The sequence below is a fragment of the Rhinolophus sinicus genome, chromosome 15 (assembly GCF_057876585.1).
Source record: "Rhinolophus sinicus isolate RSI-liver-muscle chromosome 15, RSI-T2T, whole genome shotgun sequence".
NCBI lineage: Eukaryota > Metazoa > Chordata > Mammalia > Chiroptera > Rhinolophidae > Rhinolophus > Rhinolophus sinicus.
Genome location: NC_142515.1, coordinates 75791382 through 75932848, shown reverse-complemented (window position 1 = coordinate 75932848; position 141467 = coordinate 75791382). Strand labels below are relative to the sequence as shown.

The window sequence follows — 141467 nt, the reverse complement described above, 5'->3', positions numbered from 1 at the left end:
CGGGGTGGGAGTTCTGTGAAAGAACCATGTATGTTCCTGAAATGCCAGATTCCACAGCCAGACCTGAGTAGAATGTAAGCTCCCGCCGGAAGAGCTGCTGCAAGCAGGGTATGGGATACGCCCGCACGTGAGCCGTTCAGCACCACGGACAGCGACAGGATCCTGCGGCCTGGAGCGAGGATGGTCCTGGGTCTTAGTGGCCCCAGCGCTGGGCTTTCTCACCTGCCTGTGGCGGGGGCCAATAGTTGCCCCTGCAAGGAAGATGGTTGCCCCCTTTCATTGGTGGGTAAACTGAGTCTCAGAGCTATGAAGGGACATATACAAGGTCCCAAGCCAGCCCCACGTGGGCTTACTTGAGCCTTTACTGTATGCCTGACCCTATGCTGGGTGTTTGGGACACAGCAGGGACAAAAACAGACAAAAGTTCCTGCCCTTGTGAAGCAGACAGCTGATACAAAAGAAATTTTTTTATCTGAAATGAAGGCTTTCTGACAAAGCTTCTAAAGAAAATAAAATGGATGATGTATTAGAGAGAGAGACAGACGGTGACTTTAGTGTGGGCATCAGGGAGGGTGTTTCTGAGGAGGTGACATTTGAGCTGGGACTTGATGCAAGTGGGGGTGGCAGCCAGGGGGAGGGTGCTCCAGGCAGAGGGCACAGCAAGTACAATAGCCCTGAGGTCTGAGAAACCTTGGTGAATTCAAGGAACACAAAGAAACAAACAATTCAAATTAATTATCAAATGAGTGGGACCTGCAGCCATGTATTTGGTGGGAGGATGTAAAGCGCTACTCAGGCAAGTCTGGGCAAGGGGTCAGTTGGCTATTATTTAGAACAAGGAGTTGGACAAGTATCTATGGAGCCTTGGGTTCAAATTCCAAGTGCTACTTCCTACTGTGTGATCTAAGTGACCATCTGTATTGGTTAGCAATTGCTGTGTAACAAATTTTCCCGAAATGTAGTGGCTGAGAACAGCACTTAGGATCTCAATTTCTGAGGATCAGGAATCTGGGCATGGCTCGATGGGGTCCTGTGGTTCAGGCTATAACAAGAACAAGAGTTGGTGAGAGAGTCCAGCAAGATGGTAGTCACAGTCTTTTCATAGCCCAGTCATGGACATGGCATCATCATTTTTGCTGTATTCTATCCATTAGAAAAGAGGGGAGGGGATTGCACAAGGACAGGAGGACCAGGAGGCAGGGATCCATGGGTACATCTTTGTAAGCTGCCTACCAGTGCCCTTTCTAAGCTTCAGTTTTCTCATCTGTAACAGGACATGAGTCCCTACATTTGCGGGGTCATGGGGAGGATGCTGAGCAATGAGGCATAGAAAGTTCTGGGCACAGTGGGTCACCTTCACCCCTCTCTCCTCCTGGAGACATAAGTGCGAGATTCGGACCCTTGAATTGGGGGTTCTGTATATTCTATTTCTCTAGTTAGAGGTGAGGTTGACCTGGGCAGACATCTAACTTTGCAAAAACAACCATGACTTCCCATATGCAGTCATTTGTTAACTCCATGGCTCACTAGTTTCCTGTGGGTGCTGTAACAAAGGACCACAAACTGGGAGCTTAAACAGCAGAAAGTTATTGTCTCACAGTTCTGGAATCTCTTAAGTTCAAGATTAAGGTTCTAGCAGGGTTGGTCCCTTGTGAGGGCTGTGAGGGAAGGATCTATTCCAGGCCTCTCTCTGCTTGTAGATGGCTGTCTACATGTCCAACCCCTCGCTCCCTATCTGCATGTCTGTGTCCAAATTTCCCCCGTTTATAAGAGCATCAATCATACTGGCTGATGGGCCCACCCTGCTCCAGTGTGACCTCACCTTAACTGAAATAATTACATCTGCAATGACGCTATTTCCAAATAAGGTCGCATTCTGAGGTCTTGGAGGTTAGGACTTCAACAACTGAATCTGGGGCAGGGGACACAATCCAACCCATAACACCCACCAATGAGAGACTCATGTCTTTCTGTCTGTGTCTGTGTCTGTCTTTATCTCACAGGTTCTCTACCTCTGATTCTGTGTGTGTGTGTGTGTGTGTGTGTGTGTGTGTGTGTGTGTCTTTCTCTCTCCCTCTCTGTCCAAGCTCATTCCCACCCTAGGACCCTTGCATGTACTGTTCCCTCTGCTTGGGAAGTCCTTACTCTTGCAGGTTTGGCGCCTTGTCAGCTCAGATGGCACCCCCCACTCTCCTTTACTATCTCCTTGCTGTTCTTCAAACATTCCAAGCACAGTTCTGCCTCATGGCCTTGGCTGTTTCCTCTGCATGGAACACCCTTCACTTGCATGGTTCCTTCCTTCATTTTATTCAAGTCTCAGCTCAAGTGTCACCCTAGTAGCTGAAGGGTCTCCCTCTCCCAGTCCCTCCCAGACACCCCCACCCCTACTTTGTTTTCCTCTGTGGCGTATCTCCCTCTCCAATTAGACTATAACTCATTGCTGTAGCTGCTTCTTGTCCTTCTCCACCCCAGACTGGCAGCCCCACAAGTGCGGGGATTGGTGTATGTTTTGGTCCCTGCTCTGTCCCTAGTTCCTGACCAGGACCTAGCTCACAGCACGTGGTCAATAAATGTTTGTAGAATTGACAAATCGTGACTAATCAGATCTTAGAATGACTGCCCAGAACCCGAGCATTGTGGAAGTTTGGGGTTTGCTACTGAGTCACAGGCATGGAATCTTAGAACTGTCACCAAATATTAGAATAAGAGAGAAAGGAGTCTTGGAATACTCCCACTCCAATTTCTTCTGTGGCCTCTGGGGCATGGTTCTCTAGCTTGTTTTGGTTACCTCCTCTGATGGGGACCTCATTATCCCCTGAGGAACCCATTCAGGTTTTGAATAGTTTTATGAGTATAAAAGTCCTTCCTTAATAACTGAGCCTGCATTTTTCCCCTTGTGATTCCCTTTGGTCTCAGAACCTCCCCTCCCCTGCTTCCTACAGAACCATTCTACTCCCTCTGTCCCGGGAGTCACTGGGGTGGGAAGAAGGGATTTGAGGGCAAGAATCCTGCTTTCTGAGGCTCAGTCCCCCATTCTTCAGCCTTCACTGAACATTTCTGACAAAAATGAAAGCTGAGGTGTTAGTTGATGAGTAAAGTGTGAGCTGATAACTAAGGTGTAAGCTGATAACTAAAAGGTTAACTGATAAGGGAAGTGCTGGCTGATAAGAAAAACGCTGGAAGATAACTATAAAGAGTGTTAGGTAAGAACTAAAGTGCTTTGGCCAACAATCCCTCCCTTCCTTTCTCCCCCCTTTCCTTTTCAAGCATTTATTGAGCACCTACTGTGTGCCAGACTCAGTGCTGAGAGTGGGTGTTGTAAAACCCAATCAGATGCAGTCTCTCCTGTGGGATACTCAGTCCAATACATCTGAGGTCTGAGCTCTCTTGGAAGCCCCAGAGCTAGAAAAGTCTTTTTGATACCAAGGCACAGAGCTATAATGGTGGGATGCCAGGCAGAGGGCCTATTTTTTTCCCCTAAGCTCCTGCCTGCTGGTAAAGTAAACCCCTGAGTCTGTCCTCGCTGTTGGCACTTCTGGGCAGGCTCCCTTCTCTCCTGCGTGGGTGGGGAACGACTTCATCTGGCCCCAATGGCTGTCACTCAGCCCTACTCAGACAAGCGACAACATGGTTGCCATGGAAACGAATAAGCTTCCCCCTGGGGGGCGGGGCCCGGTGAGCCAAAGGAGCCAGAAACTGCTTGAGGATATGTGAACAGGCACAATGTGACCCAGGCTTGGTGACTCGAGTGGTGGTGTTGTTGGTGGTGGTGGTGGTGGTGAATTCCTTCACTGCCGCTCCCATCCCCTCTCTGCTCGTGCTCTGGTTCCTCAAGGAACCAGGGTTTCAGCATCAGAGTTGAGAGGTTCGTGGTGGAGTGTCTCAAGCCTGGCTCTCACTCCAGGCCACCTAACCCCTCTGTGCTCCAATGCCACATCCGGAAAGTGGGCATGAGAAGATGCACTCATTTATGCATTCAGGGAAGGAACACTCATTGGATGCCTGTCACATGCCAGGCACTGTTCTTGCCCCCTTGCGATGTCTAGACCAGTGGGGGAGGGTCAGACAACAAAGAAATAAGTGAATTAAAGAAATACCAGAAAGTATTATGCAGGGAAGATTATTGAATGGAGGGATGTGATAGGGAGTAAAGGAGGAAGGACAAGGGAATATTTAGCTAGGGGTCAGGAAGGAGCCTGAAAAGAGGTGACATCTGAGCTGAGACTTCAAGAATGAGATGTCTGGGAGAAGAGAGGTCCTGGTTGAAGGAATAGCCAGTGCAAAGGCCCTGGGGCAACAGCAGGCCTGGTTCATTAGAGGAACAGTGAGGAGGCCCATGTGGCTGGAGCAGAGTGAGCGAGGGGGGGAGAGGGAGGAGGTGAGGGCAGGGAAGGGACAGGAGCAGGTCGTGCAGCGCCTTGCGGGCTGTGGGTATGGGGGACTTGGGCTTTCACTCCAAGGGAGATGGGAGCCCTGGAGGGCTGTGGGAAGAGGAAGGGCAGCACCTGACCAGGGTGCTTACAGCCGCCCTCTGGTGGCTGCTGCGGGGAGGACAGGCTGTGGGGCACCAGGGCAGTAGCTTGGGCCCAGGATGGAGGAAACCACCTTGGTCCAGGGGAGTGATGATGGGTCCTGCCAGGCATAGGCTGCCTCTGCCGGCCTTGCTGTGTCCTCTATTATGGTTGTGCTGGAGCATTTACATATTGAAATACATAGAATTTTATTATACAGAATATTCTTTTTATTTCTCCTTTATGTTATAAGTAGCAAGTTATGTTCTTTGAAATTACATGTGTAGGTTGGTTATGTTGTCTATGAATCTTACTCTAGGATGGGCTGAAACTCACAGCCTTGGGGTGGCCCCTGTTGTGGATCCGTGTGACAAGGCTTAGGTAATTGGGGCCTGTGGTTCCTGGGGTCACAGTACAAAGGTCAGAGGGAGGCAGGGTTCTCTCCAGGTTTCTGGGAGTTCCAGACACATTGATCCCATGTCTCAAGGATCCAATTACGCTCTCCCCTCAGTTCTATTTTTGTGGATGTACAAACAGACTTCCAGAGAGGGAAATCCATTTCCCCAACATTACACAGCCTGTCATGGTGAGCCTAAGGTTTAAATCCTGGCTGTTTGGGCTGGTTCAGATGTTGTGGGGTAACAAATATTTGCTCTGCTTTTGGGGGAACCCCTGTTCCCCACTCTCAGCCTAACCCCACCCCTCATACTTGTGGCTAGGGTGACTGTGAGATGGTTGGTGGGAATGTCACATCCCTCAGCCAGAGTGATTGGTTCAGAGGTGGCTACATGACCTGAACGAAACCAATCAGAATCAGCTGCAGATGTTGCTGAAACCAATAGGCAGAGGGTTTCCATTTCTGCTTGGGTTGCTGACTGGGAAGAGAGAAGTAAGTCTGGAGCTTGAGGTCTCTTTCGACTCCATGAATGGGGCAGGAGTGGGGATGGGGGGCTGACTATGAATGAAGCTCATCCAGAGGAAAGCCAAAATGAGACATTAAAGAAGACAGACTTCCAACATCATTTCAACTCCTGGATCCAGTTATGCCTGAAGCTGGACTCTGGACTTTACAGTTGCTAGAACCTGTTTATAAGCATTTTATTTGTTTGTTTGTTTTGTTTACTAAAATCTGTTTAAGTTTCGTTGCTCACAAGCTAAGGCACCAGGATTCCAACCCTCGAAGTCTGTGTTTTGTCATGGTGCCAGGCTTTCATTGTGTGCTGAGCAGGCATTATAAAGCATCACAAGGAAACTTTAGGAGATGATATATTTATTATCTTGATTGTAGTAATGGTTTCATGGAAATATACATATGTCTAAACCTATCAACGTGTATACTTTTGCATAGTTTCATGTCAATTATGCCTCAATAAAGGCATGTGTTTAAAAAATAGCATCAGTGACATCATTTCAGCAGCTGGATCCAGCCATACCTGAAAGCAGACCTTGGTACTTTTCAGATACATAAGCCAGTCAGTGTCCTTTGGGGGAAAGAATAATAATTCTTATTAATTTAATTCATTGTCGGTTTTGTTTAACTGTCTCTTTCATGTCACAATCTAGATATAAGAGGAGACCAAGTGGTATGATGCAATGGCTCTAAAAAATGTGTCCAGGAAACTGCTGTGGATAACAATTTACGTTTGGACTCATCTAGGAAGCTGTTCAACAGGTGCTCTTCTGCAGGACTTGTCACAGCCTTTAATAACAAATGGGACAACTCTGAGGCTTGCTTTATGCAGTCTCCCAGAGGTCCCCAGCAGGATTGAGCCCCAGATGGCCACAATAGTTACTGCTCATCAATGCCTGTGTATTGGCTCCTTCCGTTGCCAGTCTCCATCTCCCCTCCCGCTCAGTTGCTTCCTGGAATCACCTCCCAGACAACATGTTCTCCTTCCAGACAGCCCCACGCAGTACTCTTTCAGAACCCAGACCCCAAGCCTGCTCCCACTTGGACCTCATTGTTCATTTGCTTTCTTCCCTCCCCTGTTGGAAAATACCAAAAAAACCAGAAGGCCCCTTTCCTCCTGTCCTGGGGAGGGAAATCTCCTCATCAGTCCTCCCTCAGCCTTTGTTTATGCTGAGCCTCCTTCCTAGAATGCCCGTCCTCTCCACCTAACCAAATCCTTCCGTAGGTCAGGGTTCCCCTTAATCCTGGGGCCCCAAGTGATTCTGGATTATTATTATTATTTTCCCCCTTTCTTCTGCTGCCTCCTGCTTCAAGCCATTGTTTCTCAGTCTAGTTGTGTAGGACACAGTTCCCTGGCCCATGCTGGTGTTATGAGCCTTGCACTTCTCCCCCTCCCCCGCTGAGGCAGTTGGTGGCTGGTCATTGGTTGGCCGCTCACGGCAGCTCTCGCCGGCTGCCGGCCGTTCACAATGGCTGCCCACCACCCACAGCAGTACACAGTAGCCCACGGCAGCACAGGCCAACTTCCGGCAGCTCACGGTCGCCCACCTCCAGGGAGAGCTGTTGTTCACAATCTTAGCTGTAGAGGGCGCAGCTCACTGGCCCATGTGGGAATCGAACCGGTGACCTCGGCGCTCCAACCACCTGAGCCACCAGGCCGGCCCCTGGATTACTAAATCCATAGCACGAATTTGCATGGTGAGAAGCAAGTCCTTTCCAATCCTCTCTCATTCTCTCTGATGATGTAAAGGAGAGAGACTCCACTGGGAACTAGGGTTTCTAACCCCTTCCTATCTTGCTGACCCTCCTTTAAGCAGAGTGAGAGTGGGCTGCAGGCTCTGAGCCTCAGCGGGCAGCGACACCTGTCTTAGATGGAACATGTTTTGTTTTCATCGTGTGCATTTGGCCACCCACCTTTTATTTGTGGCAGGTGCAACCGGCTCTCATTTCTAGGAGAGAAGCAGAGACTCTGTTTTTAAATACACTTACTTGAGAAGACATGAGTCAGTTGGAAGGCAGATATTAAATAAATTCTGGAACAGGTGGGGCACCTACATGGGAACAGCCATTACCTATGATACTTTCGAAATGCTCTCCTCTTTCAGGAAGCACTCTGGATTACCCTGGCCAAGCCTGTAGAGTCTCTACTTTGCTTCCCAAACACCCACCATTTCCCATGTTGGCAGATGCAGGGTGCAATGTTCATTTTGGAGGGCAACCTAGAGCATATGGCACGTTATGTCTAGGCCTCAGTGTCCCCAGGACCCGGGGGCAGCAGCACTGGGATGGGGTGGGGAGGTGCCTCCGTGCCAGCTGGGCCTGCCTCCCGGAGCTGCTCGTGTTACCATGGTTATCCAGCAAGCCTTCCCCTCCTCCCTACCCGCCAGCCCCTCACCCTCAGATCAGGCCTTTCCAGGGACCAAGGCTCCTGGGTGTCATGGAAACGGTTTCCAGGCACCCACAGCGTTCTTCCTCATTGGCTGGCCAAGCCTGCAGGCAAAGGTCACCCTTGGGGTCACTTCTAGGGGCCAGAACTGGGTTTCTTCATGGTCCTCAGGCACATGAAGTGGGATGTCCAGTTGGGAATCTTGATTTTTAACCCATTTGCTCCTGGGGCTGAAAGACTCCAAGTCACCTCGTTGGGGATGGGACTTTAGCCACTCCCCCAAAACTCCCAAAAGTCCCCAACAAAAACCTATGTCCTGGGCCGGCCCGGTGGCTCAGGCGGTTAGAGCTCCATGCTCCTAACTCCGAAGGCTGCCGGTTCAATTCCCACATGGGCCAGTGGGCTCTCAACCACAAGGTTGCCAGTTCAATTCCTCAAGTCCCGCAAGGGATGGTGGGCTCCGCCACCTGCAACTAAGATTGAACACGGCACCTTGAGCTGAGCTGCTGCTGAGCTCCAGATGGATCAGTTGGTTGGAGCGTGTCCTCTCAACCACAAGGTTGCTGGGTCAACTCCCGCAAGGGATGGTGGGCTGTGCCCCCTGCAACTAGCAACGGCAACTGGACCTGGAGCTGAGCTGTGCCCTCCACAACTAAGACTGAAAGGACAACAACTTGACTTGGAAAAAAGGCCTGGAAGTACACACTGTTCCCCAATAAAGTCCTGTTTCTCTTTCCCAATAAAAATCTTAAAAAAACAACAAAAAAAAAAACCCCAAAAAACCTATGTCCTAAGGCAATGCACTTGGGTTGCTTTGCAAATGTGGCACTGAGAGGTACCACCAGGCAGCCCCTCCCCCTTCTTCTAGAATCTTCACTCAGCAGTGGTGGCTGCCACAGAGTAGGGTCTGGGGGCCAGGACCCTGCACTCAGGAGCAGGGGAGAGCATGGCTGGGACTGGGAGACTCAAAATAATAATAATAATAATAACAATAATAATAATAATAATAATAATAATAATAGCAGGTAACACACTTGTGAAGGCAGTTCCTGTGCACCGGGCCCTGCTTTAGATATAGATGCATAATAACTCACTTCATCCTTACAACAAGGTAGGTATCATTATCCCTATTTTACAGATGGAGAAACTGAGGCCCAGAGAGGTCAGATGCTTTGCCCAAAGTGACACAACAGAATGAACAGGATTTGAACCCAGGCCACCTGGGTCCAGCATCAACAATTTTTCACCACTAGGCTCTTGGGTGCCTCTGATAAATGTGATTGAATGTCCCCAGGTGACATATGCTGGCAGAGATGGGGTAGAGGTCTGGGACTGAGCGGGAGCTGTCAGGAGGGGACTGGAACCCTGGGTAGTTGACGAAATCTTCATCAGGGACTGTGGAGCCACCCCGATGAAACTGACAACCCAAGTTTAAGAAGTGAGCCCACTGTGCAAACCCAGCTTCAAGACAGTCCCCTCGGACCTCTAGCCACTCTGTCCCTCTAAACAAATGCTGCAGTTAACCCCCTAATCCATGGAAATTCTAGAAGGAAATCCAGGCTGAGAAGGGTCAAGAAGGAAAAGTGAATTCAGGGCAACAAATATTTTATGATGGCTGCTGGGTGTGCAGCCCTGTGCTGAGAGGTGACCAGGGAGCCCCAGGATGGAGGGTAGACAGAGCTAGACATGGACACACCAGAACCTTGGAGTTAGGAGGTTCAGAGAAGGGACTTGGGGTGGGGGGCGGGCAAAGAGCTGACGTTGGAAGAGAGGACATTGAAACTGGGGCTTAGGAGGTGAATAGGAATTGGCCTGGCAAGAGAGAAGAGAGTTCTGGTCAAAGGGAACAGCCAGTGCAAAGGCCCTGAGGCAGGACAGTGAATTGCAAGGTGACCCATGTGGCTGGATAGGAGTGAGTGAGAGGGAGAGTGGGAGGAGATGGAGTCAAAGATGACATGGAGATTGCTATAGAATGAATGTCTGTGTCCCCCACCCCAAATGCATATGTTGAAACCTAACCCCCAATGTGATGGAATTAGGAGGTGGGGCCTTTGGAAGGTGATTAGGTCATGAGGGTAGAGCCTCCTGAATGCAATGAGTGCTTATAAAAGAGACCCCAGAGAGCTCCCTAAACTCTTCCACCAGGTGAGGACACAGTGGGAAAATGGATGTCTATGAACCAGGAGTGGCTCTCACCAGACACCAAAGCTGCCAGCGCTTTAGTCTTGGACTTCCAGCCTCCAGAAGCATTAGAAATAAATGACTGCTGTTTATAAGCTCCACAGTCTATGATGTTCTGTTAAAGCACCCCAAATGGAGTCAGACAGAGATGCACTATGCAAGGAAAGTTAGGAGGTCTTCTTGGAGGAAGTGACATTTGAGCAGATCTGGGGAGAGCAGCAGTCCAGGCAAAGGGAACAGTATAGGCAAAGGCACTGGGGCTGGACTGTGCCTGGAGAATTCAAGGAACAGTAGGGAGGCCCTCGTGGCTGGAACAGAGTGAGAGGTGATGAGGACAGGGAAGTAGCTGGGCCCGAACCTGAGAGGTGCTTGCTATTGCACTAGTCCAGGTGAGTGATGATGGTGACCTGGCCCAGGAACTGGCAGTGGGAATGTGATGGGGAGAAGTGCTCAGATTCAAGGAATAATTTGGAGTTAAAGCCCCAGGTTTCATCGATGGAAGGAAGTGGGGAGCAAGAATGATGGTGGAATTAGGGATGACAGTCAGGTTTGGGGCCCTTTTCTCACCAGTACAGAGAAATCATCAAGCAAGTTTTGGCTGCAGACAGATGGTGGGACCGGGAGGCAACCCAGGGCCACTCAGCCTCCTGGAGATGTCTCTGCGTGTCGTGGTGTCCCGGCTCCCACCAGCTGCTGGCAACACGCGGTCCAGATGTTCCATCCTGGGAACATCTGTGTGAGGCCTTCCCCAGTATCGAGCAGGTTTCATCTGCAGGGTGACATCTGGAATGCCTTGGATAGGGAGGCAGTGGGGGGGGGGGGCTGGGGCTAAGAGGGGGACGCTTTGTTCTTAGCCAGGAGGCTGTCACTAGCTCTCACGGGGAGGGGACACATGGGCAGCAGAACATGGAGTGGCTGGTGTGGTGCTGGAGATGGGCTCTGTGCTGCTGGAAACATCAGATATAAACCCCTTCTTGGAAGGGGAGAAAGCGGGGTCCCACTCCAGACTCACGCCAGGCTCACAATTTCCAATTGTGAATTCCCACCTCCCAGCGATTGTGCAACCATTCCCCCTTCCAGGAGTGTCCTGCTCACCCCTTTTATTTATTCTCTCAACAACTACACCGTGAGCACCTACTGTGTGCCAAGCACTGTTCTGGGCACCAGGAAGATAGCAGTGACCAAGAGAGACCCCCTCAAATCCCTCATCTCGTGGGGCTCGGTCTAGTGTGAGACAGGGAATCAACAAATAAACAAAATATTTTTAAAGGGTGTAAGTGCTGGGAAGGAAAGAGAACATAATGTGATGTGAAAGGAAGGTCCAGGAAAGCTTCTTCAGCAGTGGGTAGTCATGGAGGGCCTCTCAGAGGAGGTGGCGTTTGAGCTGAGAGCTGAAACAAGAAGAACCAGCCCCTATTGGGGAGAGGACATTTCAGAAGGAACAGCAAATGCAAAGGCCCTGAGGCAGGACCATACCTGGCATGTTGGCAAAACATCAAGGAGACCCTTGTGGTTGGATCCTAGTGAGCGAAGGAGAGAAGAGGAGTTGAGGGCCAGGAGGTGAGCAGTGGCTGTGGTGGTGGTAGTGATGGTGGGCGGTGTGGATTTAGTCATGCATGGGAGGGTTCACTGCACAGAGTCCAAGAAGAGGAGCAAGTGTGTGTAGGACCTTTTCCAACAGGCCTCAGAGAGGGTGAGCAATTTGCCCGCAGACACACAGCAGTGAGAGGCACCAACCTGGCCTTTCACCATAGCCCTGATTTGGGGGCCCCAGAACACAGCTAACTTTCTCCAACAAAAAAAATTATATATAAAAGTATATGTGTGTATATGTATATATGTATATATATACATATATCTATTCAAAAAAATGTATACACATTTTAAGAAAGGAAAACTGTTTTAAAATTGTAATACTCAATATATACTGATAACAAAAGATGAATACAAGTCACGTTTGACTTCTGCAATTACAAGAGGTGCTCAAAGTGGTTACCATCAGCGTCCAGACACTTCTGATTACAGCAAACTACTGCTTGAGCAATGTTGACCAAAGTGTCTACTTGTGTACATTTCTTGGCACCCCCGGTGTGTGTGTGTGTGTGTGTGTGTATTAAAAAAGACCTGCATGGCCAGCATCATAAGATCTCCCAGCTGTTTGGAGAAATGGCAGAAGAAGGAGAGGGAAAAGAAAGAAAGAAAAAGAAGTTCAATATTTCTATTGTCCTTATCCAAATAAATTGAGATGTATTTGTGAAAGTGTCAAGGAAACCTCCAGGAGAGAAACTATAAAATCACACAGCTGCTCTGAGGGCCCGTGACAGACAGCTTAGATTAATGTAGCTGTATTTTTACGGTCTGTTAACAACTGATATGGGTTTTAAATATATTATCTTCCTTTGTATTGTCTGTCATTTTAAAAACTGCTCATGTCTCCTGTGTTTGCTTTTAAAAGGTTCTTATAGAACTTTCCACTGCTGAGCTCCCAAATCTTTTTTTCCTTCCTGTAGATATATCATTGCAGATCTTCTTCTCCCCCCCGCCCACCCCGAGTCAGGTTTTCCCTGGTACTTTCATGGGTAATTTACCACAGAACCTATTGGAACCCCTTGAGTTTCTTAATTCAGGGAGGAGCTGCAGGAGGCCAGATTTCTGTCTAGTTGGGGATTTCTGAGAAGTGAAGATGGAGCTACTCTAGATGGGCTATCCGTAGTGAGGACGTCTTGGCCCTCTGTTTCCATGCCTATTGAAAGGAGCCTGACCTTACAGAGTTTAGAGTCTGTTTACAGAGACTTGTAGCAGTCAGCTAATGTTATGATAATGCCATGTAACAAACCACCTCCGAATCTCAGTGGCTTATAACAACAATAAACATTGGTTTCTTTTATGGGTCTCCCTCTTGGTGAACTCATTACCTTCGGAGATTCCTGCCAAGTCTGAACTCCACCCTGAACTGTTTACTGTACTCTAGACTAGGAAAGCCAGAATTTCCCCTTTTAGGCAGGATACAAGTAGAACTTAGCATCTTTGTTATAAACCTTCATGCCCTCTTCTTGAGAATGGTCCCATCACCCACCTTGCCTCCCTTGATCAAAGACCTGGGGGTCTGCTGCCCCTCCTCCCAAATCCTTACCCATCACCTGTCAGTCTCTGCATCCTGCCCATTCTACCCCCTAAATATCTCATTCATTCTTGTCTTTTCCTCCCCACAGCCACTGACCCACCCAATCCATCTTAATCTTATCTCTGGATAACAGAAATCACCTCCTTCCTGGTCTTATGGCCTCCATCCTCTCCTATTCCAATTTATTCTCCCTGCAACATCTAGAGTGAGTATTTCTTTAAAAAATTTTTTTTAACACGATCAAGTCTCTCTCCTGCTCAAACCCTCTTGTGAATTCCTAAAAGATAAAATCCAAGCCCCTCAACCTGATCTTCAATGTCCTCGTATAGGACCCCTATTAAATATTTTATTTTCTCCCTAAATTTTCCTCTGCCATCATTCCACATTCCAACCAGACTGTTTCACTAATTCTTACCTCCCCACCCAAATGCCAAGCTCTTTTTAACATCCACACCTTTGCACTTGCTGTTCTCTCTGCTTGGAATTCCTTTCCACCTCACAAACTCCTATGCGTCCTGTAGGACCCAGCCTCCATTGCCCCTCCTCCAGCAGAGGGTGCCCTTGTTCTCTGCCCCAGTCTACAACCAGGACTTGTGGCTTCCACAAGCATCGAGCGAATCCTGCATTTACTTGTCTTCCTATTTAGACAACGACCTCCCTGTAGGCAGGAGCTGCATTTTCCTCCAGTGGGCCCCACCCCAGGAAGGAGCGTGGCTCTGCCGTGTTTCCCTGAAAATAAGACCAGGTCTTGTATTAATTTTTGCTCCAGAAGACTCATTAAGGCTTATGTTCAGGGGCTGTCATCCTGAAAAATCATGCTAGGGCTTATTTTCTGGTTAGGTCTTATTTTAGGGGAAACACAGTAACTACACAGAGAGGAGAGGACTCCCTAGTACAAGTCATTAATTAGAGTCCGGACAATTAGAAGCAAGACTAGTAGACTATAGAAATGCAGGCAACAGAGCCATGTATAACAAGGTACTAATTGTGCAAGGAAGACAATTAGGAAGGGAGGTTTTGAGTCACCGGTTCTGAAGTCTGGACAATTAGACATTGGGCTGTATATAAAGGATGTGCTAATTGCTTGGTTCGGACGATTAACAGGGCACCCAGGAAATAATACAGCAAAATGCCACCATGCAGCCAGGCACAGAGCCAGGTGACAGAGCCATGGGGACTGGAGTCTGACTCCCTGGACTCAAATCTTCCTGCGGGATCTCGAAAGAGACTTCCTCTCACTGAGTCTCGTTCTTCTCATCTGTAAAGTGGGGATGCACATGAGCATTATCATTACAAATGGCAGCAGGGAGGTTGCTAGGAGGCACTCATTGCCAAGTCCTGGATGATGCAAGATACTAATTACCCAGCCCAGACATTGAGAGAATAGGACAGTGTATATGATGAAAAGAAAACTGACTGATAGACACAGAAGCTGGCAGGATCTAACAAGGTGTGAGTTACTCAGTATGAACAACACAGAGAAGGCCAGTGGGATACCCCCACCCTGTCCCAGCCCTTATAACTCACCCCTTGTGTTCCCTGGGGACCATGGAGCTGGGAGCTATGGAGAAGACAGACCTGCGTTTGAGTCCTGGTTTTGCCAGTTTGGGCAGGTGATTTCCCCTGGCCAAGCCTCAGTTTCCTCATCTGTGAAATGGGTGCACATACAATCCCTGTATCTCCAGATTCAATAAGATCTCACACACAAGCACTTAGCTACATGGTCAGCACAAGGCAGAAATGAGATACTTGATGGCTATTTTATAATCATTATCAACATCAGTGTTTTCACTACTGTCATCTACCCAGAAATGTTGCTTGTGATTTCTGCATGGCTGTGTCTGGGCTCCAAGGCAGGGATAAAAGTAGGGTTCAAGGGCATGTACAGGGGTTGGAGAAATAGAAGTTGTCCTACCGGGACTAGAGCAAGATTTCTCTGGGTGGCCATGTGGCCATCGTCCTGGTGGAGAGTGTTGGCTGGGCCAGTGCGACACTCCAGATATAGTTGTTCATTGCTGGGAGGGGATCCTGGAAGGTAAGGGCTGCTGCTGGGCCCTAGGGGGGAGTTATCCAGGTGAGCAAAGAAGGGTGTTCAGGGCAGAGAAACCTGTGTTCAGAGATCTGGGAATGTGGGTGGATGCTAAGTGTGGTTCAGAAATGGTGGAACTAAGGTACACAGGGCATCATGGTCTGGAGGGGAGGGGGTTGGATGACGCCAGAGGGCAGTGGGAGCCATAGAAAATTGTAGAGCAATAGAGGAGCTGCATATGATATCTGGAAGACCCACTCGGGGCTCGGTGTGAGCTTCCTCCATCCAGCGCAGGAATGTCCAAAATCACTTTTGCTTTAATACAGTTTAGAAGGAGCTTGAAGCATTCTCTTGCCCCTAATCGGTGCCCTTATGAGTAGCCTGTGGTCCCTCACCCACCATGTAAGAGCAAGCATTTACTGAATGCTTACTATATACCAGAACATTTATTTATTTTTGTCAGGTAAAAACAAAATTGTGTTTTCCCTTTCCCTTTTGTCCCTAGGCAGCTCAGGCCCAAATGTGAGGTCCAACTATAACTGCTATGCAGTATCTTATTACAGAGCCCCTAAACAATATTACTGCAATTACTCCTCACATAACCTTATGAGATAGGAGCTGTCATCTACTCTGGTTGAGGACCCCCACGCCCACCTACCCACAGTGTGTAAATATCTCAGTTTTCCCAGGATAGTAAAACCTTCCCGAATTGCCCGATGCTGGAGAGCTCCCTGCCATGCGGGATTTTCAGTGCTAAATCGGGAAAGTTCTGGGCAAGCCAGGCCCAGTTGGTTACCCTATACGACAACTTAAAAAAAACACACAAAAAAACCCCCCAAAAACCTAAACGGTAAGCTCTTCGCACCCATTGGCCCACACGCCTGGGATCATTTAGAGGATCACTTAGATATTATGGAAGCAGCCGGGCCAAGTGTGTCTTTTTTTGCTAAGCACTTGTTTAAAAAATCAATAAAAATAATATCAGCAAACAAACTCCTCTTGGTCTTTGCCTCCAGAGAGGTAGCAGAACATAACTGAGTTAGCAAGGAGGTTTGCACCGGGGGCCCAATGTCTGGCCCTGCACCTGGCCTGATCTGGGGAGCATGTTGGGCTCTCTGGGCTTCAACGGGCACTGCTAGCTTGGAGAATTCCGCTGCTGAAGCTGATTATGGGAGTTCTCTAGCAGGTGGTGCCGGGGCGATGTGCCACCGCGCTGAGGATGAGCAGCTCAAGGTGGTGGGAGGTGAGGCCAGAATGTTTATAACTTCTCCGCCTTCCTCTGCATTCACGTGGGTCCATCCCCATCATCGCCCCACCTGGGCCAGTCCAGTGGCCTGCGTCCTGCTCCTGGCCACGCCCTATGGTCTATCTTCCCCGTAGCAGCCACCAGAGGGCGCCTGCGAGCACCGCAGTCCGGTCCCGCCCCTCCTCTACCCACAATGCTCCAAGACTCCCACGGCCTTCCAGGTGAGAGCCCTAGTGCTTCCAGCGGCCTGCAAGGTTTTGCATGACCTGCCCTGTTCCCTTTCTGCCTTCCCCTCCTCCCTCTTTCCCTCTCATTCACTGTTCTCCCACCACACAGCCCTCCTCCTTGTTCCTCCCACACACCAGGCTCCATCCTGCTTCAGGACCTTGGTACTGGCTGTTTCCTCTTAATTGGGACACCCTTCCTCTACATGCCCCCATGGCTGCCTCTTACTCATCATTCATGTCTCAGCTCAAATGTCACCTCCTCAGAGATGCCCTCCCTAACCATCCCAGCTAAAGTTGCATCCTCCCACCCATCACTTTTTTCTATACCATCCTGCTTCATTTCGGCCTATCACGTATCACTGTTTGAAATGATCATTTTGTTTAGTTGCATATTCTGTCTCCCTCCAGCTTCCAACTGATCCAGGAGGCTGGGAAATATTGCCCTTCTGTTCTCTGCTGGGTCTCCAGTGTCTAGAACAGGGCTGGGCACACAATGATCATCAATATTCATTGAATGAATAAATGAACAAATGGGCAGAGAAGGTAAGAACTCAGTTGTGGGCGTCAAAGAACTCATGTTGAATTCCCAGCTCTGCTCTGCACTGGCTGTGTGACCTTGGGCCAGTGGCTTAACCTCTCTGTGCCTCCATTTCCCCATTTGTAAAATGGAGAGTCTAATGAAATGATCCACAAAACGTGCCTTGCACAGTGCCTGACGTCTAGTTAGCCCACAGTAAATCTACTACTACTACTAGGACCCAACAAACTTCATCTCAGAGACCTTGCTACTGTGTTTCCCCGAAAATAAGACCTAGCCAGACGATCAGCTCAAATGCGACTTTTAGAGCAAAAATTAACGTAAGACCTGGTGTTATTTTACTACAATATAAGATCGGGTATAATATAATATAATATAATAATATAATACCGGGTCTTATATTAATTTTTGCTCCAAAAGATGCATTTGAGCTGATTGTCTTGCTAGGTCTTATTTTCGGGAAACAGGTCTGTACATGTGGACCAGCCTCCTCCTTTTTAATGGCTGTGAAAGTTTCTGTAAGGTGCATGTCCCATGGTTTATTTGCCATGTCCCCCTGATGGACACATATCACCAATAACTCCACAGGGCACACCCTCGAATGCACCCCTTTGTACACATGTGTAGGTGTGTCTCTGGGTTAACTCTGGACAGTTCACTGTGGTCTGATGCTGTCAGGCTGACACCAGCTACGTACGAGTCCTGTTCCTTTCACCTTGTCAATACACGATTCCATCCATTTTTTCCATTTTTTCCCCAATTGTATCAGTGCAAAGCGATGGTTCAATTTTCCATTTCCTTGACTGCAATGACTTTTTTCCTCCTCCTCTTGGTGAGATAGATGTGACCATTACCACCCACAGACACACAACACGTGCACCACACATTGCCCGCCAGTAAGGCCAACTCAGCCCAGGGATGAGGAGGAGGTTGGAGAGAGAGGCCTGGAGTGCGTGCATGTCTGTTTGGGGGCTCTGAGCTGCCTGTGGGGCGGGCCATCGATCCTGCCCCACCCCCATCATGGCAATCACAGTGTGTGCTGGTTAACTTGGGAGATGCACCCCATGGAGCAACTTTGGGCACATTGATTGTTGGGAAATCAGAGTCAAACTGCCAGCAGCAGCTCAGCACCCACCCTAGACCCCCCAGACCTAGAGTGCTAAGGAGGAAGAATGGAGAGACTGCCTAACTGGACTTGAGTTTCATTTTTCCCACTGACTGCTGTAGGATGGGTGATGTCCTCTCCCAAACCACTGTATCCATATCTGTGAATGTGGCATTAACAGCCTCCTACCTCCTAGAATCCATTTGTTCATTCATTCATTCATTCATTCATTCATTCATTCAAGTATGTACTGAACACCTACTGTGTGCCAAGTACTCTTCTGGACCTTGTAATTTACAGCAGTAAGACAGACAAAAGTCACTGTCGAGATGGTGACGATGTGATGGGGACATGGGCAATAATCAATGTAGAAAATAAATAGTTTTGAAAGGGTTATGAAGAAAAATAAAGCAGGGTGAGAGAGTAGAGAATGATAGGGATGGGGTTCCTTTAGGTGGAGTGGTCATGGAGGGCTTCTCTGAGTAGGTGACAATTGAGCAAAGATTTGAAGAGGGGAGGGAGAGGTTCAGGTGGGTCTCTGGGTGGAGGAGCACTCCAGATAGAGGGAATAGCCAATGCAAAGGCCCTGAGGCAGGCAGGGCCATGCCTGGTGTGTTGGAGGAACAGGGAGGAGGCCTGCGTGGCTGGAGCAGAATGAGCGAAAGGGAGAGAGGGAGAAAGTGAGGACAGGGAGGGGACGGGACAAGCCGTGTGTGGTACAATGGTTTGGCCTTGGGAGCTAAACCATCTGGAATTCAAATCCTGAAACTGCTCTTCAGTGGCTGGATGGCTTTGGGTCTAGAGAGGTCCACACGGGCTTAGCATCCCCCTGCCTCAGTTTCCTCATATGCCAAGTGGAGCTGAGGATATGGTATCTGCTTCAGAGAATAGAGGAGGGTTTGAGTAGGGAGGGAAGAGATTTAATCTGTGACTTCTTTCCAAAACCTCTCTTGGGCTGCCAGGGGCAGGGATGGAGGCCAGGAGGCCAGGGGAGGATGCGGTAATTTCTAGACAAGAGGTGACAGCTTCTTGTGAGGGTCTGCAATGCCCTACACAGGTGGACTTAAAACCCTGTGGTCATGTAGATCTTATCATTTCTATTCCATAGGTGAGAAAACCAAGATCATGGCTTATTAGTGCCACAGTTAGTAATGACAGAGTTAGGATCATGCCCGGACTCCGTCCCCAAGTCTACCTGGGTTTTCTTTTTCCCTCTTTCTTCTTTCGTTAAGAACAAGAATTTATTGATGTCCTTTATCTCCTCTCCCGCCACAGAAGTAACTAACTAAACAAGTGTAGCAGTGAAACTTGGCTGTCATCTCCCCCAGAGAGCCAACATCTGTGTTTCCTTTTAGTCTTTTTTCTATATGATTATATACATTGTAATTTATTTAATGGCAACATACTGGTGTGTTTTTTAATTGATCCTCTATTGTTAAGTGTTTAGGTTGTGTCTCATGGGTTGCTATTATACACCTGGAAATAACACCCTTGAAAAAATGTATACACATTTTAAGAGATGTTATCCAAGTATTACTTTTCAAAGTTGAATTGAATTACAGTACAAATGTGTAGCATGACGTTCGCTGATGCTGATGGCGTTAATCAAATGAATGCTAGCATCACCACGTGACAGGCAGGACAAAGAAAATGGCGGAAGCACAGTTGTCATTTGAGAAGCGCAAGACCATGTTGAAGTGGTTTTGAAATTTGAAAACGTTGTGGAAGTACAACGACAGTGCAGGCGTGAGTCTGCAACAGAACCTCCAACACGCCTGACAATTGCACACATATGTGATGAGTTTGAGACCCATGGTGCTGGGTGTGATGTGCACACAGGAAGACCCGGGAGGCCTCGCACAGCAACATGTCCTGCTGCTCCTGCTCTGGTGTTGGAACAGTTTACACGCTCACCACAGAAGTCTACCAAACGATGTGCGCCGTAATCAGAAAGGTCTGGACACTGATAGTAACCACTTTGAGCACCTCTTGTAATTGCAGAAGTTAAATGTGACTTGTATTCATCTTTTGTTATCTGTATTTATTGAGTATTACAATTTTAATACAGTTTTTTTCCTTAAAATGTGTATAAATGTTTTGGCACCCTCTGTATGTTTATATCTACATACAGGAAACTTGGGAAACTGTCCTAAAATGACTAATCAGAGGATAGGCATGATTATACGGTCTTCCTCCCCACCCCTTCCATCCTTCCTTCCTTCTTTCCTTCCTTCCCTCCTTCCTTCCTTCCTTCCTTCCTTCCTTCCTTCCTTCCTTCCTTCCTTCTTTTTCCTTTTACTAATTTAAAACAACTTTATTAGAAATCTTTACTTAAACCTCTTTGTACTAAGTTTCACATGCAAATACACAAAAAGTGAAAGAATTTAGCAAAGTAGGATGATCACGTTTCTTGATGCAAAATATTGCGCAATGAAGTCCTTGCTGTGAGTGACCCACTGAATGAGATGACCCTATTTCCTCTTTGTCCTTAGAAATATATTGTTCCCTCATTGCTTCTTGATTTTGAGACCTATCCAGGATGTACTCCTATGAAATCTCGTCATCTGAGATTTTTGTCAGTTTCTCAATAATCATTTGTCTCCAGGGCTGCTCTCTCTGTGCCTTCATTATTTTTATTGAGGTGAAATTCACGTAATGATCGTCCGGTTTTGGATGTATCCTTCTGATGCAGGTCACCCAGTTTGCAGACATTCCCCCTCCCTCCCCAGATAACCGTTGTTACTATTTTTATGCATTTCCTTCCAGTCTTTTTTCTATGCTTGTGGGCACCCGTTCTCGCCACACCTGCTTCAGTTTTTTCCCTCACTACAAGTCTAATTTGATTAATTGCTAAAGTGAGGACAGGGGGTTTGTCTGTCTTGGTCCCTGCAGTGTCTCTGTGGCCTAGAGTAGCCTGGCACACAGTAGGGACTCGGTAAATATATGTTGGATTAATTCATAAGAAATATCTCAAGACTTGTTTTATTTTTCAACTCAGCATGCTGACATTTTTGCAAGTGTGTGAATATGGGCATGACTTGATCAGGATAGGCTTGAGAGCAGATGTCTCTCTGATTAAAATAGAGACTTAAGGGCGCCCTCCCCCCCCCCCCCCCCCCCCGCCCCACCAAAAGTCTCCTGCTATCACATTCCTGCTTAGTGGAACATCAGGGTTTCTTCACCAAAGAGCCCTCTGGAAACATCCAATTTATTCTGCAACATTATCGTTGGGGAACCTGAGGCCCAGAAAGGGGAGACATCCTGCCCCAAAAGCCACATCAAAATAATAGCAAGAGGGTCCCTTTTGTTTTTAAAGGACAGTGACTCAGATGAGTGACATTTGGGACTTTATAACTTGCAGTCACATGGTTTCAGTGGCTTGTCACTCACCCTTTTGATTACTGACTGCATTCCCCAGCTTGGGCCCACTCTGGAAACCTAGGTCCTGCAGCCCTACAGGATTGAGAATAACATTTATTGTTTTGGGGCACTTATTGAGCACCTATTATGCACTAGACTCCACTTACATTATCTCTTTTGACTGTCACAACATTCTCGTAAGGTTGGCACCATTATTACCATACCCATTTTACAGAGCAGGAAAACTGAGGCTCAGACAGGGCAAGGGAGTCATTCAAAGGGTGAGAAGAAAGGGCAGCCAGGTGGAAGACACAGCTCATGCAAAGGCTTGGAAGTGGGCCTCGCAGATGGTGCACAGATATGATCGGAGCCCCATTTGCTGGGAGTTGACTCTGTGGCAGGCCCAGGGCTGGACGCTCCCACATGTGGTCTTGACAATCGTCAAGCAGCCCCAGGAGGTTGGCTTGACAGATGAGGAAACCAAGTCTTGGTCTAGGGAAGTGACTTGCTTAAGCAAAGAAACTGAAGTCAGGAGAGTGGAGCAGGAGCGGGGGGCTCCAGGCGAGAGGCCCACGACCCACCCTGGCTGGAAGGAGGGTTCTTTGACTGACTGCCAATTCCGCAGAGGCGAGAGGAGGTGATGATAAATCTCCTTGCGTCAAAAATTAATAGGGAGGAAATTTATTCCAGTGGCGCGTGGATGTACCTCCCCTGCTTCTCTCCCTCCCCCAGGCCACACACATGGTGGGGTGGGGGGAGTTTCAGAATGGGGGACATTCCAGGGAGCCCATCTGCAACAAAGTAAAGAAGGAACTCACTGAACAGGCAGAGAGAGAATAGAGTCCCATGCCCCATGTAGGGAGGGGAAGCTGAAGCCCAGAGGAGAGGGTGCAGGTCTCCCTCACCCTCCCCACGTCACCCACCGGGGTCCTCCGAGCAGTGTCCATTCCAACAGCCCCTGACACCCGCCAAGCCCCATCTCCAGTTTAGCACATTGTCAACACATAGTTGGAGTTCTGTGTGATGTACAGTCACACACGCACACACACACACACACACACACACACACACACAAACCAGTTCACAGGGGAAGAAACTGGCCGGAGAAGCTTGGGTGGGTGACACACCCAAGATCACTCAGCTAGGGGTCGTTGGCACTCAGTTCAACTTGCGACCAGAGTCTGCAATTTTTCAACTGCAGGCAGCTCTCTCTCTCCCTCTCTCCCTTCTTCCCTCAGAACCATTTAAACGATTACAAAGACGCTATTTTTATCTCGGGGAAAATTCAATTATAGGCATTGACCTTTACGTTTTTTTCCCAGGCTCACGTGCTGCAGGCCCAGGGTGTGAAAGTCTTCCGTGAACGTTCCCTTCCGTGGGAAGGGAAACATCCTGAAAGGCAGAAACTCCAGAGGTAAGAGGAAGAGCAGAGGCCAGGGGTGAAGGCCCAAGGCCATGGAATACGAGGCACGTCTCAGCCTCGTGAAGAGCTGAGGGGCAGAAATTCCCTTGTTGCCACAGTTTAGGGCCAAGGTGAGGAACATCCAGTCTACACTAGTTTTGAGCTTAGTTTCTTCATGGGTTTCCCACCTGCCTCTCATTGCATTTTCTGTTTTCCTGGACAAATCTTTCAGGATCTAGCAACAGTAGAAAGCTCATTCAATGGATTGGGACTTCCCTTAAGTATTTAATTATTCAAGAAATATTAACGGTGTGTCAGATTCTGTCCTAGGTGCTGGGAGGCAATGGTGAACAAAATAAAATGAAAGCCTCCATTTCCAAGAGACGATGTTATATGTTAAAATGTAAACAAGTCAAATATACGGTGGGTGGTAAAGATGAAGAAAAGAAATCCAGCAGCAAAAGAGGATGGAGATGTATGGGGAGGCAAATCTTAAACAGGGTGGCTGGGGAAGGCCTCAGTGAGAAGATAACATTTGAGTATTAGAGACCAAAGGAAGTAGGGTGGGGGAGGCAGAGAGTACAGCCGGTGTAAAGGTCCTGGGGCACGGCCAGGCCTGGGGTGTTGGAGGAACAGCGAGGAGGCCCATGTGGCTGGAGCAGAGTGAGCAAGGGGGCGAGAGGGAGGAGGTGAGGGCAGGGAGGGGACAGGGCAGGTTGTGCAGGGCCATGCGGTCTCTGGGAGGACTTGGGCTTTTACCCAGAGGGAGGTGGGAGCCCTGGAGGGCTGCGAGCAGAGGAGGGACGGGACCTGACTCAGCTGCTCACAGGTGCCCTCTGGCTGTTGAGGGAAGACAAACTGGGGAAGGGCAAGGGCAGGACGAGACTCGGATGCTCACACACGCCCTCTGGTGGCTTCTGTGGGGACGACACTGTGGGGGAAGAAGGCGGAAGCTGAGGACTAGGGTGTAGGCGACTGCGCTGGACCAGAGCATTGTAGAAGAGCGGAACAGGACTCTCCAGTGCTAGTCCACCCATCCATCCACCCATGCATCCTTCCATTCATCCCTGCTGGGCTCTTTGTTCTGCTCCATCTCCAGGCCTCTCCTGGTGCCTCCCCTGTCTCCTCTGGCCATTTTCCTGAGATCCTCAAAGCAGCACAAAGGTAGGCATAGGTTTGCCTCCTTGCCTTCCTCCCTTATCTCCTGGGCATTGCTCACCATCATCAACCTGAGTTTGTTGAAGGGACCAGAGCCAGCCAGGCTGTCCATCCTGCTCCAGCTCTGGGCTGTGCTCAGGGTAGGACACAGAGCTCCCTCCCACAGAGCCCTTCTCTGGAGGACCAGTTCTTGGGTTCAAGTCTTGGAATCCACAACAGTCATCTCAGCTGCAAAGTATTCGTTTGGGGGGCTTTTCTAGCTCTGGAGCCAGGTTAGAGTGCCAGCCTCCCTGTGCCCCCCAACTGTGCTTGCTGATGTCCTCCTTCATCAGAAGACCTCTTCACCAGCATCAAACTTTTCTTTGTTTGAATCACTTTGTCTCATCCCCTGAGAAGCAGACACAATTGGATGGATCGAGGAGTGGAGACTAGCACAGGAGAGTCTTGTTCCAGCTCGACGCTGCCTTGCTGCGTGACCTTACAACACATGCCCTTTCTGGGTCCCAGTTTTCCCAACGGTGCAATGAGACAATGATTCCTTTCTCCCAGGGAGGTGAGAGATTATACAGCTGTGCCCACCCCGTGGGCTGGCCCCCAGCTGGTGCTTGCTGAGTGCCTCATCTTCACGTGGGGAGGTGTTTATAGACAGGAACCCAAAGTAAACTACATTGGATAAGAGTCACCCACAGCCCCATGTTGGGCCAGAGCGTCCTGGAATCAGCCACCTGGATTCAAACCCCAGCTCTGCCATGGCTTACTGGGGGCCATCCACATTCCCTCTCTGAGCCTCAGTTTCCTTTTCTTTACAATGGGGTTGCAGACCCCCTCACCTCAAGACTAAATGGGTTATACATCTAATGCACTTAGGACACAGTAGGTGCTTAATAAGTGCTAGCTATTATTGTTATTACTTATATTGCACCCTCCAGACGTAACCACTGCTGACATCATGATGTGTGGTCTTCAGACAGTTTTCTATGCGTAGAAATGATTTGGTGATCATAAGTGGATCCTTTTTAAAACCACTTTCTCCAAGTGAATTAATAACTACAACAATAGTTAGGACTTCCAACCCAGAGCTGGGCATTTCATATTTTGCTAAATTCTCCCAGTAGCCTAGAAAGCAGATGTTTTTTATAATATTGGTCCTCATTCACAGAAGAAGAAACGGGTCATGCAGTGAGCAGAAAGTCTGGATGCGAACCCAGATCAACCTGATTCAGAGGCTGGGTGGGTTGGTCAGGCACTGTGGGGAAGGGGTTTGGGGCCCCTCCTGGGGCAGCCTGGGCCAGGCTCCACCCCAGCAAGTGACTTCCTCCTGAAGTCATGGCAACCGGCTCCTTTGAGATGCTAATTAAGGCAAATAGACGATTCCCATCCTCAACCCTCTCCTGAGAACAAAATGCCAGGAGGGCACACCCTCCCACTCCCTGTGCAGGCAAAGTGTTGTGGGAGCCCCTGGGGCCAGAGGGACTCGGTTTCCCCAGGTTGCATCACTTGCTCTGAGGCTGGGTGCCCAGGGGCTAAAGATGGGAACAGGGAGGAGAAGGGGTGAGCTCACCAGCTCAGAGACTGCAGATGCCAACCATGGGCCTGATGCCAGGCCTTAAGCACTCTCCATGCACCATTGATTCAGCGTTCAAAAAATGTGGTCTTAGATATTTCTTTGTTTGGATAGGTAATGGTAGAACAGGGTATGCAAGCCAAGAGCAATACTTAGAAGGCACCTGCCTTATGCCTAACCCTATTTCAGCACCTGATTGGTATTCACTCATTATCTCCTCCTCCAAACAGCCCCCTGAGGTGTGCATCACAATTTTTGTGTGTAGGTGAGGCTACTGAGGCACAGAGAGGTTAAGTGATTTGCCCAAGGTCACACAGCTGGTCAAAGGCAGAGCTGGGCTTTTTACCACTGCCTTTTGAGGTACAAAAGAGTTCACGAAAATAAAGAAATCCTCCTCCCTACCCTGGCCCCAGTGGCTCAGTGCCCATCCTCAGAGGCTGCTGTTGTTATAGGTCCCTGTTCTTTTCAGGGACTGTATGTGTGCACAAAGCACCTATGCGTCTTCCCTCCCTACCTGCTTTTTTTCAAACACACGCGTGTGTACTCAAAGGCTGTCCTGCACGTCCCTCGCTATCACTTAACAATGCGTCTTTGAGATTATGTCTTATCGGTGCCTGGATTCTCCCTTTTCAAGCTGCTGCCAACTCCTCGGAGAGGATAAACCAGACTGTTCTTTCTTTTATTGTGGTAAAAGACATATAGTATAAAATTGACCATTTCAACCTTTTAAAATGTACGATTCAGTGGCATTAAGTACATTCACAGTACTGTACAATCGTCACCTCTACCTAGTTCCAGAAAATTTCCATCTCCACTAAAAGCAACCCCATCCCCATTAGCAGTAACCCCCCCTCCCCAGCCCCACACAACCACGGATTCACTCTCTGTCTCTGTGGATGTCCCTGTTCTTGACATTTCACATTATTAGAATCACATGCAGTGTGGCCTTGTGCATCTGGCTTCTTTCACTGAGCATCATGTTTTCGAGGTTTATCCACATGGTAGCGAGTGTTAGTACTTCATTCCTTTTTCAATTAAAATTTTTTTTATTGTAGTATGATAAAAAAAATATGCCATCTTAATCATTTTTAAGTGTCCACTTCTGTGACATTAAGCACATTCACAGTCTTGTGCCACCATCCATCTCCAGCACTTTCTCATCTTCCCAAACTGACACTCTGTTCCCGTTAAACACTCACTCCCCTCCCCTCCCCCAGCCCCTGGCACCACCATCTACTTCCTGTCTCTATGAATCTGACTCCTCTGGGGACCTCCTATAAGGGGAATCACACAGTGTTTGTCCCTCTGTGTCTGGCTTATCTCACTGAGCATCATGTCCTCAGGGTTCATCCACATTGTAGCCGGTGTCAGAATGTCCTTCCTCTTTAAGGCTGAGTACTATTCCATTGTCTGGATGGACCACACTGTGTTTGTCCATCATCCATGGAGGGACACTTGGGTTGTTTCCACCTTTTGGTGGTTGTGAATCACGCTGCTGTGAACACGGGTGTGCAAGTTTGCATTGAGACACCTGTTTGCAGTTCTTTGGGGGATTAAATCAGACTGTTGTAACCAGTTCCTATGGATAGGTGTTAAGACTGTTTCCATTTTTGTTTTGCTGTTGCAGACAAATTGCAATAAGCATCCTTGCCATCTCTGTGCCTTGGGCAAGTCACTTCATGTCTCCATGCATCTGCTTTTCCACCTGTAATATGGGGCTGATAGTACTTCCTACCTCAGAGGATTGTGGGAGAATTAAATGTGGAAACTGTAATAAAGACTTGGAATGGGGCCCGGACACAGTAAGTGCTCAATTAACGTTCGTCCTTCTGGGAAGTTTGCAAGCGCTTTGCTACTCTGTCCCTTCCAGAGTATCAGATTTTGAAACTCCAGAGTCAGGAGGCCACTGGCTGATGGAACATGGGGTGACAGGGAGGAGAAAACATGGTGGGGGGCGGGGAAATGCGGGTCAGTATTTCACAGGGGTGACACAGGCCTCGGCAGCCACGCGGGACCTGGCACGTATGAGGAAACAGTCACACACACTCCCATGTGCCCTTGGATGAGCAGTCTGGGCATTTGCCCAGACAGGGATGTAGCGGCCGCGATCCACTGGACGTTATGAGCCCATCTGCCTCCCCTCACAGGCAGGAGCAGGGACACATGTGGGGATGCAAATGCCACCGTGACATCTATACCCTGTGCCTCCTCAATTAGACCCAGCTCGTCAGCCCCAGAAAGACAGCTCTGAGAGGCAGCCAGTGCTGGGCAGGCGAGAGTGAATGAATTTGCTACTTGATCTGTTTATTCATTCATCTGTGCATATGTTAGGCACCTACTGTGTGTCAGGCACTGTTCTAGGTGCTGGGACCCAGCAGGGAACAAGTCAGCCAGTTGTGAGCTCACTGTCTGGCGGCTCATACCCCTATTTGATAGGCGAATGAGCTGAGGCTCAGGGGACGGCATGGGCTTACCCAAGGTGACACAGCTCTAGCAGGAGAGGTGGACATTAAACAGGTAAATAATCACTAACAAATGCATAGATTTTTACCAGACAGGGATTGGAATTCAGAGGGAAATGAATGGGGCAGAGAATAACTGGGTGTGTGCTCAGATTGGGCAATCAGGGAAGGCTTCTCAGTGGAGGTGACATTTAGGCTGAGGGTTCAGTGATGAGAAGCAAGAGTTTGGGAAAGACACAGTGTGTCAGGCAGCTGACACTGCCCATGCAAAGGCCTTGTGGCAGGACCATTCCTGGTATGTTGGAGGAACAGCGAGGAGGCCCAAGTGGCTGGATTAGAGTGAGAGAGGGGGAGAGAGGGAGGAGGTGAGGGCAGGGAGGGGACGGGGGCAGGTCATGCAGGGCCTTGTGGGCCACATGGAAGAATGTGGACTTTATTGAGAGAGCACTGGAGACATATGGAGGGGTTTGGTTCAGGAGTGACCTGATCTTCTGATTCAAGTTTTAAAGTGACTCCTCTGGCTGCTATGTGTGAAACAGGCTGACAAGTACAATTCATCCATCCATCCATCCATCCATCCATCCATCCATCCATCCATCCACCCACCCATGCACTCATTCATCAATCCATTCATTTGCCCAGGAACAAAAGCAGCCACAGAAGGATCTAAGCACAGTAGGGACAGGATAGGGTTTGTGTTTTTAAATGTTCCCTCTGGCTGCTGAGTGGTAGATGGAGTGTTGGGGGGTGAGAGATAGGAGTGGGAGTTAAGGAGCCAAGTGGGAACTGAGTAGCTGGGAGAGGCCGCCTCTGCCCGCTGTTCCCCAGGTTAGATCAACCTGTTCTCATTCTGCACATTTTATTGCTTCCCAAAGTCATCCTGGGTCAAGTACCACCAGCAAGATGCTTTTGAAGTGTCCCCCCTCCCCACAGTTCCCCCAAATCTCTCCAGGCTATGCCAAGTAACAAAGGAGGCAAAGTGGTCCCAGCCACCTGCAGACATAAACGTTGATGGTGGAACAACAGGCCAAGAGCTAGGAGACATCCAGGCAGAAGGACAGTCCCCACTCTGGTTGGCAAGAGCACCTTCCTGAAAGGCCCAGGTGGGGGGAAGTGAGGGAGACCAGGTGTGGGGACCCCCCTCCCCATGAGAGTCTTAAGCCCATCTGTCCCTGTGCCCACTTTGTTTTATGCCTACTGCCACCAGGTGGGAACATAACTGTGGATGGTGGACGCCAGGCTCTAACAGCTCTGGAGACAGAACCCAGGTGTGAGATGCAGCCGAGGGTATCTGCCAGATCTGGAGGGCAGAGTTGGAATCAACCCTGGAGCTGGGTCTGGAGATAAAACTGATTCAACTTTAGACCCTGGGCCACAGTGAGGGGGGCCTGGAAAAGTTGACATCAACCACAGCCGAGCACACTGGGCATGTCATACGTACCACTTGACACAATCCACAGAATAACTCCATGAGGGAGAGATTTCTGTTCCTTCTCGGCAGAGGAAGGGAATACAGCTTGGTGACAGAAAGCAACTTGCCTGAAGTCACAAAGGGAAGATGCAGTCCAGCCAAAATTTGAACCCTGATCTGTCTGAGTCCAAGATCCATCCTACTGTCCTTTCAAGGAAGGTATGGAGGGTTTTTTTCTGAGCATAAATGGCCCCTTCACCCTGGGATGGCAAACATGTAACATATAAGCCACTATTGTCTAATCAGCTGCCCATGACAGGCATCACTAATCAATAACAGAACTAATTTTCAAGGAGACAGGGCCCAGGCTTCATTAATCAATTGCAGCACCTTTTCCCTGCAGAACTGGGACACAGTCTCAGAATTCTTCACAACACATCCCCAAGCAGCAACTTCTCATAGATGAGAAGGTGTGCAGTCTGGATTGTGGGGTCAACACAGGCTGATGTTCCTTCATCTTCCAGATCAACAATTTTAAGCCACAAATTTAATCCCTTCACTATTTAAAATCCATTCAGTTTCTTTTCATTGTCCCAAGGATGAAATCCAAACTCCTGGCCCTGCCTTTGACCTTGCTGGTCCCTCCATGCCATCTCTTAGCGCTTCAGAGCGCTCTCATTGAGCAGCCACTCCAGCTGTAGTCTCCCCAACACCTACCTGCTATCATGTTACTTTCATTTCTTTGTAGCAATTGTCTCCACCTGCAATGATATTTATTCCTCAGTGTGCTCATCTCTCCCACACGGCGGGCAGGCGTCTACAGTGTCTTGAGCCTGGAATGGGTATGTTGGGGTCCTCACTCCAAAATCCAAGAGGAAAGAATCTGATTGGCTCAGCCTGAATCCAGGGTCCAGTCTGTTAAAACGGGAGGGTGGGGGTCACACTGTGAATGAGGCAGGAGGCACTGTGTGTAATGGGGCAGAGGGTCGGGGCAATTCTCAGGAAAAGCCCACGGGCTGGGCAGACACCTCAGATGGGGTATTATGAAAGCAAGAACAAAAATGATAAGAAGAACTAATAATAACAGCAAATAATCATAGCTATTATTATTAAAATATGAAATATTAATATTAAAATATTCGTATTTGGCAGATGGGGAAACTAAGGCACGGAGAGGAAGTGCAGTGTGCCCAAGGTCTCACACACACAGTGACTACTCAAATGTCCACTAGAAACCTCCCTCCCTAGGAGGATACAAATTCGTTCAAGACCTGATCAAGAGGAACGCCCCCCGCCCCCCCCACACACACACACATAATAAGCAAAAGGATTTGAGAACCCCTCCAAGAATCTCTTCCCCTGGGGGCTGAGCCCGGCCTTTCCTAGCTCCTGAAAGCGCCCCAAGGGCAATTCACTCCCCACAGCGTCTCAGTCCTCTTTGACCTTCATTCAGTCTTGGCTGGGCTCCATGAATGTGTAGGGCTTCAACTCCAGAGCAATTACATTCTCTTTGTGGCTGCCCTGCCCACAGCTCTTGGGGCCGGGCAACCACAGCTGTGGGTGAAGTTTGCGTGTGGAGGACAGGAAGTGTCTATCTTTACATTCCAGCATTCACGGGCCTCAATCTTATTGAAATGGCATTTTCTTTCTCCTCCTAATAAACAAAACTGTAGCTTTTTTTTTTTTTTTTAACTCTTCTGCCATCACTTGATTCTCAAGTTTGAATTGTCTGAAGGCTTAAAACACTTCTGGCTCCATCAACACATTTTAACATTTTCCTCTCCTGAATGAGAAAAGCAGAAAAAGGGGGGAAAAGTGAAAACATTTTAATTGCATTAACAGGAGTATGGAGTGCAAAAATAGGTGATTGTGCCACTTTCTCTGCTTGGAGCCTCACTTAAGAGGACTATGTCCACTTCAGAAAATTCTGATAAACTGGAGTTTAGGGAGGAAGCAGGTAGAACAGGATATAACGCAAGTCGTTTATTTTTTCAATCAGAAGCATTTATTGGGCACCTAATGTGTGTCACCTGCAGTCCCAGGTGCTGGGGGCTACAAGTGTGAAAAAGCAGCTAACAAGCCCTACCCTCCTAGCACAACACACAATGTGTGGGAAGACAGAAGTTAAGCAGTTAATTACATAATTAACCATCACAGTTAATGATTTAAATGCAAACTGTTCAACAAGGGAGGGAGCCGAGAGGGGCTTCATCTGACTTCTCAGCCACCATAGTAAACATGAAGAGCAAAACACACGGAAGAACATTCCTGGCAGAGGGAACAGCATGTGCAAAGGCTGAGTCAGGAAGGAGCTCAGCGTGGTAGAGAGCAAAGAGAGGTCTGCTGGGCCTTGTGGGTCGTGGTGAGGGGTGAGTGTTACTCTGGGACTTCTGAGAAGTTTCTGATGGTCAGATTTGGAGCATATGAAGAGTCATGAACGGACCAATAATGGAAAGGAAAAACACTCATTGGACAAACGTTTATTGAGCATCTACCGTGTGCCAGGCTTAGCTGGGTGCTGGGGCTACAGGGGCAACCAGGATACGGGACCCTTGCTTTTACAGATAAGGAAATGGATGTGCAAAGACATTGCCAAGGGCCACAGAGCTGCCAAGTGGCAGGTGTGTCTGGCTTGAAACCCCGGGAGTCATCTGCCTCCCAGTTCTGGTTCTTAGAATGAAAGATGAAGGGCTCCCTGGAGGAGGAGGAGAAAAAGGGGGGAAGGGGAAGAATGAGGGGAGGAAGTGGGGCAGTGAGGGAAGGAGGGAGACATTATCTGAGCAGCCTCCAGACCAGGACCAGGGCCGGAAGAGAGAGGTGAAAGGGAGACAGAGAGAAGCAGATTAAAGGAAACACTGACGCTTAGTATTGCCCCAAACCAAGATGGCTCTCCCAGACAGGGAGTGAGGGTCCCATCGCTGGAAAAGTGCAAAGCTGGCCTGTGTCAGGAAGGGGTTTCTGCTCTTGGAGATCCCTTGACTTCCCAGGCCTCTCATCTGTCCAAAAGCCTATGATAGGAGGGCAGAGGGGACCCCAACCTGAGACCCCAAGGCAGCCTTGGCTCAGCTCGACTCAATTCAGAGACCTGGTTTCCAATCCTGGCTCCACTGTGTGGACCTAGGCTGGTCCTCAGCCTCTCTGTGCCTCACCTGTAAAATGGGGTCGTAACAGCACAGACTTCCCAGGAAAAGCATTGGGAACAGTGTGTGGAACAGAAAGCACATCTGGAAATGTTAATTTTGGTGACACCTCCAGCTCCAGTCATGGTGTGTGTGTGTGTGTGTGTATGTGCTGTGGTTGTCACTAAGGCCTAGGAGGGGTCTGGCACACCCTGGGAGTGGCTGGCAGCAGATGACAGGCCTCTGGAAGTGATATCATTGGTGTCTCTGGCTCAGCCCTCTGGAGACTCCTGCTAAAGTGCTCAGGGTGGAGTGGGTGCTTGTTTACTGAGTTTTGGGAGCGCAAGCCGCCCTGCCTGGGGATGGGGGACTCACAGGCCTCAACCTTGTCACACAGCACTTGGGGCAGCATCTGCAGGAACCAGAGGATTCAAGGGCTGTGTGTGTTACCCCTGACTGGTGCATGCCTCCAGGTGAGTCCTGTGCAGGCAGCAGCCACCTGGGCCTCCATCATCTGAGGTAATCATACAAATGTGCCTTCCTTCAGTCCCTGCAGGCCCCCCAGGCCGCAGAAAGACTTCAAGGAAAGTGTGGCCAAGGGTCACTGTCTCCAGTCTAGGCACTTCCTCCCCTGGGCTGCCTGGAACTAGTCCATCCTAACGTCACCCACCTGGACCAGTGTAATCACCTCCCCACCTGCGCCACCTCTCCCAATGGTCTGTCCTCCATGCAGCAGCCACCAGAGGGCGCCTGTGAACACCTGAGTCAAGTTCTGTCCCTCCTTCCCACGGCGCTCCGGGGCTCCCACCTCCGTTGGGGTAAAAGCCCAAGTCCTCCCAGTGGCCCTGTATGACCTGTCCCTGTCCCCTCCCTGCCCTCTCCTCCTCATTGTCTCCCCTTGCTCACTCTGCTCCACTCACATGGGTCTCCTTGATGTTCCTCCAACATGCCAGTCACAGTCCTGCCCCAGGACCTTTGCACTGACTGTTCCTGCTGCCCAGATGTTCTGCACTCACTGCAATTCAGGCCTTGATGTTCAAACATCACAATGAGGCATTCCCTGACCATCCTATTGAAAATTGCACTTCCCCAACCCTTCCCCTCTTCTGCTTCATCCCCCCGAGCACATCCCACCATAGACTTATCCATCTGATTTCATGTCCATTCCGTCTGTTAAAAAGTCAGCTGAGATCGTTGTCTATTTTGTACCTTGCTGTGTTTCCCATGCCTGGCACACAGTAGGTGCCCAATAAGTGTCTGTCCAATGCATGGATGAATTAAGGAATGAGCTGAGTCAGACCTGGGGTTGGAAGCCCAGCCCCACCTCGTGAATGCCAGTACATCCATGGCAGCTCTGAGCCTCAGTTTGCTCAGCTGTAAAATGGGAAGAAAGCACCTGTCTTACTCCCTGGGGAGGATTCTTGCTGCTTGCTGGGCTGTGTGGGAAGCTCTCAGCCCACAGCCCGGCTCACAGCAGGTGCTCTTCAGATGGAAGTTTCTCTTGTCCTCCCCTCTGCCCTCAGCAGCCTGCTCCCAGCTCAGTAATGTCCCAATGTTTTGGTTTCTTGATGTTTCAAGAAAAGTCATGTCTCCTTAGGGGACAAGGACAGTGACCCTAGGGTGGGGGAGGCACCTACGTACAGCTTCTGAAACACTGCGAGTCTCTGGAGTAGAGGAAAAATGCCCCCCCCCACCAGTGCCCCACAGTGCCAGGCACCCGGAAAGGAGCTTGATGGGTAATTGGGACGCAAGGCAAGCAGATTTATTTAGCACTTCCCATTTTATCCTGCGCGACATCTCTGCTGCCAGGACGATCCCACTCGCAGCCTCTAAGCAGCGTGGTTGGGTGGGAGCTGCAGAGGGGGGTAGGGGGAGGGCTAAGCTCTGGCACTGCTGGAACATCCATGCCCACTCTGTGTCCTGGCCAAGCTGCCCCTGAGGCCGGGTTTCCTTTGGCGGTGTGAAATAACACTATGACATCTACTAATTGCCTACTATGTGCAAGGTACTGCTCTAAGAACTGCACGTGATAAAAGGCAACTAGAAGCTGCTCATGAACATTGCTTATGAATGTTTGTTGATCAACTTAGTGATACACACAGTGGATAACCCAGGCTGGGTTGAATTGCCTGCCAGTGGCTGCTGCTTGCTCAATTTTTAGAATATGCTATGTACCCAAGCTGCAGATAGGTAAACTGAGGACAGCTTTATAATCTTCTGGGGTAAAAAAATACATCTTTGGATGTCTGTCCTTCTCTGATTGGCTTGTCATGGGGGGAAGAGATGTCATTCTTAACTGTCTCCACAGCAGGCAGAGCCATCTGTGCCTGATTCCTGCCTGCACCCCCAGCTCAGAATAGTCTGCACCCTTCTAGCTCTGCCCAGAATAAGCCCTGTCCACTTCATCCACCTCTTTGGGTGCTCCAGGACTCCCCTCTACCTCACTGCAGCTGTGCTGCAATCTATTCCCAAGATGCATCTGGGCACAGTATGCAAATAGCTTGAGTTAACTCTTTCACACACAGGGAGGTCCCACACCTCCATCAGGTATTTAGCAAGCCCCATGGTGTGCTTGACTCTGTGGGATGGGTTAATGAGCTCCTGCCCATCCCTGGCTCCCAGCCTAGCTGTCATAGTGACTTAAGTAAGACCAGGGGCTGTGAGCTGGAAGAGTCAAGAGGGCCTCCTGCAGGTAGCTTGCAGGAGTTGGCAAAAATGTGGAGTGGCAGAAGGGGCAAGCCTGACAGTAGTCACAGCCTGGGAAAACATCCAGAGAAGGAAAGGGAATAGCTTCTGCAGCAGTCAGACTGGTCTTCGTTCCAGACTTGTCCCTGGGCCAGCAACGGCACCTTTAGAGCCTTTCAGCTTTATTGAGATATAATTTACACACTACACAATTCACCCATTTGAAGGGTATATGTAATTGATAGTTTTTAGTGTATCCCTAAATGATCATCGTCATCATCAACCATCCACAATCTAATTTTAGAATATTTTCATCCCCAAAGGATCCATTGGCCTACTCCAAGATCATGAAGATTTATGCCTATGTTTTCACCCAAGACTTTTACAGTTTTAACTCTTACATTTCGGTCTATGATCCATCTTGTGTTAATTTTTATATATGGTGTGAGGTAGGGGTCCGACTTGATTTTTTTTTTTTTAATGAATTTTGTTGGGGAATATTGGGGAACCGTGTGTTTCTCCAGAGCTCATCAGCTCCAATTCGTTGCCCTTCAATCTAGTTGGGGAGGGTGCAGCTCAGCTCCAAGTCCCGTTGCCGTTTTCAATCTTTAGTCGCAGGTGGCACAGTCCACCATCCCATGCAGGAATTGAACCAGCAACCTTGTTGTTGAGAGCTTGCGCTCTAACCAACTGAGCCATCTGGCCGCTCCATCGACTTCATTCTTTTGCATGTGGATATGTAGTTTCCCCAGCACCACTTATTGAAAAAACCATTCTTGCCCCACTGAATTGACAATCTTGTTGAAAATCAATTGATCGTAGATGTGAGGGCCCCTTCTGGACTCTTAGTTCTATTCCATTGACCTATATGTCTATTCTTATGCCTGTACCACTGTGTCTTGATGACTATAGCTTTGTAATAATTTTGAAATTGGGAATTGTGTTCTTTGTTCTTTTACAAGATTGTTTCAGTTATTCTGGGTCCCTGGAATTCCCATGCCAATTTTAGGATCAGCTTGTCAATTTCTTCAAAAGAAGCTAATTGGGATGTTGATAGGGATTGAGTTGAATCTGTAGATCAATTTGGGGACTATTGCCATCTGAACAGTATTATGTCTCCCAATTCATGAACATGGGATGTCTTTCCATTTGTTTAGGTCTTCTTTCATTTCTTTCAACATTTTGTTGTTTTCATAGCATAAGTTTTGCACTTCTTTTGGTAAATGTATTTCTAAATATTTCATTCTTTTTGATCAATTGTAAAAGGAATTGGTTTCTTCATTTCGTTTGTTCATTGCCACTGCATAGGAAATAAAATGGATTTTTGTGTATTGACCTTATGTCTTGCAGCCTTGCTGAACTTATTTACCAGTTTTAATATTTTTTTTTTAGTGGATTGCTTAGGATTGTCTAATACCAAATGATGTCATGTGCAAATAGAGATCGTTTCACGTAATCCTTTCCAATTTGGATGTCTTTTACTTTGTTTTCTTGTCTAATGGCCAGGTTATAACCTTCAGTCCAAGGTTGAATAGAAATGGCAAAAGCAGACAGCCTTGGGACCAGCCTGGTGGCTCAGGCGGTTGGAGCTCTGTGCTCCTAACTCTGAGGGCTGCCGGTTGGATTCCCATATGGGCCAGTGGGCTCTCAACCACAGGGTTGCCGGTTCGACTCCCTCAAGGGATGGTGGGCAGCGCCCCCCTGCAACTAACAATGGCAACTGCTGAGCCGCGTCCTCCACAGCTAAGATTGAAAGGATAACAACTTGACTTGGAAAAAGTCCTGGAAGTACACACTGTTCCCCAATAAAGTCCTGTTCCCCTTCCCCAATAAAATCTTAAAAAAAAAAAAAAAAAAAAAGCAGACAGCCTTGTCTCTTCCTGATCTTAGGGGTGCAACGTCCAGTCTTTCACCATTAATTTGATGTTAGCTGTAGTTAGGCTATACCGGGTTGAGGAAGTGCCTTTCTATGCCTAATTTATTGAGTGTCTTATGAAGAGACGCTGAATTTTGTCAAGTGCCATAGCCATGTCTGAACCCATGTCTTTTTGACTCCAGAGTCCCAGCACTTACCTGAAACACTAAATCGGAGGACTCCCAAAGGAGCCCCACATGGAACCCAGTAAAGAGCAGAAAACCCATTCAGCAAATGGGGTGTTCCCATGTGCCCCTTTTCTCTTCGGCATGTGAAGTGAACTTCAGAGAGCAAGAGCGTGCATGTGTGAGAGTGAGAGCACCATGTTTCATTTGAAGGAATGTGTAATTGTGGAATTTCTGGCATAGGCCAAAGTTATAGGGGGGATGTTTTGGACCTGTCTCGCAGAGATTTAAGACTTGACAAACAATCTTAAACTTGGCGTGAAGAGTCCTGTTTATATACAGTGAGGGGCAGCTGATGGCTCCCCTGGAGTTGTCTCAACAAAAACACACTGGAGCTAATTACCAGGTTCTAGGAGACAGTGGGGCGGAAGCTGGGCCAGAAGGAAAGGAGCGGAGGCTGGGAAACAGGGGAAATATCCCCCACCCCCTGCAGAAGATGGAAATGCTCATTGACTGAACTTTTCACCTAACATTGAGTCACACCCACTGCTTGCCAGGTGTGGAGGTCAGCAGAAGAGAAAGAGACCCAGAGCCCATCAAGCTCCACCTCCCAATTCTAGTATTTTCCACAGTGTGGAATTTTGAGGCTTCAGCTATTCCTCCCGGGGAGAACATTCTCTTCTTGGTTCCCTTCAAGCTCTGGCTTGCAGGAAGTCTTGGTTTGGTGTTACTAAATCCTTAATGCCTTTCTGACACTTGTCAACCTCCTGAGGCTGCCCGGAGGCTACGACAAGATCAGACTAGAATGTTCTGTTCTCTTTGTATTGATTTTTATGGTCACCTACCTGACTAGCCATTCTGGCTTTCCCATTGACAGTGGCCACATTTATCAAGCAAGCCCTTCTTCAGTCTATACTTGGTGCCAGATGCTTGACATGATGCAGCTCATTTCACCCTCCCCACAGCCCTAGGAGATAGAGACTATTATTATCCTCCATTTAAGACAGTCAAACAGAGGCACAGCTAGAGTGGGGAGACTGACAAAAAACAAGCAAACTGGTCAAAATAGAAAACCATTCCAAATTGTAATAAATAATCTGGTACTGAGATGAAGGGTGAGGAGGATCCTGCCTTGGGAAGAGAGGGAGGAACAGCATCCGAGTCAGAGGGAACAGCCAATGCAAAGGCTCTGAGTCTGGACTGTAAATGATGTTTGCATAGAACAGCAGAGAGGCTAGTGTGGGTGGAGTGGAGTAGCAAAGGAGACAGCTGAAGGAGGGAGGGGATGGGGACAGGTCGTGCAGGACCTTGTGGGCTGCACAGAAGACAGGTTTTTTTACCTGAAGTGAGATCTTCTCTACTATCTCCTACCCTGGTCCATTAACTCTTGGAGGGCAGGTATTTTTTAGCCTGTTTTGTTTACTTCTGTGTTCCAGTCCTTAAAATAGCCTGGCACTCAGATTGATGGCCTGAACGGATGGGTTCCCCAGGCACAGACTGCAACATATTTCATGCCTGTTTTCCTTTGCTGCTCACAAGAACCCTCAGAGGTAGATGTGGTTGTCCCCTTTTTACAAATGGGAATTGTGAGACTCAGAGTGACTTAAGGTCCCTCCCCTAAACAGGTGGCAGGGTTGGGTCTCATGCCTCCATTGAGCATGTAAGGCTTGAGCACCTAATGTGTATGAGAAACCATGCTCAGTGTTTGTGGGATCATCCCATTTAATCCTTCAAGATGGGACTGTGTCCCCATTGCTTGGATGAGAAAACCAAGGCCAGATTGTTGACGGTTAGGTCAGAGTCATGCAGCTAGAAAGGACAAAGTAGGCCCTGCAAACCTGGTCACTGCACTGGCCGCTGGGAAACTCCGAGCTTAATTTAGGTTCCTTGTTTAATTATTCATTCTCTCCTCTCTCTTCTCCTATTTATGACTTCCGCCTTCTCATTTTGTTCCCCCGGTTAATGCCTTTTGTTTATATCTGCATCTTTGGCCCGCAATGAATGAATCAACGATTTTGGAGGAAAAAAACCCAAATTCTAAACTTGAGTGCCTTTGTGGGCACGAGGCCCTCTCCAAATACATACCTTGAAGAAATAAAATGCTTTCAACATGTTCAGAACACAATGACTCCATGTGTAATCTTCTGTCTTTGAGCACTCCCACCTCCCATGATAATCCTTCCCTTTTACTTTTTTTCTCATCCCATTTTCAAGCACCAACTATAGGCTGGACAGGCACATTATCACAATTCATCCTTATGCTCTCCTTGTGAACAGGGGTTACTTTGCCCCATTTCACAGACAGGAAACTGAGACCCAGAGAAACAAACCCATTTTGCAGTTGGGAAAACCGAGGCTCAGGGCCCCATACAGCTAGTTAGTTCCTGAGCTGGAGCTCCTACCGTGGTTTGTCCTGACTCCAGGGCAGCTGAGGATGGTATTAGGTAGGATGTTTCTGAAGTGCTTACTCTGCTGGAAATGCTCCTTCATCCATTCCCTCATTCATTCAACCAATAATACATGGGGATTCCCCAGGGCCCATGGAGTCACACCCTAGTGTGACCAGAATAAAGACAGGATAGGATAGAGAATGCAGCGTGGAATGGCTGGTGCGCGGGTGTCAAGGACGGTTTCTCCAAGGAGTTGTCGTTTGAGCACAAACTGGATGATATTGGTTAAGACTTCCAGGAGAAGGATCAGCAGGTGCAAGGGCCCTGGGTCGGGAGTGCGCAGTTTGTTGGAACTGTAAGGAGCCGGTTTGTCTGGAGCATAGAGATCCGGGGACAGAGTGGTGGGTACGAATGCGGAGGGGAGGTTGGATTTTATTCGAAGGGCAGTGGGGAGCCACGGCAGAGTTCAGAGCTGGGCATGGCAAGCACCACGGCCTTTGTACTAAGCACCCTAGGGCTCTCGTGGGGAACCGTAGCCGCAGGGGTCCCTCGTGTTGACGCCTCCGCTCACGTGTCCCCCGAAGCCGGGTGCCGGGCGCCCCACGTGCTCCCTCGGCCATTTAAAAGCCCGCGTGCCACGTGACCGCGCCGCGTCGCCTCATTGGCCGGAGGGCGTGGCAGCCGCGCGGCTGCGTAGTGACGCGCGCGGTCTGGCCCCGCCCCCCGACTGGTGGCGGCGGCGCTGGCGGAAGGGATGACGTCACCGGCTGGGGGGGCACGCGAGCGGGCGAGAAGGGAGAGCGAGCCGCAGTGAGTGTCCTCGCGCCGCCCGCCCGGCAGCCCGGCCGGCGCGCGCACGCCGCGAGGCGCTGGCGCTCGGGCTCCGCTTGGATCCCATGCAACAGCCAGGATGTGAAGCGGGGCAGAGCCGGGGAAGCCCAGCCCAGCCAGCCTCCAGGTAAGGGGGGAACAAATATCCTGAATTACCCCCAAATTGCAGGCACTCCAGTGGGGTCTCGGAGGCTACGGAGTGGGCAGCGCGCCGGCTTTGTGCCGGGGAAGCCTGTCCTGCACGGCCATTGTGCTCGGAGGACGCTCCGCTGCAGCCGGCTGCACGCCCAGTCGCTGCGCCCGGCCAGCTGCGTCCGAACAATGCCCAGGAGGGCTGGACCGGGCGGGGGCGACTGGAAGGCTGAGCTGGCGGGGTGGGGGGCTTCGCCGCGGCGGGGGAGGGGGCTGGGCTGGACTCGCCCGGAGCGCGGCGTTGGAAGCTGCCCAGCGCCGCCGGCTGCACCACCCCGGGCTGCGGGCGGGGCGAAGGCGCGCAGTGGGGACGCGCGTGTGTGCGGAGAGTGCTGGCGCGGGCCAGGGACCCCAGGCGGGTCCTGGAGGCAGGGGTCTCTGTGCTGGGGTGGGGGGCGCTCAGGTACCCTGGAGTAGAGACCAGCCCGGGACGGGTGGCCCCAGGTGGGAACGAGGGAGGACCCGCAGGTGCGCCCAAGGCGGCTGCTGTGCCCACCACCTTTGCTCTCCAATCCCCCTTCCCTGGAGACCCCCAACTGAATATCGGCTCCGTCCAGCGCCCTCCCGGCCTCGTCTCTCCCTTGAAAGGGGGTCGCTCCTCCTGTACTCTGGCTTTGCCCCACCCTTCTGCGGCCGGGCGACCCCTACCAGCCCTCCAAGCGGGGCGAGGCTCAGCCCCCAGCCCCAGGGACTCGCGGTCGGACGAGCACGAGCCCGGCACCGGACCTCCCTTGGATGCTGCGCTGGGGCCCCCATGGGGATCCCCGGAGAGGGGAAGCCGCCCCTTGAGCCACCAGCCCCGCGGGTTCTGCACACCCCGGGAGCCCCCTCGGGGGGCTTGGGGGGAGGGACGGTGACGTCATCCTGGGGCGGAGCCGTCGGAACCAGGTTGAAGGGGGCATGCGGGATTGGGGGATTGCCCTGAGGGGAGCCCCGCAAGTTAGAGTGCCCGTGCCCTGGACGCAAGGGTTTTTGGCTGCGGCCAAGTTTACTGCTCCTTATGGAAATCTTTCAAATTTAGGACCCCCCCTTAGCACCTCCCCGCACAAATCCAGGACACTTACCCCATAAACCCCCATAAATCTGGGAACTCCCTTTCAGCCGCTTTCTATCCAAAATTCTCAAATCAGGGCGCCCCCCAAACTGGAATTTTTTTCAGCCACACCCCCCCAAATTTGGAATCCACTCTTAAGTGACCCTTTCCTGATTTCCACTCCTCTAGTAGCCCCGTAAATATGCAGCTTTTGAGAGTGCCCCTTTCTTTGTAATCTTTCCTTAAATGTAGCCTAAAGACCTCACAGCCTAAATTAACAAACCTCCTCAGTGCCTCCATCTGGGGGGCGCTTCCCCTCTCTCTCCTGGGCTCAGCTGGGATTCCCCTGTCCCCCATCTCAATCTGGGGAGTCCCCACTCCGAACATGGGGCCCTTCTGCCCCTGACCAAACCCCTGAAAAATCAGGCTGGGCGACACGGCTGTTGAAGGAGGGTGTCTGAGGTATCCAGTCTGGGCATTGGTACTCTAAGAAGCCAGGACAAAGCTGGGGGGTTCGGAGGGGCCCCAGGATAGGGACCCGCCCACTCTGGGCCCCCAGCGGCTACCACCCAGACTGGTTGCTGGGGTTCTGGCTTTCTCTTGATGTCCCTCATTGCTGTTGTCCCTGGGGTGCAGAGGGCGAGGGCCCCTCTTTGTTTGGGGCACCCTGCTTTCCCCTCGGAACCGTCTGTCGCGTGCGAGGACAGGGAGCCAGCCTGCACTGCTACTCCTATGATACCAGCTGCTGCTGCTGAAGCTTTTATTAATGGCTGAGGAACCCGGTCGATTCCTCCATTTGCATAGCTCCCCTCCCCCTCCCAGGGTCCCTTTCCTTTGTGCCCCCCTCCCCCTGCCAATCTCGCCTGCCTTCTGTCCCTCAGCTCTCTTCTTCCTCTGCCAGCTGATACTTTGGCTGCAGAAGGCAGGCAGCTGGGGCTGGGGGCGGCTGCTTTCCACCCCCAAATTCCGGAGCCCACCAAGTTGGGCCTGAGTCTGGCTGGACACCCCTGCCCCCCCCCCCCCCACGATGCCCTCCCTTGGGCATCTCTTGTTGCCTGCGCTGCCTGCTGTCTGGGTCTCCATTCTTCCTTTCCAGAAATCTTCATCTTGCCCTGTCCCCCAGGCCTGGGGGGCATCTTCACCATGACAGTGCACTTCTTCGCGGGGCCCAGCCTCCCCAGCCCCCTGGGGGCTGCCATCTACCACACTCGGTTGCCCTGAGAGTTGGTATAATTGGGCTCAGGCAAACAAAACATCGAGGGAGACCTGGCTTGCCTGGTGAGCTCATGCGCTTTTCTATTCTTGCCACCTCAGCCACTGACATTGGCCCCCCAAGGGGTGTCAAGCTGGAGCTGTCATGTCAGTGGCCATCCCTGAGAGGAGAGGTGAGGGGAGGTGATAGGTAGCCTGGCCCACTCCCCACTCCCTGTGGGAGACGGGGGATGGGTCATTGTGGTGTGGCTCCAGGGTGTGGCGTTGGAGGTCGCTGCGGTGGCTGGGCTCTCTGGGGGAACCCTCCTCCCCCAGGGTCCCTTGCAGGCCCCTGAGCTGGGCATGTGGTGAGCTCAGCGAGAGGCACTGAAAGCCGGGTGCCTCACCGCACAGAAATCATCGCCTGTTGACTATGTGCTGGTCTTTCTCCCTCCTAGCCCTTCTTTTTTCCCTGCTTCCAAAGGAATTCCGGATAGTTTCTCATATCCATGGACCCCACTTGGAGGAGACAGGAGGCATTTTCACCCAACACTGGGACTCCCAGCTCTGGGCTGCCATGTCAGGAACAGGTGGAAGGGGTAAAGCTCCCTTGAAGTCAGGGATTTAGTGGTGGCATCTGGGTGGACAATTCTGGAGTGTTCACTGTCCACCCGTTTTCTTCCTCATTGGGTCACACAGAGTGTGGCGCTCTGCCTGGCATTTTCTGGAGCTAGGGCCAGTCAAGGAAACAGAGCCACCTCCGATGGGCAAATGGCTTTTCGGGGTGACTCTTTCCCGTCCTGCCTTGTGGGTCAGCACTGAACAGCATTTTACAGGTGTTGGAGTGCAGCACACACCTCCAACCGCCGCTTCCAGCATCTCCGCGACGGTAGACTTGTAGCTTCTTCGCTGATTATTCCAACTGCTGCATGGCCTGAACGATGGTGAGCGAGCAAGGTGGCCAGGGAGGGACAGGCAGGGAACGTGTGACACTGAGGCGCAGCGTCGCCTTTCCACCCAACTCCCTGCGTCCCAGTGTTCACCTGTTAACCGTGACTTCAGTGCCTACAGCCGTGCGTGGGGTAAGTGGGAGGGGCGTGGAGAGAGTTCGCGGTGGGGAGGAAAACCCTAAAAATAAAGATGGATATTTATAAACCCGGCAGGTTTGGGGAATAATTGACGAAGCTTAATGTTTTCAGTTGCGAGTGATTTCCCCTGACTGCATTAGGCTCCATTTGTGGAGTTACTCGGAGCCAGCTGAAGGTTCTTAAAAAGTGTGGTGGGCTTGGCGGGCGCCTTGCGGGCCGAGGCTCTTTCTGCGGAAGGTCTTGTGTTTCTGGAGGGAGGCAGTGGGCGTAGGCAGGGGCCAGGAGACACAGAGTCCCCGGCTTTCCTCCATGTCCAGGGCAGCCCCCGGCATACCCTCCAGGGGTGGGCAGCCCAGTTTTCCAAAATTTGCAAGGAAGAGGGTGCCCCTCTCCCACAAAGCTGGTGCAGAGTGCCCTTGCTCTGTCCTTCCCCTCAACAAAAGATGCCCGGGGTGGGGTATTTGGAGAGACCCTCAGCTGTCTGCTAGGCAGGGCAGCTCAGCCTCCAGTGGGGACCGGAAGACAAGATGAAGGCGTAACCGCTGTGACCGCTGTGCCTGTGCAGGAGCCACGGGTCACGTCAACAAAAGCCCACCATGGGAGTGTGGACAAGGTCACATCACTGCCTGTATTGAGGAGAATGAGGGTTCGAGGGCTTTTCAAATGGTTTTTAAATTTTGTCTTTTCCCACCTTACCTTGGTTTGGAATCAGAAAGTTGCTGGCTTGCAGGGTGGTGAAGGTGGGGCAGAGGGGGTGCCAGATAGGAGTTGAGGTTCAAGTGCATGCTGCCCTGTCGTGAGGAGGACGGACAGCCCAGAGACAGGCAGATCTTAGCTCTGAGATGCACAGGGAGTGGTGACACCTGAGTCTCCTAGTCTTATAGTCCAGTCACCCTTTCTGCCTTCTAGAAGCTCAAGGGTATTGAGTGTAATATGTGGGTTTTTTCCCCTATTCTTTCGTTTTTTCTTGAAGGAAAGAAAAGACACTCAAAAAGAAAAAAGAAACGAAAAAAACCCAATGTACCATTTCTATCTTGTCTCTGCCTGATATTTCAGAAGCGTTGGGGTGGGGGGAGGGTGCGTGGGGAATATGAAAAAATCAATTGGCTTACACTTCTGCAAAGGCGAAAATTAACGAGCGGGTGGGAGTGACTCACGGACAGAGCGTCGACTTTCCTTGCCTTTTTTTTTTCCCGTCTGTTTTTCCCCCTCCTGTTGGAGCTGCCAATCCCTATGCTTCCCCCCTGGCTCAGCCAGGATAGACCTGGGGGTCAGATCTGGGGGTCGGTGCTATTCCTGCCTGGCTGTAGAACCCTGCCTTTGGTTCCCTGGAATCGAGGCACCTCCCGAGTTCTGCTGAGGCCAGAGGGATCCCAGACCTGAAAAGCCACCGTTTTTGTCTAGCATCCAGCATCCCCGTTGGTTTCCTTCTCATTCTGGTGGATTCCACCTTGGTCAGGTGCTTGGAGCTTGGTTTTTGGGTTGCAGTGACCCCTCCCTGAAAATGCCTGAACTGGGCCTGAATCGCAAATGTCGTTTTTTTCCTTTTGAAGGGGTAGATTTGGTTCAGAACTCCCTGGATTGCCCCTGTGGCTTTTGAGTTGTTTGTTTGTTTTTAAAAATCTTTGCTGTTAGCCCCTTCTAGGAAGGCCAGTGGTCTTCTGTCTTCTGCCTGAGGTAACTGAAGAGACCAGTTTTTCTCTTGGTTCTCTACTTCCTCTCTCCCTCTGTGTGGCCTTGCCTCTTCCCCTCCGCACGCCAGAGCCTTCTCACTTGCAAAATGAGGTTATGTCTCTGGCTTGGGTGTCAGAGCCTTGACTTCCACCACCCACCCAGCTTGAGCTGTGCACCCTGGGCTGGTTAGTTGACCTTTCTGTGTTGCTTCATCTCTAAGATCACGGCAATCACACAGTTTCTTGGGCATCCAGGTCATGAGATGCTTTGTGTCTGACGTCTGGTCCCCGCAAGGCATAGGGCAGCCCTGGCGGCCTGGGACCCCTGGATGGAGGCGGGCTGGGGGGCGAGGGGCTGGGAAGATGTTCTATTATCTTGTTGTCATGCGGGTAATTGAGTGTTGGTGGAAATTCAGGGGTTCTGGGGAGGCAAGGTCGCTGCGTCTGTGTGTGTGTAATTCAACGCCGCTTATAATTAGCCCCATGATCAGCAAATGAGGGGATGTCGGCGGCATAATAATCGCTGCTCCAACTTATTTGCAGTTGGTGCCCCGTGCCAGGCTCTGTGCTGAGGAAGCGTACCAGGCACGTCCTTATTGCCTTTAACCTTCACACTCCCTGTGAGCACAGTTGCCGAGATCGGAGCCCCATTTCTAAGAGAAGGAAACTGAGGCACAGAGTGGGGTCTTCACTGGCCTGGGGTCCCACAGCCCTTAAGTGATGAAGTGAGGAATCTTACCCAGGGCCAACAGATGCCAGAACCTTAAATCTTACCTTCTGCAGTCCGGGGGCTCTTGCCCAATTGTCAAAGAAGTCGTTTTGATGACATTTCACCTGCTGGGGGCACCTGAGAATCACTATTGAGACTGGGGCTCCCAGCTGCCTTCCTCAGAGGGTAAGAGAAGAGCATGAATGCTGGATGGTGGGTGCTGGACTGAGGCTGCCCAGGTTCAAATCCTGGCTTGGCCACTCATTGGCTGTGTGACCTGAGGCAAGTTGCTCAACTTCTCTGTGCTTCCATTTTCACATCTGTAGAATGGAGAGTAACAGTATCCACCTCGCAGGGTTGTTGTGAGGATTAAATGAGTTAATACACATAAAGAGATGCTTTGTTACTTAGCGGGACCTGCCTGGTTTGCAGGGGAGGGAGGCAGGGGGCAGCAGCCACCCTGCCCCTCCATGGGGTCCAACATGGGAGAGATGTCAGGATGACTCAGCCACTGCAAACTGGGGCGTTCCCCGTCACTGGCTGCCTAATCAAGGCCGCCCCACTTCTGCGGCAGGACCAGGCCAGGCGCCTGGCATGATCTGAGCCACGGGAGGCCAGGCGAGCCTGGTGGGGAGGGCAGGTGGCTGCCTCGGGAGGCCCTGAGCACTCCTGGGACCCCAGGAGATGGCCCCTGATTGCCAGGGTCCCTGGTGGCTCCGAGTGAGTGCCCAGGTGGAGGTCTCAGCTTAGACTGTGACCCTACCATGGGGCGCTCAGAAGAGGGTCAGTTTACAAGCTTGAAGTGCAAGCATCCATTCATTCACTTGCCAACTCATTAATTCAGTCCGTCAGTATTTGTTGAATACCAGCTGCTAGAGAACTTGAGAGCCAGACTCTGGGTTCAAATTCCAGCTCTGCTGCTCACTGGCTGTGGGGCCTCAGGCTAGTTACCTAGTTGCCCTGTGCCTCAGTTTCCTTACCTGTAAAATGGGTACTTTGGCCTTGCTTCACTCATGGTAGGGGTATAGTGAGGGGCATATGAACAAATATATGCCTGGCAGACAGAAACCGCTAGTAAGTTCTTTTTCTTTCTTTTTAAAAATTGCAAATAAAAATTAAATTCTTGGGATACAGTAGTGAACAAGGCAAGCTGGATCCCTTGGACCCTGCAGTGTACTGGGGGGAGACTGTGAGTACATAAATAAGCAAAAAAAAATGTTTCTTAAAACAGGGTTCTGCTGAGACTGAAAATGCGACAGATGAACAGGTGTCACCCAGTACGTCACCTGGCCATTATTTAGTCTGGGGGTGGGGGGACAAGGAAGGCCTTCTGAGATGACCTTTGAGCTGAGCCCTGAAGAGAGACAGATGAACAGGTGTTGGGGACAGCAAGTGTAAAGCCAGGAGGGGGGCACCCTTGGCTGGAGGTGAACAAAGCAAAAGCGAGAGGCAGGAGGAGTTCAAATTGCATTTTAAACACATGGGGCCAGTTTGCTGAAAGCTCCCCAGGTCCGGGGAGCAAATATTGCCAACGGACACCTGGGAGCTCAGGGAACACCTCTTGCCAGGCCAAGGCCCAGAGAAGGAGAGAAACTTGCCCAAGGCCACACAGCCATGCCTGCCTGCCTACTCGGCCAGGCCTCGAACTAGAAGGTGGGCTGGGTCCCCTCACACCAGTCTGGAGGGGGAAACCGAAGCAGGAAGCCGTGGCAGGAACATCATTCTCAAACACAAGTACCCATTAGGGCCAGGCAGGTAAAGCCCATGGGTGGCGTGGGCTGGGTGGGCTCCCCAACCTCCTGGGCAGCCCCGAATGGCTCCACAGCCAGAACTGCCAGGAAAAACCAGAAAGCTAGATTTTGTGAGAAATTGCCCTATTTTACATCCTTGGATCTTTTCTTGAAACACCTCCATATGCCGCTTGTGTGACCTCGAACCACCTCACTTGTCATCATCACCAAGCTTCAGTTTCCTGGGCTATAAAATGGGTTGAAGATTGGAGGCCACCTTGATGAGGCACTCGTGCATAAACGCATGGTGGGGGGCGGGGGAGTGTTGCCGAGAACAGGGCCTGGCCCAACGTCCGCGCTCGATAAACGTTGGCTCTGATTATATTAATATTGGTCATAATGATAAACTTGACTTAAATTAAATGCTGTGCAGAAGGAAGCCGGCTAGTCCCGCGGGGTAGGGCTGTGAATTATCTTCTGGCTGCAGGACCCGGTCCTTGTGCTCTCGTCTTTTCCAGAACATACCTATTTGCTCTCGAGGCTGGGGCTTGGGGGTCACCAGTGTCACTTGTAGAGTTTATTGCAGTGGTTTGCAACTTGGGGCGATTTTGCTCCCTGGGGGACACATGGCAAAGTCTGAAGACATATGTGGGTGTCACAACTGGGGGTGTCCCTGGCATTGAGTGGGTGGGGGCCAGTGATGCTGCTGAACACCCTACAGTGCCCAGGATGGCCCCCTACAGAAAACAGTCGGCCCCAGTGTCAGCAGTGCGGAAGGGGAGACGCTGATTCCTGCTCAGGACCCGAGGCACGGAGAGAAATCAGGCTATTGGCTTGTCGGTGGACGCCCACCACTGGCGCTCCGCAGCGTCCTGCTGCACTTGAACGCTGAGATTACCAATGGTTCCCGCTGTACACTTCTCCTGGCCCCACTGCCCAATTGATTATCAGAAGCGGGTAATTGCCCTTGACTTGTGGATTCTAGAAAGTGGGAATGGCTAGGGTTTCCAGCGATGGTGCTGGATCTGGGACGTGGAGGGACTGCCTTGTCCAAGTTTGTTTTTTACCCCCTTTCTTCGCACCTGGACCTGGGAGCCTGGACTTTGTCCCCACTGGGGAAGGTCTCTTGGAGGCTTGAGCACTCTAATTTTGAATCCTTACATGGGTTTTTCCCTGGCTGTGTGAGGCAACCCATTATTCTCTCCCCATCAAGCCTCAGTTTTCTCATCCATGAAATGGGGATGAAGCTTGCCTGCTGCATCGCTGGGGATTAAATGGTGTCATGTCGATGTGGTGCAGGGTGCCCAGCGTGCACTGTGTCCTCTGCCCCCCGTCTTCACAACAACTGGGAGGAACAAGGATGGAGCCCCAAATCTATAATTGTCCAACAACTGCAACAGGGGAGCTCACCCTAGCAGGCATTGAGTCCCTCTGTCATGGAGCCCATGCCACATACCTGGCCCTGGGCTCCAGCTTTGTTCACATTTTCACTTTTCATCCTTAGAACAATTCTGAGAAGTAGGAACTGTTCCCTCCCCATCTTGCAGATAGGGAAACTGAGGCACAGAGTTGGGACGAGAAACTGGAATGACTGGAGTCTTTTGTCAGGGCTCTCTGCCCCCCAGCCCCAGGTGAACAGAGGTGTCACCTGTGCTAGTGGAGGTTCAGAAGGGTCTGCGCTTGGTTTAATGCCCTGGTATTTTCTTAAAATCCTTAATAATTTTTGCACAGGGTTTCATTTGTACTGTGTCCCGCAATTATGTAGCAATTATGGAGCCATAGCAAGAGATTGAGGGGAGGGGAGGGGTGTTGGTCAGCACTGGGTTCCAGATATGTTTTTGCATCTCACAAGTTGTGTGACTTGAGGGAAGTTGCTTTGTTCCTCGGGGTGGCACACCCAAACTGCCCTCTGGCCGTCTTACCCTTTCTCCCTGCCTCTCTACCTATCGCTCATTCTGTAGTCACCACCATCCCACACTAATTGTCCCAGGTAGGCAGCTCATGGCCAGGAAAGCCCTGCCTCAGCAGTTCAAACACCCCTGCTCAGCTCACACTGCTCTGGGCAGGAGGTTAGGAAACCTGGTCCCGAGTGGAGGTGCTGTGTGACTTTGCCTACTCGCCCTCTCTGAGCCTCTGCATGTCTCAAATATCTGGTACAGAAGCAGTGCTGTGTGGCTGTTGAGAGGCAGGGGTTTTGAGGATGGGTGTCAGGGAATCCCAAAACAGCCCATGAGATTTCCTGTGTCCTGGAGAAGCCCAAAGGATCCAGGGACTCCAAAAGGTTCATAGTAGCCAGGCCAGGTCATTTTAAGACTCAGCTATACCTAATGTTCATTTGATAGCCTGTGTGTCCAGCCAGATGGCTAGAGAAGTCTCTAAGGAGGCCCCCAGGAATAGGCCAGGATATCTTTTGGGGATTGCATTTAACATTTGAAGAACTCACGTTCGAGTCTTGGCTTGGCCTCATGGGCAGTGTGACCCTGGGCCAGTGGACCTACCTGCCGGGCCTCAGTCTTCTCAGTCAGTAAAATGGGTGTGAGACTTTCTGTTGGGCAGTTGGAAGGATCCATACCGAGTGTGCCTGGAAAGTGCTGGCATAAACATCATATAGTACAATGTGATGCTTCCTGCTTTCTGGGAGCAAATCGGGACCTGTGTACAGGGTTTTGGGGGACAGGGTTTGGGGGTAATGGGGAGTGGTTGGGCCCAAATCTGCCTTCCCTCAAGGATGTGGAGTCATGCCTGGAGCCTCCTGCTGCAGAGCCAAGAGCCCTGGTCAGACAAAAACCACAGGCCAGGCTGAGGCTGGCAGCAGGCCTGCCCTGGGACCACCTGAGCCACAGTGACTGGGGGAAACTGAATCATAGTAGTGTGGCCAGAGACCTTGGTGATTATGGGGGTCAGTTCTGACCACCTGGGTCTCTGCTGAGGTCACCTTGCAGGCTGCACTGAGGCCTCTAGACTCCCTGTCCAGTGCTCTGCCCGTCACCACCCACATTTCAGTCGCTCACTATGATGTGTGCCTTTTGCCCTGGCTGCCTGGTCCTCCTAGTGACTGGATAGTTCCCTGGAAGCCCATTCTCTTTTAAAACTTAAAAGAAAAAACTTTGTCTTACTCTCGTGAATGGGAACCTGGTATGTCCTTGACATAGAAGTAGGCAGGACCTTAAAAGTAAATGTGACGGGAGCAGAAGGAAAAAAGACATTCAGTCATTTGGCTGCTACTGCGGGCTTAGAGCAGAGGCCAAGGGCTGCTGAGGCATTAAAGCCGCATTAGCGCCCACTGGAGACTTCCAACCTTCAGAAGGCTGGGAAACACTGAGGGCAGGACTGGCCCCCTTGCTGGTTGAGTGGTTGTTACCGAATGCGGCTAGAACTGTTTGGGGGTCTCCCCGCCTTGGTGTCTGCGTCCCCTCTCACCGTCCGACTGGACTTTCTTATTTGCATCTGAGTATTGCTTCTCAACAGCCTGGGGAGAAGGTTATTTCTCCCTGAATTCAATTAATGAGCCTATTAAAAACTATTTATTTTCCCTGACAGTTGTTTACTGAGGAGAAGGAGATGAATTGGTCAGGCGTCCTCACCAGGCAGGCAGGCAGGAGGGAGGGTGGGGGATGCCTGGTACCTTGGGCGCTGGCGCTTGGGGAGTGCTGACTATGGGTGGGGTCCTGCCTTCGGTGGGGCAGGGGGGCCGAAAACGCAGAGCCTGAACTTGGGCTGGGGCCCACGTCTGACCTTGGAGTCTTTGGGGAGGCAGAGCCCAGGAAGAGTGAAAACCATCTTGGTATGGCGGCAGGGGGCTGGCCCCAGTGACTTCCATCTTCACTTTCCAGGCCAAAATATCTCAGATGCACTGGTTTGGAACCTAACACCTGACCCCATGGACCATATGTTTGTGGGAGGGTCTCCCAATGTCAGTTCCCTTCATAGTGGTTGAGTCCTATGACTTATTTGGGCACATGACCATCTGATGAAAGAAAACGTTTTTCAGTGTATTTTGCCAGCTGTCTGTGCTATATGATTGAATTTTGACCAGTGGGATAAATGAGCAGGATTTCCTGGAAATGTTTTCAAGGGGAGGTGGTGCATGCTCCCTTCTACCCTCCCAGCTGGAATATGGAGGTGATGGTAGGCACTCAGGCAGCCATTTTGGAACATGAGACAGGTATCATGGGTAAGAGCGGGAGAATCAAAGAGATGGAAGAGTGTGGGCCTCCATGATTGTGGGGTGGGCACAATAACCCTGAAAGGCCAACCTGGGAGCTTCCTTGATGTGAAGAGAGAGATTATGCCTCTTGTGAGATTTTTGGCACCCGCAGCCCAACTTGAGCTAACAGGGGCAGTACGTGAGCCTTAGAACACAATGCTTTTCTTGTCTCCTCATCTCTGTTCATTTTTAAGTGAGGCTTCCATTGACGTCCCTGTTAAGATTTGCAGGATTATTATTTGCAAAACTCTTCTCTCTACCCAGCTCCCCATTTCCCCCTTTCCTGCTCTGCTTTTACTCGAAGCACTTGTCACCATCTCCATGTGGTATGCAGCCTCCTCCTGCTCAGGCTGGGACTCCCCCGGGGAGGCGAGGCGTGTTTTTTTGCCTGTCTTCTCTGCTGTGTCCTCAGCAGCGCTTGCGCACAGTAGGGGCTCAATGCAAATGTTTAGCACAAACAGCTCCCTTCACAGGGTAAGAAATGAGGCTCCCAGACACCTGAAGTCTTCCAGCTGGCTGGTGGCAGCGCCTGTACTTGCACCAAGCAGGTGGCTCCCAAATTCTCCCTTTTCACCCCACCCCCTACCCAGTTGGCCAGTTCAGGCGGGAAGAGCCCGCCCAGCGGCTGCTCCTGATCTTTCTCTCGCCCCCGTGTTCTCACCTCAGCCTCCAGAAATAGCCCCTTTAAAATAGCCACGTCCCTGTCAGCCAGTGTTCAGGGGCCTCTGCCTGCCCACGGATGTGACGCTGTGCTGACGGGCCAGTCCTCTTATTGCTGTGGGATTTTAAAAAATATAGTTGGTGTTAGGTGGTCTCCTCCCCCACCCCCTTTTTGCCTGAAGAAGCCCAGCCACACACAGGGCTGCTTTCCCATCCCTGATACTTGTCATTTAGGTTTTGGCTCAGTGTGTCCCTGTGGACACTCCATCGAGGCACAGATGCTGAGGGGTGTCTGGTTTGCAGAGCCGAGAGCTTCTGCTGTAGGCTCATGCCAGCTCAGGTGGGACCGTGTGGCCCATAGTCCCAAGTCTGGTCGGGAAGTCCTGGGTTTGAGTCCCAGTGCTGCCTGTTGCTGACTGTGTGACCTTGGGCAAGTGTTAGAACTTCTCTGAGTCTCAGTTTACCTGTCTGTGAAATGGGAACATCTCACGTCTTAGGCAAATGGCCGAAGTGCTCTGAGCCTACATACACAGCTAAAGATCTATAGAAGTTACAAGAATAGATGTTTTCCTGTCGTTTTATTCTTGTCGTTTATTGAGACCATGTAGATTCATGGTTAAGAACCGGACTCGAGGGCCAGATGGCCTGGGTTCACATCCCAGCTCTGTTCCTTATTTGCTGTGATTTCACCTCTTCTGGCTTCAGTGTCCCCATCTGTAAAATGGGGATAATGATGACCCCACCCTGCCAGAGTCCGTGGGAGGCTCAGATGAGTTACTAAGGGTGAACCCCTTAGACCAGTGCTGGGCTCAGCATGGGAGTGAGATGTTGGTCGTATTCGCTAAATATTTATCAGGTGCGTTCTGAGGGCCGGCACTTCCTGGGAGCAGGATCAGGGAGATGGACACCTCTCCAGTCTCTGTTTGTTTGGCTTCGAGGTCCTGACTCAACCTCAGGGTTCTCCCTCCCACCAGGGCAGGGATTAAACTGCCCAGAGGAACCTGCTGGCCCTGGCCACAGGCTCTGTGCAGGTGGCCCCCGCTTCCTGTGTTTACTCAGCAGGTGTTAGGCCGCCTGATGGCTCAGACTGGTGCTGGAGGCTCAGGAAAGGGGGCAGGGGGGCAGAGTCCAGGGGTGGCTCAGAAATGGGGACAGGAAGGGCCCTGCTGGAGGAGGCGTGGAGGCTTCCGCCGCAGCAAGCCCAGCTGCAGCCACCACCTCCCGCCTCCCCCACGTCTGTGCCTTTCCTCATCTGGGGAGTTTCTGGAATACCTACTGTGTGCTGGGCTCCCTGCTGGGACCCGGCTGGGGAGGAAGTGCATGCCTTTGTGGGGCGCATGTTCCAATCATGGAGAGACAAGAAGCAAAATAAAATCCGTGTCATGTTAGACAGTGGTAAGAGAAAACGAAGGAGAAAAAGGGATTTGGGAGTGGAGGGATGAGGGTTGTCATTTTAAATGGGGTGGTAGGGATGGCTTCACTGAGGAGGTGACAGTTTGAGCAAAGCCCTGATAGAGGTGGAGAGGGAAACCAAGTAGGGGAAGAATGTTCTGGGCAGAGGGTACAGCCCATGCAAAGGTCCTGGGGCATGACCGTGCCCGGCGTGTTGGGGGATCAGTGAGAAGGCCCATGTGGCTGGAGCAGTGAGTGAGGGGGAGGTGAGGGCAGGGAGGGGATGGGGCAGGTCGTGCAGGGCCTTGTGGGCCACAGGGAGGACTTGGGCTTTTACCCCGAGGGACGAGGGACGAGGGACGAGGAGCCCTGGAGGGCTGTGGGCAAAGGAGGGATGGGACCTAACTCAGGTTCTCCAGGCGCCCTCTGGTGGCTGCTGCAGGGAGGACAGACGGGGTGGTGAGGACAGGAGCCCTTGGACTAGGTAAGGCAGAAGGGACTGCGCCGGTCCAGGTGAGCAATGATGGGACTGGACCAGGTGGAGACAGAGGAGTGGGCAGATTTGGGATAGAGTTTAAAGGCAGAGTTTTCATGCACTTTTTGCGGATTTAATCTTCATAGTAGCTCTGTGAGGGAGGGACTCATACCTATTTGACTGATGAGAACACTGAGGCCCAGAGAGGTCGAGTCATCTGCCCAGAGTCACATAGCTAGATATTGCATGGTGGCAGGGTGGCCAGCCGGGATGACCCACTGCCGGATCTGGCCGGGGTGCCGCTTGCTCCCCAAGCACTTAATGGCCATCACTGCTTCCTAATTTATAGGTTAACCACGTGCATTTAAAGGCTGTGTGTTTGAGTCCTTTAGTTGAGATGTTGGCCGGGGTCTCTACCCTGTCCTGTGTTAGGAAAATACATTGTAAGTGCTACCAGCCACATAGACCAGTGGAAAGCTGGTGATTCTGTTAGACCTCAATTAAAGGTCTGCCATTACCTCTTGCTTAGCTGTGTGACATTGTGGCTACTGCTCAGCCTCTCTGAGTTCTCATTTCCTGTGACATTTGTTTGTTCATCCCAGTAATATATTTTGAATGCCTTCTGTGCACCAGGCAGTTTTAGACAGAGTGATTTTTCTTGCTTTGATCCCAGCAACCTCCAAAGTGTCAATTGACAAAGCACAGTGCTCAGGCCACGTGAGGGTGGGCAGGAGCCCCAGCCATTGTTGGTACCTTCTATGGATCCCTCCAAGGTGAGGTTGGCAGCTCAGGGAAATCCCAGGGCAACCCTGGACATTCCTGGGAACTGGCAGAAACTGGTGCTGTGAACAAAACCCCAAATTGGCAAGTTTGGGTCAAAAAGCAGTTCAGAGGAGCTGGGCTCGGGACACAGAGGAATTTTAGGAAAACCTGAACTCTATGTTTTACTTACATTTTCCATTTATGTAGTACCAAGTCCAGGAGAGAAATGTGATCAAGATCTATGTCCAAATGAGTTAAATAAACTCTATCAGCAGCTATGCAATGATCATTTTCTGTATAAGGAAGTCGTATCCAGTTTAATTGGCAGCATTTTATTCCCCCTCTCTTATTAACATGTAAAACACCAATGCATCTTAAACTCAGTGAAATATGGAAATTGCCAGACCTGAAACTGGGATGGGGGATGGGAAGAGAGGATGGGAGGGGAGGTCAGGGAAGGCTTCCTGGAGGAGGTGGCAGCTGATCTAAGATGTGACGGTTGAATAGGAGTTAACTGGGTATTGGGGAGGGAAGGGTATTCCAGGCAGAAAGAACAGCATTGGCAGACTTCCCGTACAGGTGAGCCTTCAAGGTGAAGTAATTGTTTAACCTTGAGTCTTGCACTGGGCCAGCACACAGTAGATGTAAATGGGTGCTGCCCTCAGTCCCAGACTGGATGATATTACCCATGTGCCTTCCTGTGACTGTATTTTGAAAGACCTGAGACCTAGAGATTTGGGTCTGTCTGAAATCCTTCAACAAGTTGGCTGTTGAGCAGGGATAGCCTTCAAGGTTTCACACTCTCAGCTCCCTCCCTGCTTGCTACTAATGAGGATTCAGCCTCAGACATACAGTGGGCCTGCAGCCTAAAAGGTGGGGACACCCAAATCAAACTAACCAGTAAAAAAGTAGATGAATTGATTGGCTCTTGTAACTGAGAAGGCTGATGTTAGAATACACCAGCTTCAGACATGGCTTGATCTAGGGATTCAAACAAGGGTTTAGCAGATGAAGAACAGCAGACCCAGATTGCTTAAACCACTTGCCTGGGGCCACAGAGCTAGGAGGAGGTTAAGCCAAAATACAGACTTTGATTGCTCTGACTCTGAAGTTTGTGGCTTGGGAAAGTTGTCCCAGGCTAGGGGGTGACAACTCCATTTTACAGATGGGGAAACTGAGGTTCATAGACAATAAGTTATTTGCTTAAGGTTACATAGTAAGCAAGGAGCAAAGCCTGGAACTGAACTCACATCAAACCTATGGTCTGGGACCTCATACCATATGGTTCACTGTACACACAGGTTGAATGGTGAGTTGGTCCAACTGAGGCAGAGAAGGTAAACAGGTTTGCCAGGGGCCACATTGACCTTGGACCAGGCTCTGCCCTCCCCACCCAAGAAGCGCCTCCTTACACCACCCACCATGGATGGTTGTGATTTTCCCTTTGCTCTTGATGAACACATCATGGGTGACAGGTGGGGAGGTCCCCGCTGACCCTGGCTCCACGCCAGCCATGGGCCCTGGCCAGGCCTGCCCATCTCTGTCACAGGAGGAAATGACACTGGCAGCCAATTGTTCTCCTCCAAGCCAGCTGCCTCGCTCCCCAATGCTCAGTTTTCTCCGAGTTTGCATTGATTGCTCAAGCCCTCCCCCCTTCTCCCCAGCGAGCACCCGCCTGCTCAACAGCTCCTGCTGTCTCCACCGGGGCACAGCCCCACCTCAGCTCTCTCTGTCCTTGGACATCTCCATGGCATTCATTGGGCACGTTTTGTGTACCAGGCATGGAGTTTGGCTGCTGACAGGCTTTGTTACCACATTCCCCTCTGCCACATCCAAGTGACCTTGAGCAAGTATCCTGACCTCTTTGAGACTCAGTTTCCTTGTCTGTAAAATTGAACAAATTAGGTGAGATAGTATGTGTAAAGCACTTTGAACAGTGCCTAGCATATAATACATGGTCCTAAAATATTAGCAATTATTGTTACTATTGCTATTATTATTTTAGCACTAGCAAATGTAGTTGTGTTGTTCTCCTCACCCCTTTCCCACACGTCCTACGCCCACTGTTCCATGCCATGCTCCTACTCTAACACAATGGGTGTATGTAGAGCCATTGCCTCCTTTTTATGGGCTGTGTACTATGCCTCGCCCCCTCCTGATGGACGGGCCTGTTCATCTCATGACAAGAGCCACAGTGCTTGTCACACACAGGCTTCAAGCACGAGCGTGAGGTTCTTTGTGGAAGGCACGCACATTTTGGCATTCATTGGATCTCATCTGGTCACCAACGAAGTGTCTGCGATCTCCACTCCAGCCACCAGTGAGCCAGTGCAGGCCTCCCCTGTAACAGCTTTGTGGTACAGGCATGTTTTCCTTCTTTCTCTGGCTGCTCTTGGCTGCTCCCACTGAGCCAGTTATGGGGGCCGGTGCTTCCCCCCATGCCCCCGACCCTCACCAGGGGATCGTTGAGCTCTAAAATTTTCTTTCAGACCCTGAGAAAGCTTCCGAGTGTTGAGAAAACAATCGTAGTGTCTTTTCTGGGCCCGAGACCCTGCTGGGGTCCAGAGATTCACCAGTGGATATTTATTGAGCACCTACTGTGTGCCAGGCCCTGATCTGGGTGCTGGGAACAGAGTGGTGCAGAAGATGGAGGAAGAAGCCTGGTCCTCATGGAGCGTAGCTGGGAGAAGGACAATATACAAATGAATAGATTTAGTATTTATTAAGGGCCTAGGAGATGCCATGCCTTTAAGAAAAATGAAGCCAGGAGAGGGGTAGGTATTAAAGGGGCTATTTTAGCTACAGAATTAAGGCAGGCCTCCTTGAGGAGGTGACATTTCAGTAAAGTCCAGCAGGAGGTAAGGGAATGAACTCTGTGGGGTTCTGGAGGAAAGCTGTTCCTCCAGAACAGCCCATGCAAAGGCCCTGAGGCTGGACCATGCCTGGGTCATTGGAGGAACAGTGAGGAGGCCCGTGTGGCTGGAGCAGTGACGAGGGGGAGAGAGGGAGGAGGTGAGGGCAGGGAGAACTTGGGCTTTTGCCTGAGTGAGGTGGGAGTCCTGGAGGCTGTGGGCAGAGGAGGGAGGGACAGGTCTTGACTTAGGTGCTCACAGGTATCCTTTTGTCACTGCAGGGAGGACGGACCATGAGGGTGAGGGCAGGAGCTGGGGGACCAGGGTAGGGGTAACTGCACTAGTCCAGGTTGGAGATGATGGGGGCTGGGCCAGATGGAGGCAGAAGAGGCGGGAAAGTGGGTGGATTCTGGAGAGATTTTCCACAAGAGCCAGTGGTATTGGCCAAGCTGTTGGGTGAGGGTGGGATTGAAAAACATTAAAGATGACTCCTAGATCTCTGGCCTGAGCATCTTCAAGGACAGGAGGGGCAGACCTGGTGACCCCTGTTACAGGACAGCCACCAAATTTCCAGGAAGTCAAAGGGGCTCCTCGTGGCGTGGGTCTCCTGGAGGTGGTGGCTCCTCAGGTAGCCTGTGGGTGTGGTCTGGGCTGCAGTCCCCGTGCTGCAAACAAGCCAGTGGCCCTGAGAAAGGCACGTTCTTTTTAAAAAAAAAAAAAAATTATTGGGGAAGGGGAACAGGACTTTATTGGGGAACAGTGTGTACTTCCAGGACTTTTTTCCAAGTCAAGTTGCTGTCCTTTCAGTCTTAGTTGTGGAGGGCACAGCTCAACTCCAGGTCCAGTTGCCATTGCTAGTTGCAGGGGGCACAGCCCACCATCCCTTGCGGGAGTCGAACCGGCAACCTTGTGGTTGAGAGGATGCGCTCCAACCAACTGAGCTGAGCCATCTGGGCCATCTGGGAGGCAGCTCAGTTCAAGGTGCCATGTTCAATCTTAGTTGCAGGGGGCGCTGCCCACCGTCTTGCAGGACTCGAGGAATTGAACTGGCAACCTTGTGGTTGAGAGGACGCACTCCAACCAACTTGAGGAATTCAACTGGCAACCTTGTGGTTGAGAGCCCACTGGCCCATGTGGGACTCGAACTGGCAGCCTTCGGAGTTAGGAGCACGGAGCTCTAACCTCCTGAGCCACCAGGCCGGCCCCCAAGGCACGTTCTTTCTCAGCGTTATGTACAGAACCCTCAGAATAGTGTACCTTTCGGGCTGGATGGGACTGGGGTTGGGGCTTCTCCAGCTCCAAGCTCCAGTAGAGCCCTTGGGGCAGAATTTGAGAGATGCATGGAAGCCTCCGGTTCGGGATGTGTAGGGGTCCTTGTTTGCAGACCAGGAGGCTGAAGCCCAGAGAGGTTAAGGCACTTGCCTCAGGCCACATAGCACATGGCAGGGTCGTGGGCCTGCATTCCCTCCCCTCCTGCTACTCTTTTCTTCTTTTCTGTGTGTCTTCCACCCCCAGGGCTGCCAGCTTCAGTTCTTAGTGGTTTCCAGGCTCCCCTTGGCTCCAGCTTGGCACTCACCTCCAACCTCCATACACTCTGGGCCTAGGGGCTGGTGCCACGTGGGCTCGAGGGACTTGGTAAGCGCCCTCCGCCTTACATCCAGGGTTCTCTCTGCCCCTGTTCACCCCCCCCTCCCCTGATCCCAGTAATGATGGAAGAGGAACAGGAGGGAGTGAGCAAAATTATATACACACGAACATATAAAAATTAGTTTAGGATCTGGGCCAAGAACCACTTGCGCTTGGCCAGGCATTGTGGGTAATTCATCGCCGATTACCATAAAAGCTAGCGCCTGGCTGACAGGCGGCTGCAGGGCTTTTGTTTAAGATTCTGATGAATATATAATCTCCCTCCTGGTATGGAGCTCAAGGTTTCCCCCACCCCTGTGGCCATGGGACCTCCACCTACCCTGCCCATTCCCCCCACTGCTGAGCATGGCCCCACAGATTCCTGCCCAAGGGGCCACCACTTCTGGTCTGCTCAGGAGCCAGGCTGGCCCCATGTCATTGGTGACACCACCTTAGAGAATCTTGGTTTGGCATTTCATGCCCACCACCAGCCTAGTGGTCCCAGGCCTTATAGTGCAGCCCCAGCCCAGGCCTAGCTCCCTTAGTACTTTGTTGAGTAGTCAATACACATTTATTGAGCTCTAGCTGTTTGCTTGACGATCCCACACTGGCGCTGGCAACATTGCAGCAATTGAGATGGATGGGCTCCCTGCCCTTTGCCGTTTCAGAGTCTGGGGGTTGATGGATGAGTGGATGGACATTTATCCATATTTAAAGATTGAATCCCAGGAGATGCAGATTAAAACAATGAGATACCAATTTTTTGCCCATCCGCTTGGTAAAATTGTCTGGAGCTTGATAATAACCAGAGTGGCAACGTCAGGGGTCCAAACCTTCTGCTGCCACTGACGGGAGAATAAATACGCATCGCCACTTTGCAACGTCTTTCATTTTTATGTTTTCGGCCAAATAATGCATACACATGGGACATAGTTGAGGACGTGCAGAAGAATGCACAATGGAGGGTCTCTGCTGTCCCCCAGATCCTCAGGGTCTTCCCTTCTCCTCCCCCAGAAACAACCACCAGCCTCCTTCTAGGAAGGGGTCAGATTTTTTTCTGTAAAGGGCCAGATGGTAAATCTTCTCAGCTTTGCAGGCTGAACAGTCCTGTTCCTACAACTTAACTCTGCCATTGTGCAGGAAGGAAGCCAGAGACAGTACGAGAACAAATGGGTGTGACTGTGTGTCAATAAAACTTTATTTATACACACAGTCAGCGGGCTGGATTGGCCCGTGGGTTGTAGCTTCTGGGCCCCTGTTCTGCATCAGTGCTGTCTAGTTGAACTTTTGTGCGATGATAGAAATGTTCTCTACCTGTGCTTTCAAATAAAGTAGCCACAGGCCGCATGCCCTCTGGAGCAGCTGAAATATGGCTCGTGCACTGAGGACTTGAATTTTAAATTGTATTCCATTTTATTTCATTTAAATGTAAACAGCTACATGCTTATGGCTACTGTTTTGGACACTGCAGTTATGTAGATCTCTTCTGTGAACATTCAGTAGGTGGGCAGATTTATACTCTTTTGTTTAACCAAATGGTAGCATCTTTTACATGCTGTCTTGTACTTTGGTGTGTTTTTTTCCCACTTAAAAATATAGTATCTTAAAAGTAATTTCATAATTGTACATCTGGCTTCTCCATTCCTTTTCACAGCTGTGATACTAATCTCAAAATACTAAGAGATACTAATCTTTTGTGGTGTTATTTTATTCGTTGTACTGTTATATATTTAACTGATCCCCTATTGATGGGCACTTAGGTTGTTTCAGATCTTTTGCTGTCAGGACTTTCTATATGTGTCATTTCAGGGGAATGTTTCTATCAGATAAATTCCCAGAGGTGGTGTTAGCAGGCCCAAAGGGAATGTGAAAACATCCCTCCACTTCTCAGCATTGAGAGAAAGAGAGAGACAGACAGACAGACAAATGCTTCCCCATGGGAGGTGTGGATGCAGAGATTCTCCATAGCCTTAGGTGAGACTGAGACTGAGAAAAAAAGATGCCAAACTAAGAGTCGATCAACAGGGTATTGTAATAAACGTGCTCAGCCTTTTAATGAAAGATTGTAAGGCAGGTGATAAGAGGCCGGGGATGTTTCCTGAGTAGATACAGTGTCATGTGGAAAAAATGCAAATTGGGAAATGACACAAACAGGATGATACAATGTTCACTTAAAAGACTCACTCTGTGTTCTAGTGTTACCTTTGGTCTGTAACTGTGGGAAAGGTCTGCAGAGATTGACACAAAGCAACACAGAGGTTGCTTCTGGGGGCAGAAAAGAGGGAGTCTCCCATTCTGTAATGTTCATGTCTACTGTGTGCCAGCTGCTCGCTGTTCCTGGCACCAGGAGGCACAAGGAATTTAAAAGAACAGATTTTCCTGGCCTCTTGCAGCTCGTACTTTAGTTGGGGAGATGGAGAATAAACACAGAACAGAAAAAAAACCACATCAAATGTCAGAGGATGGTACTTTGCTCTAGGGGAAAAAAATCAGAGTAGGGGAATGGGGAGTGCCAGAGTGGGAGGCAGAATTTTAAACAGGGGGGTGGGGGTCCTGGAAGACTTCATTGAAAAGGTGACATTTGAATAGAGATGGTGAGGGAGGGAGCCAGGTGGGTGGTGTGGGGTGGGGAGAGAGTGGTCCTGGCAGAGGGACAGAGGGTGCAAAGGCCTGGTGCTGAGACCTCCTGGAACCATTGCTGAGCCCAAGCCACTGTCCTTGCTTGTGCCTGTGCCTTCTCCATTATGGCTCCTGATGCTGGGGCAGCCGCTAGGGAATTACTAATAATAATTGGTAATAATTATAATAACAGTAAATACATTTTGGAGCCAGGGGTCCATGCTTCTGCCTCCAAGTAGCTGCCAGCTGCTGCCCATGTGTAGACAGCTGAGTCACAAATGGGCTCGATTCAAGATGCCGTGAATTCTGGGATTGTGTGATGACCAGGTGAGGCAAGAGAGAGAGGGCTGGTAAGGGGAAACTGAGGCCCGGATAAGTTGTGGGAAGAGTTGAGAACCAACTTGGGTTCAAGTCCCCACTCTGCCACTCAGTGGTGAGAATTTGAGCCCAACCTCTATGTCTCAGTTTCCCCAACTGAAAAGGGGGGAATAATACCAGTCTTGGACGGGATTCGACGAGCTGCTTCATGTATGCCTGGCCCTCAGGAAGAGTCAGAAATCATAGCAAGTGTGTTCCTTGAGCACCTACTGTGTGCCCGGCTCAGTTCTGAGCACTTTGACCATACTAAGTATTTAATGAGCGTTTTTAGGTGTTGGGCAAGACGGGGTTGGGTCCAGATCCAAACCTCTGTCCAAAGATACCAACTTCTCCCTAGTCACCCAGGACTTGAGAGCTTGGGGAACTGCCCAGAGAGGCTGTGTCCGCACCTGAGCTCACACAGCAGTTCTGGCCCTGCCACCACTGCACCCCCCTCAGCAGCCAGCTTCCTAGTCTTCTCACCTGTGGGATGTGACTGGGGGACGTGGCTCAAGGTTCCTATTCCCACCTCTTCCATTTTGTCCAGCGCTTAGGTCTGTTCTCCTGGTGTTTCTTGTTCCTTCACATCTTCGATCACCTCCTCCTGGAAGCCAGTCCCACTCCTGTGCCAGAGGCGTCCTCCATCACAGTGCTAATCTGTAAGTGATGGAGCCCCTGTCTGCCTCCCCCACAGACCGCTGAACTCCCTAAGACTGGGTTAGGGCTGCCTGGGTCATCCTGTTTTCCTGGTGCTCAGCCTGGAGCCTGGTATACAGTAGGTGCTCTATAAATGCAGATAGGGTGTGAAAAGAGAATTGTTACAAGAGTGTGATGATTATTCATGCCTCAAATATGATTCCTCAAAAGCACCCTCCCCCTTCGTAATCCTACCTCAGCTACACCAGCCCTCTCTTTCCCTAGGACTTGGTGTGTTCATTCCTGTCTCAGGGCCTTTGCACGTGCTATGCCCTCTGTCCAGCGCTCCCTCCTTATCCCCATTTTTGCATGGCTGCCTTCGTCTGCCACTCTCCCTTCCTAGAAGAGAAGCCCTGGGAGGTTGTCTGTCTTGCTCCGTGCTGTGTCCCCAGAACTCAGGATAGCGCTTGGTGCAGGCGAAGTGCTGAGGTTTGAGCAGTGACCAAGTCCGCGTCCCACCCTCGCCAGGAAGGTCAGTCAGGCTATGCCAAGCTCTGCCTCAGGGACCTCACTGGCCTGTGCCTGTTTCCCTGATTTTCAAAGGCCTTGTACATACAAACATCAGCCTCAGGCATCAAAAAAATCAGTCATCCTCTGTACAGGTGGGGAAACTGAGGCCCAGAGAGTGACAATGATTTGCTCAGGGCCACATAGCTCCCCGGGGACAGAGCTGGGAAGAGAACCTGGGCCTCTTGCTTCCCATGGGCCATGATTTCTAAAGTGAGGGACCTGCCCCCAGGAAGAGCTGTTCTGGGGTGACTTGCAGAGGAGGTGTCCGGCAGCAGAGAGCTGCACAGACCAGCAACGACTCCCCTTTCCGTTGGTACATAACAGGTCAAGGAGACTCAGGCGGGTGTAGGGTGATCTTTAACACCAACACCTGCCAATCTCTTTCTTACCAAATTCATTCAGGCTGCTGCCTTAGCAACAGTATCCAGGGAAAATGGAAGAACTTGGTACATATTTTCATTGTAACATTTTTTTCTGGTGACTTTCAAGGCTCTGCAGTTAGAGCTGTGCATTATCGAGTTAGTTTCTAAAGCAAATTCGTTTAAGGGAAAGGCATGAGCCACTTGAATGAAAGATGTAATGAGGGAATTGGGATGTGGCAATGGTCGTGAGTGGGGCGAGGAGGGGTTTTGGGCAGCATCATGCACACCCTCACTGGGAACCTGGCAAGTCCAGAGGCATCTTGGTGAGAGGACGTGGCCAGAGCCATGGCCACAGCTGACTCAAGGTTGGAGATGGTGGCAGGCGTGGTGGGGGCCCAACCTAGAGGACTACCTGGCGGGGGACTGGCCCTTCCACCCCCTGTTTTAGGCTGAGTCAGCAGGTTACTGCAGGTGAGTGTGTGTGTGGGGGGGCTGCAACAAGGAGTCTGGCGGTAGCTGGGGCAGCTTTTTATAAATTTCTGCCCTTGGGGCTGGAGCAGCAGCCATTAGAGAGTACCTGGGTTGCAAGTCAGGTAGATCCAGGTTCAAATCCCAGCTGTGTGGCTTTGTGGCCGCAGATGGTGTCTGCCAGCTTCTGTCCTGTCGTGCAACTCAACCCCTCCAGGCTTTGCAAAGGTTCTTAGCCATTGTTTGTTTATTCATTCATTTAAAGAGCATTCAGTGAGCACCTATTATGCGCCAGACCCTGGGACCCAGCGGTGACAAAAGCCGACTCAGCCCCACCCTCTGGCCAGCAGAGCCATCCACCGAACTTTCTGTGGTGATAGGATTGTACATATCTGCGCAAATCCAATGGGCGTGAGCCTTGGATGCTTTTGAGGAACTGAAGGTGAAGAACTGAATTTTGAATTTACTTTTATTTAAGTAGTCATACGTGGCTATTGGTTCCCTATTGAACAGTGCCTGTCTAGAGAGTAAACAAAGAGATAGATAATTTCAGATGAAAAAAGTACGAAAATGAAAAAACAAAAAGAGGGATATGTGATAAAGGATGATGTGGGTGCTAGCTGAGCTGGAGTGATCAGGCAGGGTGTCTACGAGAAGGTGATGTTTGAGGGCAACCTGAATGGTGAGAAGGAAATCGTCATGGGGGAGCCAGCATGTGCAAAGGCCCTGAGGCAGGACCATGCCTGGTTCATTAGAGGAACAGTGAGGAGGGCTGGTGTGGCTGGAGCAGACTGAGTGAGGGGAAAAGAGGGGAAGGTGAGGGCAGGAGGGGAGGGGCAGGTTGTGCAGGACTTTGTGGATTACAGAGAGGACTTGGGCTTTTGTCCCCAGGGAAGTGGGGGCCCTGGAGGGCTGTGAGCAGAGGAGGGGCGGGACTTGGGACCTGACTCACAGTTGCTCACAGGTGCCCTCTGGCTACTGCAGGGAGGGCCGACAGTGGGGAGTTGAAGGCAGATGCTGGGGAACCACGACAGAGGTGACTGTACTGGTCCAGGCAGGCAATAATGGGAGCCAGACAGGGTCAGAAGAGCACATGGAGAAAGATGGACAAATTCATACGAAACTTAAGAGGGAAACTTGAGAGTATGTCCAGACCAGCAGCATATACAAGTGAGAGAAGAAGAGGAATCAGGGTTGGCCCCTAGGTTCTAGCCTGAGTCTCTGGAAGGAGGGAGCTGCCCTCAGCTGAGGATGGGGAGGACGTGGGAAAAGCGGATGCAGCTGGATTTAGCCATACCTGAAAGCATCTGGGTTTTTCTGGAAGGAGAGGAAGGTAGCGAGACGTGGGGGAGTCGGCAGGTGAGAAAGGCAGGTGAGGAGCTGAGGTGTGCCCATGGTGGGCAGCGTGCCGCTGCGTGTGGTGTGGCTGGCAGGCAGACGTGGCGCCAGCACCGTGATGTGAGTGGGCGAGGCGGGCTCCAGGCTGGTCGGCACATGCTCACTGCCCTGGGTCATGAATACTGTACTGGATGGAAGGTAGTGGGGAGGCCTGGAACTGGAGAAAGCAGGAAGCTGCCCAACCAGTTTCTCCCTTGTTCTGGATCCCAGGAGTGTGGAGTTTGGTGGTTGCCGGTAAACGAAACTTTCAGAGATTTTGGTTCCAAATGTGTGGACAGTGGGACAGGCTGGGAGAGGGATGGAAGTGGGGGTCCTACCCTGGTGTGTGTGTTTTTGCCTGAGGGCGCTCCATCAGGGCAGGTGTCAAAGGCTTGACAGCACCCCAACAGTTGGAACTTACCTGCAGGAAGTAACAGGCCACAGCTCATCTGTGGATGTCCCTCTCAGTATTGTTTATAATGTGGAACAAGTGAGAACCGGTTAAACTGCGGGCTGGATACAGGCAAATGGTCCCATAATGGTGCTCTCCATTTAAAGAAGAAAAGTACCCGTTTGCACACCTAGAAGAAAGACTAGAAGGAAGCAGTCAGCCTCAGGACCTTTGTACATGCTGCTTCTCCTGCCTGAAACTCTGTTGCTATAGATGCTGGTGTGCCTGATTTGCTTACTTCAGCCGGACCTTCTGAGAGGTTCCCCGCGAGGCCTCGTCAGACTTTAGAGCCTCCCCGCACATTTTCTTTTCTTTTTGGCATCTCTTAGTCGTGCCTGGCATTGTTATTGACAGCGCTGGTTTCCCTATGAGTATCTGCCTCCTTCACTTGTCTGTGAACCCCACGAGGGCGGGGGATTGGCTCTGTCATGCTCACTACTGTGTCCCCATTCACCTGGCACACAGTAGGTACTCAATAAATGCGTGTGGAAAGAATGAATGAAAATGACTACACGTTAACATTTTCTCTCCAGGCGAGGGGTGGATGATGGGCAATTTTTATTTTCTTCTTTATGCTGATTTTTCCTAATTTTCTGCTGCATGCGCCTATTTTATAATTAGAAAAAAAGTTATTTTGAAAAAAAATTACCCCCAAATGTCCCAGCTGTGGCAGCTGACGTGATGTAGCCCCATGCTTCTCCCAAGGGCAGCTGCCTCCCGTGTGTATATCGAGGACATATCAATCGAACATTCGGGGGCTCCTGGGGTCAGCGCTCAATGGCATGGAGTGGACAAAGCAGCCAGGGAGAGCTTCCCAGAGGTGGCAGCTCTTAACCTTCAAGATGCTCAGGCTAAAACCCCTGGAGTCATCCTTGAATCTCCTCCTTACTTCCATCCCATGACCAGCCCTTTAGATAATTCTGTTGGCTCTGTCTTCACAATCTATCTAGAATGTGCTGACTTCTCCCCCCAACCTCCCTTCTGCTTCCACCTGATCCAGACCCCTCATTGCTGGCCTGAACCAGTGCTGTCACCTCCCTGCCCTGTCTCCCCTTCACCCCCACAGTCTGTCCTTGCTGTGGCCAGAGGGCACTTGTGAGCACCTGAGTCAAGTCCCGCCCCTCCTCTGCCTGCAGCCCTCCAGGGCTCCCATGTCCTTCTGGGTAAAAGCCCAAGTTCTCCTCACGGCCCACAGGGCCCTGCACAACCTCCCCCTGTGCCCTCCCTGCCCTCACCACCTCCCTCTCGCCCCCTCGCTCACTCTGCTCCAGCCACACGGGCCTCCTCGCTGTTCTTCCAACACGCCAGGCACGGTCCTGCCTCAGGGCCTTAGCACATGCCGTGCCCCCTGCCTGGATCACACTTACCCCAAACATGCACACTTCCTTCACATTCCCTCATCTCCTGCAGGTCTTAGGTCAAATGTCACCTCCTTATTCCCCAACCCCCTCCTGTTTAAGACTGCATCCCCTTCGATGAGGCCCCACCTGCACCCCCCTTTGTCCATCTTCCGCGCACTTACTTTTATTTCTCCTGTTTCCTTTCCATTGCCTGCACTGGAGCATCAGCTCCCTGAGGACAGGGATCTTTGTCAGTCTTAGTCACTGATGTGTCCCCAGGGCCTCAAAGCAGGCCTGGCACAGAGTAGGTACTCAAAATATTTGTTTAAAAAAGGGTGGGTGGGGCTGGCCCAGTGGCTCAGGTGGTTGGAGCACTGAGCTCCTGGTGTGTAGGTCGCAGGTTTGATTCCCACATGGGACGGTGAGCTGCGCCCTCTACAGCTAAGATTGTGAACAACAGCTCTCCCTGGAGCTGGGCGCCGTGAGCAGCCAGAGGTTGGTATGTGCTGCTGTGGGCTACCGTGTGCTGCCCTGAGCGGCCGGTGGCCATCGTGAGTGGCCGGCAGCCATCGTGTGTGGCCAGCAGCCATCGCGACAGCCGGCGAGAGCTGCTGTGAGCTGCTGTGAGTGGCCGACCGACAACTGGCAACCGACTGCCTCACAAGGCTCACAACACCAGCATGGGCCAGGGAGCTGTGGCCTACACAACTAGACTGAGAAACAACTGCTGGAAGGGGGGGGGGAGTGTGGGGGAGGTGGGGAAGCAGAAGAAAGGGGGAAAAAGGATGGGTGAAGACGCTGTTTTGTGACGGGCATCGTGCACTGTGACCTCTGGGGGAGAATAAGGTTGGAGAGGGCTCTTCTGGGTGAGGAAGGTCATGGCTGTGGATGTAAAGTTTAGCTGAGAACCTGCGTGCCATGCATACCCTCTGCTTGGGGCTGGGCACCCAGCACAGAGCGTGTGCTCTGATCAAGACAGAGACAGACCTATCCCTGCCTTGGAGGTCACAGTTTGGTGGCAGAGGGAGGCCTGCGACCAGGCAGGTAACATAGGAGGTAAGCAGAGCTGTGATGGGGACGTTCAGGGCACTGTGCAGAAGGGGTCGCCCAGGTGGGGTAGATCAGACACAGGCCTCGCTCCTGGTCCAGAGCTTCCCGACCTCTACCTCGGGGTGGCTGTATTCCAAGCCCACTGCTGTCGCTGCCATTGCATGGAGGCAAGAGGTCGTCTCCAGGGAGACATGGGCAAGAGGCCCAGAGAGGGCAGGACTGGCTGGGGAGGAAATGGCAGGTCCTCAGCCACCATCTCCTGGATCCTGGATAACCCAGAGACAGGCACTCATAGCCCTGGGTGTCCTGACAACATGGATTCATTAAGTGCCTATTGTGAGCCCGGTTTTTATTAGAGATGGGGAAACTGAGGCCCAGGGAGGTGCAGTTTCTTGTTTGAGGTCACATGGACTGTGCCTGGATTCATTTCCAGGTGTGTGTGAGCCCTGTGCCTGGGCCATCATCCCACAGATACAAGTACCTACTGTGCTCCTGGTGGCATTTCCTGAGGGTCCACTGTGTGCCCTGCCGAGCCAGGGGAGGTTACGCTGCTCGATTCCACACCCGTGTTGATGCACAGCACCTCCCGTGTGCCCCATGTCGTGCTGGGGTGCCAGGTGTCCCACCTCTTGAAGCATCTGCTGTGTACCTCAAGTTGGGACTGTGAGGGAAGGGAGATATCTGAGTATCCCAGTTAGCTCCGTGGAGAGTCCACATCTGGACATACACAGAGCACCTACTGTGTGCCCAGAGCTTTGGGAACTCCAGCGCAGGCCTCCCCAGTGCTAGGGGAGGTAGCATTGTATGTTCTGTTTTGCAGAGGGGGGAACTGAGGCACAGGATGGGAAAGGGGCAGATCACCCATTGAGGGTGCTAGGGAGAGGCGGGGAATGGACCAACTGAGGCAGCCTTGCAGGGCATGGCTGGGCTACCATGAGATGTGAGTTGTCCCTGAGCCCTTTATTGGGCTCCTCTGGGCTCCCACGTCTGCCTGTGTGTCCCCCATCAAAGCCCATATCCTTTGCCCCATTGGGCAGTGAGCTTTCAGAAGGTGAGGCCAGCACTGCTATGTCCCCAGATGCTTTAAATTTGTAGTGATTTGTCATTTTCCAGCTTCAGGCCTCCTGCAGCATTGTGGGTGAGGGCTCAGCCTCTGGACCCAAACTTTGGTTTGAATATCCCTGCTCTTCGTGATCTTAGAAAAGTAACTTCTATTTCTCCACTAACCCCTTTGGAAAATTGGGGTGATGTTGGGGTCAACCGTGAGCAAGCACAGCGTTTTGTATACACTAAGAGCTCAATACTTAGCTGTGGGAGTCATCCTGAGCACTAATGGTGGAACAAGAGGCAGTTTCGCCAGGGATAGGAGTAGATGGGCGAGCCAGTCCCCTGCGGTGGCCCTCGGGTCTCTGACAGGGTCCCCGCCTCTCCCTGAGCACCTTCCTTAGCTCCCAGGACCCGCGCTCCCAGGACCGGCGGGGCCTCCTGTTTCCCTTCGTCAGCCCTGGAGTTTTCAAACCCTCACCGGGCAGCAGCGCGGGCCCGGATTGGCTGCGTGGGTGGGGCCGCCCCTCCTTCTCCCCCTCCTTTCCACCCACCCCTGTGGATCGGGTGTCTTGGGCCTGGCACAGTGGCCCCATCTGTTTCCAATCTGGGCCTGCGCTTTCCACCCCCTCCTCAAGGTTTTGCCTGGGGGAGGCCTCTGCCACCGTGTCCCCCATTCATCCCCCCAGACCCCAAACATCCCAGTGGGAGGGCAGCCTCTTTGTGCCTGTGCCCCTCCCCCAACCTCTGTGTGTGTGTGTGTGTGTGTGTGTGTGTGTGTGTGTGTGTGTGTGTGTGTGTAGGGGGCGCGGTCTCTGCCATCCAATCCAGACTGGGAGGGGCTCTTTCTGCCCCTTCTCCGACCTCCAGTATTTGGGTGTGTTTGGGGAGCCTTCTGCCGCTGCCTCCGGCATCCAGCCCCTTCATCCGTTGCCATGGCCACGATCAGCACCTGGAAGGGGAGGGGAAGCGGGATAAGGGCTCCCTGTCATCAGGCTTCCAAAGGGGAGGGTCTGAGGGTGCCCATTCATGTGTGTGCATGTGGGGGTGCACAGTGCCCCCCTTGAAGGCTTTCCCCCACAGGGACCCCATCGAGGATTCCAGGGACCCCATGGAGGATTCCAGTGCCCCCAGATGGGGCTCCCCCTAGTCCCCCGCCCCACTTCCGTCCGGAGCCCCGCCCCCAGCCGCCCCGCCCCCGGCCCTGCCCCCAGGCTGAGCTCCCTGGGCCGAGGCCTCTTCCCCAGTCCTCGCTGTGCGCTGTGCTTTCGCTCGGGGCAGACGAGGGACTGGCTGCGGCGGCCCGGCCCGGCCCAGATCTCCGAGCCGCGGGGTGAGTGCACCCGGGATCCCCTTACACCCCGAGGCCCGGTCTGCCCTGGGCTTTGTTCCCCTTCTTGCCCCCCTCCAGACTCCCGAGAGGGGGACCCCCGCGTCCCCCACCCTCCCCGCTCCCCACACGGGCCTGGCCCAACCGAGCTCCAGGGGCTGCTCTGGTACAACACTGCCTGACGCTTCCCCATTCAGGACAGTTGCTCTTACTTTCGAAAACTCCGGACCGTTATACTCCGCGGGGTCCCCTCCCCCACCTGGACCCCAGCCTGCCCTCCTCCCCCACCTCCTAAGGGTGGAGTCAGGCTCAGGCTGCCTTCCTTGCCAGCCCAGGGGCGCTTGGATGTTGGGGGGGGGGGTCTTGTGCATCCTTCTGCAGACACCTGGACCTTGGAGGAGGTGGCAGGACCAGGGGGGTGGGGTGGGGTGGGGTGGGGTGGGGGATATGTGGCTGTGAGCTCTGTTCTTAGCTGCCCCCAGAACTCACTGCAAGTTTCCCACTCTCCATTTGTCCCTGCGCCTCTCTGGTCTGTGGGCCCCAGATTGACCCTGTGTCTCATTGGGGTTTTCATAAACTGAGGGGTCAGGGTAAGCATATCAGTACCCACCTTCTCACTTCCTACTCCTGTCCCCAAGTGCCATGCCTCTGTACCCCCATTATCTCCCACCAAACCCATGCCTCCGCACTCTCTATAATTGCCTGAGAGTCCCGCTTCCCAAGCTTTCTTCTCAGAGTGCTGGGTGATGTGGGAGGGGTTTCCTTCCACTCCCCATTGGGCCCAGCCTCCCCAGTCCTTCCTGCATCCCCAATCTCACTTCCACCCCTTAAGGTTCAAGCTGACCCCCAGAACAGATGCAAGTACGTAAGTGGCAGCTAGCGGCCATGCCTGTGTTTGCCTCCCTGGCCTGCAGTGGCTCCCTCTGGCCTGTTTTTCCCTCTGCAATGGACGTGACCTCAGGGATGATTGGGTAAAGTGCCAAGTGGGGCCAGGCGTGCAGTTGGCACCCAGTATATGCAGGGGCTGTGCCACGTTCCCAGGGTGGGGAGCACGCTCCCATCCTGGAGGGACAGGCCCATGACAGGAGCAGAACTGTGATGGGAGACAGAGGGTGCAGGGGGACCCCAGAAGGGGCTCTGATCCAACCCTGCGGCTTCGGCATAGGGGGCGGGATTCTTCCTGGAGGAGGTGACAGCTCAGCTGAGACATGAGCATGAGTGCGAAGGCTGAGGTTGATGGGGCAGGAGGAAGGGTGTGCTGGAGAAGGAACAGCATGTACAGATACCCCTTATGAACCAGAGGGCAGTGAGTAGGGCAGTGGGGCAAACAAGCCACTGGGGGTTGTGACACGATGAGGTCGGCAGTTCTGGAGGCTGTTAGCAGCCTTGATTTGAATAGAGGTACATGAGAACCATTGGAGGTTTTAGAGCAGAAGAGAGACAGAGGCAAACACGGCCCCTCCCAGCCCCAGGGGTGTGGGGTCAGTGCTGAGCTGAGGAAGGGTCCTCGGGTGGGAGGAGGAGTCCAGAGAGGGTCAAGGCTCAGCCCGGGCTGGGGGATCTGTGGCTTGAAGGATGAATCGCCAGGTGGGCCAGCTAGGAAGGGTGTGCCTGGTAGGATGGTCTGTGTTAAGAATGGCCCAGAGGCAGAGGCAGACTAGTGCATTCTGGGAACAGTGGTAACCTTTGGGAGAAAGCCACAGGGTGGGCTTGGGGTCAGATCCTGAGGGTCCCAGAAGGCTGAGCAGAGGAGCTGGGGAGCCCTGGAAGATGTGTGCAGGGCGAAATACTGGTGTCTTCGGTTCCTCCATGAAGCCAGCGTGGGGACCATACTGGCAGGGGTGAGCCTGGCAGCCTGGGCCCCTGGGGAGCATGGACTCTGTGCTTGATTCAGAACCAGTTTCTGACCTCGAATCCCAGCCCAGGTCCTTCCATGCTGTGTGACCTTCGGCAAGCAGCAACTGCTCTCTGAGTTTCAGTTTCCTCACCTGTCAAACAGAGGAAGTACGGGGAGCATGTCCGGGCTCGGCACATGGGGGCACCTGGCTGGGATTACTGATGCCTCCTCCTGGGGCTGGGCCTGGCTCCCTAGCCGCCCTGCCCATCTGCTCCTGGCATGGAGACCCTTGAGGACAGCACCTAATAAAAACCCATAGTCAGTTAAAGGCGACCCCTCACCCCAGTCCTAGCTGGTTCCCCGAAAGGTGGCAGGGCTGGCCCTGCACTGAGTCTGTTTCCTGGTGGGGGGAGCATTGAGGCCCCAAGAGGGGGAGGGCCTTGTTCGGAACTTTTGAGCCCAGCAGTGACCACAGAGTTAGAGCTTGGACCCTGCTGGACATTTTGGAGACACAGTAATCCAGGGAGGCTGGAAGTGATCCAGCATCTGCCTTTGAGGGGCTCCAAGGCCCTGGGAAAGGGGTCCCGGGCAGCAGGAAAGTCTGCAGGCCCAGAGGGAGAAGTATGGGGGGTGGATGTGAGGGCTGAGAGCTGGTTCAGTACTGGGTGTCCCCAAACCCCCCTGCCAGCCTAGCCGGCCTTACCTTGCCCTGGCCTCAGGCCATGGGAGGTTTCCTGAGGGTCAGGGGTGCACACATGAGCCCCTAGACTCGCTAGGACAGGACAGACCCTGAGGTGGGGGCAGGAAGAGGTCCTGGGGCATCCTCAGTGCCCAGAAGACCTCGCCTCGTGTGGGTGACACAGAGCCTGTTTGCTGTGCAGTCCTGGGTCATAATCACCCCTTTATGCTCCCTGCTCCGCGTGGGTACACAAGGCCGGCTCCGATCTCGTGACCCATGCTCCGGCGCCGAGCTGGAATGGGTGCCCACTCATTCCCTGTTAGCATAGTCTGGAAGCCCCCAGAGGCCACCCAGCAGGCCGTACCAAGCCCAGAGCAGGTCGTCCACTTTCCTGAGATCACACTGTGGCCAAGGAAGGACCCAGTCGTGTGAATAAATCTGGACCGAAGGTTCAGGGGATGCAGGACCCAGCTGAGGGCCTTGGGCAAGTCCCCACAGGCTCCTTTGTGAGCCTCAATTTCCTCATTTATGAAAGGAGGGCACCCCCCTCACTGGTCGGCTGCTAGGAACGAGTGGTGGACAGCCCAGTACCTGGCGTGGAGGAAACTCTCAGCTGACAGCCGGCAGATGAGCAGGGACCCTCCATGCACCCAAGGGTTCCAGGTTCCAAGCCTGGTTCTTTCCATCCTCCCCAACCCCCGGCCCAGCCTCGTGTGCTGTCCAAGTTATTTCCTGTGACTCCCATGGATGGTTAGTCCCTTCTTAACAGCCACACCATCCACCAGGAACTCGGGGGTGCGGCATCATGCAGCCCCAATGCACCTGCCTCAGTTTCTCTTTCTCAGCTGTGGCAGAGCTGGTGGCCTAGGCTGCTTTTCTGCAAGAGGCGCAGGGTGGAGGCTTGGCCAGGTGCCAACCTGGCCACGTCCCTCCCTGCCCAGAGCTGCCTAGGGTTTCTTGCTGTCCTGTGTCGCTGCCCTAATCTCTTCCCATCTCCCTCCTAGGACCTTTAAGCGTCTTGCCCTTCCTCATGCTGTTCCTTGTGTGGAGGACCTCCTGCCCCATTCCCATTCACTCTTTAATTCTCAGCCAAGTAATAGTATTAACATTAAATCTAGAGGCAGAGAGATCCAGGAAGAGGGAACAGCCAGTGCAAAGGTCCTGGGACAGGGCCCTGCCTGGTTTGTTGGAGGACCATCAAGCAAGCCTGAGTGGCTGGAACAGAGTAAGTGAGGTGGGGGAGAGAAGGAGGAGGTGAGGGCAGGGAGGGGACAGTGGCCGGTCATGCAGGGCCTTATGGGCATGGGAAGGACTTGGGCTTTTACCCTGAGGGAGGTGGGAGCCCAGGATGGCTGTGGGCAGAGGAGGCATGGGACCTGACTCAGGTGCTCACAGGTGTCCTCTGGCTTCGGGGTAGAGATAAACTGGGGGGAGAAGGTGGGAGTGCATTGGTCCAGATAGGTAATGATGGGGCTGGACAAGGTAGAGGCAGAAGAGGGGTAAGTTAGAAGTAGGCAGATTTGAGAGAGATTTTGAAGGCATAGCTGACAAGTCTTGTTTATACGTATCCTCCCCCGGCCCCTACACCTGGGGTGTTTTAGGAAGAGGGAGTTGGCTACCTCTGCCATAGCAAGTTCCTCCGGGGCGCATGGGGGCCTAAGAGACCCTGTCACTTTTTATCTTCTGTGCGGTGGCTGCTCCTCCCTCCCTGAGTCTGTCCCACGCCTCCCACCCCCATCCCTGCTCCATCATCCAGGCCTTGAAAGCCCCCAATGCTGGGTCTTCTCACTCCCCACGGCCCTGCCCCGAGCCCACGCAGGCTAGAGTGGCGGGTTTGGGGGGTTGGGAGCTCACAGACGAGCCCCTCCTGCGCTTGATCAGCCTTATTCCTGCCCAGACATTGAGAAGGGGTGGGTCCAGCGAAGCTGGGGCTGTGGAAGCCAGGGGTAATTAGGATCTGCCCTGTGTAGAAGGAGCTGCCCCTGGCTTCCATGGGGTGTGGAGAGCGGGGGAGGCAGCTGTGGTGGGGCCCTCCCATACGCGCCATCTGTGCAGGTGGCCCCTGCCCTTACCAGCCAGTGTTTTTTTAAGTGAGGAGACTGAGCAGCAGAGCAGGGAACCCCACCCCCACCCCCCAGGATCCATGGTAGGCCGGGCAGCCCTGGGTTTAAGCCCCTCTGGGCTACAGGCTTGCTGTGCTGTCTCGGTTTCCCCAGAAGCTCTCTGAGGGCATGTGCAACTGTCCCAAGTGGTCTGGGCCAGAGCCCCTTCCCTAGATGTGGCTAAGCAGGTGTGCATCGGTGGGCGGGGCCAGCTGCTGTGGTTGCCGTGCTCCAGCGGGGGCCTCCACCTTCCTCATCGGCCACTTTTGCTCTCAAAGGGCCTATGGCAAGGACATAGGGTGAGGGGTTGTACTTGAGGTTCCAGTCCCCAACTGGTTGTGTCTGACTGCATATCTGTAGTGTGTGTACATGCCTGCCTGTCTGCACGTGTGTGTGTGTGTGTGTGTGTGTGTGTGTGTGTGTAGGGATCTGGTTTTGCATGTCCAGATGTATTGTCTGGTTGGGTACAAGTGTGGTTTGCTGACTGCATGGCCTGTCTCTGTAGCCTGACGGTGTGCACCTTGACCTCTGACCTGACTCCATATTTACTCGTGTATTTGCCTGTAGCCCAACCATGTATGTGTATTGCCTGCCTGACCATGACCCTGTGTGTGTATCTTGACTGACTGTGCATCTGTGGTGTCGGTGTGGACCTCTGTGTGTCTCTGATCTGACTGTGCTAATGGTCTGGCCATGTACGTGTATTGTCTGCCCCACTATGACCCTGTGTGTATGTTTTGTCTGACTCTGTGTGTCTGAGGTCTGATTTTGTGCCTGTCTGGTTGCGGTCTGACTATGTGCAGTTTTATTTGCTTGACTTGGCGTGTGGCTCCCTCTCTGTTGCCTGATTGTATGAATCTGTGACTGTGTCTGATCGCCCTGTCTGTGATCTGACTGCGTGTCTGTTTATGGTTTGTCTGTGTGCAGGTCTGTGGCCTGACTGTTCAGGCATCCTTCTCTGGGTCTAGTCTGACTGCATGTCTGTTACTGGTCTGACTGTGTGCAGATTGAGCTCCCCTCCCCCACCCCACCCCAGTTTCCCCACCCTCCACCCTGGGCCATGACCCGGCCACCACCCAGTCTTCCCCTGGGGCCAATCTGGGGCTGGGCGAGGTGACCGCAGCTGGGTATTTTGGGAGCTAGATGACAGGGGCTGCCCTGTCATTACGTGGCACCCATCCCTGTGGCCATGGCCTGGACCCGCCCGGGGCATGGCCTTGGGTGGGTATTGGGCTGACCTGGCCCCGAGGGTCCCATCCTCCGGTCTCTCCCTGCCCCTCCCTGGGCCTCTGCCTTGACGCTGGCCAAAGGGGAGCCTGGGGAGGGGGTTGGCTCAGGGTTCACCCGTGCGATGAGGAACCTTTCTGCCTTCAGAAGGGTTTAGATTCTTGTGGGAGAAGCAGATGCTGAGTGATTAACATTCACATTTAATTTGCAGACTGATCTGTGGAGGATGGTCTTAGTCATTTCTGAGGCTGTGGGATGTGGAATGGGGTGGGGGGGGGCTGACCTTTGAGGGGCAAGGAGGGTTTCGGAGGAAGTGACAACTGAGCTGAGACCTGTCATGTGGTAGTAGGGGACAGGAGTCATGGCAGAGGGCACAGCAGGGGCAAAGGCTTGCAGGGGGCACAGATCAGGTTGTGTGTGTGACGAAGCAGGAGTGGCTTCATCTGGGAGCGACGGGAGCCACAGCAGGCCACAGAACAGGGCAGGGACCGATTGGTGTGTTTGGAAGATCTGACTGATGGCCGGCCAAATGGGACAAGGTTATAGGCACAATCAGCAGTGTTCGCTGAAACGTCATCCTTCCAAAGGCCCAGCCTGTGAGGGGGAAAAATTGGGTGTTCAGAGCAAATTCTAGAGCTGCTGTTCCGTCCTGGGTTGGGGCTTGGCTGGGGTCAGGGGCTCGGTCCAGGTTTGGGGGCTCGGCTGGTTTTGGGGCTCAGTCTGGGGTCGGGACTCAGCTGGGGGTTGGGGCTGCCTCAGTTTGAGCTGCTATCACAGAATACCAGAGACTGGGGGGCTTATAAGCAACACACATTTATTTGTCATGGTTCTAGGAAGTCTAAGACCAGGTGTCGGCTGATTTAGTGTCTGGGGAGAGCTGCCTCCTAAGTCATAGATGTCTTCTCACTGTGTCCTCACCTGGCAGAAGGGGTTTCTTTTATCAGGGCACTGATCCCATTCATGGGGGCTCCACCCTCAGGACCGAATCCCCTCCCAAAGATCCCACTTCCTAACACCATCACACTGGGGATTTCAACATATAATTTGAGGTGGGGGGCATAAACATTCAGTCTGTAACGGGGGCTCAGCACTTTCTCTCTACCCCCTCATCATCCCATGACCCTTCCCCATGGTCCTGTAACCCTGGCCCCCATCCTGTGACGCTCTTCCACCCCTCTGTGATCCTCCCACTGCCTCCCCATGAAGGCTTCCCGGATTCGCCTCCTCCCCTCTCAAGGCCCCTCTGTTGTCTCTGCAGACGCTGCCCTGTCTGACGCTCGGCTTGAGGACTCTCTGTGAGGGACCGGGGGCCATCCCCCTCCAGGGTGGAAGTTGGAGGTTGCAGGTCCCTGTCAAGCATGGCACCTGCCTGGGGCCCTGGAGTGGTGTCTGTGGTTGGTCCCATGGGCCTCCTTGTGGTCTTGCTGGTTGGAGGCTGCGCAGCGGAAGGTAAGAGCCTGGCATGGGGTGTGCGGATGTCTGAGTGCACATTTACGTGTGCGTGTGTGAACACGTGTTCTCCCCAGGGCTCCTGGTTTTGCCAAGCGGAGCCTCCGTGCTCCATGAATGTCACTGAGTAAAATGCCTATTGTGCACTGGGTCCAGAGAAAACAATGGTAAATAACCACAATGGTATTAATAAAGCAATAACAATAACCATGATGATGGTGATGTCTGTTTTCCCAGTATCAACTCTGCACCAAGCCCAGTGCTAAATACAAACTTTATGTGCTTCACCTCCCTCCAGCCTCTCAAAACCCAGCATGCCCGTTCCATTACTTTCCATATTTTCCCATGAGGGAAACTGAGGCACAGAGGGGGCAGGGACTTACTTGAAATCCCTCATCCTGACTGAGCCACAGAGTTCACCTTTCCTTGCTTCACGTAGAAACACCAGTGCCCAGGAGGCAGACACACAGGCAACCAGACCTTCCAAGCCGTGCGAGAGGAGGCTATTTGGGGGAGAGGGCATTGGAGCTGGGGCTTTGTAGGTGTGTAAGAGTTCACTGATGGAAAGGGCATTCCTGGTGAAGGTGTTAGCACACGGAAAGGCCTGGAGGTAAGGAAAGAGGTTGGTGTAATTTGGGGGTGGGCAAGGCTGCGTTTCTTGCAGTAACATGGAGAGGATGAGAGTCAGTTGTAGACCCAGTGCCAAGACACCACCCCCAACCATGACAGGCCTAGAGGAGGCGTCACTCAGGCCCATGGGGACACAGGGTCAGGCCAGGAGGGAAAGAAAGTAGGAATCAGGCTGGGTTTGCTGAAGACCTGCTGTGTATCCTTGGGCTACTGACTCAACCTCTTTCAGCTTCCATTTTTGCCTTGATTGAATGAGACTCATAACATTATCCCCATCCCAGCATTCTTGTCACAAGGACATATGATAAGCCCCTGCATGTTGCTTGACACATAGTAGGCTCACAAGCAAAGTAATTATTGCTACTGGGTGAGGACACTGGTGACATGCACACCTGCTTCGTCTACTCGTGCGTTTTCTCATTTTCATGTTGTTTTTAGTAAATGCCTACCACATTCAGATCAACCAGCACAACCTGATGAGATGAACAGTGTTATCGTCATCCCCATTGGACAGATGGGGAAACTGAGGCACAGTCAGATTACAGTACAGCCAGGAAGTGGTCATGCTCAGATTTGAACTTGGGCTGCCTGGCCCCAGAGCCTCTGTTCCCAACCACAGTGTGACACTGCGTCCAGGCCAACGGCCAGATGTGGCTGGACCGTGATCTGTCGTCACTGCCCAGGCGCCCCCAGTGTGACACCCTCAGATGTTCCCAGACAGAAATGTCCCCAAGTGAGAACCACTGATTTAACTTATACTGGTTAAATAAATAACAGATTTACTGTTTGACATGTTGCTTCACTGATAACTAACCAGCCTTGGCCACGATAGAGCTGAGATCATCTCCGTTTACAGGTGGGGAAACTGTGGCCGCAAACTGGCCATTGTGACGAAGGATGGACATCACATAGTTCAAATCCTGGGTTTGAATCCTGGCTCTATCATGTGACTACGGAAGGGTCTGTGTTCTCATTTCCTCAGTAGGTTTTTAATAAGCACCTACTGTGTGCTAGGCACTGGTTTAGACATAGGTGACAGAACAAACACCTCACCCCCTTCGAGAGCTGATAATCTAGTGAGGGAAAGACACTAAGTGTGTTGGATGGTGATTATGCCCGGAGCAAGATAAGCAGGAAGGTGGAGGAGGGCTTACGGTGGGGGCGGGGCTTCATTGTAAACAGTGGGAGAGTGTTGGGAAATGTTGCAGTGAGGAGGTGGCATCTGAGCAGAGACTTAAAGGAGTGGAGGAGAGCACCCCAATGGTATCTGGGGGAAAGAGTCCCAAGCAGAGGGAATAGCATGTGCAAAGGCCCTGAGGCAGAATGGTGCTTGGTATGTTGGAGGAACAGCCAGGAGGCCCATGTGGCTGGCACAGAATGAGCGAGAGAAGGTGAGGGCGGGGAGGGGAGCGGGCAGGTGAGTTGGACCTTGTGGGTGCAGGGAAGACTTGGGCTTTTACCGCGAGGGAGGTGGGAGCCCTGGAGGACTGTGAGCAGAGGGACGCACCTGACTCAGGTGCTCACTGGCGCCCTCTGGTGGTTGTTTTAGGGAGGACAAACCGACCACGGTGGAGGTGACTAGTGTGGTCCAGGTGGGTGATGGGTATGACCCAGGATTTCAGCACCTGGCATGTAGCAGGAGTTAGCTCAGTGGGTGTTCCCTCCATGAGCCCTTAATTATTATTAATGTATCACTGTAGATGCTGGTAGTGGTCTAGACGCGAACCCACGTCTCCATCTCCAAGGCTGGGGCATCTCAATCCCAGTAACTGGGTCTGTTTAGTTTAGCAGCAGCCCTGCCATTTGGAGCCCGGTGGGGGGCTGTGGGCACCATGATTGGTACTGCCAGCTTCAGGGAGTAGCTCAGGTCCTCAGGGAGCCATTCGGGGTGGGGGCTGTCAGGCTGCAGAGAGCCTGGGCGAGCGTCTGAAGTGTTCACCAGCCAGCACCAAGAGGAGTGATTTCTGCTATAGAAATGGCTCCTGGTCCTGTGTGGCCTACCCAGGATGCTGTGGGGCTGGCCCAGGCAGGGTTTGGAGGGGACGGTGGGTGGGTCTCCGGATCTGGCACCAGATTCTTCTCTGCAGAATCTGAAATGGAAAAACAGAAGTCAGGCCAAGCCTTTCCCAGCTCTGCACTGTTGGCATCACTACTCTGAACCTCAGTCTCTGCATCTAAGAAATGGGGACCCCCTGGGGTACTCTTAATAATGAAGACCCACAGCCCCATTTCTTTAGCTTCGCAGCTGGATGGCACCAGGTTGAAATCCTAGCTCCTTGCCTGTCCTAAGCTGGGTGAGCCTGGGCTGCTCACTCATCCTTGCCAACCCTCAGTATTGCTGCTTTGCGGGTGTGAGAACAGTGCTGAGCCCCACCAGGCCCAGCGCACAGGGAGCGCTTGTTGGGCACAAGCTGCAGCCATACCCAGTGACCCTTTCTTGTGTCTAGGACCCCTTTGCCAAGAAGAGGAGGGGCGATTTGTCCAAATGACAGAATCCAAGAGTTGGCAAGGAAGTTTACTGGGGGACACAGGGCAGAGAAAGCTCTTCAGAGCTGGCTGGGATCTCGGAGCCACCTAGAGAGAGGCTGAGAAGGCATGTGCCCTGCAGAGAGGGGGAGCCCAGGAGCAAACAGGCAGCTTCACTGGGCCTGGTATTAAGTGGGCTAGGAGGTCAAGACCCTTATTTTCTCAATGGTCACCTGACAGAGAAAGGAGGTACAATGGGGTCCTGGGAAGTGTGGCTGCTGTGTGGCACGTAGGCAAGGATTTCAGCCCAGCGGGATCAGGACTGTGATGGGGGGTGTCCAGGCAGTGGTAGGGACAAAGGGGCTCTTGACCCGGCCGGCTGTAATCCGAGAAGTCTCCCCAGGGGAGGTGCTGGCCCAGCTGAGGCTGGAGCTGCCAGAAGGGAGGAGGAAGGAATAGCATGAGCTCCCACTGTTGCCTGGATTGGAGGGCACTAGGGGTGTATCCTTAGCTCTGAGTGATAAACAGACAGCTGGATGCCTCCCACAGCTGCTTCTGCCCTTCCTTTCAGCGGCTCCCAAGGGAGGATTTTCCCAGAAGTAAGATTCCTGACCTGGCCACAGTGACTTTTCCCTGTGACCTTGGATGGGGACACATATGGCCCAAGTCACCATTCCTGAGGCTTGGAGGAGGGGTGGCCCAGGCAGTCAGAGCCAGGGAGGCCGGCCCAGCCCTGGGCTCAGTGTGGAGCAAAACCTCTAAGTCAGGCTCAAGGCCTAGAGGTGACAGGAGCACACGATGTGGACTTAGGGGGGACAGAGAGACCCAGGTTTAAATCTTGATGCTGTCATTTCTGAGCTGTGTGACCTCATGCAAGCTGAATCTGTATAGTCCCATCTAAACAATGGGATTAACAGTCACTCCCCGCTTCAGGGATATAGGGGGTTGAATGAAGCCACACATGCTAGCACACAATGGGTCTACTGATTTTCAAGGGGAATGGCCAGTATAGACACATATGGTCACATCAGTGGGAGCAGAGCCTTGAGTGGGGGAGGTGAGGCCAGTCAGGCCACTGGGATGGGCACTGAGCCATGGATGGGAGAAACCGAGGCCTATGGGCACCCAGCCTTAGAACCTGAGGCTTCCGTGAGCTTCTTGGTGCTTCCAAGCGCCAGAAGTTTGCAGCTGAACCCCCGTGGTCCTCTGTACTCTCCGCTGATTTTGAGGGCTCTGAGATCCGGTGTTGTAAAGCTTGAGTTGTTCAGCGCCTCTCTGCATCTCCTCAGACCCCAAATTTTTACTCACTTAATATTTTTCTTTAGTCAGCTTAACTTTTTATTCAATCCTTAAAAAAAATAATTTTAGGGGCCGGCCCAGTGGCTCAGGCGGTTGGAGCTCCATGCTCCTAACTCCGAAGGCTGCCAGTTCGATTCCCACATAGGCCAGTGAGCTCTCAACCACAAGGTTGCGGGTTCAACTCCCGCCAGGGATGGTGGGCTGCGCCGCCTGCAACTAGCAATGGCAACTATACCTGGTGCTGAGCTGTGCCCTCCACAACTAAAGACTGAAAGGACAGCAACTTGACTTGGAAAAAAAGCCTGGAAGTACACACTGTTTCCCAATAAAGTCCTGTTGCCCTTCCCCAATAAAATCTGGAAAAAAAAAAAAGAAAAAAAAATTAAATTTATCTTGAAATAGTTCTAAATCTAAGGAAAGGTACCAAGGTATGAAGCCTCCTTCCCCATGTCTAGCCACCTAGTTTCTCTCCCCAGAGGCAACCACTGTTTCTAAACACACGCACACACGCACATGCACACTCTCTTTCCCCCTTTTCATTTTTCTTGTCACACAAACAATAGTATTCGCTACACTTTTTTACCCCTCACAAGTTTTTCCATTCCTTAATATGTCTTGTTCCTTTCCTAATAGTTCATTTTAAAAGCATCCTTGTCCCTTTTTACAACTATGTAGTATTCCACTTCGTGGATGGCCCAATATTCATTTAGTCAATCCCCTTTAGTTGGATCTGTAGGTTATTCCTCTAGTATTTTGGAAGGATGTTGCAGCCCTTGAGTCTGTTGGTAAAAATCTCAGAAGCAACTGAATTCATTTTGTGGGATACATTGTAGCATGATTGTGAATGGAAATCCATTATCCCTTTGGGCTATCACAGGTTACTGTGAAAAGTCAACAAAAATGAAATGTTATTGAACTCTTGCTGGATACTGGTGCCTGTTCCCGGTGCAGAATTGAGGCTGTCTGGGGCTGTTAAAGACATAGTAGCTCCCCCTTGAGATTTTTCTCGGAGTGACTTACTACATGAGATCATTGTGAGGGGCAAAGAAAGTGAAGGTGCGCACAGGTGCCATCCCGGTTCAAATCCTGGTGGCTACCTGCGTGTGTCGGAAGCAAGTACCTTGTCTGGTCTGTGCCTCAGTTTTCTCATCTGTAAAGTGGGAATTATGATAGCCCTGCCCCTCAGCTCTGTTGGAAGGATTAGATATTACTAATCTTAGATGTTTACTAACCTGCTTGGTGCCTCAGTTTCCCCACATCCCACCAGGGGAGTAGACCAAGTTATCTCCTTCCAAGTCTTCTCAGGGCTAAGGACCCTCCATGGTTTGGCCAGTCACCACTGGGGCCCTCTAGGTGCAGAATTTGGGGACCCCAGAATCTTGGAGGTCTCACCTTTCACCATCCCCTGTGGCGCTGAGTGGGTGAGCCCACGTGAGGTTGTGTCCACATGTGAATGTGTGTGGCTGTTATATGCAGGTGGTGGTGGTTTGTGGGGGGCTCTGCAGACCCCAGGGTACTCACGGTGCCTTGATGGGGAGAAGCATTCAGTGGCAGCATTTTTCCATCCTCCTTTTCTCTCTAGTCCTCCTATTGGGCCCATGTGGTACCTCCATGGCTGGCAGGGGATGCAGGGTATGTTTGCATGGCCCCATGGGGTCCTGGCCATGTGCCTGCGCTCACCAGAGCCCCTCTTCTTCCTGTTCTATCCCCAGAGCCCCCCAGGTTCATCAAGGAACCCAAGGACCAGATTGGTGTGTCAGGGGGTGTAGCCTCCTTCGTGTGTCAGGCCACGGGTGACCCCAAGCCACGGGTGACCTGGAACAAGAAGGGCAAGAAGGTCAACTCACAGCGCTTTGAGGTGAGTTGGGGGTGAGGGGAAGTAGTCTGGGGCCAGCACCCTCCCAGATGGGGCCTGGCTGCTCAGTCACAGAGGTCACAGAATGTTCTCCTGATGTAATGTGGCAGCCAGGGCCGGGCAGGCCTGGCGGGGCACGCTCTCCAGCCAGGGCCCCACTCACTCCCTGCCATGGGGCCCCGCCTGCCTGCTCAGTGAGGGTGACTTGCTCTTTCGCCTTCATGCTGTGCAGCCTTAAGCAAGACCCTGCACTCTCGGAGTCTTATCTCACACTCGCACAGGCTCACACCCAACACCACTGCTCACAGAAAGGAATTCACAACTCTCTCCACATGCACGTGATCAGGCACACATTTCTACATCCAACACGTGCCTTCACATGCCTGTCACACAGGCTTAGTGTGCATGTCACACACCCACATACACACAATACCCTTTACTTGTACATATGCAAGCTACGATTTCTGCCTGTAGTGCGTTTGCATGGGACATCCACATCCGGGACCCCTGGGACCCTAGCTTCAGCCTGACCTCTCTCCTTTGCCCGTGGCAGACGATCGAGTTTGACGGGAGTGCAGGAGCTGTGCTGAGGATCCAGCCGCTACGGACACCCCGGGATGAGAATGTATATGAGTGTGTGGCCCAGAACTCGGTTGGGGAGGTCACGGTCCATGCCAAGCTCACTGTCCTCCGAGGTATGGGGTCTCCAGGGTGGGTGGGGGAGGAACCGGGCCCTGTGAGCTTTGGGGACAAACACCAAAGACATCTGTGAAAGTCTTGCTTTGGATTCTCTCTTTGGGGAGACCTCGACCTCCCTCCTGCAGCCCGTAACACCGCAGGGCCCAGAGCCCGCTAACAGGATTTATCGAACCTCTGCAGGAAAGAGGAGTGTTGGGGGACTAGAGTCATCCCATTTTTCATCTTAGTCGTGCTCTTCTAATTACAAGAGACGGATCAAGCCCAACTGGTTCAAGTAAGAAAGAATTCGTACCATTAAAATGTTCTGCAGAGTGTATCAGCTTCAGGTTCAGCTGAATCCAGGAGCTCATACCATGTTCTCAGGACTCACTCTCTCTCTCTGCCTCTGGGTTGTTTTCTTCCATATCCACTATATCCTCAGTGGGATACCTCCTGTTAGCTCCGTGCTCCCAGGCCCCCACCCAAAAAAGGACCAAATGACCTTGGACTGGTGCACATGGGCCAGACTGGCTCACATGACCATCCCTGAGCCAGTCTCTGGGGCCAGGGGACTAATCAGAGCACTCTGACTGGCAGAACCCTCCCTGGAGTCAAGGGTGTGTCAGCCCTCACAGACGGGTCAGTAAGGCATGCTCCCCCAAAGGAACAAAGGAGGAGGAGATGCTGGACAGGCAGAAATAGCTGCCCAGCCCACCCTCATACAGTCACATGGATCCTTTGGGAACAGCGCTTCACTGGGATGCTTACTGGCCTCATTCTAGTGGCTGGGGGCACCAGGAAATTGCTTCCTCATTGTAAAACAGCAGCCTTCAGGCAGCCTCGACACAAACCCCCACTCAGATGCTCCAGGCTGTCTTCTCCATTGCAAGGGGGTTTTAGCCCAGGGGCCTGCAACTGGAGTTCAAATCCTGGCACTGCCACTCTGTAGCTGTGTGACCTTGGACGAGTTAATGAACCTCTCTGAGCTGCAGTTTCCCCACCTCCAAAGTGGGATAATGATGATGCTCACCACAAGGGGTGGTTCTCAGCACAAGGGGTGGTTCCGTGAACCAGGTGAGTGGACGATACAAGTGCGAGGCCTGTACAGTGCTGCGCAGGGACTTAGCACTTGGTTGAGTCTGTCTGACATTATTGTTATTGTCGTTATTCTGATTTGAACAAGACAGCTTGGCCACCAGCCATTGTGCCGCTCTCAAGTGGGTGGCTTCTGCCTGTCGCCTGCTGGCACACTCTGACCCTCTCTGATCTGTAAGTGTGAGCCACAGTCAGCAGTTAGGTGGGAGGTGTCCCCTACATGTGGCTCCAGGGCAGTGGAGCTGTAGTCAGATTGGAGCCCTGGGAGGAGGCACCCGTTGGCCCCAGGGACACTTTGTCCAGACCCTGGTGTGTGACCTTTGAGGGGTCACTCAGAAAGCTCTGCTATGATTCTCTGGAAATTCTTAATAATGTTTTAACAAGAGGTCGCATCGTTCCATTTTACATGTGTCCTAAAGCTGGTCCTGCAGGGGCTGGAGGGAGGAGGGAGGAGCAGGGAGGAGTCCACACGCCCCGCCCCGCCCCTTCCCAGCAGATATTTTTGCCCTGACCTTTCCTGGCCCAGACGAAACAGCCTGCCTCCTGTCGTCCTGTGCCAGCCTCCATTGTAAGCTCTCCGAGAGTTAAAAGAACAAGCTGTGAATCTATTAAGCGCCCAGTCGTTGGGCGTCTGGGAAAGCTATGTCTCTGCTCCCTGCCCCCATCAAGGCCTCTTTGGTGTCTTTCTGTGCTCCAGCTGCTAGGAGGATGTGGTGCTTGGGCTGGGTGCTCGGCCCAGGGTGTTTGACCCAGGAGCCCCTGGCCTCCCCTGTCCCGGGCCCGAGCCCTGATCCCTGGCTGAGGCGGGAAGGTCTGAGTTGCCAGGCCCAGGACTCCCTGCCTCGCCTCCCTCCCCCTCCATCTGATTGTGGACCCTGCTCACGCCTCCTGTGCTGTTGTTTTAATTAAACTCCGAGGAATCGGGCACAGTGTGGTACGCGGTGAACATTTTTGTTTAATTAGGAGCTCGCGGTAACGTCAGGCAGCCGCGGCCTCCCCCAGCACCCACGTGCCTGTTCCCCACCCTGCTGGCTGCCACCCACACGTGCTCATAGGGACCCCCGCAGAGCTACATACACATGGCAAGTGCTCACGTGTGGACATGTGTGGGGTGCAGGTGCGTACACAGGTGAACGTGCACACACATGCATATACATGGGGGAAATGGGAGCCTCCAGCGTGCACGGCCAGCCTGAGCACCAAGAACTGAGGCCCGATTGTTTTGGCCTTGACCTCTGATGACATCATCAGTACTCATCAGAACCACCTTTGAAGTCCAGGCCTCAGGGCCTGAACCACCTCAGACAGGGTCCAGCTGCCCCCTCAGACCCCAATGGGTCCAGGCTCAGTTTGGGGGTCCTGCAGCTGCCGGCCCCGTTTCCTCTGGGTTCAGCCAGGCCCAGGTACAAATCCCAGCCTTGCCATGTCCTAGCTGTATGACCTGGGATAGGTGTGTGTCTGTACCTCAGTTTCCCCCTCTGCAAAATGGCCACCATCTCTGCAGAGGGCACAGGAAGGTACCTGTACAGCACCTAGTACATAGTTGTCACTCAGGACCTGGGACCAGGGGCACCTGCCCTCCAGGCAGCGACTCCTGCATGGGCCAGGACCACAGCCGTCCTATTCTACTGGGAAACCGGGATGATGCTGCCCCTCTCCCTGCCCCATCGTGGCCTCCCACCCCTCCACCCCCACCCACTATGTGCCTGGGGCTCAGTTCCCTCCCCACATGGTGGCCTCTCACCCACGTCTTCCCCAGCCCCACCAGTCCTGTCCCGATACTCCCACCATGCCCAGTGTATTTGTCAGCAAATACACGTGTATCATTTCCTTTTACACAAATAGCATTGTCTACATCAGGAAGCAGCAAGCTTTTTCTGTAAAATGCCAGAGAGTAAATATTTTTGACTCTGCAGGCCAGACAATTTCTGTTGCAACTTCTTTCGCTCTGCTGTTGGAGCAGGAAAGCCACTATAGATGACATGGAAATGAATGGGTGTGGCCATGTGCCAATAAAACTTTATTTGCAAAAACAAACAGAGGACCTGATATGGCCTGGGGGCCATAGTTTGCGATTCTTGGTCTACACCATCTTTCACTTTGAACTCTGTCCACTGAGCAACATATCTCGGAGTTTGTTCCAAATCTGTTTGTAAGGTGACTCCTCCTGCTTTTTGCAGTGTCTATCCCGCGCATGGCCCAGCTTGTGTATCACACATCCCTGTTGACAGATGTTTAGATGTCTCCAGCCTTTGGCTGTTACTACTAGCACCTCAGGAATAACTATATTCCTCTTTTAGTGCATTGCATGTGGAGACTAGACGCTGAGATGAGGGCTTGGGTGGGGGCGTCTCTGGTGGATGGCGCCAGGTCACCTGTCGTGGCCCAGGTTGCACCAGCCAGCATTCCCGCCAGCCGCCAGCGAGCGTGCCTGTTTCTGCTCAGTCTCACCAGCCCTTTGTGATCGCTTTTGTCCTGTGTCCATCAGGGCTGGGTGGGGGCTGTAGTAGTTTGCTAGGGCTGCTGTGACTAAGTGCCACAGATTGGGGGCCTTAAACATATTGTCCCACAGTTCTGGAGGCTGGAAGTCCAGAATCAAGGTGTGGCAGGGCTGGTTTCTCCTGAGGCCTCTCTCCTTGGCGTGTAGATGCAACCTTCTCTCCCTGTGTGTCTTCACATGGTCTTTCTTCTGTGCATGTCTGTGTGCTTATCCCCCCTTCTTATCAGGACACCAGTCACCTTGGACTAGGACCCACCCTGGTGACCGCATTTTACTTTAATCACCTCTTTAAAGACCTCCATCTCCAAACAGTCATATTCTGAGGTCCCCAGGGGCAAGGGCTTCAGTGTATGAATTTGGGGAGAGGGGACACATTCCAACCCAGCATAGAGGCTAGTGGCTATTTTAATTTGCACTGAGGAGGCTGCCCCTGGCCTCAGGCCCAGGCAAATCCTTTGTGCATTGTGGGTGACAGGCCAGACCAGAGCTGGGGGTGTTAGGGGTCAGAGCAAAAGGAACCTGAAGTCCAGGTGCTAGAGAGAGAGAGTGAAGCGCAGGAGTGGGTGGGACCTGCTAAGGGGGCCCCAAGCTGCCTCCCCTTCCCTGCTGTCGACTCCAACTAAATTAGGCCACGGAGCGCATGGTGCAATTTGCAGAGCACGCAGTTGAAGGTCACTGGTCAGTTAGCTGGCTCACTCATCACCCCAACCCCAACCCAGGCTTGCCTGTCACTAGAACTTGGGGACCAAGGTTCTCAAGGAGAGGGGCATTGTCTCCTTGTGTCCCCCCACCCCCTTTACCATCGAGGGAAGCGAGACCTTGGCCATTGAATGGAGAGATGGAGGCTTCGGGGCACGGTGCCTCTCCTGGGTTGACAGCAACAGAAACTGAGTCATTCACTCATTTATTAAGCGCCCACTGTGTGCCAGGCCTTGCATTGGGTGGCAGGACACAGCAGCGACACACACATACGTCATGGTAAATGGAGCATGATACTCAGACATTCTGGAGTTGCAGAGGATTTGTGACTTGGGGGTGTGAGCTGGCCCGAGGCCACGTGGATGAGTAGTTGGCTGCCGAGGGGTGACGCCGGCGGGAGCTTGATGACTTTGAGGAACAAGGAGGCCTGTGTGGCTGCACGGAGAGCGCGAGGGTGGCATGAGGTGGGGCGGCCGGGCGAGGAGCTGGGTTCCTCTGGAGGGTGGTGGGGACCTGAAGGGGGTGCAGCAGGGGCCTCATGTGGTCTCATTTACGTTTTGAAAAACTCCCTCTGGCTGCTGTGAGTAACCCTAGGGTTGTGCAGCCTTGTCACTGCTGACGTTGGGGCCAGATTGTTCTCTGTGGGGGGCCGTCCTGGGCACTGTGGGGGGTTGAGCAGCATCCCTGGCCCCCACCCCAGTTGTGACAATCAAAATATCCCCAGACATCACCAAGTGTTCCCCGGGGGGCGAAATCACACCAGGTGAAAAGCCCTGGACCAGCCGGATGTCCTTCCAGCAGCTGTTTCACCTGAGATGGCTCCTACTCACAGATGGGAGGAAACAGGCTGTGGGATGTCACCTGGCCAGGCAGTGGCTGGACCCTGGGCCAACCAGTCCCCGAGCCCCACCCGGGAGGGGTGGTCATGTGATAACCGGGCCTCTGCCCTGTTTTTCCTGTCTCTGCCCTCAGAGGACCAGCTTCCCCCTGGTTTCCCCAATATCGACATGGGCCCCCAGCTGAAGGTGGTAGAGCGGACGCGGACGGCAACGATGCTGTGTGCTGCCAGCGGCAACCCTGACCCCGAGATCACCTGGTTCAAGGACTTCCTACCCGTGGACCCCAGTGCCAGCAACGGGCGCATCAAGCAGCTGCGATCAGGTGAGCACAGGTGGCCGGTAGGATGTGGTAGCCAGAGAGGGCAACGGGGAGGGCAGCGTCTCCGGGGTCCAAGCTCTGGGAACTAATGGGGACAGAAAGGCAGAGATGGTGTGTAGCCGTGGAGGCCGTTGGTGAGCTGAGCCAGTGTGGTTCTAATGGGGCGTAGACTGGCAGGTATAATGGGGAGCTATGGCGGATGGTAGGAGAGTTCATCGGTGCCTAAGTGGGGATACAATGGGCCCAGTTATGCACAATGATGGGGAGCAATGGAGGCCCCCAGGGCAGAGTGTTTCCGATACCCAGCCATGGGGTTCTAATGAGGCACAGATAGTTGCAGGTGATAGAAAGCCACAGAGGATGGTGGCTAGCTGCAGTGCCCCAGCAGTGGGGACACACGGGGACAGACAGACAGAGCTAATGGGGAGCCACAGAGGGTGGTGAGGGAAAGCCATCTTCAATGCCTAACCACTAGGTATATAATGAGGCACAGAAAATCAAAGTAATAGGGAGCTATAGAAGGTGGCATAGGGAGAGTATCTTCTATGCTAAAGTAGTGTGCGTCTCCAGAGGAGATAGTGGGCCATAGATACGTAAGGTATGGGGAGCCATAGAGAGCTGCAAGGAGAGAGTGTCTCCAAGACTGAAGCTGTAAGGATATAATGGGGCAAAGACAGGCAGATGTTAGATATTTGTCTGTGATGGGTCACAGATAGGCAGCCCAGCCTGTTTGTTTTGGCTCCGGGTGGGCTAGGGGGCCTTGGGACAGAGCATGAGGCCTTGGCCACCTCGAGGATGGGCGGTTGGTTCCACAGTGGTGTCTCAGCCATGCCCTCTCTGTGATTCCATGTGTCTGGGGGTCTGTGTGTGTGTGTGTGTGTTGTGTCAGTTGTCCCCCTGCCTCACAGTATGTCCACGTGTGTGTGTGTGTGTGTGTGTGTGTGTGTGTATGTGTGTGTATGTGGGCTCCGTGTGCTGGCCTGACCTGTGGGCACACACAGGCCATGCTATTGGCACGGCTTCGCCTTGTCCCTCCTAGAGCAGAGCTTGTCCGAGCTCATCTCGGCTACACGTGTACCCGTGTTACCTTCCCTCCTGTGCGCATGCACACAGGGTGACTCCCCAGCGTGCGTGTCTCAGGCCACACCCCCTGATCCTCGTGTGTGCACGTGTGGTGGGAAGGTGCCCACGTGCACTCACATTGTGAGTACACACGTTGAGGTGCACCTCTTTTTGCTTTCCCTCTCCCCCTCCTCTGAAGACCCCTCCCCTGGAGCCACCCATGCCTGAAGGCCGCCCTTACTCACTGCCCATCCTCGTCCTCCGAGGAGCCTGTCTGCCTGTCCTCTACTTTCTGCTCCCCTCCCCAGGGAAGAAGACCCAAGCCCTGAAAAAGGGCAGACATTAAGTCTGGAATTTCTGCTCTAGGGGCAGAGATAGCCTGACCCTTTCCAACCTGTCTGAGGAGATTTGCAGCTTTGGAGAATGATGGCAACCTTGGGTATCCAGTTGCTTCCCTGCTGGCTTCTGCCATTGTCACCTGAATGTAATGAAATGATTAAGAGCACGGACCTCAGGGCCTGATGGCCTGGGTCAGATGTCAGCTGTGTCCGAAAGCAGGTCCTCTCTGAGTCTCAGCATCCTTACAAAACGTGCCTGCTCTCTGGCGTTATTGTGAGGGGCCCACAACAGAATGCCTGGCACGTAGTATGTGCTCAGTGAACATACGCTGCTTTAGTAAAACATAATAAATCTCAGCATTATTCTGACTTCTCCTCCCTGCCCCACCCCAATGAGGATACAGGCTTCTGTATAACCACCGTTAATGATCCTGTTCTCTTTTTCTTGTCCCTCTGTTGTAAACGTTCAGAAACCTTTGGTAAGTCTCATTTCTTCACTGCGTCAACAACTAACGTTCCCCCTTTGTCCCCCGTCCCCTCCCCTCGGACTAACAGCCACCGTGACAGTAACTGTGACCCACTCCACGTGGCATGTTTACTAACCCAGCCCTCCCTACCAGTACCTCCCCCACCAGCCACCCAGCCCTCTCTAGCCAGGCACCAAGGGGCTGCAGAGAGAGGAGCCCAAAAGGAAAAGAGGAAAAAAGATAAATTCAGTGGGGCCGGGCGGACCCCAGAACGGGGGCTGAGGAGAAATCGGGCGTCCTGAGGTTCGTGGAGCTTTGCACAGAACAGTCCACCTGCCCCATTCTGGGCATTATTTTTCTGCTGGAAAATAATGAAATTACAGAAGTTTGGGAGCAGAGATGAGAGAGAAGTTTTCTAGCTAGGCCGATGCTGGGCACTAATCTTTTCCAAGCATCCAGCCTGAATCCCCTGAAACCAACTGCTGGGCTAATTCTTAACTAAGGTGAGAATACTGACCCGTGATTGTTCCTCCCCATCTTCTTTGGGGTACCTCCTTTCCTCGACATGGTGGCCATGGGCCATTTGACCATCTTGGGAAGAAGTCCTGTTCTCTAGCTTTCAGTTTTTATCATCATAATCCACACGTAGTGAAACAGCCCAACGCGGGGGCCAACCTAGATTCCCACTGCCCTGGATTCTTGTTGTCCACATTACAACCTTAGGAAAATCCCATTTCCCCCTGTGTAAAGTAGCCTCCTCGGGTTGAGGATTTTGTAAGAGATCATCGTATTATGGGGGCCCCAGAAAGTTCAAGCCAGAGTCCCCAGCCTGGGAGGCTGGAGAGCTAGGTTCAGGGCTCTCCCCTGCCTCTTACTCATGGTATGACAGTTCCTGGCTCCTTCTGGGCCTCAGTTCACCCATCTGTAGAATGCGCTTGGGCCATGCCAAGGAGCTCTGTTTTTTTCACCCTCGACAGCTTCTCTGCCCTGGCCTTGCGGTCTCCTGTCCTCGGTGGGGCTATCAGCTGTCATCTGCAACGAGGAGGTGTCCAGATCTTCCCAGGGACAATGAGCTGAGGGTGTGACTCTAGTCTGGGACCTCCTTTTCCTGCCCCCAGGGCCCAGGTGTATACACAGATAACCTTTTCCTCTTTTCCTTTTGGAAGTGAAGGTGGCTGCAGGGCCCTCCCTCTGCCCTCAATCCCCTTTCACTGCCCTTCCCTGTCCCTCCTACTTGGCGTGTCTGTAACACCTTCCCTTTGCTTTATTAATGCCCGGCCCTGGGACACTAACCCCCTCTCCCACTGTCTCTAACAAGATTCCTGAGACCCCCCCCATCGCTCCCTGTCCCTCCCAAGAAGGAAAGAAGGAAGGGAGGTCATGGACCTCCCTCCCTTGGCCCAGAAGGAAGGCAGCCAACAGGGCCAGGCCATAGACCTCCCCGGGGCATAGTGACGCCCCTCCTGCCCCAGGAGATTCCTGCTTCTTCCGGAAGCACTCCTGATGGGCACGCCCTCAAACCCACCCTGCTCCTAGGAGCCTTACCGCTTCGCCTCTTCCTCGGCAACGCCTGCAGGCTCCGTGGGCCCAGGCTGGCTCAGCCCCAGCGGAGGCAGAGCGGACAGGTCTGGCTGGTGGCCCAGCCTGGCCTCCCTGGGGCCCCCCGGCCCCTCAGGACTGCCTTCTGTCATTCACCTTACTCTCTCTGCTTCCCTTACAGAAAGCACTCCGATCCGAGGTAAGAGGCTCTTTCCTCACCCACCCACTCACACTTGCTGTCCCCCAGTCCCCCCAGGCTCCATGGGGGCTGCCCCCAGGCCCCCCTCCACCTGTCTCCTCCTCGCCACCCTGCCCAGTGTCCGTCCAATCTCTGTCTATGTCGCTGTCTGTGGCTGGGGGCCAAGTGCAGCCATGGTGGCACCTCAGTCTACCTTGCAGCAGGAAGGGCGCTGCCCCTCCTCAGGAAGGGGTGGCACTTCCCATGCCCACCCAGAGTGCTGGGGGCCAGGTTTCTGACCAATTCTCTGACATAGCCCTCGTCCGTCTGCAGCCTTGGTTTTCCCATCTGTAAAATGAGCGTGCAGAAGGGGCCTTCTGGCTCCAAAGCTTCGATCTGGGAGGGGTCCAGCCTGAGGGCGCAGGGAGACAGGCGGTCTCAAAGGCCAAGTCTGACTTTGGCCCCCTATTCCTGCCCCAGAGAATAGATTAGAATAGGCCTGGATGGGAGCCCTAAGAAAGAGTCCCTGTCTAATCCTGGTGTTGCCACGAAATGCTGTGTGACCTACAGCCTCCCTGCCCTCTCTGGGCCTCCATAGTAATACCTGCCTGCCTGCTTCCCAAGGGACTTGAGGTCGGGGGTTGGGGGGAAGTAGGGATGTTATTTGGGGGCAGAACCCTCATCTGCAACCCCCAGAGAGAACCTCCCAAGTGAAGTGTCCCATGTCGCTCTCAAGGGACAACCACAAACAAAGCTAGGAGGTGGGGTCTGCTTGGGAGCTTGGACTGGGCTTTTGGACTCCTGGTGCCAGGGACTCGGATCAAAGCCTGTGATTCTAACCCACTCGGAGCTATTCACTCATCTTCATTTACAGGTCAGCCAGCACTTGGGTTCAGGCCTGTGATTCAAACATACTCACAGATGTTTGCTCAGTTTTATTTACTTATGAAAATGAGTGACATACTTGTGGAATCTTTGCCTCATTTTTAGTTATTCACGGGCACTGAATTATTTTATCGAGGCCCATGATCTCAAACACTTAAAGGTGTTCGCTCACCTTCACTTGTGAAAATGGAGATTCGTTCCAGACTTGGGGGTTCAGGTATCCTTGGGGAAACCTTGGTCTCATTTCCATTTACTCACGGGTGTACTGTAGTGCTTGATCGAGGCCCGTGCTTTCAAATATTCTCAAGACGTTTCGTTCATTTTTATGTGTCCATGGGAAGTGGAGTGAGTTCTGGGTCTGTGATTTCAAACATACTGAGGGGAAATCAGCCCTATTTTTATTTACTTACGGGCATCAAGATCTGTGACTTGGGCCTACGAATTTTAAATGTGCTTGAGAAAACTGGCCTCTTCTTAGATGTTTATTCCCGCATGACCAACAAATGATTTGATCCAGGCTTGTGATTTCAAACTCACTGGAGGCATTTTCACCTCAGCTTTATTTGCGGGTGTTCGAGGTTCTTCTTCCGACCTCTGGTTTCAGACACTTGACAGTTCTCCCATTAACCTGGAGACTTGAGTCTAGAACTGTAATTGCGAACCCACTTGAAGAAGTTTATTCAGTTATTTCATGAGCACCAGGATCCTGCGTCCAGGGCTGCAGTTTTAAAATGGGCTGGTGAATTCTGAGAGACTTCGGTGGCTTTAAATTCCTGGGGACATTCAGATCCCTCTTCAGTTAGTTGCAGGTACAGAGGCTTTGATCCAGGCTTGTGATTTCAAACATAACTTTACATATATCAGTCTCCACATCCTTCACTTTGAACTATCGTCGGGGTTAACCCAGTCCTGGGATTTCAAACACCCTTGAAGAAAGAATTATGACCCTGTGTCCGATCGCTTGCGGGCACTGTGGGCTTGGGGGCCTGTGATTCCAAACACCCTTGAGGAACCCTGACCCCTGTCCATTTACACATGGGCACTGGGTGAAACCAGCAAGGCACCACCCGCCAGTTCCTTGAATGTGCGCTTCACTTATGGTGGCCCCCTCGGTCCTAGGGTCTCTGCAGTGACCATTTCGGGCTGTGAATGTCAACCCATTCCTCCCGCTTTGCCTGGAGAGCATTGCTCGGGGCTTTTGCAAACACACTATTGTGGCACACAGTCCCCCAGCTCGTAGGTCAACTTGGCAGTCGTATAGGAAGCCCCAGCCCCGTGACCAGCTGCTTTTCCAGTGACAGTGGAGGATGTGGGGAGAATGGGGGTAATATGGGGCTAGACTCAGGGTGGGGGGAGGCAAGCCAGGGAGGCCCTGGCCCAGCTGGGACTTCTAAGCTAACTCAACTCTTTCGTCTGCCTCTGGCCATCCCAGCCCACTCCCGGGCCTCCCCTGATGGGCCAAGTGTTCTCCCCTCTCCCCACAGGGGCGCTACAGATTGAGAGCAGCGAGGAGACCGACCAGGGCAAATACGAGTGTGTGGCCACCAACAGCGCTGGCGTGCGCTACTCCTCACCTGCCAACCTCTACGTGCGAGGTAGGGAACGCCGCGTCCAGGTCGAAGGCAGGGACCCACCACATCCTGTCCCCCTCCCTCCTCGGGCTCACAGCCTCCGGGCTCCCCTGTCCCCTGCAGACCCAAGCAGGAGGGCCCCCAGCCCGGTCAAGGCAGGACCTTGGGCCAAGCGGTGTCCCTCTCTGGACCTCAGTTTCCTTGCCTGTAAAATGGGGACAGCTTAACCCCCCACTCCCACCCCTGTGCCTTGTGATGGACTCCCAGATGACTGCAGGACTGGGGTGGGGGAGGCAGGAGGGAACGGGGCAGGGTGTCGAGGGGGGGGGTCAGTCTTGAGCCTATAGGGCCGGGGGAGCCTGCAGGCCTCTGCCCCACCCCGCCCACCCACCCGAGTCAGCTTCTTCTGTGGTGTGTCGTGCGTGCCTCCCTTTGTCATGTGCTCGCTTTGCTTTTTCAAACTCCGTGGCCTCGTAGCTCCCGCCTCACCGTCCCCTCCTCCAGCACCCTCCATCTGAAAGTTGGGGAGGGGTCTTTGAGGCTGCCCCCCACCGCCAGCCCCTGCACCCTCAGCTGTCCCAGAGCCCAGCGCTCTCTCTCCTAGTCCCTCAGAAGGGACTAGTGTACGCCTCAGCAAGACTGGGGCCACAGCAGGCACATGTGCCCTGGGGCCTGGCACTGTCAGGCTGGTCCACCTAGAGGCACGGGGTCCTTGCCCCAGCACCCCCACCCCACCTGAGGAAGCCCTGGTAAGCGTCTATACACACTTCCTTCTGGGTCCCTTGGTGTCCCCTCAAAGGCCCTGGGGGGGCTTCCCTGCCCCCAGACGCCTCCGCCGACCCCCCTTATCCCTATGTCAATTCTCTTGGGTCCTTTCAGAAATTTTAATCTGCCTCCTTTTCCACCATTTCCGCTCCTCCACCTCCCACCTCCTGATGGGTGTTTCTGATCAGATTCATGGTAGAAACAGCTTCTGCCTGCCAGGAAATGGGGCCCCATTCAAACCCCAGGGCTGTCCCGATTGGCTGTGTATACCAGATTCCGTCACACCCCTCCTCCACGCCCCCGTTTTCCCCATTCAATCCACCAGGCCCCTGCCATTCTCCGCCTGGGAGGCTGGGCGACTCCTCCCTCACCCATGGCCCCAACAAGCACAGCGCCCCTGGCCCAGAGCGGCTCCTTGATTCTGCACCTTGGGTTTGCATCTTGTCTCTGAGAAGGAGGCTGCTTGAGGGAGGGGATGGGGACTCGGAGGGTGGGCGGGTAGGGGGCACACATCTGATCCGCTGCCACGGCACCTCTGGTGAGTTATAGTGCGTCCATGACTCCAAATGACTGGTCTTCGTCTAGCCTGCTCATTTCTCTGCAAACACTTGGGATGGGGGTGTGTAAGTCTGGCAGAGCTCAAGGAGAGTGTGGACAGCAGGCATGGGGCAGGGTGGGGGTGGGACTTCTAGCAAGGGTCCATCAAGGGAGGGGGGGGCCTCTGTGTCCTCAGCCACCCGGAGGTGGGGTCCCTGGCATGAGCTTCCTTTTGGGGGTCCAGCCTCCCAATCTTTGCCTGGGTCTCAGACACTCCAAAATTGAATGAAAAAAAAAAAAATCGTGGAAGCCAAATGTAGATCTGGTTTGTCGAGGAAGGAGCAGAGGAAAGAAAAAAGGTCGTTGCTGTTCTTTTTTATTTTTTAATTTTAATTTTTTTTTATTTAAAGAAAAAAAACAAACTATTGCAGCTTTTAGCCTTGGGAAGTCCTCTTTTTACTCTCTGTATCTCCCCTATTTTTTCTCTTCTCCCCATGTCATTGTGTTCTGCATCAAACCCCCTTTACATCCCTCAGAGCTTCGAGAAGGTTGGTGTGTTTTTTTCTTTTTTACTTTCTTTACCCACATTTTTACATTCTGAAAGTGACATGCACACACACGAAACACACACAGATACGCACACGGACACACAGACACGCACATGGAAAATAATAGAAAAATGAACTAAAAATTTTTAAAATAATGGAATATGAAAAATAAGCGCAGAGCGCACAAAACAAAACAAAAAAAAAACCGCCAAGCGAGAGCAAAAACCCAGAAAGACACGAAAATCTCAGCCGCGCCCAGCCCGGCCTAGGGCCGGCCGCACACATGCGATGCTTGCATTGTGGTCGCCTCTATGCATCCGTTGGTAATGTTGTTGCTAAGTTTTTTGCACTCCTCGTCGTCATGGTAACTTGGGCCTGATGCATGCTGGGAGAATGTAAAAATTTCTCTGCATGCCACTCGTCGGTTCGGTTTGGTGAATTCCCAACGCCTTCTGTTGGAGTGTTTCTTGTCTTCTGTTCTGTTTTTCTCCTTTGGTTTTCTTCGTTTTTCTTTCTTTCTTCCTTTTATTTATGAGGTTTTTTTTGTTTGTTGTTTTGGTTTTGTTTCGTTTTGGGGGGAAAAAACCGATCAGTTCGTTTTTTTTTCCCCCTCCCATCCCCTTCACCCAGCCCCCTCTTCCCTCAAAGCGTTTTGTTTTTGGTTCTGTCTCCGTGTTCCCGTGCTGTTTGGTTTTGGTTTCTTGGGCTGAGCTGTTTTGTGGTTGTTCTCCAGACGCATTGTGATTTAAAAGCCAGTGTTCCTGTCCCAACTACCATCTGGGAGGGCGGAAGGGGTCCCACAGCTGGGATGCTGGGGCAGAAAGTGACCGCCTGGGCTCAAGGGCTCAAGGGAGGGGTCATAGACAGGTGGTGGGAGGTCAGAGCCTGTGTAGGGTGTGTGGGGAGAGCAGCCCAATTTGCCTGACCTCACTGGCCAGCCCTACTTTACCCAGATCTGGTGCCTCAGCCCCACTAGGCGGCCATGTTGGAAGGGGACATAAGCAAGCACGTTCCCATCCTCTACCTCAGCATGAGACCACCTCCCACCCTCCCAAACAACCCATACAACAGGCATTTGAAGCACAGCTGAATGGCCAATCTGCATTTTGAGTTCTTGTTCAATATAGTGACACATCCAAATGTGGGAAGTGGCCACCTTAAACTGGACCATCCTCCCAAAATGATGCATGCTTGGCACATAGGCAGTGCTCAAAATGGCAGCTGGTGTGATGACTTCTTGGGTCCTGGCTGAGAACAAATATGGAACCCCTCCCACCAGAAAATGTAGCATGACAGACTTTGGGAGAAATACTTAGCCAGTTATTCTGCCCTTTAGTGCTATGCCTTAGCCTCCCAGGCAGCATTGGCTGCTTCCCCCACCCCCTCACAGACTCTGGGTCCAGTCACAGGTATCCAGAAATACAGCATGGTCACTTTCTGAGTACCTGAGCATCAGAACTGTGGAATTCTGGAAAAAAACCAGGGGAACTTTGAACACAGCCTCTCGCCCTCTCTCTCTGCCTCCCCGACTCTCCCTCTGCCTCTGTCTTTCAGCTCTCTTTCTCTCTGTGTGTCTCTCTCACTCTTGCAAACCTTCGGAGATGCATGCTCCCACTGCCTTTTCTCTCCCTGAGTAAAAGTAAGCCCTTGGGTATCATATTCCAACCCCCAAACCAGTCCCCAGTGAAATCCACTTAGAGTTCTAGCTCCCAGCCCCCAGCTGCTACTAAACATAGATGATAATTGAGGGCCAAGGCTGGCCTGTTTGGGATCACCTTTTCCCCCCTTACCTGCCTTCTCTAAACTCCCAATTATTAAGTCCAGGGCTAAGCTGGCAAGAGGACTTTAGATGAATAAGAGGGGATGTATTTCTCCTCTTTTTTAATCCAGTGTGAGAGCTGCCAGGCTGACCCTCAGGGAATTCCCAAAAGATGGAGGAGAGAGGGGTCACCCACCACCTCCACCAAGTGAATTGGAACTGAGGGGTGGCTGAGGATGTCTGAAGACCACTTGGACTTTGGGGGCAGTGTCCCCGAGTGGTGAGAGCACAGACTGAGTTCTGGCAGATCAGGATTCAAACCCTGCCTCTGCCACTCCTTGGCTGTATGGGCTTGGGCTAGTCACCTGAATGCTTGGAGTCCCCATTTCCTCCTCTGCACAATAAGGATCATTAATAATAGGCCTCGCTCACAGAGTAGTTGGGAAGATTCCATCACGCTAACTACTTAATGCTCCTCAAGTGCCCTGTGTAGTGCATGGCACAAAAGAAATTGCTAGTGGGATTGTTGTAGAACAGGGAAGTAAAGAGTTCAAGCAGTTGAGCTGGAAAAGTCCCTTCCCTTCTTTGGAGACCTCAGTTTCCCTGTTATGTACTTCACAGATCCATGGTTTGAATAATATGGCTTATGGGAAACTGCTTTGAAAAGAATCGAAGGGCAGATGCTAATTCATTTGCTCAGGTCTCATTTTTTGCTAGTGCTTTTCTGAGCCCATCCCATGATCTCATTTTCTCCTGTCTCCAAACCCATTCCCATGAGATTAGTGGCTTCCCCAGAGCCATGGCTCCCATCTTATGCCCTGTCACTCCCCCCAGGAAGTTCTGTGGCCACAGTGTCAGAAGGGGGCAAAAAGAGTCCCAGGTTGAGTGCTAGGCTACCCTTGCAGATTAAGTACCAGCTCAGGGGAAGACAGGAGCCACCTGGCACTTTCTGCCCTGAAAGCTACAAGCAAGCATTTACATTGTTGCCAGAGCAGCCAGTCCTGGGAGTTAATTACAAGAAATGTCTACCCCTAACCTAACTCTTCTTCAATTCACAATCTCCAGCTTTGCTGACCTGGGTTGTTTAGGGGACAGAATATTCAGACATACCCTTCTCTTCCTGAAATTTATCTTTGCGATCCAAAGGGCCAAAGTCAAAACCAAGCCCATTTTTTAATGCAGCGGGCAGCTCCACTCCCAGAACTCCCCTGGGGAAGATGTAGCACAGGCTTTTGACAAGGTGGGAAGATGATCAGATTTCATGCTCTCTGGCTGTTAATGTTCTTTTTTTGCCTCTTTAAAACTAAGCCTTAAAGGTGTGAGTTAGCGGCTAAAGATGGTGTTTTCACCACTTCGTCCAGCAACATAGCATTATTGAACCACGACACACAGGACCCAGTTAAATGGTGTGTCACCCCCCGTGTGTCCCGGGGATGTGCAGGGAGAGCTCAGAGCAAGCTGGAGACATGGGGAAGAACTTTCCACCTTCAAGGGACTTCATCAGGTTTTTAAAGGAGGCCATGTGGCGCTCAGGTGATTTAACACCCAGTCTCGAATGCTGAGCTAAGAAACCAGGACTCAATGCACGTTGCCAATGGGAAGTGTAGAATGCCCCAATTTCCATGTGTTCTTCAGAACCCTTTATCTGCAATCCATTCCCAGGCATTTTAAGATCAATCCGTAGCATGGAATTTTATGGAACGAATTGTTTTTAAAATTAAATTTCTGGCACCCAAGCCGTATAATTGGTGGATATGACTTCTAGAGGCTCCCCTTACCTCCTGGCCCCCCAAAACAGTAGATGCGGATACTGGGCCTGGAACCCCCGTCACCTCCCATATCTCCAGAAAGATTTCCACTAGGTTGTGTGGGCGAGCTCCCCAGATCCTGCTGAGGATACCTAGCCATGCCACCCCCCGAGACCCTGACTTGACCCTGATAGCAGATCAGGACCCAGCCCTTCTCCTCATCCTACCCTCATCCCAAGGGGAGAGGGGGCTCCAGGGTGGGGAGGCAGGCTTTCCTCCATTTGGGCATGGAAGGTGGTAGGGAAGGGGGCTTTCTGCAGGAACACTGAGCTCTAGACACTTCTCGCCTGCTGCCTGCCTCACACCCTTTGCATTGCTGTTTCCTCTGTTTTGGGGGGGGGCGGGGTGAGGGGAACATTAGATTACACCTTGTCATTTGGAAAGCCCTGCGTCTCTGGTGGCTGCAGCGAGGGGGACAAGGGGATCAGTTGATTGGCAAGATGTCATCCCATTTTCTGCTAGAACCAAAAACAAGTAAATAGATAAAAACTGGGGAGAGAGTACCAAAACAACAGCGACAACAATAAAAATATCTATAGTGCAGCAAAATGTCCAGCTCAAAATGCCAACTTGCCAAGGACGCTGGTCAGCCCGTGGGCCAGGGGTCCAACCAGGTCCCTCCAGGCCTTGCATGCTCTCAGGATGGCAATGGAGGAGGGAGCTGGTGGTGGGAGAGGGAGGCAGGGGGGAGGAAGATGCACAAGACAGGCCATTGGGAGGGGGCGGTACCCACCCTCCCTGGGCCACAGGCTGGGATTCAATGGAGGGGCTTTGAAATTAGGCCTCAGACCCCCTCCCTTCCCCAGACAGGTGTAATCTAAGCTTAAAACCTTGGAGGCTGCAGAACTTCCTGGCATATTCCCCTGCCCTCCCCACCCTCATCCTCATTTTGGAGTCCAGAGGAGCGTCCAGTAGCTTCTCTCACCCCAAAATGCCCAGCAGAGCCCCCCACCCCTTCGGAGCTGCGGCTTGCTGAATAGTTGAGATGTCTGACACTGTCGAGTTCCCTACCTAGTGCTTCAACCAGATCACCTCACTTTTGAGTTTCCCCCTCCCCCCTCCCCCCTCCCCTCCCCTTCTCCCTTGAACCCCCCCCTTTTTGGTTTTTGAGTTTCTGCCTCTTCCTGCCTGGGGGAGGGGTCGTCTCCCGGTTGCTTTGACGGTTTTTGAGTTGTTTTTCCATGTGAATCGGGGTTTGAAGCGACCCACCCCCCTCCCAAACCCGCCACCCCCCACCGCCCACCTTCCTGACCCCCTCACCCACGCGGGTCCCCCCCGCTGGGACCCCCGGCTACTCGGTGACGAGAAGAGCTGGAAACGAGAGCCAGCTGGAGCGTGCTGAGGACCAAGGCTGGTGTGGTCCCCTTATAACCCACCTGGAACCTCCATTCAGGTCGGTAATTGGGGGCGGGGATCCCGCGGGGCCGCTCGTCCCGTGGGCTCCGCGCCCACCTTACTTTCTAACCCGCACCTCAAGCTTGCAGCCGGGGGTGGAAAGATGATGTGGGTGGGTGTCAGCACCAAACTGGGCAGAACACAGCGTCAGCCACCCGCCCTTGCCAGCTGGGAGGATGCTCTGAAGTCTTCTGAGACCCCCAAGGGGGTTCTGAGTCACCTAGTGCCAATGGGCACAATCCTCTCCAAACTCGCGGCAAACCAGCCCTCTTCCTACAGCACACCCTTCGAAATGAAGAGGGTGGGTGCGAAAGCAAGTGGGCAAAGTGTCTTAGGTGTCAGCTTTTATAGCTATTGGCAGATCCATTTAACTGATGGCTGCCGGCCATGTTGGGAATTATAAGCACTAAAATTACTGTTGTTGATAAATGCCCTCCCACATTTAACTGACTTATAGTTAAAAACCCTGCACAGCAAGTCTTTTACATATTCAAGATATATGCCTTGTCTCTACTTCGGAAAAAAGTTACCTTCCAAACTGTGATACTTCCTAAGGGGAGATATTTTAAGATCAGATGTGAACAGGGTCTTTTGGACGAGATGGTGAACCTTACAGAGGGATAAATTGGGTTCACATTTAACCTTTAAATCTTAAAGCTAGCTCTTACTCCTTTAGATGTCCCAACAATCTCATTCAGTATAAGCCTTTTACTGAAGGCTTCTGGGTATTTATTATGATAGCTGCCGGTTATTGCACAACTAGTCCCTGGGCACTGTTCAGTTGATAGGAGTATATAGGTGATGGGTACTTTTGCCCTCCAGGTGTCCTACAGGATAAGGACACACAAGTTTGGAAAGAGCCAGATGCCAAGAAGGGACACCTGGCTATGATTCTTGCTTCTTACTGTGGTGAGAGAAGAGCGGGCTCATTTTATCTGAGAGGCAGAGACCAGGCATGCGTGGCTTTTGTCTCTGGGTCCCACCACTTCCTTCCTTTATGTCTTCCAACTAGCCCTGTCACCTCTTGTCCACAAAACAGGCGTAAGAACATTTGTGTCTCAAAATTGGGAGGGATAAAGCAAGATGGGGATTCAAAAGGAAGTTTTACTATTTCCTTTTTCAAAATTTTTTTAAACTTGTCATTCATCCCCAAACTCCCTTAAGGTAGAGCACCTGGAAATCTAAAAGGGAACGTCACCGGCCCCAAGCCCAGGCTGAGCGTGGGGCACTACTATCCCAGGCAGCTTAATGGCCTCAGCATGTCACTGATTGCCTCCATTTCACAGATGAGGAGACTGAGGCTCCAGAAGGATGAGGGACCTTCCCAAGGCCACAGAGCTCATTCAGCCACATCAGTGCCCCCATCTCTGCCTGGAGAGGTTTTCTGAGGCCTGGAGGAGTTGGCCTTGTGCGATTAGTGACTGGTCCTCTGTTCAGCCCTAAATGACAGGCAGGGTGTCCCTGAGAAGCGGGCTGAGAGGGGCTTTACAGAGAGAAGGGTTCCAGTGGGGCCGGGTTGGTTTGCCTCGAAGATTCTTTCTCCAAGGATGTCACCTCTATGGCCACCGAGGCTCTTGGGTGGCTGGGTAGGGGGGCCAGACCCTGTGTTCTGCCAGGGGTGGGGGGCACCTCCCAGGGGAAACCACAGCCCTCCTCCTTTCAGACCCCGATTTTCAGCCCCACACCCATTCCATGTTTTTTTCTTCTCGCTTTTGGGTGTTTTGTTTGGAAGGGTTTTTTGTTTGGTTGGTGTTTAGGATTTTTCTTTTTTTCCGCTTTGTTTCTTCATTTGTTTCTCCTGGTTTTGTTTTGGATGTCGATGCCGTTTTCTGTCCTTGATTAATTAGCTGCCCCACGCTCATCCCCCATCGTGTTCCGTTTCCATGACAACGCAGCGGGCATCCCACTCGTGCCTCGCTGTGGATGCCGGCGGCTGGCCTGGACCACGTCCGCTGGCTGGCCGGACCCCATTCTCTTCCCCCGACTCCCCCCACCCTCCACCCAGACCTGCCAGAAAGCTACCCCCATCTCAGTGCCCTGCCCCTCACCCCCAGTCTGTCTGCATGGCCCCTCCGTCTCCCCTCCCTGTCCCCCCACTCCTCCCCTCCAGCGTCTCCTTCCACTTCCTCCATCCTGTCTCCAACGTGACTCTGGACTTTTCGTGGGGTTTCCTTTTCCGAAGAGCTGCCAGCTTCATGGCCCTCCTCCCTGCCCCCACAGGGCTCCCCCCTTTTCGTTGCCTCCATCTGGGATTCAGGGAGCAGGGTTTGGAGTCTCCAGCTGGAAACGCAGGCTGAAAGAAGAAACCAGGCTGCTTCCCTTTATTCCCTGGAGCCCCCTCCTCTGTAGGGCAGGTCACACCCCTTACAAACACCCTCTTTAGGGGTGCAACTGTACCCCCAATACCATGTGAAAATAAGAGGCAGGTTGGGATGCTGAAAGTCATTTGTGACCCTGTTTTGCCTGTTGAGCCTCCAATCTGTCCTCTCTTCAGTTGGAGACAAGACCCCTTCACCCGCCCAAAGCTGGGGAGGCAGTCACGTGGCTCCCGAAGTCCTCAGATCTTACCTGGGGACAGGCTCCTTCTGACTAGAAGGCTTTGCTAGGCTAACCCCAGTCCTTTCCTCTGCCTAGGGGGCAGCCCCGGAAGTTCAGGTGCCCGTGAGTGTCCACCCCCTTTCCCGCCCATCCCCGAAACCCATCCAACTTCCGAAAATGGAGCCCCCGAAATGTGTCCTGCTGCCTTCATGGTCTGTGAGATGGGGACAGAAGGCTGCATCTGCTTTCCTGCTAAGAAATGCACAGAACATGCCCGTTTTCTCAGCGTTCAAGTTCATCCCCGTTTATTATTATTATTATGATTAATATTTATATTCTATTCTGCCAGGGCTGTGATGTGACAATGTGACATCTCACATTGGGTCACATCCGCTAGAATTAATATGCAGCATTGAAGTGGGCCCCCTCCCCCCTCCTCCTTTCTCTGTCTCTGTCCCTCCCTCTCTCTGTCCCTCTCCCTGTGTCCTCTCTTTCTCTCAGCTCATCTGTCTCTTCTCTCTGGTGCCCACATGAGTGTGCAATAAGGCCCCTGAGATCCAGGCCTCTTTGATGCATTAGTGCTCTCTGTTCCTCCTCTCTCTCTCTCTCTCTCTCTTCCTCTCTCTTTCTCTCTCTCTCTCTCTCTCTCTCTCTCTCTCTGTCTCTCTCTCTCTCAACCAATCTCTTTTGCATGCTGTTTGTGACTCTGAGAGCTGCATTTATCAATGGAAACTTGTGAGATTCGACAGAAGCTTTTAGAAGGGTTTCTATACCCCAAAACCACAAAAATTTCATTAGAGTTTCTCATCTTTTCCTGGAGGGCCCCCGGGGAAGTGGGCGGGGCCCCTGAGTCACTAGGGGGGATGAGGGTGGGGCGCCAATATCCTGGCCCCCTCTGCCTCCTGGTTCCAGCTCTTTCCATGTTCTCCCCATTCCCCGTCCATCCTTCCCAGAGCCCCCCATTTGCAGCCGACATCTTCCAAACCTTCCCACTTGGGAGAGTGGGTGGAGGGGCTGCTCCCTGAAGCCACATCCGTCATCAAAGATGAGAAACAGCTGATAAATTTTTGTGTTCGTAACTGTGCTGTGACCAGCCCCTCTGGTCTCTGAAACCCTGTTGCTATGAAATAATGCTTCATGTCTCTGATTATATATTGATATATCTCTCTATATATTGTTTGTGAAGTACCTTCCTTTAAAGTTTTGGTTTCTTTGTGTTGGAATTTGGTTTTTTAATTTGGTTTCTTTGTTTTCTTTTCATCTGGATAAAAAAAAAATTGTTTTCAACTGGGGGGAAGAAAACAGCCCTGTTTATATTTAAATTGTTTTCCGCTTTTTTTTCTTTTTTTTTTTCCTTTCTTTCCTTCTTCCTGCTTGTCTTTCTTTTCTCCTCTGGATTCCGTCTCCCCCCCCAACCCCATTCATCTCCCTCCCGGCTGCCGCTGCCGCTCCCCCAGTCCGCCGTGTGGCTCCTCGATTCTCCATCTTGCCCATGAGCCACGAGATTATGCCAGGTGGCAACGTGAACATCACCTGTGTGGCCGTGGGCTCCCCCATGCCATACGTCAAATGGATGCAGGGGGCTGAGGACCTGACGCCCGAAGATGACATGCCCGTAGGCCGGAACGTGCTAGAACTCACGGACGTCAAGGACTCTGCCAACTACACATGCGTGGCCATGTCTAGCCTGGGTGTCATCGAAGCTGTGGCCCAGATCACAGTGAAATGTAAGCAGGGGGCATGAGGGAGGTGGGTGGTCCCCAGACCCCAGGTAGGTGATAGGGTACGTACAGGTGGAAAAATTCTGAGTTCTGGCTTCGGTCATTTGGGCTGTAAAGGGGACAGTTCTGTGGACATATATTTATTGGTTAAAAGTTATTCTGTGTCAGGCCCCAAGGAATGTGACATGATCTTACTCTGCTGAACTCACAGCCCAAAGTGGGAAGTGCCTGTATAGCCAGGTAGCTATGATACAGGCTGATTAGGGCTGTGATGGGGACCACACAGCACCGTTCACACCCCCAGAGTAAAGGTCTCGTCTCCCAGAGAGGTTAGGTTAGGGAAAGACTAAAAGTTGAAAAGGAATGAGCCAACGAAGATGGGGAATAGTTCTAAGAAAAGGGAACAGCTTGTGCAAAGACTCAGCGAGATAGGGAGGGCAAGGTGGGAGGGGATTACAAGGGACCACAGATCCCCTGATGTCTCAAGTTTGTGGCAAGGTTCAGAGGAAGGTGCCCTCATATATTTTTCTACTTTTAGAACAGGGGCCAGCAAGATACAGCCCTCGGGCTAAATGCTACCCTTCACTTGTTTTTGTACAAAAGTTTTATTGGGGGGCCAGCCCAGTTGCTCAGGCAGTTAGAGCTCCATGTTCCTAACTCCGAAGGCTGCCGGTTCGATTCCCACATGGGCCAGGGGGCTCTCAACCACAAGGTTGCCAGTTCAACTCCTTTAGTCCCACAAGGGATGATGGGCTGCGCCCCCGGCAACTAAAATTGAACACAGCACCTTGAGCTGAGCTGCCGCTGAGCTCCCAGATGGCTCAGTTGGCTGGAGCGCATCCTCTCAACCTCAAGGTTGCCGGTTTGACTGGGACAACAACTTGAAGCTGAACGGCACCCTCCACAACTAAGATTGAAAGAACAACAACTTGACTTGGAAAAAGGCCTGGAAGTACACACTGTTCCCCAATAAAGTCCTGTTCCCCTTCCCCAATAAAATCTTTAAAAAAAAAAAAAAAAAGTTTTATTGGCACACTCCCATTGTTCACACCTTGTGTAGGACAGCTTTCTGGCTACAAGGGCAGAGCTGAGTCGTCTCAACAAAAGCCTGCAAAGCTGAAAATACTGTCTGGGCTTTTGCAGGAAAAGTTTTAACAAGCCCTGCCCTAGAGCCATAGAAAGTATCAGTGTCAGCTGGTTTGTTGGTCATTTTGCTGAGGGATTGAACTCCTCCTGGTGAATGCTTGCTGGGGCTTGTATGGTGTGAGATCTTGGGACAAGCGGGAGAGAAAGTCACAATTATCCAGGTGCTGGGACACAGCTGGAAACAAAACTCGGTCCCTGTTGGTTGGGAGAACAGACAAATGTGAAAATGAGATAACCTTAGGTGGTGATAAGATCTGGGTACCGCTAGTCTAAGTAGTGAGTGAGGCCTTAAGGAATGGTTTTAGAAGGAGTCAGCCAGGTATAGGGAACAGCACGTGTGAAGTGGGAACAGACGGGGGCCCGTGGCTGAGCAGAGTGAACCACAGAGAGAGCTGTGGACCACAGGCCACCAATGTTTCCTTCAAAAGTCAATATTTTTCTCAAATAGCAAATATGTTTTTAATAAAGTAAATGCTTTTGGCTTTATGGGACATCTGCTGCAGCCACTCAACTCTGATATCAATGTCTAATATCAGCCATCAGTAATACCGTGTTTCCCTGAATATAAGACCTAGCCAGATAATCAGCTCTAATGCTTCTTTTGGAGCAAAAATTATATTATTTTGTATTATATTTATTATATAAGACCCGGTCTTATTTTACTATATTTTAAATTTTACTTATTTTACTATAAGACCAAGTCTTATAAATATAAAGACTGGGTCTTATATTAATTTTTGTTCCAAAAGACGGATTAGAGCTGATTGTCTGGCTAGGTCTTATTTTTGGGGAAACGGAGTACATAAGCATGGCCATGTTCCAATAAAACTTTATTTACAAAAACAGGTGCCGGCCCTCAGGCTGTAGTTTGCTGACCCCTGCTATAGGTGATGGGATAGGAGTCCTTAGGCCCATGGTCACTGCCAAGGAAATCAAGGCTCAGAGATGGCAGTTGTGTGGCTGAAGGTCACTTAGCCTTCAGGGCCCACTGCCAGCGGGCCTGACGTGTGACCTTGTCCCCCGCCCATAGCTCTACCCAAAGCCCCTGGCACTCCCGTGGTGACAGAGAACACAGCCACCAGCATCACCATCACGTGGGACTCAGGCAACCCGGACCCTGTGTCCTATTACGTCATCGAATATAAATCCAAGAGCCAGGACGGGCCGTACCAGATCAAAGAGGACATCACCACGACACGTTACAGCATTGGCGGCCTGAGCCCCAACTCTGAGTACGAGATCTGGGTGTCGGCCGTTAACTCCATCGGCCAGGGACCCCCCAGCGAGTCGGTGGTCACCCGCACGGGTGAGCAGGCCCCGGCCAGCGCCCCCCGCAACGTACAGGCCCGCATGCTGAGCGCCAGCACCATGATCATCCAGTGGGAGGAGCCCGTGGAGCCCAATGGCCTGATCCGAGGCTACCGGGTCTACTACACCATGGAGCCCGAGCACCCTGTGGGCAACTGGCAGAAACACAACGTGGACGACAGCCTGCTGACCACCGTGGGCAGCCTCCTGGAGGATGAGACCTACACCGTGCGCGTGCTGGCCTTCACCTCTGTGGGCGACGGGCCCCTCTCGGACCCCATCCAGGTCAAGACACAGCAGGGAGGTGAGCTGCCGGTGGTGGGCGGTGGCCGATGGTGCTCGGAAGCCACAAAGGGGTTTATTCTTCCCTCACGGCGCTTTAAAATATTTTCATGCTAGCGTTTCAGAGCAGGAAGTTGTCTCAGAAAACCCACATTTCTGGCTTCGCTTGGAAAATCCGATTTGGCAAGCCCACGGGGCTACAATCGGACATCCAGGTAGATCCCCGCAGCTGCGTCTGAGGAAAGGGGTGCGTTTCCGCTCCTCTCCCTCTTCTCCACGAACTCACTGGCCCCCATCAGCATCTGAGTTTGAGAACCCCTGGCCACTGCCCTCACTGGAGAGGTGCATGCTGCCCGTTGTGGAATAACAAATGGAACGTGCATCAACCCAAAGGCAGGACTAGGGGTGGGGGTGAGGGACATTTAGGTGCACAGAGCCCCAGTTGTTCCCAGAACCTCAAATCCAGGAAGACTCCGGCAGCTCAGGCAAAGGGATGGGAGGGTTGGGGCTCTGCCACTGCAGGGAGGATATGGGTGCAAACCCATGTTTCAAAATTTCATCCCCACGAATTTCTCTATCTTTTAATTCGGGGGAGGGGAAAGCCACTGGGATGATTTGAAAAGGGGGTTTTCCCACTGGAAGCAGAGAGGGTGGGGGAATTCATGTGGACACCTGACAACAAGGGGCAATAGGGGGAACATGGGAAAATAAAAGTAATAAGAACAGTGGGAGAACATTCTGGAGGCATCTCGAGACAAACAAGCCTGTACTTCAGGGCTGTGCCGATCTTCATGGTGCTCTTTTTGGGGAGAATGGGGACACCTGGCAAGTTGGGCACTCTTTCTGGAGTGGACCCCTCCCCGGTCTCCCCCCATTTGTTCCTTTGTTCCTCCCCCCAGTGCCTGGCCAGCCCATGAACTTCCGGGCTGAGGCCAAGTCAGAGACGAGCATTGGGCTCTCCTGGAGCCCCCCACGGCAGGAAAGCATCATCAAGTACGAGCTCCTGTTCCGGGAAGGCGACCATGGCCGAGAGGTACCTGGGGGGCCGGGCAGGGGGCCGGGCGGTGCTCACCCAGCGCCCCCCTCGCCCACTCTGAGCTTCTCTCCGGTCTCGCTGACTGTGACTGGGTCTCTCTTCCCTTTCTCTTTGCCCCTGTGTGCTGCTCATTTTCCCACCTCTCTCCGTCTCTGTCTCCTTCTTCCCTCTGCCTACTTTTTTCTCTCCTTTCGTCTCCCATCTCTCACTGTGTATAATTCATTGGTGTCTCTGTCTCTGTGTGTCTCTTCATTTCTCTTTATCTGCCTCTCTCGTAATCTCTCTCTGTTTATGCCTGTGTGTGTGTGTGTGTGTGTGTGTGTGTGTGTGTGTGTGTGTATCTCTGCCTCTGTCTCTCCGTCTCTCTCTGTCTCTCCCCCTGCCCCTGCCCCCAGGTTGGGAGGACCTTCGACCCCACCACAGCGTTCGTGGTGGACGACCTGAAGCCTAACACCGAGTACGCCTTCCGCCTGGCAGCGCGCTCTCCTCAGGGCCTGGGCGCCTTCACCTCGGTGGTTCGGCAGCGCACGCTGCAGTCCAGTAGGTGTCTCGCGGACCCCGCCCTCATCTGCGGGGGGGGACCCTCGGCCAGCACAGATGTTCTCTGTGTGCACTGACCAGGGCGGAGCCTGCCTCAGGGGGTGGGGGGCTCCTCCAGCCCATCCCCACCCCGCTCTTCGAACTCAGACACATCTACTGGCGCTGTCCTCGGTTTCCCCAACAAGGCAGTGAGGGGTTCGGCCATGGGGTCCCGCAGGGTGCAGTTTCTCTGTCTTCCTGGGGGACGAGATGTGGCCAGTTTTGTGGTTTTACCTTAGTTTCTGACTGCACCTTCCTCTCCTCTTCCTCTCCCGGATTTGGGGCTAATTGAATGGCCACATTGTACCCATTTCTCAGACGTTTGGAGGGGTACATGAGGCTGTCACAGCTCATACCCCAGAGAGAGAGCAAAGGGCGCTCGATGGCCCTTCCTTCCCCCAAGACAGGGCTCCCATTACTGAGGACGGATGGTGGGAGTCAGAGCTGACACTGGGCTTTGGGGGTAGTACAGGGCCCAGTTCAGGGCTCTCGAATTCCTGAAGTTCTTTTTGCTGTGCCTGCCTGGCTTCCCGGTCTCAAACAAGTTACCTTTTGACCAGGACACTGCAGCCGGCAGCTGGCTCTGGGCCACACTGTGGCCCCCGCCACCACCTTTCCTGCCTTTTCTGAGCACAGGGCCTAAGCAGACCTTTCCTCCCTCACTCCTCTGCGTTCAGCCTCGTGCAGCGTGGCCTTTGGCTTGGTCTCCGCTGCCATGGCCTTCGTCGCTGTGGCCCTCTTCCTTTCCCCTTCTCTGTCAGTCATGGCGTAGCCACCCAGGCCTTGTTCCGGAAGCAGCCTCAGTGTTCACATATTCAACCCCCTGCCAGGTGTGTGCACCCAGGGGAGGTCACGGGTCAGTCGAGAGTGACAGCAACTCAGGCCAGGATGTCTGAGCCACTGGGATGAGGGGCCTCAGAGACACAGCACCCCCCCCCCCCCACTCCAGCCTCCTTCCCTCCTCCCGGCTCCCCCCCCCCCCCCCGTGCCGAGCACTCTGCAGCTCGCAGGCATCTGGGCGTGTTTGTGTGTGAGGCGATCAGTGAGGGTGTCCTGTGGCTTGGGTGGCCACGTGAGAGACCGGCACAGCTGCCGTGAAGGTGAGTACGCGCTGGTCTCAAGCAAGTTCACAAAGACGGCCCACCCTGCGTGCCCCCTACTTGCCTAACAGCTCTGGGCTGCACAGACAGTCCAGAGCCCAAATTCAGCCCCTAAATTCTCCACTTCACTGCCAAGAGGCACCTTTGCCCACAGATTGGAATCTGGAACCACATGCTGCTGCACACACGTGTCCGTGTTTCTAACCATGCCCACCCCTCCTGAGATGTCACACAGGTTGGGCCGGATTGTGAAGGAGGCGGCCTCCATGGTTGTCAAGAAAGCAGCTTTGGCCCAGCCATGTGAACCTCTGGGGCGGCCCAGGACAGGGAGTGGGGGAGAAGGGACTCCCCACTTCTCGCCCCAAGATGGGTGGGGCCCGAGAAAACTGCAGCCAAGACTCAGGGCCAGGCGTATCCCCCCGGGGCTGCGGGCTTCTTAGGCTGAACTCAAGGGTAGGTGGAGGCCAGACCACTCAGCCGTGGGTCTCCCCAGACACCGTCCCACCTTCTCGCCTCGTCGGCGCCAGTCCGGAACTGCAGCATGCCCACACTGGGGGCTGGAGCAGGGCTGCGGGCCCGCTTACGTCTGGAGACCCACCCAGAGATCGGTCTGGCCTTGTAGCTCAGCTCTCGCCATTCCCTCCCTCGTAAGAAAGTCTTATAAGTTAGCAGTTGAAGAGTGGAAGGTAGGTAACCAGACTGGGAGTTTTCTGGAAGGCGTCTTTCTTTCTTTTATTATGGTTTTTCTCATCATCATCACCATCACTGTTGTTTCATATTTTATTATGGTTTTGGTTTTATTTTTCCTCTCCCTTTCTCAGCAATTCCATTCCCTCCGGCACATTCCTCGGTTGGTTTTTCCACTCCTGCCTGATTTCCCCAGGCACTTTTGGTTGAGGTGGCTGGTCAAGAAATGGGGGAGGGGACCCCAAGTGTCAAGTTTTGGAGGAGAGAGTTCTGATATTTCACTTTAAGCAAGGCTGGAGGGTCCTTCTAGCTGAAGTAATCCATTGGAGTGGCCTCTGAGGTCTCATAGCCTGCTGTCTTTGAAGACAGTGTCCTCTGATTCATCTCTGGATCCCAGGGTTTAGCACAGGGTGTGCGTGTAGTAAGTACTCTATAAACACATGCTCAGTGAACAAATGTGGCTGGCATGATGGTGAGGATTCTCTATGCCTTGACATCAAGTAAGGCCAGCGACCTTTCTGGTCTTACCTCCAGGCGAGATCTAGAGTCCTGGGAAGCTGAGGGAATGTGGCTCCAGCCATCCTCAACTGGCCTGAGCTGATAGGAGGTATAGGCTGAGGTCAGAATTACCAACCTCAAGTTGAGACAGCCCTTGGACAACAGCTGAGCCTGGGTTCAAATTTTGCTTCTTGCCGTGTGCACTTGGGCAGGCAACTTGGTGTTTCCTGGCCTAAGTTTCTTCATCTGTAAAATGGGAGGTGATATGTGAAAAACACCCAGGATGGGTGGGGCCTGGCACCCAGTAGGTATTCATTCAGTGATAACATAAAACCAGGCAGGTGGGCTTTGAAACTGGTTTCCTCACCTGTAACATGGAGTAGGGCTGGAGGGATGATAGTTCCGGCCGCCTAAGAGGGGGTCATGAGAATTAAATGAGGTGCAATCAGTGGGATGCATTTTGAATCTATAAAGGGCTTAGGGTACTGAGTATGCAGAGGTGCATAGAAAAGTTTATCAGTAATGCCCTTAATACAGGGCCTGGCCCATAGAGGGTATCTAGCTTATGGAGATTATTGCTGTTATTCTGTAAAGACCTTAACACACACACAGTAGGTGGGAACTATCAGTCAACAAAGCCTTTAGCATACTGCCTGACACACAGTAGGTGCTCCATATATACAGCTGCTATTTTAAATCTAAACATGGATTGGTACAGTGCTGGACATATAATTGGCACTCAGTGAATAGGAGCTATTAGTAGTTTGTCACAAAGTTAATCTGGTATCAGATGCACAGTAGGGGGCTATGATTGTTCTGCAAAGCCCTTAGCATAACACCTGGCATACAGTAAATGCTCAATAAGTGGTACTTTCTTTAAAGAGGTGAGCCTGGTGCCAGGCACTTAGTAGGTGCTCAGATGGGAGCCACTGTCAGTGTAAAAGGGCATAATGTGGTGCCGGTACACTGGTTTTGCTCACAACATAAGAGTCATTATCTTCAAAGCCCTTGGCACCATGTGTGCAAATAGTAGGTGCTCAATAAGAATTAACACTATTTTTATATAAGGCCCTTAGCATAGTGTCTGGTACACAGCAGGGGCTTAATATATGGGGATGACGACTACTACTGTTACCCAATGACAGTTCTTGACACACAGTAGGTACTTAAGAAGTGAGAACTATTAATGTTCTACAAGGCTCTTAGTATATAGTGCCTAACACATAGTAGGTGCTTAATATGTGAGGACAGTTTTTCAATTAAGCCCCTAGCACAGTGTCCAGCGCACAGTAGGTGCTTAGTATGTGGGGACTATGACTATTATCTGATCAAGTCCTTAGCACAATGCCTGGTACACAGTAGGTGCTGCATAAAAGGTAACTTTTTGTCTTTAGAGAACTATTATGATGCTCAGCCCATACATAGTTGGTGCTCAATAAATGAGGCTTGCTATTGAACTGTAATGGGCTTATTGTGGTGCCAGGGGCACAGTAGGGGCTTAGAACAGAACTCTGATCTATAAAGACCTTGACACACAGTAGGTGTCCAATAAACATGTACTTGTATTACCCTACACAGCCCTTGACATACTAACCGGCACACAGTAGGTGCTCAAGACATGGGCATTATTGCAAGTGGGCTGAGAATGTGGTCCTGATTGAAGTAAGCCATTGAGTGGCCTCTGGGGTCTCTGGTAGAACAGGTATTCGTTCAGTAAATAGATACTTTTACTATTAACTTATGAAGCTCTTAGCGCCATACCTAGCGCACAGTAGATGCCCAATAAATGAGGCTTTTACTGCTATTCCCCTAACATTGCTATTCCCCTGGCACACAGTAGGTGTTCAGTAAATAAATGTGCTTACTATTCTGTGAAGCTCTTAGCACCATGCCTAGCACACAGTAGATGCCCAACAAATGGGGCTTTTATTGCTGTTACCTACCATAGTTCTTGGCACACAGAGTTCAATAAACAGTTGACTATTACTCTTTGAAGCCCTTGGCATGGTGCTTGTCCCATAGTAGTTACCTAATAAGTGGGGCTTTTATTGCTTTTCCATTTGACATGGTGGCTGACACATAGTAGGTACCCAGTAAATGGGACTTTTATTGCTATGCTCCTGGCACACAGTAGGAATTCAGTACATTTACTATTATCCTATGAAGCTCTTAGTGCCATGCTTAGGATATAGTAGGTGCCCAATAAATGGGGCTTTTATTGCTGTTCCTCTGGCATAGTATCTGGCACACAGTAGGTGTTCAGTAAATTAGTGTGTTTAGTTATCCCATCCCTGGCACAGTGCCTCGCACACAGTAATTGTTCAATAAATAAGTATTTTACTATTACTCTCAAGCCCTTGGCACCATGTCTGGCACATAGTAGTTATCTAATAAATGGGGCTTTTTGTGGTTTTCCACTTGGCATGGTGGCTGGTGCATAGTGAGTGCCCTGTAATGGGGCTCTTACTGCTATTCCTCTGGTATAATGTCTAGCACACAGTAGATTTCAATAAGTACATTTACTATTATTCTGTCAAGCCCTTGGCATGGTGCATGGCACATAGTAGGGGTTCGATAAATAGATGCTTTTGCTGTTATTCTATGAAGCCCTTGGTACCATGCCTGACACATAGTAGGTACCCAGAAAATGGGGCTTTTATTGCTATTCCTCTCTTCACAATACCTGGCACATACATGTGTGCTCCAGAGGGACTGTGGCTGCCCTCTATCTAAGACCTACTGTGTGCTGGGTAGGCAGCCCCGTAATTACGAGAACAGTGTTCTTGGCCAGCCGTCCTGCTCCACCCCACCCGCCCATCTCGCCTTTGGTTGACACCCGCTTCTTTTGGGTTCGACTTCTTTTTGCTTTAGTCCTGTTTTGTTTGTTATCATCTTCTTTTTTATTTTCTCTTTCCCATCTTTTGTTTCCCCGCCCCCTCCCCGCCCATCCCACTCCCTCCCCCACCCCCACGTTCTCCCCCCCTCCAATAGAACCGTCTGCCCCCCCTCAAGATGTTAAGTGTGTCAGCACACGCTCCACGGCCATTTTGGTAAGTTGGCGCCCGCCGCCGCCGGAAACGCACAACGGGGCCCTGGTGAGCTATAGCGTCCGCTACCGACCGCTGGGCTCGGAGGACCCGCAACCCAAGGAGGTGAACGGCATCCCCCCGACCACCACTCAGATCCTGCTGGAGGCGCTGGACAAGTGGACGGAGTACCGCATCACGACTGTCGCTCACACAGAGGTGGGACCAGGGCCCGAGAGCTCGCCCGTGGTCATCCGCACCGACGAGGACGGTAAGCACCGCCCTGGCCCGGGGACCCCCCGCAGGCCCCAGCCCACCCTGCCTTGGAGCCTCCTGTCTGGAAAACGGGGCTGGCTGGTGGCCAAAAGGTAGAAGCCACTGTCATGAGAGGGAAACATGTGGCAAGCAGCCTCCCCAAGAGATGCTGGGCTCCTTGATCTTGGAATTCTCCATTCTAGACCTCTGGGCATCATTTGCTCCCTGAGCTTTGTGCCTGGAAAGTTGAGCTTGGCAGCCCTGTATTTTGGTCCAGTGGTGGAAACCATGGAAATGGAATGGAAGAAACAGCAAGTAGCTCTTGCAAAACATTTATGGTTCCTGACACCAGAAACCTAGCTTTTAGACTTATCTTGGGATAAGCCAGGATCTGTAACTCCTGGGTCTGAGCCATCCTACCTAAAATTAGGTAGACTGTGCTGTTAACGTTTAACCATCATCTGTGTGGGGAATGGAGACCAATTTGTACTATTGGTCAGTTTCTGGGGTGTTAATAGTCCTGTCCTAGCTGATTTGCAAGGTAGGAAGTTTTAAGCTGCAAAGTGAGATGGCTGCTCAGGTGGCTGAAGCCGAGGGCATGAGGCAAAATGAAGCGAGCAGCTTCCCCAATAACACCTGGTTTGCTTTCCGAGCCATTGGCCTGGAAGGTTGGCAGCTCCACATTATGTCCTAAGAATGGGGAAGAAATGAAGCCACTCCCTATGCCAGACCTTAGGATGGAGTGAAGGAAGAGGGCTCTTAGCAGGGAGCTGACTGCAGAAGTCCTCAATGCCAAGTGGGCTGGCTGCATACTGGGGTACATAGGTGCATGCAGCTGGACTTTCTGGATTCAGACCCCGGCTTTGACTCTTTCTAATCCTGTGATCACAGAATCAACTCTCTGGGCCTCAGTTTCCCCATCTGTGAATAAGAGCCCATACCTAGAAGGGATACTATTAGGATGGTGGCAGTGTGCATAAAGTTCTTCGAACAGGGCATGGGTGGCCCGCTCATGTCATGTGGCCCTGGAAGGTGGCCCATAGGCACTGGGGGATCTCAGTTGCCCATCTGTAAATGGGGCACACCATTAGGGCTCCTTCCCCGGGATGGGGGAGGCGTGAAGGAGGCATGCCCTCCCAGCTGGTGGTGTGCTCTGAAAGCGCCCAGTTAACCAGCAGCCACTCGGCACCCTGGCATCGGGCAGCTGCCCGGGTCAGGGCCGGGCACCCCAGTAACGGCCCCGCCCGGCCCTCCCCTCCACTCCCCCGCCAGTGCCCAGCGCGCCGCCGCGGAAGGTGGAGGCGGAGGCGCTCAACGCCACAGCTATCCGTGTGCTGTGGCGCTCACCAGCGCCCGGCCGGCAGCACGGCCAGATCCGCGGCTACCAGGTCCACTACGTGCGCATGGAGGGCGCTGAGGCCCGCGGGCCGCCGCGCATCAAGGACATCATGCTGGCCGATGCCCAGGTGGGCGGGGCTCCGGGGCAGGGCCTGGGTGGGTGGGACTCCAGGTGGGCAGGGCGGTGCCCAGAACCTGTGCTCTTCCTGCCCTCTCGCTGCTTCTCTCTCTCTGGCCACCCCGCTCACCACCTCCTCTCTCCCTTGCCGCCTCCTCCCACGCTCAGTGGGAGATGGACGACACGGCCGAATATGTAAGTAGTGCCCTCCGGCCATTGGGCCACTGGCGTGCTCTTCCCGCGGGCCGGGCCGTGCGATGCTGTGACCCCACTCCCTGCCCCCCTCTTGTCAAAGGGTCTCCTCCCCTGGGCCCCGGATGCACACCCTATTGCCTCTTGGAGCTAGTAGCCTCAGTTTTCACAGCAGGCAAATGGGCACAGCAGCCCCAGCAGGCACCTTTTGGGGACTCTGGAGGGGTGACCTGAACACAAGGGAGAGGCCTGGACCTGGCGGTCATTTATTATCCTTCCTACCTGGATGGGCCCTAGACTCTGCGGGGTTCATGGCTCCAGGTTTCACACCCCAACTTATTTACTTACCCGCCTGCCATCTTCACTGCCACACCTTTGCTCAAACTTACGGCAGCATAGAAGGCCTTTCCTATAGCATCCATCCACCCCTCCACCCCACAGGCTCCCCTGTTGGACCCAAACCAGAACTGGGTCACTTTCCAACCCAGCCTGATCTTTTTATCACTTGCGTCAGTCCTCCCTGACCTAGAAATTGCTCTCTGGCCAAAGCGTCCACTTCATTTTGGCCTTTGAGTGATGAGAGGGGTCAGTGGGCCTAGGATAGGAAAGGAGTCCTGCAGTACCACTGCTTTCACCCCTCCATGCTTTCTCAGGAGGCCCTAAACCAGAGTTGGGATTGCTGTGTGACTTAGGGCAGTTGCTGCCTCTCTGGGCTGTCTTTCTACCCTTAATATGGGGGCCATGGGCTCTTCTGAGAGCCCCACGTTTGATATCAAGTTCACACTGGCACCATCCCCTCCCATAGGCTCTGCCTCTTCCTGGAGAAGTTCCCATGTGGGCTCCAAGTCAGCCTCTCCCACCCACCAAAACCAGGGGTGGGGGGGACTGAATGTGAGGCTCAGGGGCAGGAGACCCTCTGTTTGTGCATCCCTGTCCCCCCCTCCTTGTGCGCCTGATCTGGGGACACCCCACATCTCCCAGGCATGCCGGACTGTTTGTGGGTGTGCATGTGCAGGGGTACGGGTACCTGTGTGGTGGTATACGTGGGAATGTGTGCAGGTCAGGGTGCTGTGGTCATTGAACAAGCTGTCGTTTATTGAGCACCTACTATAGGCTACATCCTGTACAAGGTGCTGTGGATGTGACAGTGACCAAGACAGCTCTGAGGTGGCCTCCCTAGTGTCACAGTCCAGTGTGGGAGAGGAACGTTAATGGAAAAAAGGCACAAATGCATGTCAAATTACAGCTGTGGTGGACACAGGGTGTAGACCGTGGGGTAAATGTCTAACAGTCAGCTCTCCAGATGGATGGGTGGGGGTGGTCCTGATCTGTAGCATTTTCCCATTTCCATGGTGTAAATACGCCCATCATGTCAGTTTCAAGGTACCAACTAGATATTCAGTAGCTCATCATTGTATAGTTCTCTATCACAATGTACAAGAGACAGAATAACCTCGAGAGCATAGATAGTGGTAAATGTACTGAGATAATTAGGAAAGGGGTTTTTGAGTATTTACTACCTTTGTTTTTAATATTATTTATCTGATTGTAAGTTCATATACCCTTGTAGTTTCCTTTTTAATAGCGGCTGTATTTAATAACTGGCTCGCAAAATTCCTGAAAATTTAACTATTGGCTCTCGCAAACTGGTATAGGGAATTACAGCACACCAGTGTAGTGGAGGCAGCGAGAATAGCCCGTGCAAAGGTCCTGGGGCAGGACCATGCCTGGTGTGTTGGGGGAACAGTGAGGAGGTCCTTGTAGCTGGAACAGAATGAATGAGGAGGGGAGAAGGGGAAGGGGATAGGGGCAGGTCCTACAGGGCCTTATGGGCTGTGGGAGGATTTGGACTTTTAACCCAAAGGAGGTGGGAGCCCTGGAAGGCTGTGGGCAGAGAAGGTGCAGGACCTGACTCAAATCTTCACAGGCGCCCTCTGGTGATTGTAGGGAGGACAGACTGTGGGGATGGGAGTGAGAACTAGATTACTGGGACAGAGGCAGCTGCCCTGGTCCAGGCAGCCGATAACGGAGTGTCAGGCTGCGTGTGCCCATCTCAGCATGGATGTGCTACCTGTCAGAGTCAGTGCATGAGCTTGGGTGCATGTCCCTGCCTAAGGACCAGGCCCTGCATCCACCTTGCTCGAGCTCAGCCCAGCCCAGGGAGGAGGGTGGACAGGGCTGTCTCAGCCATGGTTGCGTCGCTGACCCCACCCCTGCCTGCAGGAGATGGTCGTCACAGACCTGCAGCCTGACACCGCCTATTCCATCACCGTAGCCGCCTATACCATGAAAGGCGATGGCGCGCGCAGCAAACCCAAGGTGGTGGTGACCAAGGGAGCAGGTATGAGACCCCTGCCCCATAGCCCCTTTGCCCCCAGAGCTTCCCTGCAGAGTTCTTGAACCCATGTGGGTAGAGGATACACCGGGCAGGAGGAACGGCCAGTATAAACGGGTAGGGGCTGCTCAAGGGGGCGTTAGGGGCCCAGCAAGTTCCAACCCCATTTCCCCTTCCTCACTCACTTTCGCGGCCATTCAGTCCCAGACAGATACAGATAATGAACAGCTGATTCTAACCCCCTGTTCTCTGTCCCCCGCCCCCCAACCTGGACTTCATCCAGCTGTTCCCTCTGCCTTGATACCCTTCTCTGGGTTAGTTGTCTCCTCCTCGTGTGTTAGGTCTTTGCTTTGTTTCTACTTTCTCAGAGAAGCCTTCTTCATCCCATCCCATCCCACAGTCTCGGTTTGGTGCCCCCTCTGGGACCCCCCAGTACCCTATCCTTCCCCCATCATGGCTCTGATCACCCCAGGTGGGTTGTCATTTCAGGGTGGCGTGCCCATCTTCCCAGCTGCACCATGAAGCCTCCTGTCCTGGCAGCCCTGCCTCAGTTTGCCCTTCTGGCCCTTCCCATCAGTCCCATGGTTCTATTTTATCCCCAGCCACAACTGAGCCGAGTGAGGAGAGACAGCCATGAAAATGTAAGGGGCGGATGCTCCTTCCAGGCAGAGAGCACAGCCTGGGCAAGGCTCAGTGAGGGGAACAAGCGTAGTGTGTTACAGGAACCATAGAAAGACCCCACTTCTGACACCCAGTCCTTCCTCCGGAACCTTCCATGCCATGCCTGTGACCACGTAGTCTGACATTCAGTCTGGACACAGCCCCTCTCTACACTGCTGCCAGTTCTTCCCAGATGCTGTTCCCTTCTCCTGTCTAGTCTAGGCCCATGTCACCTCTTCCAAGGAGCCTCTTGTGATCTCTCCCTCCCCCCCAGGAATGTTGCATCCAGAGCCACGTTTGCTAAGCTGAACCCTGTGTATGCACTGTGACTGCTCATACCGCAGTCCCTTAAAGGTCCTGATAAGCCCTGTAGTGGAGAAGCCTGGTTTCTTTTGTTCAGTCCAGCTTTCCCTTTTCTTTACCTGACCCCAATACTTCTTTTGGCACATTCGTTACTACTCAGACTGTAAGAACCACAAGGCACGAGCAGGATTTGGGAAACTTCTATGTCCCATAGGTATTAATCAGGTGCCAGCAAGGATCAAATAAACAAGGCAAGAAATGTATAACTTATTAACTAAAGGAGGAGGTGAATAGATGAAGCCTGCTGTGATGTCTGTCGATATTTCCCTTTACTGGTTCTCTGAGTCCCCGGCCTCTTTGCGGTTCCTTATATCACCCAGCACATTACTGCCTCAAAGCTTTTGCACTGGCTGTTCCCTCTGCCTGAAGACTGTTCCCCCCAGACCTTCCTGCTACCCCCCTCCTTTGCCTCCTTCAAGTTTTTGATTCTCAATGATTCCTCCCTGAGACACACTTTTAAAACCTGCAACCCCACCCTGTGCTCCCAAACTGGTGAGTGGCCGCTGACACCAGCCCCATGTCCCCACAGTGCTGGGCCGCCCCACCCTGTCGGTGCAGCAGACCCCTGAGGGCAGCCTGCTGGCACGCTGGGAGCCCCCAGCCAGCACCGCCGAGGACCAGGTGCTGGGCTACCGCCTGCAGTTCGGCCGCGAGGACTCGTCACCCCTGGCCACACTGGAGTTCCCGCCCACCGAGGACCACTACACTGCATCAGGCGTGCACAAGGGGGCCACATATGTGTTCCGACTGGCGGCCCGGAGCCGAGGTGGCCTGGGCGAGGAGGCGACAGAGGTTCTGAGCATCCCAGAGGACACACCCCGAGGCCATCCGCAGATCCTTGAGGCAGCCGGCAATGCCTCGGCTGGCACTGTCCTGCTGCGCTGGCTGCCACCGGTGCCTGCCGAGCGCAATGGGGCCATTGTCAAGTACACAGTGGCTGTCCGGGAGGCCGGTACCCTGGGCCCTGCCCGAGAGACTGAGCTGCCAGCGGCAGCCGAGCCAGGTGCCGAGAACGTGCTCACGCTGCAGGGCCTCAAGCCCGACACGGCCTATGACCTCCAAGTGCGGGCCCACACGCGCCGGGGCCCTGGCCCCTACAGCCCCCCCGTCCGCTACCGGACGTTCCTGCGGGACCAAGGTAGGCGCGCGGTGACCCCCGCACCAGAGCCGGATTGGGCCTTGCGCCCATCCCCACCCCAGCCCCCTCCCTCTCCCCTGCCCAGGTAAGTGGTCACTTTTCTGCTTCCTCATGGACGCTCGAGGCAAGTCCGGACCCCGAGGCTCTGGCGTTGGCAAAGGTGGGACATGCCTCGGTGGCACCGCCGTCCCCCACCCCTCCTCCTCTGCCTTCTCTCTGCAGCCGCGCCGTCTCCCCAGCAGGGACTTGGGACAGGGCCAGGCAGGGCCGGGCCAGGGCCAGGCAGGAAGGCCATAGGCACAATGGACAACAGGGAGTGCCTGGGCCGCCCCATCCCACCCCACGTGCCCGCCCCACCCACCCCTGGCACTCACTGGGCTTCTCTTCTCTCTCCTGCTCGGCCGCTGCCTGGCACAGTCTCGCCCAAGAACTTCAAGGTGAAGATGATCATGAAGACGTCTGTGCTGCTCAGCTGGGAGTTCCCCGACAGCTACAACTCGCCCACGCCCTACAAGGTGTGGCCACATGGCTGGCAGGGGCGGGGGTTGGGGCTCGGTCTGGAGTCAAGGCGGTATGGTGTTGGGGTTCAGCTGCACTCAGCTGAATGGCTTTCACTGGGGGTGGAGGCTCAGTTTGGGATTAGGGCTCAGTCAGGATTGGGACTCAGAGCTGGGGCTCCTCTTGGGGTGAGGGCTCAACTGGGACTGAGGATCCATTGGGCTGGGGCTCGTTCTTCAGTTAGAACTCAAGAGTTGGGGCTCAGTCTGGGGTCATGGCTCATGCTGGGATTAGGGCTCAAGGTGGTGATTCAGCTGGGACCGGGGCTTAGTCTAGGATTAGGGCTCAGTAAAGATTGGGGCTCAGCTGGGATTGAGGCTCTGGTGTCTGGGCTGAGTTTTAGGGTTAGTGGTCAGTTAGGATTGGGACTCAGTCAGAGTTGGGGCTCAGCTGGGGTCAGGGCTCAGCAGGGTCAGGGCTGGTCTTGGACTGAGGCTTAGTCAGGATGGGGGGGCTCAGCCCAGAGACCCACTGAGCCGGCCCTGGCCTGCAGATCCAGTACAACGGGCTCACACTGGACGTGGATGGCCGCACCACCAAAAAGCTCATCACGCACCTCAAGCCTAACACCTTCTACAACTTCGTGCTGACCAACCGTGGCAGCAGCCTGGGTGGCCTCCAGCAGACGGTCACCGCCTGGACCGCCTTCAACCTGCTCAGCGGCAAGCCCAGCGTGGCCCCCAAGCCCGACACCGATGGCTTCATCATGGTGTATCTACCCGATGGCCAGAGCCCCGTGCCTGTCCAGTATGCTTGACACCCCACCCCCAGGACGTCTCAAACCCCATTAGCCAGCTATGTGACTGGGGCCAGCCACTTGAACTTTTTGTGCCTCAGTTTCCTTACCTATCTGTAAAATGGGGATTTCATCAGTACTATGTCATGTTGTTGCCCTGAAGAGCCAATACTTCTCATGGGCATCATCGCTACATGTGGCCTTATTCTGCTCCTCCCACATTTCATTGTATGACATCCCTGTGTGTCTAGCCTTCTACTGGTTTGGGGTTCCCGTACTGGTGGGGAGACAACTAAACAGACTCTCAGCCCCTTGGTGTGGCAGTAAGAGGTACCAGGGCTGAGAGTCCTGTGGGGAGAGGACTCTGCTTGGGAGGCAGAGAAGAATTAAGGGCTACAGAAATGTGTGGGTTTGGAAGTGGGGGCTTTGAAGGACGTGTAGGAGTTCAAGAACTATAATCGCATGGGGTAGAATTTCAAGGCAGAAGGCACAGCATAATCAAAGGCTGGAAGTTTAAACATGGCTGGAGCAATAGGGTAATAGACCCATTATATAAGCAGAAGGGAAGATTGGGGGGGGGCGCTCCCTACAGCATTTTTTGGTCATGCATATAGACAGCCCCCTCTAACACTTCATCTCCTGACAGGAACTACTTCATTGTGATGGTTCCACTGCGCAAGTCTCGTGGCGGCCAGTTCCTGACCCCACTGGGCAGCCCAGAGGACATGGACTTGGAGGAGGTGAGGGCTGGGGCCCGATGTGCAAGGGCCAGACGTGTCCCAACTATTGTGAGCCCAGTTGCTCCCAGCCAGGCTCTGAGCAGCCCACACCTCTGTTTCCACAGCTCATCCAGGACATCTCCCGGCTGCAAAGGCGCAGCCTGCGGCACTCACGCCAACTCGAGGTGCCCCGGCCCTACATTGCTGCTCGCTTTGCCATGTTGCCATCCACCTTCCAGCCCGGCGACCAGCAACAGTACGGTGGCTTTGACAACAGAGGCCTGGAGCCAGGCCACCGATATGTTCTCTTTGTGCTTGCTGTGCTGCAGAAGAGTGAGCCCGTAAGTCCCAAATGGTGTCTTTCCCACATCCAGCCACACCCTCGGAATGAGGCAGGCCCCAAAGTGGCCTCAGCCCCCGTAGCCCTGACCTCAGAGCCAGACACAGAGCCTCTCAGTTCCCTGGACAGAGGGAAGGACTTGAAGTTGGGGGAATCCCAAGAGGAAGGTGTTCTGGAGGAAGGAACTTTGGAACTGGGGCTTTGACGGATGCATAGGAGTTCAACGTAGACAAGACACCCCCAGGATTTGCATGTGCAGAGGTCTAGAGGTGCAAGAGGAACAGAAAGAATTTCAGAGTGGTTAAAGCAGAGGGGAGAAGGCAGATTGGCAAGTGCCAGGCCATGCAGGTTACCACCGGGGTCAGGGTTCTTGGGAGCCATAGGAGGGTTTAGAGTAGGGGAGGGACAGAGATTTGTGTTGGAGGAAGACCCATCTGGCCACTTGTAGGAGGAGGGGCACTGATGGAGCCCCCCCCCCCACTGTCCCGTTTCTGCAGACATTTGCAGCCAGCCCCTTCTCAGACCCCTTCCAGCTGGATAACCCAGACCCCCAGCCCATCGTGGACGGCGAGGAGGGGCTTATCTGGGTGATTGGGCCCGTGCTGGCTGTGGTGTTCATCATCTGCATCGTTATTGCCATCTTGCTCTACAAGAAGTAAGTCCTCTGCATTCCCCCACTCGACAGAAGAAAGGGCCTCCTGGGAACGGAGGGGCTCCGGAAAGGTCTAGGAAAGGGTCATCTCAGAAGATTGTCGTGGAAGCTCTCTGTGGTATAGCTAGGGAAACAGGCTCAGAGGTTAAGCCACTTGATGAAAGTCACATGGCCTGGGAAATGGCAGGGCTGGGGTTCAAACCAGGCCCGGGATTTGACTCCTCTTAAGCCCCACACTCCGCTCAGCAAGGTCTGGGGTGGAGGCTGCCTTTGTCCAGTTGAATGAAGATAGTCATTGTAGTGGCCACTTGCCACTTACATGTCCCAGCTTAGAAAGGGAAGGTGGTAGACCCAGCAGGGAGGATTAGCCCTATTTTCTGGACAAGACCAAGGTTCAGAGAGGTTAAGAAAGGCCCCCACCATCACAGGACAGGCCCTTTATGGCCAGCACACGCTCACCTATCTTCTTTTGCCTCCTTCTCACCTGTGTCTGCATTTGGGAGCAGCAAACCTGACAGGTAAGAACTGGTCCTGCCCCCTGCAGGCCTGAGGGAATGGGGTGGCACTGAGCCCATGGGGTGTAGGGATGTCTGGCTGCTCCCGCAGGTTGCACACATGTCTGTGCATGGACCCTTTCCCACCGGCTGAGTCACACGTTTATGGCACCTGATTGTGTTCACACACGTGCCTGTACATCTTTGGGTACACGCTGGCACTCACTGACTCTTCCTCTTCCTCCCATGAAGTAAACGCAAGGACTCAGAGCCCCGCACCAAATGCCTACTGAACAACGCCGACCTCGCCCCCCACCACCCCAAGGATCCCGTGGAAATGAGACGCATTAACTTCCAGACACCAGGTATGTGCTCATCCTGGCGATGGGAAAGAGGAAGCTGCCCCCTGGTGTACCCTCACCTACCCCACCGAGCTGTGCTTGGTGCAGTTAAATTCCTGTTTCCCAAATTCCTTCGTGGATCCGGGCTTGGAGCGCTCATGGGTTGATTCTGGTTAGAACCTAGTGAGGCTTTTGAAAAGTTGCATTTAACTGGTTGTTCCTGTCTTCTCTGAGAGCTTAAAGGACATCTAAAAACCAAAACGAAACAAAGCCTCATTTCTTCTGGCAGAAAGAGCTATGCTTCTGTTCACATCCCTAGTCGGAAGAGCACGTAGTGGTAGGTCTTAGGGTGTTTCCTTGACCTTTTCCCACTTCCTGGGATGTGCCCCAAGCAAAGCACAGAGATTACGCCTCCTCCATGCCCTGTACCTCTCCCCTTTGTGGCCACAGATGCTCATGCTCCCCCTGCCTCTTCACAGTTCCCTGTAGGTTAATAGGATGAGCTCAAGTCACCTGCCATGCCTGGTGGGAGATGAGTCAGGGTCTGGTCCTTGATCACCGTCACCTGCAGCGATCCACACACTCCCTCATCTCCTCTTCCTGGTGGGCTCATGCCAGCTGCTTCTAACCAGCAAGGAATTTTTTAGTTAACTGATGGCTGCTGTTCTTCTGAGCTCACAGCCTGCTTACATCTGTCCCACTGCCGGCACCTGGTCTCCACTTCCTGTATCTGATCTGGTTCATATTAACTCTGTTTCCAACCAAATGGAGATTTTAAACATTTGTATTTAACTGATGGCTGCAGCCCTCCCTCCATAACAGATCGTGAAAGGTCTCATATGGCACCTCTAACATACTCCCGTCTCTTTTCTGTCGCTGTTCAGAAAAGACAGTTTTTGTCTTATGTCAGTTCTGTTTCCATCCAAAGGAGGATTTTAAAGGTGTATTTAACTGATGGCTATCGTCCTTAAAGTTCATGGCATGGGCCCGAACGTCCTTCCCCTGCCCCTGAGTTTCTCCCTCACCATCCTGCATCCTCCTAAATCCTCCCTGCTGACCCCAACAGGGGACCCAAGGCCAGGTTGGTCTGGGGGGACATGTTGACAGAAGAACCTAAAACTTTGGGATTTCCCCAACGTTGCAGCTGAACACCAGGCAGAGGGAGACAGAGCAGCTACGTGTACTGTCGGTTCTCGGGTTGGGGCCCAGCAGCCGTGTGTCCCTCGCTGTTGGAAGTTGCTCTACCTTTTGCGTCTGTCGGCTGGCCGTTGTGCGTGCACCCCATGAAGGGTGGGCGAGGCGGCAGCCCCCTCGCGTGTTTTCATTTATTTATTGTTTGCTGTTTCTGCAGATTCAGGCCTCAGCAGCCCCCTCAGGGAGCCGGGGTTTCACTTTGAAAGTTAGTTCCTGTGTCTTTCTGTTCTTGGCTTCCTTTCGCCCGCCCTCCCCCCGTTTGTTTTCATCTTTGGTTTCTCCATCCCGCCTCCTATCTCTCCCACCTGTCCAATGCTGGCTTCTGGGGGGAGGGGGTCTGGTCCACTGGGCCCTTAGGCTGCTGGTTGTGGGGGGGGGGGCAGGGACATAGGTGAGACATGTATGTGTGTACATACGTAAGAACAGGAGCCCACCTGTGTGACAGGCAGAGGGACCCACCAGACAAATGGACACCAGCCTCAGACCATGTAGAGGTGGGCTCTTGTGTGACACTTGGGGGCCCCCACTTAGAACAATAGTTGTTTACCAGCTGGCCTGACCATGTCTTAACGGTTTAACACCGGTACGTCCATGGCGGCACGTAGCTGCAGAGTAAGTGTGTGAGCGCATGTGTAGCCATCGGCCCTAGGAAAGGAGAGGGGTGTGGCAGACCCTGATTCAGGAAGAAAGAGCCAGGCCCACCCCACTACCTCCAGCCACACCCCTGGAGGCTCTGAGGATCAGGGGCATCACCATTCCATGTACCCGATAAGACAGTCAGTCCTCAGAGTCAGGGGCTCGGTGCGCCTGCCCCAAGCAGGTGCCCAGACAGATGGGGACACACCTGTGTCTCCCCTCTCCAGTCCCTGGACTCTACCTAGCAGAGAACTTTTCAGGCCCTCTGATCCCAAAGGGGTAGAAAGGGGTCTCCTGTTGTGTGTCCCCCCCCACCACCCCCCGGGAATGATGTTTTTGGAGGCCCAGCCGGCTGCCATCTGCTTCTTCATTTCTGTGTCACCCGCTGCTTCCAGCCACAAGGCCCTAGGAGCTTGAAGTCCTCTAGGGCACCCCCTCCCCCCGGGTTGGGGGACTGGTACTGGCAGACACTGTGAACCAGGAGTGTGAGGCTCGGCCAGGAGCTGTAGCCTCAAATGCTCCTCTTTCAGACCCGCAGGCCTGGGTTCCCCTCCCCTACCACACCCTCTAACCGCAGCTCGTCCATCGCAGACTCACACTGTAGAGCACCCCCACCCCCGGCCCCTGGGCTGGCCCCCGAGTGACCGGCCCATGCCACTGGGGTCTGCTCTCCCCGCAGGCATGCTTAGCCACCCACCAATCCCCATCGCAGACATGGCCGAGCACACGGAACGCCTCAAAGCCAACGACAGCCTCAAGCTCTCCCAGGAGTATGAGGTGAACTGCCCCCCCCCCGCCCCCCGCTGTCCCGGGCCTGCCAACGCCCATCCCTGACACCCCGCCTCCCCTGCCCCCGCAGTCCATCGATCCGGGCCAGCAGTTCACGTGGGAGCATTCCAACCTGGAAGTGAACAAGCCCAAGAACCGCTACGCCAACGTCATCGCCTACGACCACTCCCGCGTCATCCTGCAGCACATTGAAGGTAGCACGCGGGCCCGGGCTCCCTCCTGCCGCCTCATCTCCCATACAGCACGTAGACCCCACACCTCTGCCACAGGGTAGGGCCAGCATGGACTGGATAAGCTAGGGACATCTCAGGAAACGGAGGCCTGCTTCTGGTCTCAGATTTGGTCCAGCTCCAGCCAGAGGCCGCTGGGAGTGTTTAGATATGTGTTTAACTGATGGCTGCTGTCTGTTACGTGTCTGCATCTGTCCCTCCATGTCAGTGGTTCTCAATTGGGGCCATTCTGCCACCCAGGGTCACTTGGCAATGTCTGGGGACATTTTTGTGGTCACAAGTTGGAGATGGGTGCTAGTGACATCGAGCAGGTGGGGCCGGGATGCCGCTCAGCATCCACAGGGCCCAGGACGGCCCCCCCAGAGTGATCTGCCCCCAACAGCAGTAGTGCTGAGGGGGAGGAATCCTGAAGTGTGTGCCCCACCATTTCCTTGGGGACAGATTGGGGCCGTCCAGTGTAGAAGGGCCAGCGCCACTCTGATGGCTGGCTTCTCACCCTGGCCTTAGGCATCGTGGGCAGTGATTATATCAACGCCAACTATGTGGACGGCTACCGGCGGCAGAACGCGTACATCGCGACGCAGGGGCCGCTGCCCGAGACCTTTGGTGACTTTTGGCGTATGGTGTGGGAGCAGCGCTCAGCTACCATCGTCATGATGACACGGCTGGAGGAGAAGTCACGGGTGAGGCCCGGACCCCACGCCCCCAGGCCCTCAGCCAGCCCTGGCCCACACTCACCTCCGTCTCTCAACCTGGCACAGATCAAGTGTGATCAGTACTGGCCCAACAGGGGCACGGAGACCTATGGCTTCATCCAGGTAACGCTACTGGACACCATCGAGCTGGCTACGTTCTGCGTGCGGACGTTCTCCCTGCACAAGGTAGGGCCCAGGCTGGGGCTAGAGGCTGAGGGAGGGGTGATGGGGGCAGAGGAGGAAGACAGCCCCAGCTTCTGCCCTAGGAGGTCCCTGTCAGACAGAGATAATCAAGCATGTTGACCCAGGCTGACCACATTCTCATGAAGCCCACTTTATGGATGGGGAAACTGAGGCTCAGAATTGGGCACAGCAGGAGGACAAAACCAGCAGAAGCCAACTTAGCAGCGAACCTGTTCTCTTGCCATGGGTCGTGCCCCAGGTGTTACCTGCCCTCATCCTCTGGCCTCACCTGTCCTGGGCCTATGACAGGGTCCTGGCAGAGTCTAAGCCTTGCCGTTAAGGGGCCTTAAGTCTCGGGTGGAAGACTCAGCTGGAGAGACCCTGCTCACCCCAGACAGTCAGGGCTGGAGCAAAGGGACGCTATAGCTTTGTATGTAACTGAAGGCTGCTGTCCGTAACGTGGTTCTGTCTGCCTTCTACCTCAGTGGTTCTCAGTTGGGGCAGTTTGCCATCCAGGGGACATTTTTTATTGTCATGATGGGGAGAGGAGGTGCTACTGGCACCGCGATGTTCCTATGACCCTAGTCAGGTTCTCGCTCGACATTAAGCAGACACCTGGCCCGAGTGCCAGAAAACCGAGTAGTGAACAGGAGTGAATAAGAATCCTTGGTTCATTCACACATAGGAAGCACACGCTGTGTGTCAGGCCCTGAGCTGGGACACAGCAGGGACCGTGACAGACAAAATGTCCTGCCCCTGTGGGGGTTGGTCTAGTGGACAAGACACAGACAAAAGAGATAAAAATGACAAGAAATCTTTTTTTAATTAAATGTGTTGGGGCAATGTTGGCAGATAACATATAAGCTTTAGGTGTGTATCTTTATAATGCAACATCTGTGTACTCCATTGTGTGCTTACCATCCGAAGTCTAGTCTCTTCCCCTCACCATTAATTTGACCGCTTTACCCTCTTTGTCCTCCCCCACTCCCTTCCCCTCTGGGAACCACCATTCTGTTGGCTATGTCTATGAGTTTGTTTCTTTGTTTGTTCGTTTGTTGTTTATGTTACATACCTGACATGTGAGTGAAATCATACGGTTCTTGACTTATTTCACTCAGCATGATAATCTCAGGATCTATCCATGTTGTCACAAATGGCAGTATTTTATCCTTTTTGTGTTATGTGGCCAAGTAATATTCCATTGTGTGTGTGTGTGTGTGTGTGTATGTGTATATATATATATGTATATATATATATATATATATATGTCTTCTTTATCCAATCATCTATCTAAGGACACTTTGGTTGTTTCCATGTCTTGGCCACTGTGAATAATGCTACAGTGAACGTAGGGGTACTTATATCTTTATGTATAAGTGTTTTCAAACTTTTCAGGTAGATACCCAGAAGAAGAATTGCTGGGTCGTATGGTAATTCTATTCTTCATTTTTTGAGGAACCTCCATAGTTTTCCATAGTGGCTGTACCAATTTACATTCCCACCAGCAATGTACAAGGGTTCCCCTCCTCTCCAGCGTTTGTTTTTTGTCTTTTTGATGACAGCCATTCTAACAGGTGTGAGGCGGTATCTCATGGTAGTTTTTTATTTGCATTTCCCTGATAACGAGTAATGTGGAGCATCTTTTCATGTACCTGTTGGCCATGTATACATAGGTCTTTGGAAAATTGTTCAGGTCCTCTGCCCATGTTTTAATTGGATTGTTTGTTTTTTTGTTGTTGAGTTGTGTGAGTTCTATATATTTTGCATATCAGCCCCTTGTCGGAGGTGTTGTTTGCAAATATCTTCTCCTATTCAGTTGATTGCTTTTTTGTTTTGTTGATAGTTTCTTTTGCTGTGCACAAGCTTCTTAGTTTGATGTAGTCCCATTCATTTAGTTTTTCTTTTACTTCCCTTTCCTTTGGGGTCAAGTTCACAAAAACCCCTCTGAGGCCAAGGTCCAAAAATGACAAGAAATCTTACATGTAGGATTAAAGTAAAGCACAGAGGATAGAATGGGTACTGGGGACCTGGAGTAAGTAAGGCAGGGAACCACAAGGAGATCTGGGGAAATAGCATTCCAGGCAGAGGACACAGCTTGATGCAAAGGCCCTGGGGCAGGACAGTGCCTGGCATGTTGGAGGAACAGCAAGGAGGTCCTTGTGGCTGGAGCAGAGTGAACAGTTGGGAGAGAGGGAGGGCATGGGGGAGGGCATGCAGGGCCAGAGGGAGGACTTACGCTTTTACCCAGAGGGAGGTGGGAGCCCTGGAGGGCTGTGGGCAGAGGAGGGGCGGGACCTGGAACCCAACTCAGAGGCTCATAGGCATCCTCTGGCTGCTGCAGGAGTAGCGAGAGAAGACAGGTGGGACCCAGGCAGAGGTGACTGCTCTGGTCTGGATCAATGACAATGGGGCTGGACTAAGGTGGCTACCATGAGGGGGATGGACTTTGGAGGCACAGCTGGCGGTTTTGGCTGATGTTTTGGATGTAGGGGCGGGAAGTCCAGTTGAGGGTGACGTTTAAGTTCTCAGCAGAGCGCCTGGAACGATGGCGCCACCGTCAGCTGAGATGGGGGAGTGGGTTTGGGGAGAAAGTCGGGCACAGGGTTGGCGGTGTTGTGAGGAGGACGTGAAACTTTCATGTGGAGACCGCTCTGTGTGCAGGGGGCAGCTGGACACCCGAGTCATACATACACTCAGGGCCGGAGGTGTGAATTTGGGTGTCCTCTGCATGTGGGTGGTGGGGCTGTGGTGACAGGCGGTGTCCTGTGCCCCCAGAATGGCTCCAGTGAGAAACGTGAGGTCCGCCAGTTCCAATTCACGGCGTGGCCGGACCACGGGGTGCCTGAGTACCCAACGCCATTCCTGGCTTTTCTGCGGAGAGTCAAGACCTGCAACCCGCCCGACGCCGGCCCCATCGTGGTGCACTGCAGGTACGCCTGTCCCTGTGCCCCGCCCAGCTCCCGTCTGTGCCCCGCCCTCTACGCCCCACCCACCCCCTCCCCCGAGGGGCCCTGATCGCCACGCCCATCCCCGCAGCGCTGGCGTTGGCCGCACCGGCTGCTTCATCGTCATCGATGCCATGCTGGAGCGGATCAAGCCAGAGAAGACGGTAGACGTGTACGGCCACGTGACCCTCATGCGATCCCAGCGCAACTACATGGTGCAGACGGAGGACCAGTACAGCTTCATCCACGAGGCCCTGCTGGAGGCCGTGGGCTGCGGCAACACGGAGGTGCCGGCCCGCAGCCTCTACGCCTATATCCAGAAGCTGGCCCAGGTGGAGCCCGGCGAGCACGTCACCGGCATGGAACTCGAGTTCAAGGTAGGAGGCGGTGTGCTGGCTGCTGTGGGGAGGGTGGGGGGTGAGCCCAGGAGCTAGAGACCGGAGTCGCCCCCGGTGATAGGGACCAGAGTTTGGGAGTGGTGTTCCCCCACCTACCATTCCACCATTAGCGCTCTAACTGGAGGCTGTCCTCATGGGCCCTTACCTCCTCGTCCCCGCAGCGGCTGGCCAACTCCAAAGCCCACACATCCCGCTTCATCAGTGCCAATCTGCCTTGTAACAAGTTCAAGAACCGCCTGGTAAACATCATGCCGTACGAGAGCACGCGGGTCTGCCTGCAGCCCATCCGGGGCGTGGAGGGCTCCGACTACATCAATGCCAGCTTCATCGATGGCTACAGGTACCTCACCTTTGCCCGGCGATGCTAGGGTCCCAGCCTTGTTTGCCCCCAAGGGGCCTCCATTCTTGCTTGGAGACATTGCCAGTCTCGTGCAGTCACAGCTAAGGAGGGAATCTTTTAAGGTGTATTTAACTGATGGCTGCTGTCCATAGCATGGTTCCATCTTTCCACATTAGTGGTTCTCAATCTGGGCAGTTCTGCCCCCCAGGGGGAATTTGACAAGGACTAGGGACATTTGTGATTGTCCTGATGTAAATAGGGGAGGATGCCTACTACGCATGTCTAGTGGGAGGAGGCCAGGGATTTGCTCAAAACCCTGCAGTGCCCAGAACAGTGCCCCATCACAAAGAATCATCCAGCTTTGAATGTCAGTACTGCTGAGGTCGAGTAACCTGGCCAGGGGAGGGTGTGCAGGCAGAAGGCACCCTCCTGTGCAAAGGCCCAGGGCTGAGCAAGAACTTGGCCTGCAAGTTTACTGGCACTTGCGGGAGGTGGAGCAGGAAGGCAGGAGAGGTCAGCGAACAGTCTGCAGCTTCTTCAAAGAGCTGGAATATCCCCTGAGGCCGACGGTTTCCCCACGTGCAAAATGGTATTTGGGCTGGGGGCTGAATAAGGTGGGGAGGGAGATAGTCCACTGCTCATCTGTTCTGGGTAGGCAGGGGCATGGCAGGTGTATCCGGCTGCCGTGGATCCTGCTCTGCTCCTGACCCGTCAGGGGGCATCAGGCCAGTTCCAGGCCGGGGCCTCCCAGTCAGCCCTGGCCTCCCCCACCCACCCCACAGGCAACAGAAGGCCTACATCGCGACACAGGGGCCCCTGGCAGAAACCACGGAGGACTTCTGGCGCATGCTGTGGGAGAACAACTCGACGATTGTGGTGATGCTGACCAAGCTGCGGGAGATGGGCAGGGTATGCTGGGGGCCACGGCGGGGGTGGGTGGGGCCAGCAGGGACCTGGACGGCGCTGACGACAGCTGCCATCCCCTCCACAGGAAAAATGTCACCAGTACTGGCCGGCGGAGCGCTCTGCCCGCTACCAGTACTTCGTGGTGGATCCGATGGCAGAATACAACATGCCTCAGTACATCCTGCGGGAGTTCAAGGTCACAGATGCCCGGGTGAGTACGGGATGGATTGGCGGGAGGGGCTGGCACCAAGGTCGGGCTCGGTGTTCCCCAGCCGTCTTGAGAGAGCTTCTCTAGTTGGGGATAGAAGCAAAGGCCAGGGGGAGGACTAAGAGTAGGGGCTTGTGAGGAAAAAGAGGGAGTTGACCAGTTGACCAATCACGCCTACCTACACCAAGTGGGTGGCAGAGGGGCCAGGTGCTGACCCAAAATATCCCCATGGGGTGTGTGTAACACCTCTCACTAGGAACATGGCCCAAGGGGGTTAAGAACAAAGGGAGTGCATGGGGTGTCCCCTGGAAGCAACAACCTGTGGAGGACAGTGTTAGAGGCTGAAAGCTGCGTAGGGGAGAGCTGAGGGATTGACGGTGCTGGGTGGTGGGAACGAGCTGTGGAATGGAAAAGGGTGATGGGAGCTGGCACCGCGGGGTGGGGCGAGATGAGCAGGGAGAGTAGACGTGTTGGCTGGTGAAGACTCAGTGGAGGATGGCGCCGTGGGTGGTAGGAGAAGGTATTAGGTGGCAATGGATGAAGACTGACAGTGGAAGGTGGCGCTGTTGGGTGACAGAGGATGAAAGTTAGTGGCAGAAGAGGGGACTGGAGCATGCAGGGATAGGATGATGGGAGAGAGGCAGTCAAGATGTTGCCAGGGGCTGGCGAAGCCCTGATCACTACTCCTAGCGTTGGGTGATTCAAGATGGTGCCATTGGATGGGTGGAGTGTGGGATTGGAGAACCAGGGGAACATGTACTGCTGGACGGTGGTGGAGGGTGTAAACACGGAGGGTGTTGGACGGAAGGAAGGTGGGATTCGAGAAAGGACGTGTTAGGTGGTGGAGGATGGACAACTGCAGGGTAAGAGGGCATCACTGATGGCACCATTTTGCTGTGGAGAATGTGATTGGGAAAAGGCAGATGGTGGATGAAGGAGCAAAACCACAGATCAGCGGGGCCGTCCTGGTGGATGCTGGGAGGTGGTGTGGGAGGGTGGTGCTGAGGAACAGAGGGGACACCAGCAGTGGGTGGTGGAAGATCACTAGTGGATGGTGAAGGATAAAAGATGCTGGTGTCGGTTGGTGCTGGTAGGAGGTGATGAGTTACCAGGGGCGTCTGGTAGAAGCTGTGCCATTGGGTAGGGCTCTGAGATGGTGCAGAGTGAGGCTGACGAAGGATCATGGGGTGGAGAACGGGACTAAGAAGGGCAGCTGTTGCTCGCACTGTGGGACGGTGCAGGGTGGCAGAGTGTTGGTGTGGGATGTCACTGGTTGTGGTGGCTGGGATTGGAGAGGTGGGGGTGGACGGTAGCCATATAAGATGGTGTTATTGCAAACAAAAAACTCATAGACACCGACTACGTATGGTGGTTACCAGGGGGAAAGGGGATAAATATATGGTGATGGAAGGAGACTTGACTTTGGGCGGTGAGCACACATGCAGTCTACAGGTGAGGTATTATAGAAATAAAACATCACATAACTTGAAGTTATGTGGTGTTTTTAACCAATGTCACCTTAATAAATTTAATAAAAATGATGGTGTCATTGGATGGTGACAATAGAAGATTGTCACCGAGGAGGGTGGTGTTGGCAATGAGACGAACATCAGTGAAAGACAGTGCCACCAGAGGGTGAAGGGCACTGAGTTGTCAGGGTGGGTGACGGAAAATGGGGCTGAGGATGGGAAGGGTGGAGGGTGCTGCTGGCTGGTGATGGAGGACGGGAGCGGAGGTCGGCGGGGATGGACAACAGCCGTGAGCACCATAGCAAGACCAGGCTCCTCTCCTTTCCAGGATGGCCAGTCCCGGACTGTCCGGCAGTTCCAGTTCACAGACTGGCCGGAGCAGGGTGTGCCAAAGTCAGGCGAGGGCTTCATCGACTTCATCGGCCAAGTGCACAAGACCAAGGAGCAGTTCGGCCAGGATGGCCCCATCTCTGTCCACTGCAGGTGAGCTGCTCCCCAAACCCCAGCCCATTTTCCACCTGGGGAAACTGAGGTCTAAGGGGGCCAGCCGTCAACCTTAGGCAGTGCAGTTTGGGCTATTTTTGTGCCTGGGGAAGCACGGGCTCCAGCAGCCCTGACCCTGAGCTGCCATCTCTGTGCCCCCAGTGCCGGTGTGGGCAGGACCGGCGTCTTCATCACGCTCAGCATCGTCCTGGAGCGGATGCGGTACGAAGGCGTGGTGGACGTCTTCCAGACGGTGAAAATGCTGCGCACCCAGAGGCCAGCCATGGTGCAGACGGAGGTGAGGAGGGCGCGGGGGAGGCGGCCTGGCCTCATGCTTCTGCCGGTGGAGCCTGTTTTCTGCTGTATGACGTTGGCTTGTTGTGGGTGGGTGGTCTTCACCTCCTGCTTTGAGCTGGAAGGTGGATTTGTCAACTCCTGACACAAGAACAGATTGAAGTCCAGAGCCGAGACGTGTCCTGTGGAATGGACAGAGATGGGTCCTTTCCAGTCCCTAAGTCAGTGAGTTCACAGCTCAACCATGACCCTGGCACAGGCCACAGATTCTGAAGTCCCCACTGCTCCCCATATGGGAGAAGTGAGGCCCCGTGTGCAGAGGGTCTTCCCTGCGATCGGACTCAATGTTGGGCATTTTAACAATGTCCTCAAACTCGCCTGTCTCCTGAGAGACAGAGCTGGCGTCAGAGTCCTAGCCTGGAGGGGGCATGTGGCAGGTGGAGGGGACGGCTGAGCAGTCATGTCCTAAAAGATGTGTATGACCTGCAGGCAGAGAGGAGAGGGCATTTACTGTGGACAGCCAGCTCATGCAAGGGACATACATACCAGGCTGAGGCTCGTGGCTGCCCCTGGGGGCGCCCTGGGACGCGTCAGACCGGGACTGGCACTGACGGAACCCCCGTTCCTCTCCCCTCCCCTGCCCTCCCACAGGACGAGTACCAGTTCTGTTACCAGGCAGCTCTGGAATACCTTGGAAGCTTTGACCACTATGCAACGTAAAGCCATGGTCGCCCCCGGCCCGACTCCACCGGTCCTGGAGGCCTCTGCCCGGGCCCCGGGAGGCCTTGGACCCCCAGCAGCTGCATTTTTGCACGGTCTCTGGGAACAGCGCGGCCCCTGGAGCCCCCCATGCGGCCCCCAGCAACCTCCCTGGCACCGGCCACCGCCTTCAAATACTTGCCACATTCCTCATTTCCTTCTGATTCCAAAACAAGAGATCCCGGGGTGGGGGGTGGGGGGATGGCGAACAAACGGAGGTTCTCCCCAGAACCAGAGGAGGGCAAGGGCTGTAACCCCTTGTGCCCCCAGAGAGCCTTCTGGCCCAGAGGGCCTAGGCTGGGGGCTTCAGAATTCAGCTTTCTTTTCAGACTGTGTAACTATATCCAGTGACATTTCCTTTTTTTAAATAGCGTATTTTTTTTTTCCATTTTTTTAAAAGAAGAAACAGAAAGAAAAAAAACTTGCCAGTCAATGAATTTAAAAAGAAAAACGTTGCTTCTTCCTGTTCTGTTCACAGTCTGTTTTTTCACCGTAGCAAACGTTCTTGTGTGATGAGTATGTCCGCAAGCGGCCAACGGCTGTCCCCTGTGGCTTTTTTCTTTTCCTACCATTGGAAGGTGTGCCTCACTCAAGCATAGGACGTCCTTTTGCTCCTGATTTCTTTTGTTTCTTTTCTTATTTTTTTTAATTCTCAGACATATCAAGGACAGTTCTGAGGGTGGGGCATTGGGGGGCTCGGGCCCACCAGCATCGGGATCGAACTTATCAGGGTGGGCCTGCCCTGCAGCCTGAGCCCCTGTCACTTGCCCCCAAGGAGGAAGAATGAACAAAACAGGAGATGCCACCTCTTCGGGGAAAGGGCAGTGTGTGTTGTCCTGGTTCAGGGATCCTTTCCCCCTGGGACTACGGGGCAGTTTGGGGGCAAAAGCAGAAAGGATGGGATCCCCCACCCCCAAGCAAATGAGTTTTTCTCTTTGTACAAGAGCAGATCTGCCGTTGCTCTCAACACTGTTTATTCAAACGGAAGCAGCTGGGTGGTTTTCTCACCTCTGTGTATGTAGATATATCGACTTTGTATTAAAGGAAGATCGTCCGACCCCGGCCGGTGGTGGTGTCTTTGTCATGCCCCTGTCCATCCCATCCCCTCCCTGGGGCTGGCGGGCACCTGGAGAGCTGATGTGTTCTCATTCCATCATGTGACAATCCAGTGAGGAGTGGGGCCCAGAAAGGTGGTGGTGTTCGTCCAAGATAACACAGCGTCTAAGAATAGCATTGATAATAGTTGTTATTCTTGATAATACTGTGACCACCATTGAGTGTCTAACAGGAGCCAGCTCTCTTGAGATGGGTGTCATCAGCCCAATTTACAGATGAAAAAACTGAGGCTCAGAGAAGGGCAGGCACCAACCCAATCACAC

At 52.8% G+C, this 141467-nt stretch overlaps 1 protein-coding gene across 14 annotated transcripts; it reads left to right on the top strand.

The window, feature by feature from the left end:
* The first annotated feature begins 40623 nt into the window (after positions 1-40623).
* PTPRS (protein tyrosine phosphatase receptor type S) lies at positions 40624-141145 on the top strand. Of its 14 annotated transcripts, none has more exons than XM_074337634.2 (36): positions 40624-40806; positions 78977-79167; positions 85275-85420; positions 85971-86112; positions 91362-91550; positions 97501-97611; positions 99426-99437; positions 108395-108664; positions 110835-111416; positions 112294-112427; positions 112826-112970; positions 118286-118591; positions 119848-120041; positions 120200-120226; positions 122447-122564; positions 124111-124719; positions 125137-125234; positions 125771-126024; positions 126660-126753; positions 126858-127073; positions 127570-127727; positions 128153-128242; positions 128471-128583; positions 129911-129958; positions 131069-131166; positions 131249-131372; positions 131916-132091; positions 132170-132289; positions 135062-135216; positions 135323-135608; positions 135791-135969; positions 136752-136878; positions 136961-137086; positions 138881-139035; positions 139198-139333; positions 139981-141145. In XM_074337634.2, exons 2-36 carry the CDS (start codon positions 79077-79079, stop codon positions 140047-140049), a joined length of 5898 nt encoding a protein of 1965 aa, XP_074193735.1. In that variant the 5' UTR covers positions 40624-40806; positions 78977-79076; the 3' UTR covers positions 140050-141145. The 14 variants fall into 14 exon arrangements, with proteins under 14 accessions (XP_074193735.1, XP_074193737.1, XP_074193738.1 ...); XM_074337635.2 differs by lacking the exon at positions 40624-40806 and adding an exon at positions 71728-71876; XM_074337636.2 differs by lacking the exon at positions 99426-99437.
* Positions 141146-141467: the final 322 nt, after the last annotated feature.

Excerpts from the sequence above, each read along its gene's own strand:
- PTPRS (XM_074337634.2), top strand. The coding sequence starts at position 79,077 with ATGGCACCTGCCTGGGGCCCTGGAGTGGTGTCTGTGGTTGGTCCCATG. Across the intron at positions 79,168-85,274 it reads TGGAGGCTGCGCAGCGGAAG|AGCCCCCCAGGTTCATCAAG; the intron begins GTAAGAGCCTGG and ends TTCTATCCCCAG. Across the intron at positions 125,235-125,770 it reads ACTCGCCCACGCCCTACAAG|ATCCAGTACAACGGGCTCAC; the intron begins GTGTGGCCACAT and ends CCTGGCCTGCAG.